At 48.3% G+C, this 114,449-nt stretch overlaps 2 protein-coding genes across 9 annotated transcripts; one reads left to right on the top strand and one right to left on the bottom strand.

Moving 5' to 3' along the window:
• Positions 1-12,298: 12,298 nt before the first annotated feature.
• Positions 12,299-51,090, bottom strand: TOP1MT (DNA topoisomerase I mitochondrial). 7 transcript variants are annotated; one of them, XR_008448553.1, is made up of 15 exons: positions 50,836-51,070; positions 48,785-48,900; positions 45,917-46,038; positions 43,611-43,733; positions 42,915-43,102; positions 42,281-42,425; positions 40,723-40,866; positions 40,123-40,308; positions 38,874-38,942; positions 37,175-37,289; positions 36,637-36,764; positions 35,582-35,676; positions 34,285-34,434; positions 16,740-17,284; positions 12,299-15,128 (listed from the first exon to the last, which is right to left on the bottom strand). XR_008448553.1 is itself a non-coding variant. In XM_054058980.1 (15 exons), exons 1-14 carry the CDS (start codon positions 50,931-50,933, stop codon positions 17,050-17,052), a joined length of 1,914 nt encoding a protein of 637 aa, XP_053914955.1. In that variant the 5' UTR covers positions 50,934-51,070; the 3' UTR covers positions 12,300-15,128; positions 17,024-17,049. The 7 variants fall into 7 exon arrangements, 5 of the variants coding, with proteins under 5 accessions (XP_053914954.1, XP_053914956.1, XP_053914958.1 ...); XM_054058980.1 differs by having other exon boundaries at positions 12,300-15,128; positions 17,024-17,284; XR_008448554.1 differs by lacking the exon at positions 12,299-15,128 and adding an exon at positions 18,144-18,263 and having other exon boundaries at positions 17,147-17,284.
• A 13,637-nt stretch (positions 51,091-64,727) lies between these two features.
• RHPN1 (rhophilin Rho GTPase binding protein 1) lies at positions 64,728-105,413 on the top strand. Of its 2 annotated transcripts, none has more exons than XM_054059747.1 (15): positions 64,728-65,964; positions 75,698-75,813; positions 82,103-82,231; positions 86,867-86,942; positions 87,355-87,432; positions 89,655-89,779; positions 90,095-90,261; positions 90,816-91,003; positions 91,165-91,321; positions 96,108-96,227; positions 99,898-100,092; positions 100,355-100,431; positions 101,651-101,797; positions 103,035-103,193; positions 103,377-105,413. In XM_054059747.1, the coding sequence occupies exons 1-15, from the start codon at positions 65,863-65,865 to the stop codon at positions 103,569-103,571; spliced, it is 2,031 nt and encodes a 676-aa protein (XP_053915722.1). In that variant the 5' UTR covers positions 64,728-65,862; the 3' UTR covers positions 103,572-105,413. The 2 variants fall into 2 exon arrangements, with proteins under 2 accessions (XP_053915722.1, XP_009564519.2); XM_009566224.2 differs by having other exon boundaries at positions 75,695-75,813.
• The last annotated feature ends 9,036 nt before the right edge of the window (positions 105,414-114,449 follow it).

Here is a 114,449-nt window from a genome sequence, read left to right as displayed (position 1 = left end):
GTCCCTTCTTACTCTGTTGGGCTGAACTACGAAACCTGGAGCAAAGCAGAAGCAGCTGTGCCAGTCTGGGTTTGTTCATCACTTGCAACATAGTAGGCATCACCTCGTGTCTTCCATCCTTTCTCTCTCCCATGATATGAGAGCTTCATACCTGTGGGAAGTGGAAGAGGACTCAAAAAGAAGATTTTCATGGGATTGTCCACAGTCATTCAGCATTAATAGACTCATAGAATGGTTTGGAAGGGAACTTTGAAGGTCATCTAGTCCAACACCTCTGCAATAAGCAGGGATATCTCCAACCAGATCAAGTTGCTCAGAACCTAGTCCAACCTGACCTTGAATGTTGCCAGGGACAGGGCATATCCCACCTCTCTGGGCAACGTAGTCCAGGGTTTTACTACCTTCATTGTAAAAAAATATCTTCCTTGCTATCTCACGTGTACTAAGGACAGTGATTTAAGCAGAAAAGTAGCTTGTATCATTCCTGCAGTGACACCATTTGTGCCTGGACATTGTCACTCAGAGGCTTCCATCTTCCAGACATAGATGGGATCCAATGTATTTGTTTTGCACTGCTTCACTGTCCTCCAGAATCATCCAGGGTTTCCAAGCAACGATGCTTGTTGTTGCCTGTAGACCAACTCTGGACTCTGTCAGGTTTTTCCAGTCCCTCATGACCTTTCCAGTCGTTCTGGGCTCCCTCCTTCTGCTCCCACAACCACTTCATCACCTCTTGCCAAATGACACAGAATGCAGCAGTGGCAGACAGCGTGTGGAAAGGGTGCAGGAGTTAAACTGCAAATGGGAGCAAAAATAACTGAGAAATAAAACAAGTCCTGGTCAAGAAGACATCTTGGCGGATCTGGACATTTCATCTTTACAGAGAGAAACGATCAAGAGGAGCTGAAAGTCAAGATTTGTAAGGTCACAAATGGTGTGGAAACAGAATAAAGAACACCCAGATGCTCTTTTTTTTTTTTTTTTTTTGGCCAAATTACTCTCCAAGGGGTCAGTTCATGGCTCTTTCTCTGACCACCTGTTTTCCAGATCCTGGGCAGATGGCCCCATGTCCAACCCATCTGATGAGTCTTTTGCTTCCAGTCATTCTTCCTTTGCCCAGTTCCTCCTTTTCTATAGCAGCTTCAGCTCCCAATGACTCCTGTTTCTCCTTGTGCCCAGAACAGGGTGGAAGGAATGAGTATCCCATTTTCAAAGTCTTCCACTGTTCTCTGGATTCGCCCTGACCTTGAGCATGAATCTTTAATTATCTGCTCTTTCAGAAAGGATGTGAAAGACCCACATGACAGCTAATGTAGCAACTATGCTTCAGAAATAATCTGTGAATAAGCCATACTCCTCCAGCAAGACTGTATCAATACATCCATGAACAATTTCTGGCAGGAAACGATCTGCTTGAGCATGAGAGCAGATAGTAAGTATTAGTCGACATGTTTGTTTTACGTGTGATAGCCAGGCTTCTTTCAGTCAGCTGGGGAAAAAGGAAGCAAAACTTCCTTCCCTTCCAACTGCGTCAGAAATCCAGAAGTGAAACTGAATTATAGCACTGAATTCAGCTTGTCTCAGAGCTAACCGAGCAGAAAAATGCAGCTCCTCAGGAGAAAGAAAGGAGAAATGCATGAACACAGCCCACAACAAGAAAGAATAAAGGCTTTGAAATGAAAACAAATAAATGAACAGTAAATAAATGATGCTGTTAAAGCAAAGTGCAGCTGAATAGAAAATCTACAAGTGAGAAATGAGCTGTAGGAAGTGGAAATGTGAGAAAGCATTTAAATAGATTAGAGAAAGGGAAGGTTAATAATACTAAACAAGATTAATATTTCACACAGAACTGGAAAGAGAAAAGGAGGGAGTTGAGAAATATTGCTACAAAGCAAAATAAATCAAAGCAAACACACAAAGCTTAGGGAAAAATAATTAAAGACAGGCAAAGTGAGGGTGAGAAATAAGATGGGATGGGAGGAAAATGTTGATGCTTCACCATTTCTCCTATGGTGGTGTCACTTAGCGCTGTGCAATATATGCATGTTGTTATGTGCAGACTACAAAGTATTAACCACAACCCTTCATGGTCTAAGTAGCATTTTATACAGTTCCATAAATACCATTTTAATCAGTCTCTGGAGTCAGACTACAGGGTTCTCTTGAAGGCTTGGATGGGAAAGGTACCTGGAGCTTCACCTGTCCCCTGTCCCTGAAGGAGAAGACTGTGAAAGCATTGGGTCCTAGACTAGGGTCTGGCCAGGTCCCAAAAACATGCTGTTCTTGTGTGCTGTTGATATTGCACTCACGTCCAGGGCCACTGCAAGGGCTTTGGGCTCCAACCAGCACCATGGAGGTGGGGCACGGGACGGGTCTCCTGTGAAGCAGAGAGCAGCCCACTTTTTCAAGCAAGAGGAGAAGAGGGCTGGAAGAAAAGCCAGGGCGAAGATAACTGGAGTAGTGGGAAGTCCAGATGGTGTCAGGAGACTTCAGAGAATATAGCATGGAGGTGTTAAAACTGCTTTCCCAGGGACTGAAAAAGGAGATAGGAGGGCAACAGGGTGAATCTTGCTGCAGAAATTGGGTTGGTGGGTGTTAACCGAACATGTGTCACCAAGTACATGAAACAGAATCACAGAATCACAGAATCACAGAATCACAAGGTTGGAAAGGACCCATTGGATCATCGAGTCCAACCGTTCCTAACACTCACTAAACCATGTCCCTAAGTACTTCATCCACCCGTTCCTTAAACACCTCCAGGGAAGGCGACTCGACCACCTCCCTGGGCAGCCTGTTCCAGTACCCAATGACTCTTACTGTGAAGAATTTTTTTCTGATATCCAACCTGAACCTCCCCTGACGGAGCTTCAGGCCATTCCCTCTAGTCCTGTCCCCTGTCACTTGGGAGAAGAGGCCAGCTCCCTCCTCTCCACAAGCTCCTTTCAGGTAGTTGTAGAGAGTAATAAGGTCTCCCCTCAGCCTCCTCTTCTCAAGAGTTAAACAGTTAACACAGCCTGGGAGTTTTAAGGAAGAAACCTTAACCTACTTCGAGCTTGGCAGCCTACAGCGTGTGTTTGTGCCAGACCTTAGGAGTGCATTTGTGCAAGGCCTGGCCCTTTTGTGTAAATGGAGCCAGACAAAGCGCGTTTGATGGAGCACTGAGGTGGAGTGAACTGCTAGGTCCAGGAATGCTTTAATGTCCACTCTCCTCACTTTCTCCCTTTTTCTTTTTGGAAGGTGGCTTCAATCACAGCTCTTCTCCATGATGCAGTGAGGAAACTCTCTATTTCAGCTGAAGGTTGTAAAGTGCAGCTTCAACATGGAAAGGAGTGGCCGTGGGACAAGGTGAGAAGGCGGCAGCCATGGGTAGTACTCCCAGTGTCCCTGAGTTACACAGATGGTGCACTCAGGGCAAGTGGTCCAGCCCAGCCCTGGACAGTGTCAGGCTGATCTGGTCATGTCGTCTCCTGCTTCCTTGGCAGGTGAGGAAAGGTTAGATTACTTCATCTGGACATGCAATAGCAACAGGGTTAGGTGAAGGACTGGAAGGAGAAGGTCACAGGATACAGAAATCCCAGGGTAAAAAAAGGAAGACCTGTTTGAGATATTATGCCTTTTCCGCCTAAATCTTCACTATTGCAGGCAGCCTGCTCTACAAAGCAAAGCCCTTTCCTGAAGTACATCTGGGCCTGTAGCTGACCTGGAAGGCTGCAAAAGGAGGACAGAGCTCTTCAGGTCAGCCTTGTGGCAAATGACAGGTGCTACCAAACCACCAACTAGGAAGGAACAGGTGTAGACCAGATCTGCCGCGTCTGGCTGAAATATAAGGTGATCCAAGTGGACTTCCACCTCTGCTTGACAGTTGTGACAGTCACCAGGAGCCTTGCTATTGGTCACAATGGGTGAGGAACCTGAGTCTTTTGGGGCCACAGGTACCAGCCAGCAGGGAATAAAAGCCATTTTGTCACATGCCCTAAGAGATAATTTGGTCCCATCAACTTGGAGGCCTATCAGAGATCAGCATCATGCATAGAGTCAATCGTACTGTGATTCACATCACTATCAATGCCCTGCCTGAAGGGTCAGATCCAGACTAGCTTACCAAACAGGGCAGAAGCCCAGCCCCAATGCCATCCATGCCATTGGACCATCAACGTGGCTTGGGCACACCCTATACAGCACTGTCACAGACAATGCCCTGTCATGGGGCTGCTCCTTGCAAGCAATTTGGATGTAAGCACCCTATTTGTAGAGGAAAGAAGTTAGAGATAGGAATATGAATCATCCTTCTTGGATCCAGGGCCAAGGGTTTTTATTCTGTGGTGGCCCTCTGCAGCCAGGGAGGAGAATATTGGAGATCTATAGGCTCTGAAACAAAAAGGGCTGAAAACGATGGTTGGGAGAAGGATGAAGAGGTGAGTGAGGAAAACCAGTACCTTCTTCAGATTTCCTCAAAAGAGTTAATGCCAGTCCTCCCCAAGGAGCACATTTGTACTTGTGCAGCCCAGTTGATAATTCTCACCTCTGTCAGTGAGAATTTCCCCTTGTCCAAGGTCTAGCCCTCCTGATCCCCTTTTGGGACATAAACAGTCAACATGCAGGCACTAAAATGGGATAATCTCCTGTGGTGAAGTTCTTGCTGGTTCTGACAAACAATGCTTTGGTCTTTCTTTGGAAATCATAGGCTGCAATAGGTGTCTGAACCATGCCAGAATCAATATTTATGAAGGGTTGATAAAAAGATTTGCCACAGAAGATTTTGGCCACCATCTACAGGAAGAAAAGTAAGTGACAGCTTTTATGTTTGTCTTCACAAGTGCCTTTCTGATCACTGAGGGGATTTTGGTTTGTGACATTTTCCTGAGGAGGGCTGGTGAAGGATCTGGAGCACGTTGTGTGAGGAGCGACTGAGGAAACTGGAGTTGTTTAGCTTGGAGAAGAGGAGACTCAGGGACAACCTTATTGTTCTCCACAGCTTCCAGAAAGGAGGTTGTAGCGAGGTAGGCGCTGGTCTCTTCAGCCAAGGACTAAGTGATAGGATGAGACAAAATGGCCTCAAGTTGTGACAGAGGAGGTTTAGATTAGATATTGGAAAAAAATTCTTTGCTGAAAGAGTAGTGAAGCACTGGAAGAGGCTGCCCAGGGAAGTAGTGGAGTCTCCTTTTGAAGTGTTCTTAAAATTCCGGACATGGTTTAAGTAGGCATGTTGGTGTTAGGTTCATGGATGGACTTGATGTTCTTAGAGGTCTTTTCCAACCTTAATGTTTGTATGAGTTTTTAAATTGAACTTTAAGATCCTAGGGTTACATGATAGTGTACAGAGCAGTCATTTGAACATGCCAGGCTAGTGATATGTGGGAGAAACTCATCTAGGACACAGCTGTGGCAGCAGCTGGCCTTGTGAGAGCCTCCACGGCCATCCACAGTGATACAAAAGAAAGCCTTAAACTAGTTGTCCATTTTACTACTGTAAGAAAGAGCAACCTGATCTAGTGGAAGGTGTCTAACTAGGTGGTTTTGTTAAGACTCTGAAATCATGTGGGACAATTTTGTTCCCCTGCTCTGGTAAGTACAGCAATTGCTCATAATACTGAAAAACAATTATGATTTTATTGTTTCTATTGAGGCAGAGGAGGACCATGAAAATGATCCAAGGGCTGGAGCACCTCCCCTTTGAGGATAGGCTGAGAGAATTGGGCCTGTTCAGTTTTGGGGAAAACAAGGCTGCGGAGAGAGCTTCTAGCAACCTTCCAGAATTTAAAGTGGGCTACAGCAAACCTGAGGAGGGGCTTTTTATCAGGGAGTACAGGGATAGGTTAAGGGGAAACAGTTTTAAACTGAAGGAAGGGAATTTGAGATGAGATCTCAGGAAGAAACTTTTTCCTGTGAGGGTGGTGAGGCCCTGGCACAGGTTACCCGGAGAAATCATGGCTGCCCCATCCCTGGGGGAGTTCAAGGCCAGGCTGGATGGGGCTTCAAGCAACCTGATCCAGTGGGAGGTGTCCCAGCCCATGTCAGGGGTGCTGGAACTGGTTTATCTCTGAGGTCTCTTCTGACCCAAACCATTCTATGGTTCTATAAAGTAAAATTTCCATGTCTACCATGAAGGGTAGAAACGCACAACTCATTCCGGAAGGCAAAGAAACAGTCACATTTTTCAGAAATGCTCTTATGTTTGTTTTTTTTTCTTTGCTTTAGGTTCTTGACTCACCTTTCACATGATGGGTATTTCAGGCCTGGAACAGATCCTCTATGCTGAAACCCAATAGCTGAGAATTCCAAGGTTAGGTGAAAGCTGAGAGTAAAATAAGAAAGGCATGTTTCTCTCTGTGATGATCTCCACAGACAACCTTTCTCCTTTTAATATGTTTTAAGGTCTGTTGATTTGATTTTTTTCCAAGCAGATCCCAACTGGGAGTGGAAAAAATCGTTGTGAATGGAAAAAACTCAGCACATACTTGGGAAGGTCAGGATGCTCTGGTTTCACTCCTGGCCCACTCTTACTAAGCCAGCCAGGTAGCATCAAAACCTCAGTTGCGTGGTGAGAACAAGAGCTTGGGCCATCCCTCATTACGTCTAGAAACTTGTCACACCTCAAGTAATGATCATGCTGAAACCTCTGCAACTGCAGCCAAGGAGGGCAAGGAGAACAGGGCTGCCCCTAGACGAGGAGAACCCACGGCAGGCAGAGGAGCTGTAGATCAAGGAAATATCCTGGCTAAAACAATCCCAGCCTGATGGGTGTGTTCAGCAGGGCAGAGAAATAAACAGGATGATATCTGAGAACACAATCATGTTCCTCACTAGGCAAGCAGAAGGGTATTTTCCCAGGAGAGCTGGCCAAAGATTCAAGACTCTGTTTGGTTTTGTTCAAATTGTTATCGTTTTGGAAAAGCAGGGCATGTTTTTTCGGGGATGCAATTGCTCTGGTCTTTGGACAGAAGAAGGGAAAGGAATGAGTCCACCTCAAGAGCACCCTTACTCTCTGCAGCTGGACTTTGGCACCTTTCACCCCATCCCCACCACTCAGAAGGTGTGGTGAGAGCAGCTCATGTGCTGTGATTGATCCCATCCACTGGCTGGGCAACCACTCATCACAAACAAGGGTTTGTAAACCTCACAGATGACAGCCTGGGAGGGGCATGGGAACTAAAAACCACCCACACTGATCTAGGGAGCAATAGCAGGGTGGAAGAACTACCCTGAGTTTGCAGACACCCTCTTGATTTCCAAAGAAAGAGCATGGCAGGAACAACTCGCTCCATTTCCGTTGCACACTGTGTACCAGGCTTTCACCCACTCCCAACTTAAATGTCAGGAAAAAGACAACCATGCCTTTAACGACCTTTACAATGTTTCATCAAAGGCTTCCAGAGCCTCAGAATTGAGTCTGAGTGAGGGGAGACATGCTCAAAGTCACAGGCATGGGAGAGCATTGGCTTTTGCTCCTTAGCCTGCAATAGCTGCAGTCACGGCTCCTGCCAGCTTTGCTTTGCAACCCAACCACTGCTGCTGGAACAGGGCAGAGTGGGGTGGAAACAAGATCTCCTATGGGAAAATAAGCCCATAATACAATCCTAATTTTGGTCACAGCCGCTGTCTCCTGCTTCCCCAAGTGGAGGAAAACCCACTTTTGTTCAATCTGAAAGGGAAATGGGATGAAGGAAATGCAAACAGAAACAAATCTGGGATGGGTTTAGCACCAAGGAGACCCATTCTGCAACCAGAAGCTCACCCTCTGTCCTCTGGGTGTGGCTTTCACAGCAGACATACTGGGAATCTCCTCTCCTTTCCAACATGTCAGAGCACCAAGCAACGCTTTTGACATTACTTCCACAGACAAAACACAGCCATGATATCTCCAGTGCCCTCACTGCCACCTGGTCCACATGGTGGGGTGAGTCCTGCCCACACTCTCTGATCCCATTTTATTTCTGTGGGGAAGGACAGCAAGGAAAAGAAGGATGCAACAGGATATCCTGAACAAATGATCCCTGTGCATGCTGGAGTCAGATATTGCTCCCTCTGGGTTCCTCATGCCAGTTGTACCAGCACGGTGGGCTCCTGACCAGCCCCACCAAGTGCTATGGTAACAAAAAAGAGTTGTAATCCTACTTCTGCACTAGTCAAGGACAGGGCACACTCTTGCACAATTTCCCACTATCAACATTCACTCATGCCAAGAAGCACCTCCCAGACCATGTTCAGGAGACAGCTCAAGGCCAATGAGACATTTGGATGTGGCCACCTTGTTTTGGACATGGAAAGGGTGTGACAAGCATGCCATACTGTGTGGCGCCAGGGCTAGAAGATAGAGACCATGCCCTGTGTTGTTTACCCATCTTGGAGCCTCTCCCTGTAGCATCCATCCTCAGGAGCTTGGTTTCAACCATCTGCTTCTTCATCCTCCTACCAGGTGCAGAATTTAGTATGGAGGGTCTGGTCTGGGAGGAGGGGTCTGAGGGAACCCTGCTGTGCCTCCAACACAGTTCACTCTTGCTCCAAATAAGAGGACATGCAGGCAGGACCATTTCAGTAATGCCTGGGAGATGATGAACACCACTCCTGCCTGTTTCCTTGGCAGCAGGACAGCATCTTGGGAAAGCACTAGATTTCTGCTGCCACGCCTTGGTGACAGCAGGTATTTTGGGAAATGAAATATGCTCAGACCTAGAAATTCATCAAACTCTGCTTCCTCTGAATCCTTCAGCCCCACAGCAGGTGGCAAACCTTGGGAAGAGCGTCTGTCTCCAGATACATCCACCCCAGCAGTGAAGTCCAGAAGCCCAGGGAGAGCTTTGTACCACTCTGAGCATGGGGAAAGGAAATACAGGGAAGGAGATTTTTCTGCTGTGGGAAGGTAGTAAAGCACCACCCTCCCTTCTTACCACGACTGACATCCAGCTAGGAGCTGGGTGATGCGCAAAAAACCAGTCTCACAGCTTTTGCAGGGTGAGGCACTTCCACAAGCCTCCTCCTCACTCTGCTGTATAATGGGTTGTTCTGGGTTCAACCCTCCTTCTCACCCACACCAGTGATGAAGAGGACGTCAGCTTGCTTGCTGAAGGGAGAGACAGGTCAGTGGCAGCATGTAGCCCTCTTGCTCCTTCTGAGGACATGGGACACTGCATTTCATCCTGGCACTGGGATCATACCAGGGACCAAGCCGTGGCCCTAGAGCTCCTCTGTTTGCACTTTCAGGAGACTCGGAGTTAAACAAGGCATCGTGGACCTCATCAAACCTATTGAGCAGCCTCAGACCGTTTTAAACCAAGCAATGCCCACACCTTTGCCAAGCTCCCATGTGATGGGGAAGTGGAGGAGAGAAGTCTTTCTGTGCTGTTTGCATGCCCAGTTCCTGACATAACTCCTAACAAAAGCTCCTTGGCACCACAGTGAATCAAAGAACAGCATTTCTGGAGGCGTGAGCAACGTGGGAGCAGCCTCAGCTTTGCCACGACATGTTTCTGCATCACATTATGGAGATGATGAGTGTTCACAACAGTTATAGAAGCACGGCAAGTGCACAGGCAATCAGCAGCAGTTGGGCTGCCTGACCCTTCCTGGTAAGGACATCCCTGGACCAGTTGGGTGAAGCATCACCAAGACACTGAGTGCCGAGATCCAAGGAGCATTCCAGGTCAGGTCAAGAAGCCCTGAATTGTTATATCTGTCTTACATGAATCAGAGACACCAAATGACTCTCCTGAGGACAGACATGGGGAAGCAGTGGTAGAGATTATTTTGAAGTCGCATCTAGACCACCTTCTCCCTAAAGACCTTTATGGACTTCTTCCATTCTCTAGTTGCATGCAGTTGCTGAAGGCATCATGTAGTGGGCTGAAGACAGGTTTAAAATCCACAGACAAGGAGGAAAAAGGTGGAATTTCCATTATTTGCGTGCATGATGGGTTGCAAGTGACAGTCCTGGTTTTTGTCTGTGATCATTTATGAAAGTAATAGACAGAATCAGCAAATTTTACAACTAGCGGGGCAGGAAGATGTTCAAGGAGCGATTGTAAAGTGGCAATATGTAGAAAAATCAAAAAGAGAGGATGGGATCACCCATAATGGGGCAGAAAGGTGCAGCCCTATCTGATCTTTATTTCCCAAGACCTTATAGATGACAAAAAAATAAGGTTCCCTGCATGCTGCCCGATCCCAATCCAACATCAGCTGAGCAATTCTGAGGGGTGTCAAGGGCATCCCAACTGTAGGAAAAGAAGGAACTGAGGGTCACACAGCACTTCCAAACCACGCAAGGCTTGGATGGCAACCTTGCAGGGCTTTGGGGTTTGGATGGAAATGCTTCGTCTTCCAGCACAGGCACCCGAGGAGCTGATAATGGACGCAGCAGAATTATCATGCACAACCAAACAAAGGCATGTTCCCAATTGCCACTGTTGGGGGAATGAGCAGACACTGGAGGCTGGCCGTGGCTTGCTGTCACCTAGCAGAGCTTGGCTTGGCTGGCATCAGCAGGTCGGTCTTACAGCTGTCCTTCCCTGGGCTGCTTCCTGCCAAGCCATCTCATCCCTCTCACAGCTGATGGTTTTCCCTCTGGAAATTTCTCCAGGAGCATAGGCTTTCTGTGAGCAGGCAGCATTTTGGTTGATAATGGCTGAATATGAGCCAGCAGTGGCCCAGGTGGTCAAGAAGGCCAGCAGCATTTTGGCCTGTATCAGAAACAGTGTGGCCAGCAGGACTGGGGAAGTGATAGTGCCCCTGGACGCAGCATTGTTGAGGCCATACCTCGAAACCTGTGTTCAGTTTTGGGCCCCTCATTACAAGAAAGACATTGAGGTATCATCATAGTATCATAGTATCATAGTATAGTTTGGGTTGGATGGGACCTTAAAGGTGATCTAGTTCCAACCCCCCTGCCATGGGCAAGGACATCCAAATAAAGCAGTTCCTGGAGCGTGTCCAGAGAAGGGGACTTAAACTGGTGAAGGGGCTAGAGATCAAGTCTTACCAGGAGCAGCTGAGGGACCTGGGGTTGTTTAGCCTGGAGGAGGCTGAGGGAAGACCTCATCACTATCTACAATTCTCTGAAAGGACGTTGTAGCAGGGTGGGTGTTGGTCTCATCTCCCAACTGACAGATGCTAGGACAGGGTAAAATGGCCTCAAGTTGTGTCAGGGGAGGTTCAGACTGGATATCAGGAAAATTTATTCGCTTAAAGGGTTCTCAGGCACTGGCAGAGGCTGCCTGGGGAGGTGGTGGTGTCCCTATCCCTGAAGGTGTTTACTAGATGGGGAGATGAAGTGCTTAAGGATCTGGTTTAGTAGTGGACAGGTGCAGTTGGACTCGACGATTTCAAAAGTCTTTTCCGACCTAGAGATTCTATAATTTTGTGGCCAGTCCAGTGCTGCACAGAGGCATCAGCTCCCTCTCGTGGGCTTAGTCTAGCTCTGTGTGCTGGAACCCATCCAGGATTTCCCAGGAAAGTGTTTTTAGTTATTGTTCCCACCCACCTCCCCATTTCAGAATATTCATTAGTGAACCAGACATGGAAGTTTGATGGAAATGTGCCAACTTCCACCAAGTTTCCTCTCGTAGGTGGGGTTTTTTTGATAGTTTTGCCATCTCCTCTTTATTTTTATTTTTCTCAGGGAGGCTCATATTCAAAGAAACTAATTTAGGCATGTAAACAAGTAGGTCTCTCTGACTCACTTGCCTTGGGCCTCTGGAAAGAGTTGAGGGTCTCCACTGAACCCCACAACCCCCATCTTCAATGCCTGTTCTAGTAGAGGGGGAGTCACCCTAGAAGTGTCTAGCTCTTTGCAGGTCGGGGTGCAGGCACAGTCTGAGGCATCCAGCATTTAGATACATCAATGAAGGCCATAGCATGAGTCCCTGAAGGTCATTTCAGTTAGCAATGCATGAATTCAAATGCTTTATGAAGTCAAAAGTCAAGAAAGACAATAAAAATAAAAAGAACTATTTTGATTTTTGGGACTTCACCTGGAGTATTATGTCCAGTTCTGGAATTCTTAACATAAGAAGAATATGGAACTATTGGAACGGGTCTAGAGGAGGGCTACAAAGATGATTTGAGGGCTGGAGAACCTTTCCTATGAGGACAGGCTGAGGTAGTTGGGGTTCTTCAGCCAGGAGAAGAGAAGGCTGCAGGGAGAACTTATAGCAGCCTTCCAGTACGTAAAGGGGTTCCAGGAAAGCTGGGAAGAGACTTTTTATGAGGGCATGGAGTCACAGGACAAGAGGGAATGGCTTTAAATTCGGGGCCGGGGCAGGGGGGGGGGTGAGGTGGGGGCGGGAGCAAGATTTAGACTAGACATTAGGAAGAAATTCTTCACAATGAGGATGGTGAGGCACTGGTACAGGTTGCCCAGGGAAGTTGTGCCTGCCCCATCCCTGAAGGTGTTCAAGACCATGTTGGACGGGGCCTTGAGGAGCCTAGTCTAGTGGGAGGTGTCCCTGCCCATGGCAGGGGGGTTGGAGCTGGATGATTTTTAAGCTCCCTTCCAACCCAAATGCTTCTATGATTCTCCGATTCTCTGATTCTATGATTTGAACCAGAAGTTATAATGTGGCTTGAACCCAAACATTGCCTAGGAAATGTTGTCATTTAAACTTCTGGCTTTGGTTTGGAAAACTCCTGGTTTCTCCAAAGAGCTGGATTTTCCCCTAGAGCTGTATTTACCAAAGCATTTCCACCCACGACCCCACCAGGGAGGTTCCACAAGTCCAGAGATGTCTTTGTCCATCCTGCAGCACACCCTGGTACTTGCTGGGCACAGCCACATTCCTTCCCCCATCACCCTCCTCCTTGGGTTACATCACTCAGCAGGTCCCACCAGCATCTCTATAATGCTGACCACCCCGCAAGCGAAGCACAGACCTCACACCCCATCCTCAGCCTTGTGGAGAATTAGGCAACACATCAGGGGCTGCATTTCAGAAAGATGGTTTGGTGTTTTCCTGTCTGATGCGATACTCATCTCAGTCGCTGTGAGACAGATGGGGTGGCTGCTGGCCACAGGGAGGCTTGGCTGCCTTCATCTGCCATCACCACTCATAGGGACCCCTGCCCAGGGCACTGCTGTTCACCCTTTTTCAAGATTCGATAGCTCCATCCTGCTTCCAGACCCCTTCCAGCACTTATCCAGGTTTGCCCCACACACAGCTTGGCACAGGGCTAAATTTATCATGAGCTTGGCAGTTGAGACTGCAAGCTGGTAGCTCTGATAGAGGAAGGGAAAGATGACAATCACACACAGCGAGTGCAACCATCCTAGAGCCTGGGCCCAAAGGATCTACGTCATAACTCCCCCTGACATCTCCATCAAGTCTCTTAGGTATTTAAACTGCTAGTTATTATCTGCAACCAGGCAGTTATTAGGCCTTTTGTAATTATTACTTCATTTAGTATGAAGGTGGGGAGGCACTGAACCAGTTTGCTCAAATAAACTGTGGCTGCCCCATCTCTGGAGGTGGTCAAGGCCAGGTTGGATGAAGATTTGAGCACCCTGATCCAGTGGAAGGTGTCCCTGTCCACGGCAGGGGTTTAGAACTGGATGAGCTTTAAGGTCCTTTCCAACCCAAACCATTCTATAATTCTATGATTCTGTGATTCATCCCAATGCTGTATTTCCCTGCCAGCTCCAGCCATTGAAAAGACTCTGTGCTTTGTGCTGATTCTTTTAAGTGCCATGCTTGGATGTTTCTTTCTCCACGGATCTTTCTCCATGCCTAGCACCAGGATCTGTTAGCCCCTTTTGTAAGACAACAGCCCTCTCTCACAATGTCCAATTGGTTGGGTAAACCCTCCCAAAATGCCTGCAATAGCACCATGCCGACTCTCTGTAGCATCTTTCTCTCAAACCCTGGACCATCTCCAGCTGAGTTGTCTCTTTTGCAATGTGCAGTGCCCTGAACCACTCAGGTGCTGCGCTTGAGCCCTACCTTGTGCTGCAGAGACCAAAAAGGGTTCCTTCACCTCTGTCCCACCTCTCCCATCACCATCACATCTTTGAATGGGGTTGGAGAAACTCAGTGTAGTCTGTAGTGATGATAACAACTAGTGATGGAATCTCCTTCCTTGGAGGTCTTCAAAAAACCATGTAGATGTGACACCTCAGGATATGGTTTAGTAGGCACAGTGGTGTTGGACTGGATGATCTTAAAGATCTTTTCAAACCTTAATGATTCTGTGATTCCTTTCCACCCAGTGCACAAATCCTTTTTGTTTAGGGTACTCCAAGTACCTTTCAAACCCAAGACTTGAGCTCTGCCTTGAACAATGACCCAGCAAGGAGCACAGGCTCAGGGTAATTTTCTGCATAGCCTTATCCTCGTGTTAATGACTGCCAGCTTTCAATGGTCCCCACTGGCCCTAACTGGTCAAAATTAGTGGTTAAGTATCACACCGTCCTCTTCTTCCTCCCCACATATGTCAGGTGACTGGAGAAGAGTCATTACCACCAGGGTACCTTTGCACCACGTGAGGAGGGCAGTTTTAAATGTCCTTGAGCTGCAGTGCCCTTTGGGCAAAGGAAATAACCCTTTGCTCTTCAATTATGCCCAGGATTATTTCCCCTTCTATTAATCATGTAATACGGTATAGTTGGTCTTGATAATCTCAAAGGTGTTTTCCAACCTAGTGATCCTTTTATTCTATGATTCTCTGAATACAAGACTGCTTTCTGCAGCAAAAACAGACCAAACCAACTGAAAAACAACCAGTTTTTACTTTAAAGTGGCAAAAAATACCCAACTGTGTTTTCCTGCAGGCTATGGGGGGCTCTGTCTCCGCTACTGCAGGATGCATAAATTGAACACAATGAAATATTAATTATTAGAGTCTATCCAACTGGGATTCCTCAGTGCTTTCAGAGAGCTGAATAATTCTGGCACGCAGGGAGAAAAACCACACAAGTCTTTTTTTTTTTAATGGGAAAATATTGTGTGAGGCATAAATTAGAGCTTGTGAGCATTTGGGCTGAGGGACAGGAGGGGGGTTGGATTGCTTTAGAGTGAGAAATGCAAATTTCTAAGTAGGGGATGAAAGAGATCATGGTCTAATGAAGAGGTAAAGGGAGGTGCATCACCCAACGTGGCTTCTTCGGAACGGAGTTCTGCCCTCGCAGTGTGGCATAACTGTGAGAAGAAGGGGGCAGAGAAAAAGTAGAAGTCGATTAATAAAAGGGAAAGCACATCTCTGAAGACTCCCGTTATTCAGCGCTTCAGAAGACGGCATTCATCCAGAGCAGCCATGGGCACCAGCCCAAGGCAGACGTGCTCAGCACAGCTCAAAGCCCCTTTTGTCTCCTTGTTTACCAGAGCTGGGTTGAAGCACAACACAGAGCGTCATCCCTTGGCTGAGACATGTTTGGCAGATTTGGGAGGCCAGGCTGACCCACATTTAAGCACTTCCATGCTTTTGAAAGGCAAAAGTCCTCCAAAAAGTGCTGCTTAGGAAGAGGGAGAGGCATTCAGCAACACCTATGGGAATGAACAAGTCTTAGGAGGAGCAGCTGAGGGAACACAAGCCTTAGGAGAAGTCATTTAGCTGAGGGGAGACCTTATCACTGTCTACAACTCCCTGAAAGGAGGTTGTAGTGAGGTGGGTGTTGGTCACTTCTTCCAAGTGATAGGATGAGAGGGAATGGCCTCAAGTTGCACCAGGGGAGGTTCAGATTGGACATTAAGAAAAATTTCTTCATGGAAGGGGTTCTCAGGCACTGGCAGAGGCTGCTCAGGGAGGTGGTTGAGGCACCATCTGTGAAGGTGTTTAACAGGCAGGTAGATGAAATGCTTAGGGATATGATTTAGTGGTGGTCAGGTACAGCTGAGTTTGAGGACCTCAAAGATATTTTCCAACCAAGTGATTCTATGATGCTATGAAAATTCTCTGAGCTCTTGTCATTGTTTATTTTTTGAGCTTCCTTTTACCCTCATTTCTTTGCACTCTCTGGAAACATCTATATTAAATATCTGGCCTCTCTGAAATCTGTATTCTTCTCTTATCAACCCATCCACAGTTCCTCAGAAGCTCAACCCAAATGCTGCCAATACTACTCATTACCCTGCGGTTGCTCGGGAGGATGTTGGAGGGATGGATAAATTAATGGCTTGCTGGAAGACAGATTGCAAAGTGGTGGGCCCAGGGCAGTGCAAACCCCGGGTGAGGTCGCTTGGCTCAAACAGCAACCACAAGCAATCAAGGTAATATGAAGGATGGTATGACATCAGAAGAAGTGTGGCCAGCAGGTCGAGGGAGCTGATTCTGCCCCTCTGCTCCGCTCTTGTGAGACCCTACCTGGAGCATTGTGTCCAGTTTTGGAATCCCCAACAGAAGAAGGACATGGAACTGTTCGAATGGGTCCAGAAGAGGCCACAAAGATGATCTGAGGGCTGGAGAACCTCTGTTCTGAGGACAGGCTGAGATAGTTGGGGTTCTTCAGCCTGGAGAAGAGAAGGCTGCAGGGAGAACTTATAACAGCCTTCCAGTACCTGAAGGGGCCCCAGGAAAGCTGGGAAGGGACTTTTTATGAGGGCATGGAGTCATAGGAAAAGGCGGGGGGGGACTTAAATTGGAGGTGACAAGGTTTGGTGGAGCAGGTGAGGGGTGCAAGGGAAAAAAGCTTTGGTTAGCACTCATTGCAGGCCTTTATACACAGAACTGCCTTTTTTCCCTTCCCCAGCATCTCTGCTTTGAGTTCAGTTTCTCTTCTGAATTGGTGCAGAGAGGTTGTTGTTTTCACTCACCTTTCCCTGAATCTGGAAGCTACAACTGTGTGGCTCCCAGAAGCACGCAAAATAAAGGAATGTTGCAGAAGAAATCCCTCCAGAGATATTCAAGACATGCAGAAGCAGCACCTCCCTCCCCAGACTGCAGAGAATATCACACAGCCACTTCTCCACGAAGCTGCCAGGTCTACAGAGCTGAGGCATGAGAAGCAAGTGAGAAGGTGCAGGCTGGGAGGCAACACAAGGCAGGAGGTGGTGACCATAACCCTTTATCTACTCTACAGCATGCTTGGTGTCCATACCATCCTGGGAAATCTGTCCGTGCTCTTCAGGCCTTCAGGAGCCCTTTTCTCCCACCACTGCTTTGTAGGTGAAGAAGGACACTGGCAAAGGAACCCAGCCATCTCATGGCCGAGCTAGCCTGGGTCCTGGGCATGCGCTTAGGTTGCATAAGAATGTTTGACAGCAATACGAGGTGTAGGTAGCCAGGCCCAGCTTGAAGTTGTGGAATGGGCAGGTCTCGGCGCACTTCTTGGTGATCCTCTTCCACAAAGACAAAATGCCTTGCCCAAAGAAGAGAGAAAAGCATTAGGAAGGAGTTTGCTGAGTGTTCCTTGATCTTGTACAGTAGGAAGATGGGCTAGCAAGCCACATTGTACCCCACAGCCCCAAGGATCAGCATGGCCAATGAGACCTACCCCAATCCCTCTACAGCCCAATGATTGCTGGTGACCAGCTACACAAGGTATTAAATATCCCTTCTGGGCATCTGACACCTCCTGATATGGATGATCATGTCAAGGCTTTCTTAGCTGTGTGATGGCATCCATGAGACAATGTTCATGCCTGGATTGAAAGCACTTTTCCAGATTTTTCTACTTGAAGGAAATAATTTTATTCCCTTCTATATTTCTCTGGACCTTCTCATCCTCTTTGGCTACCTGCTTCTCTTCATCTCCTTATCTAATGAAAGTTCAAATGTATTTATTCTTTCTGTGAAGGATCCTCTCTTTGTCCTTCCTCTTCCTCAGTGTCCCTTGCCTTTTCCTAGGCTGAAGGGGAAGTTCTCAATGTGTGATGGGAAGAAGGATTTCAAACATGGATGCCCCATACCTGGAAATGTTCAAGACAAAGGTTGGATGAGGCTTTGAGTAACCTGATCCAGTGGGAGGTGTCCCTGCCTATGGCAGGGGCGGGGTAGAACTGGATGGTATTTAAGGTCCCTTCCAACCCAAACCATTCTATGAAACTGTGCAAACTTCAGGTCTGCCAGGACAGGCCAGTGAGAGCTCCACCTCCCACGTGTGCTTCCCTGTGACTCCTCAGCCTATCCATCCACAAAGGGCAACCACAAAAAAATCCAGGCAAACCCCGACATCCCATTCCTGAGTCCTTGTCAGAGGATACACAGCCATCACATACCAATGCCTACAGAGGCAACATTGGTCACACAGTACTCATCCTTGTCTGAGCACTTCTCGGCCTTCAGACACTTCCAGTTGCTTTCTTCCCAGTCACAGGTGTAGCAATGCAGGGCATTCACTGCAAGGGAAGACAGAGGATATAGAAGATGGAGACAAAATGCCACCAAGTTCTGGCTTCCAAAATTACCACCTTCTTTCCATCGACTCTCAAATGCACGAGATGCAGGCCTGCTTGAGGTGATGGAATGGCAGGAAGATGTGCCACAGGAGGTCTAGGTTGGGTATTAGGAAAAGTTTCTTCACTAAGAGGGTGGTGGAGCACTGTAACAGCTCCCTAGGAAGCAGTCATGGCTCCAAGCCTAGCAATATTCAAGAAGAATTTAGACAATGTCTTCAGACACACAATGTAAATGTTGGGGTTGGCCTATGCAGTGATATAAGTTGGACTTGATGATCCTTGAGGGTCCCTTCCAGCTCAGGACATTATATGATTCCATGCTGTCCACCCACTTGCACATTTACACCCAACAGATGCACTCAGGCACACAAATCTGCACATACACACACTTATGGTGCAAGTCTAATCTTCATGCCTCACAATCAAACCAACAGCACGATGGGCCACCATTACTGGTTTTAATGTGATGCAGGGAGCAGGGAAGAGCTGAGTCTTTTGTAGAAGTCTAAAGTATGTCCCAAGACCTGTGGTCAACCCCTTCTAGTTGCTAGAGACTATTTGCCTATACTCTAATTGGGCAGCAAGCATTGGGAGTTTGTCCCCAATTCTGGAATCCTCAACATAAAAAAAAGATGGAACTGTTGGAATGGGTCCAGAGGAGGCCACAAAGGTGATCTGAGGGCTGGATAAACTCCTATATGAAGACAGGCTGAGAACGTTGGGGTTGTTCAGCCTGGAGAAGAGAAGACTCCAAGGAGACCTCATAGCAGCCTTCCAGTACCTGAAGGGGGCACAAAAGAAAGCTGGGGAAGGGCTTTTTCCAAGGGCATAGAGTGATAGGACAAGGGAGAATGGTTGTAAATTGGAGAGGGAAAGATTTAGATCAGACTTTAGGAAAAATTCTTCACAATGAGGCTGGTGAGGCACTGGCTCAGGCTGCCCAGGGAAGTTGTGGATGCCCTCTTCCTGGAGGTGTTAAAGGCCAGGTTGGATGGGACCTTGAGCAGCCTGGTGCAGAGAGGTGTCCCTACCCATGGCAGGGGGGTTGGAACTGGATGGGCTTTAAGGTCCCTTCTGATCCAAACCAATTCATGGTTCTGTGTTTCTATGATGTATCCATGACCTGGATTAAATAAAAAGGCGAGGAGAAGAGTTTTTAACTCTTTGCTGTGAGAATTCAGCCCTAAAACTCTTGCAGTCTAACATTTCAGTTTTACTGCCTAGGTTACCTAACGTGGATTAGGGTAGTCTTTATCTTGGCACTGAAGACAACTTCTTTGTCCCTGGGGCCTTGTTAACACTTGGAAATTTGTCAAAATCACTATTCTGGTGAGTGAATAAATCCAAATAGCAGAAAGGTATTCTTAGGCCACAATGAGACAGAAATAACTATTCCAAGAAATTGTTTTTCTGCACCAGACAACGTGGCAGATGTCCAAGCACCAGCAAACCCTGTTCCTCTTTACAAAATGAGGATAACATTTATTCTCTCTGTTTGTTTAACTGTCTTGTCTAAAGAGGCCAGAAGATCATATACATTAAGAGAGCTATTATTTCATTTGCAATCACGCTGTGAAATAAAATATATCATCTGTAATGCAAATAGCATGCAAATATACACCTCCACCCAATACCCCAGCATAAGGATGCTTAACTCATTTAGCCCATAAGCCAACCCCTCTTTAATTCTCTGATTTCGTCCCAAAATCTCTGAAATCAGCAAGGTTGTCCAGTCTCTGTCAGCAGAAACCAGGGGCATTCAGCAGGCAGCTGCACAAAGACAGGTGTTGTAGGTCTAGTCCTGTCCCACTGCTGCTAGAAGTCCCATCTCTGACAGCAGCAAGAACGAGGTGCACAGTCGCTGATATATTGTCCTATCGTATGCTGAAGTGCTTCTTCATCAAGATTTATAAATAACCACAGTCTTACATCATCGCAACACACAAAAATCACTTGGAAGTCTTTTAACAAAGGCAGAACAGTGGCAACTGCTTCCCTTTTTCTGCCTTGCTTTCATAAAAATCCAGCAGTACATGAGCCCATAGGGAAATTCCCTTACACAAAATAAACCTTTCGCACTTCCAGGCTGAGACTATACATAAGAAACCCAAAGAGGAGCACTGTGTCCTTCAGCTGCATGATTGTAAGAGCTAAGGCATCCTCTCCCATGATTTCTTTCCCTGGCTACGAGGCCTCCTTTACTTTGAAACAAGCAACTATAGAATCACAGAACGTTTTGGGTTGGAAGGCCTTTACAGGTCTCTAGTCTAACCCCCCTGCAGGAGCAGGGACATCTTTAACCAGATTGGCTTGCTAACTGTTCTTTGTCTAGTAGAGAACCGTGATACCTCACCTTGGTCTATGCATAGGATCAAAGTCAGCAGGGCAAGGAGGGAGGCCTTCATCTTCTCTCAGTCGTTTCCACAGCCCAAGAAAAGCACCCTCACCTGGGGACAGGATATATATCTTCCCTGCGTTTGGACCGAGTGATGATGAAGACAACAATTTTGAAAGAGTGGGCAGGGATCATGCATTATTCGAGAGGCTAGGAATGCATGTGGGTTGTGCTCTCACCTCAGCATTGCCTTCAGGCTGGTCTGATGGGTCCAGAGTGGAGTGAAAGCACTAAGACAATTCATCCCATTTATTGCCTTTAATACTTTAATTCACCTATGGTCAAGCTAGCAGTGCTACTGATGTCTGAATGGGGCTTTTGTACACTTCAGCTGCAATCTGATCATCACATCTGTGGCCAGAGAGTTCAGTGAAGACAGCTACTCAAAGCAGAATGGTAATGTGGCATAAGTTAATGGCATTATCTGCGTGGATTATTGCCAAGTGCATTCCCAGGGTCAGCCCTAGAGAACTTCCAATGTCTACAGTCAGGGTAGATCTAGCTTTGTGCTCATGGTTGGCAATATAAGCAGGAAATGTCTTATAAATTCCTCTTTGCCTATAAAAGCTGCTGGATATCTATAAAGTCCTAAATGAGCTGCCTCCTGGGTTTGAGAGCAGCTGTAGGAAGAGAGCAATGGCTTTGGGGTTCAAATGCAGGAGCAGGGACACTGGAAGTTGGTGTCCAGCTTTGCAGCATCTCAACAAAGGTAAAAAACACCTTTGTTCCCTTTCTATGTGGTGCATCCAATTCAAAGTCCTGCTAGATACCAGCCAGATATGATGTTCTCAGCCGTCACAATTTCTCTGCATGCTTACAATCTGTGTGGAGCTGGAATTCATAATTTTAGCTCTTCTGGGGCTTCCATATGACCACCTGCCCCACTTCTGCTTCTGAGGAAAGAGTAACCAGGAAGTTTGGTGCTGGATATCAGCCATCTGACATTTTCACGAGTCACCACTCACCAAGACACCAAAAAGCATAAAGGATAAAGCAGGAGCAGCCCCTTTGAATAAAGCTGCTTGGACAATCAGCTGTTTTGCTCGCCCCTTCCTTCTCTACCCTACAAGAGTTGGTCTGCAAGAAAGCAAATAGGGATCCAACAGTAGCTACACAGCCTGGGGTTTAGAAGATGCAGATGCAGAAGGAGAAGAGGCTCAGAAAATACGTGGAAGAAAAAGATGAGATGGGCAAAGAGAGGGCTAAAATGATCGGGGGGCAATGTTAGTTTGTAGGCAGGAGATCAATCAGATGAGCAAGCATCCCTGAAGCAGGGGTCATGCTCATCAGAGATATTTAGAGCATCTGATGGGATTAATCATTGCTTGTTGCAGTGAAGGCATGGCCAGAGGAAGTTCAAAAGGACACCAAAACCCATTATGTCTTCCTTTTCAAGAAAAAAAAAGGAGGGGGAATTATTGGGGAGAGATTTTTTTTGATGGTTTGCAGATACTTTTGAGGTTCTAACACTAGTGTCAAACCACTGGGTCTGCCAATACAGCTGACATAGAGCAGGATCAACAGGATGGTGAAATCAGCCCTGACAATCACATGAGCCCTAACCATTTCTCACAAATGGACATACAACTTCTGGGCGTGAAGAGGACAAGCCACATCAGTTGTGTAACAGATGAAGTTCTGCCAGACTCAGAGACTGCATGTCACTGTGGATGGCAGAGAAGGTGTGTCAATCCTCCCAGATGTCATGAGGCAGCAACCGAAAAGCTAGGTCTATGCCAGGGAATAGGGATTGCCCAGTGTGATTCACTGTGTGGTGTCCTCCTGCAACAATGACTCTTTAAGTCTGGAAATCAGCCTGAGAAACAAAGGCTCAGGGTCCTGCAGAAGCAGGAACACCCTGGCAAAGGTCTACTTTAATGAGATTTGACTGGGTTTTTTTTGAGGAAGAAGGGAAAAATAATTGTGTTACTCTTCAGTATGAAGAGGTGCATTCTTGAATTCTTTCTAAACAAAGTAATATGTCTGACTCAGTTTATTCCCTTCCACTTCCAAAGACTGATGGTGTGAACGTCTCCTTTCTGAAACAGAGATGGAGAGAAGTCACTCGGTCCAGGGATTCAAATCTGCTCCTCATTGACAGCAGGAAGATGATCTGTGAGGCCACAGGAAGTGGTCCACCACCGGTCTGTGTGGTTTGACGGACAAGTGTGATGATGGACAAAGGTGCATGATGGGCCACTTGGCTTTTGAAGATTGCTGGTGGCCCATTGAGCCAGATATTTGGGACGTTATGATCCTGGCCTCAGGTATGTGTGATGTATGTGAGTGAGGTGTGGGACTGCCACGGCTGGCATTTCCTCAGAGGCACATGGGAGACTGAGGATGGTGATGTCACCCTGGGTGGTCAACACATGGAAGCAGTATGACTGCAGCCTTTGACACCATTTCACACAGTATTCTCCTAGAGAAGCTGGTGGCTAGTGGCTTAGAGAGGCATACTCTTCACTGGGTGAAAAACTGGCTGGATGACCATGCCTAGAGAGTTGTGTTGAACAGAGTTAAAGCTAGTTGGTGGCCAATCCCAAGTGGCTTGTTCCTCAGGGGTCAGTGTTGGGGCAGGTTCTGTTTAGCCATGGATCTGCTCATCTTCTGGGAGCCTCATAGTGGGCTATTCTCACAGAAGGCCTCGGAATAAGTATCTACATATGGAACCCCAGCGACAAGTAGGTACAAAATCATAGAATCGTAGACTCATAGAATCATAGAATGGTTTGGACAACCTAATCCAGTGCCTCACCACCCTCATCGTGAAGAATTTCTTCCTAATATCTGGTCTAAGCCTTCTCCCCTCCAATCTAAAGCCATTGCCCCTCATCCTATCACTCCATGATCTTGTTTAAGGTCCCTCCCCAGCTTTCTTGTATGCATCCTTCCGGCACTGCAAGGCTGCTCTAATGGATGGGGTACACAGGAGCATTGGGTGGCAGGGTTAGGAGGTCACAACCCAGGCAGTTCATGGCAGTGGAACTCACCAGGACCTATATTCTCAGCTTCTTGGCCCAGGTGGCCAAGAAGGCCAATAGCATCTTGGCTTGTATCAGAAAAAGCGTGGCCAGCAGGACCAGGGAAGGGATTGTGCCCCTGTACTCAGCAGTGGTGAGGCCATGCCTTGAGTCCTGGGTTCAGTTTTGGTCCCCTCACTACAAGAATGTTGTTGATGTTGCAGATGACACTAAGCTGGGAGGAAGTGTCGATCTGCTGGAGGGTAGGGAGGCTCTGCAAAGGGATCTGAACAGGCTGGACTGCTGGGCTGAGACCAATGGGATGAGATTTAACAAGGCCAAATGCCGGGTCCTGCACTTGGGGCACAACAACTCTATGCAGTGCTACAGACTGGGGGAAGAATGGCTGGAGAGCTGCACGGAAGAGAAGGACCTGGGGGTGCTTGTTGACAGCCGACTGAACATGAGCCAGCAGTCTGCCCAGGTGGCCAAGAAGGCCAACGGCATCTTGGCTTGTATCAGAAATGGGGTCACCAGCAGGTCCAGGGAGGTTATTCTCCCTCTGTACTCAGCACTGGTGAGACCGCACCTTGAATACTGTGTTCAGTTCTGGATCCCTCACCACAAGAAGGATGTTGAGGCTCTGGAGCGTGTCCAGAGAAGAGCAACAAAGCTGGTGAGGGGGCTGCAGAACAAGTCTTACAAGGAGCGGCTGAGAGAGCTGGGGTTGTTTAGCCTGGAGAAGAGGAGGCTGAGGGGAGACCTTATTACTCTCTACAACTACCTGAAAGGAGCTTGTGGAGAGGAGGGAGCTGGCCTCTTCTCCCAAGTGACAGGGGACAGGACAAGAGGGAATGGCCTGAAGCTCCGTCAGGGGAGGTTCAGGTTGGATATCAGAAAAAAATTCTTCACAGTAAGAGTCATTGGGTACTGGTACAGGCTGCCCAGGGAGGTGGTCGAGTCGCCTTCCCTGGAGGTGTTTAAGGAACGGGTGGATGAAGTGCTGAGGGACATGGTTTAGGGAGTGTTAGGAATGGTTGGACTCGATGATCCAATGGGTCCTTTCCAACCTTGTGATTCTGTGATTCTGTGAAGAAAGACATTGAGGTCCTGGAATGTGTCCGGAGATGAGCAACAAAGCTGTCAAAGGCTGGAGAACAAGGGTCATGAGGAGCGTCTAAGGGATCTGGGGCTGTTTATCCTGCAGAAGAGGAGGCTGAGGGAAGACCTTATCACAGCCTACAACTCCCTGGAAGGAGGTTGTAGAGAGGTGGATGTTGGACTTGATGATCTCAACGTTTTTTTCCAGTCTGGGTTTGGTGTCACCCCTATGAAAGACATGGAGATGAATCAGAAAGCTGGAGGAGACATAAGGCTGTAGTCATCCGGTGTAGGGTCCCAAGGGAGAAGGAAGAGAAGCCTGACACAAAACTAAAACTGAAATAGGATTGTGCTGCATGCCTGGGCTAAGAAGAGAGGCCAGACCTTCTCAGTCACCTCCCCTCACCACCACTGGAAAGGCAGACAGCAGAATTTACCGTGCAGACATTCAAGGTCACCCTGAAACCCCTTTTTATGAGGGATCCTTGTGCATGCAGAAATGGGAACAGTATTTGGCTCAGTGATGCACAGAAGAGGGGGTGATGAAGATTTAACCTCCTCAGGTCCTGACTGAAAAAGTGGGGTTTGCAGCACCAGGAATGAACTATGGGAAGTCAAGAACCATTTCTGCCTGGGGTACTACCAAGAGAGTAACATGAGCACTAATTAAAGCTTGTTGATATAATTACCACTCCATTCTCTTCCACTTATGCCAAACTAAGCCTTCAGAAGTCAAAGAGTCCAGCCATGGCTTGAGAGACAGATGGAAGAGATTACACAGAACACCTTTAAAAGGACAACCAAAAAGCTCATTCGTGTGTAGGTGACCTGTGGGAAGAAATTAGAGACTTTGTTGTCTGACCACCCTCAGCAGATAAATAATCTACCCTGTCTACAAGAGGTGGAGCAGTCTGGATGCAATCCACCAAGCTAGAAACATGGCACTATTTTGAAAGACGTGAGATATTTGTCTCACCATCCCTCCAGCAACACAGGGAACCCCAGGGAACCACTGTAAGCTACCTCAGTTTGCAGAGACTTTGCATCACACTCTTCTCAGGATCGTGGCAACAGAAGGTATTTATGAGCCCTCCTGCAGCTCTAGAAGCAGTTATTCAAAGGCTTACTTCTGATTCAAGCCAATCATTCATAATTGCAGCCTAATTAATATTCTTACTCCAAGTCAGGATTAAGTAATTTGTTGAAATTCCTCATGCTCCATCTTGCAGTGGCTCAGGATTAAGAGCTGGAGAAGCAAATCCCAGAGCTTGGAAAAGCTTGTCTGGGCTGAGCCAAGCTCTCCCTGAGTCCATATTCTCTTTTACATAACAAATGTGCTCAGCTGGCAAAAAATATCACTACTATGGCTTAAAAAAAGACATAGGAAGAATCAGCCTATGTATCATCTACTCACTCCCTGGAGGACATCCACGATGGGCAGCCAGCCCCTTCCACAGCCGCACAGAAGAATCATAGAATGGTTGGTGTTGGAAGGGACCTCAAAGCCCATCCAGTTCCACACCCCCCTGCCACGGGCAGGGGTACCTCCCACTGGATCAGGTTGCTCCAAGCCCCATCCAACCTGGCCTTGAACACCTCCAGAGATGGGGCAGCCACAACTTCCCTGGGCAACCTGGGCCAGTGTCTCACCACCCTCACAGGAAAAGATTTCTTCCTAATAGCTCATCTAAATCTCCCCTCTTTAAGCTTAAAACCATCCCCCATCATCCTATCCCTGCACTCCCTGATAAAGAGCCCCTCCCCAGCTTTCCTAGAGCCCCTTTCAGTACTGGAAGGCTACTAGAACCCCTTCCTGGAGCCTTTTCTTTTCCAGGCTGAACAACTTCAACCTTCTCAGCCTTTCCTCATAGGGGAGGTACTCCAGCTCTTGGATCATCTTTGTGGCTTCCTCTAGAATCAAACAGATCCATATCCTTCCTTGCTGAGGACTCCAGAATGCAGGGCTCTAGGTGAGGTCTCACCAGAGCAGAGTAGAAGGGGAGAATCCCCTCCCTCACCCTGCTGGTCACACTTTTGATGCAGCCCAGGACGTGATTGGCTTTCTGGGCTGCAGTTCTCCTTCATTGGGCATAAATCCTAAATAGTGGAGTTTTATCCTTGCCTTGAAAGACTTTTCTCTGCACCCTCATAAGATCATGCTTCATTTTATTCCAGGGATCCTATTTCCCATAGGTTCATTGTTTCTTTTCTTTGTAGCCCCTCTCCTTGCCATCAGCAGTGCTGCATTTACAAACTTGGCAAAGCCCAATGTCTGCAACTTGAGCTTATTTTACGCCATTTCCAACTTGGCTGGCTCTTGACAGACACAGTACAACTGTCTAAATCCAGGGAGTTCCTTAAGCAAATGTTTTATTTATGCCAAACCACAGACATGATCATCTCTTCCGCTAAATCATGTTGCAAAAGAAAATGCTTCCATTCATTATGTTCCAAGACAGAGGATCTGAAGCACAGAAGTGATAGTCTCAACTAAATGTCATTCTATGTCTTTCATCTCATATGGACAAAACCATGCCCCTTTAAAGTTTCTGTTCTATTTTTCCCATATTTTCTTTTCAATTTCTGCAGCGTCAAACATTGAGGGAGGAAGGGAGAGGAGGAAAAACCCTTAGGAACCCTTCACATTTCTCATTGTCGCATCACCACAGGGGTTTCTCATTTCTCACATGCCTGCCAGACTACAGCTGTTTTGTTTTCTCCTTAATCTGATCACTCTCCAGGGAGCAGATGCAGAGTGTAAGCAGCAGCTCAACAGCCAACACTCTTTGCTGATGACTTTTTAACACACCCGCTTCCCTCTCTGCACCAATTAAAATGAATCAGCCAAAAGCCCATCTCTCCCAACCACCTACCCGTGAGCAAAGGCCCTGTCATTAAGTAGATGAAAGCAGCTAAGCAGCTTTGATGACTACTCTTCTTCAGATCACCTGCCAGGACACCTTCTCCACCCCACGCAGCCCTGATGGGCAGGGGAGCAGGACTGCCAACCCCCCGGTCAGCCCCTGCCGCTACAGAAAATGGCTCAAAATGAGAGGCTGATGCAGTTTTTTCATCAATGAGGATCAATAATCTGTTGGCCGCACACCAAGAGCTTGACTCATCCTTCAGAGAAAGCACAACATGGAAAGGTTTCTGAGGAGCACAGCTTTGTAAAAGGGCTTTAGTGTCTGCTAAAGGTGCCAACATGCAGGCTTTATGTTCCCATCTCTCCAGGATGCTGATGTAGAAGCAACAGGCAGGGATGGAGCGTCATTGGAGCCTCCAGCTGCTCAAAGAACTTCTGACGCAGGGAGTCCTTCACCTCCAAGCTACAGATTGAGATGGTCATTCAGCCATAAGCTGAACATCCCTCCAAGACTCAGCAGGCTGGTGTTTGGTGGAAGGTGAAGCTCACCAAAGGTCATAAAGTACAGCAAAGCCTCTGATATAGGGCTGAATGACTCCATGACATAGGGCAGGCTGGAGGAGAGTAGACTAAAGGGGGATGGTGTTGCTGCCTTCAGCTATTTAATGCTGGGGGAGATATAGAGAGGCCAGAGCCTCACTCTCCTTGGAGATGAACAGAGAAAGGACAAGCAGCTGGTTACTAGATGCATCAAGGGAAATTCCAACCAGATAAAAGGAAGAAAAGTTTGCCAGGGAAGTGATTAGTTGCCAAAACAGGGACCCTGAGATATAGTGGAAAAATCTCCCTCCATGAGATATTGAAACTTGGCTAGAAAAGGTCCTGAGAAATCCAACCAAAGCTGGCCCTCCTCTCAGCAGGAGGTTGGACTCGAGCCCTCCATAGACCCTCCCAACCTCTGCATTGCTGGGAAGAGACTGGGCATGGGCAGCAGATATCAAAGCAAGACAAAGGAACTTCTCGTTCCCTCGTACCACCCAGAGGTTTTTGATAAGAGACACAGTATCAGAGCTTGCTCTGTGCTACCTTACAAAATCATAGACCGGTTTGGTTGAAAAAGACCTTCGAGATCATGGAGTCCAACTGTACCTGTCCACTACTAAACCAGATCCCTGAGCACCTCATCTACCTGTCTTTTAAATACCTCCAGGGATGGTGACTCAATCACTTCCCTGGGCAGGATAAGACATCCCCAGCCCACAGGCAGGGAGACAAACTCTCAGCCCAGAGAAGTTTTTAAGCATCATTAGAGCAGCCCTAAGCCTGTCCCAGTGTAAGCAATCAGCTTTCTTGCCAGTAAATTTGTCTTGAGGTCTCTTCCCAAGCAATACAAACAGGCTTTTAAGAAAACAACATTAGTAACTTGAGAAGTTACAGGGCAAGGTACCACTTCTGGGTTTGCCTGGAACCCGATCTTCCCTTTTTGCAGTTTTATTTCTTTAAAATAAAATTAAAAAAAAAAAAAAAGGAAATAATTGAAAAGGAAAAATGCTGAACTTCTGTCTTTGCATTTGTCTAGTCAAGCATGAGCCGACAGTGAGCCCTGGCAGCCAAGAGGGCAACCATGTCCTGAGGTGCATCAAACACGGCATTGACAGCCGGTCAAGGGAGATGATTGTCCTGCTCTGCTCCACATTGGTATGGCCACACTTTGAGTGCAGGCTTAGGTGCCACAGTATAAAAAGGATCTAAAGCTACAGGAAAGCACCCAGGGGAGGCCACAAAGTTGGTGAAGTTTTGAGGGGAAGTCATATGAGGAGTGGCTAAGGTCACTTGGTCTGTTCAGCCAGAAGAAGAGGAGACTGAGGGGAGACCTCATCGCAGTTCACCACTTCCTCACAAGGGGAGGAGAGGAGCAGGTGCTGATCTCTTTTCTCTGATGACCAATGATAGGACCTGAGGGAGTGGCAGGAAGATGTGCCAGGGAGGTTTAGGCTGGATACTAGGAAAACGTTCTTCACCCAGAGGGTAGTGGAGCCCTGGAACGCCCCCAGGCAGGCAGTCATGTTGCCAAGCCTGACAATATTAAAGAAGCATTTGGACAACACCCTCAGACACATAGTGTGAATGCTGGAGGTGTCCTATGCAGGGACAGGAGTTGGACTCTATGATCCTTGTGGATCCCTTCCAACTCAGGACTTGCTATGATTCTATAAAATACAGGCAGAAGAGCTAGTATCTTGACTTTGAACTACTAAGTGTCATATGGCAAAGCTCAGACTTCTATGCACCAGCAGAAAAGGCACTTCCTTGGAGAAGTGAGTTGAAGACATCCCTGGAAGGGCCAAAGCAGTTAGGAATCATCTCAGTGTGCCAGTATTGCTTGGAGTCACCACATAACCCAAAAACTGTTGGGCTACAAGAGGGATTCTCATCTCCCATATGTCTGTGATGGGCCATGACCCTGCTCCATGGAGTCCCGAGTAGTGGAAAATATGTCAGATTGGGCATTAGGCCAGAATGCACTCTCATGCCACTGTGATGTCAGGGGTGAGTAGCTCAATTTCTCCAACCTCTATGGCCTTCAACTTCATTAGCAGAGCTCTCTCTGGAGTTGAGCCACCTCAGTTTTTCTCCAAGCCTGGACTTCTGGAGAGAAACAGGATGCTTTGACAGAGACAGGGGAGCTGTTGAGGAAAGAACAGTCCTGTAAATGTGAAATATTGCCAGAACTCACTTTGTAGATTCAGCACCCCAGCAAAACCAGGCTGAGGATAGCCAGGGCTATATGAAACAGCAACTACCCTATAAACACAGCAGAGGATAACAGCACTGATGAGAAGCTGCTGAAGGAGAGGCCAAGGACCAAGCTACTAATTTCCCTCCAAAGCTACAGTAGGATTTGCTTTCTGGAGTGATTTTTCCCCTATTACCACCAGAAATATTTCCCCCAACTGCTGAGGCTGCTCTTACTAACACAGCTCCTTTCTCTCACACACTGCTTGAAGACTTTTTCCTCAAGGAACTACATAAAGAAATCTGTTGGTTCAATGGAAACACCCATAGTGCTCATCCCATTGTATCTCATTCTTTTTATTCTGCTACTGGAAAACAGGAGCACTGTTTCACTAGGGGGTTGGCTAGAAGTACTACATCACTTGAATGCATCAACCTCTCCCAATTCTCACAGCCAGAGGGATTAAAATGCTAATCAAGTCACCTAGAGATGACAAGTAACACTATCAAACTAATCATAGAATGGTTTGGTCAGAAGCGACCTTGAAGATCATCCAGTACTAACGCCCTGAGGGAGTTTGGGTTGTTCAGCCTGGAGAAGAGACGGCTCTGGGGAAACAGTACGGCAGCCCTCCAGTACCTAAAGGGGGCTACAGGAAAGCTCTTGATCAAGGAGTGGAGGGACAGCGTGAGGGGAAATCATTTTAAGCTGAGAGAGAGAAGATTTAGATCAGATATTAGGAAGTAAGTTTTGACTGTAAGGGTGGTGAGGCACTGGCACAGGTTGCCCAAGGGAGCTGAGGATGCTCCATCCCTGGAGATGTTCAAGGCCAGGATGGATGAGGCTGTGAGCAACCTGATGCAGTAGGAGGTGTCCCTGCCTATGGCAGGGGAGCTGGAACTGGATGATGATGACCTTTAAGGTCACTTCCACCTCAAATCATCTTATGACTCTACAATTTCTATCAAGCCAAACCCCCTGCAGACAACTAAGCATACACAGACCCCATTATATAGGCTGAGCCCTGGCCCAAACCTCTGCACATCAGCTTGTAGTAGAACCACATCCTGGTGGATGCTGGTCTCTTCTCCCACGTGACAGGTGATAGGATGAGAGGTAATGGCCTCAAGTTACACCAGGGCAGGTTCAGACTGGACATTAGGAAAAATTTCTTCACTGAAAGGGTTCCCAAGCACTGGAAGAAGCTGCCCAGGGAGGTGTCCCTGGAGGTATTTAAAAGACAGGTAGATGAAGTGCTTAGGGATATGATTTAGTAGTGGGCAGGTACGGTTGGGCTTGATGATCTCAAAGGTCTTTTCCAACCTAGTGGTTCTACGATTCTAGGAATCATACAAAAAGCCTCCAGTCACCAATACTCAAACATCTTCCAGATTTAATGAAATGCATTTCAAGTATCTGACTTCCAACCAAAACAGCAATAGTTTAAATACAAGAACAAGTGTCTGTATATGAACACATGGGAAGCACCAAGAGCTTTGGACTCTAGAGAGAGACCTGAACATCAGCCCTGAGATGCCAGAAGGCTTTTCTGGCAGTGTAACAGCTGGCTTACACCTGAAATTCACTGGTATATAGGCTAACTATTGCCAGGTACATCATGATATCACTTATCTTTTCCTTCTGAAAAGCAGCCAATTAGTCAGGAAGCAGCAGCAGTTTTGCTATTGGTCCCTGCCTGCTCCATTCCCAGCAGGAGATGACATGGGAGGAAGCAGTCTGATAACGAAGCTGTCATCCAACACAGGCACAGCTCCAGTAAGATCAGTATTGCTTCCCCAGCATGCTCACATCCAATTGTAGCTTAGTCCAGCCCCACAGCCAGCATTCCCCTTTCCCATTGCTCAAGCTAGGGCTGGTGAGTTTAATTTGTTATGGATACAGTGAGCTGAGCCAGAGCCAAGTGGAGCAAGCCAGGGAAAGAAAATACGGACCCAAATGAGACCTCCTCACTCAGACCAAGGTTTAACCACATAGGCGTTATGAAAGAACACTTTACTCATGCCAAGGTGATTTGCAGCCCTCCAGTGTGCTTTTTACCCATTACCCTCCCCCTCCCTCCTTCCCCTACCATTTTCTCCCTCCCATAATGGTTTTCCGTTTTTATTAAGTTTGTGAAATTGCACAAATTTCTCCTCTCCTGAAGGTGAAAGTTCTCAAAACACCCTGATATTTTGCCCTTCCTCCCAGGGTATCCCTGACCCAAGCTCAGGTCTTACACTGCAGCTGCCTGTGTCAGTGCTGTCATTGCCTTGTGTTTCCCCATCAAGACAATTCAGGGAGTCTGATAAGGGCAGCACAGCTCCACTACAACAGTAAGACAGGATTAGATCTGATCTTGTTTATCAGCACAATTAAGGCTCTCCTTCAATCTTCTCAGGCTCTGGAGGAAGAAAGAGAAGATACAGAGCATTTGGCAACTCTGAAAAGGAATTAAAAGTTCAAAGTCACTGCAGTCAGGATGAGTGTCACAAGTCAGCAATATCTGTTCCAACTAGACATCATGTGTTCCTTTGTACCCAAAAAGGGAACAAAAAACTCATATCAAAGCCTTTCATCAGACAACCAAGAAGGGGTGCCCCACAACTGCAACAGCAGCAGTGTGTAAAAAAAGCTTCCCAACACCAGCAAATGAGCACAACATAACATGAAAGCCACCATCTCAGAATTCGAAGTCCTCATCAGCCATGTCAATCGCCCAGGCAAACTTCTCCCTCTGTGTCTTGTTGTAGATCTTCTCGATGGGCACACCAAACTTCTTACACCTGTACAGACCACAAGACAGTAGTGGGGATATGATAACCTATCCTGCTCTGATCCCACCACAGCGGTGCTCTCCACTCAGGGCACATCATCTTTCACCCATAAACTCCTTCGCCCCAAGCTCTTTGAGAAGTTAACTTTGTTCCACTGCTGATAAAGACACTCAAAGTGACCTCTTGCCCTAAACCCAGAAGGAACATCCTGCAAACATGGGAAGCCTTATCTTCGGCTTTTGCTTGCCTCCTCCAATGCTTTTGGTGTTTCTCTGGGCAGAAGAAAAGTTTATTCCTTTCCCCCAAAGGCTCAGACATGTGTTTATCCTCCCCAGACAGTGCAAGATGACCTGCATGTCTCCAAAGGAACATTTGCCCCATAGTGCAGAGCCCTGCACTAGGAACACAACAACCCTGTGCTGCACTCCAGGCTTGGGGAAGAGTGGCTGGAAAGCTGTCTGGCAGAGAAGGACCTGGGGGTGTTGGTTGACAGTGGCTGAACATGAGCCAACAGTGGCCCAAGTGGCCAAAAAGGCCAGAAACATCTTGGCTTGTATCAGAAACAGCGTGGCCAGTAGGACCAGGGAGGTGATTCTGCCTCTATAGTCTGCACCTTGAAACCTGTCTTCAGTTTTGGGCCCCTCATTACAAGCTAGACATTGAGGTCCTGGAGCGCATGCAGGGAAGAGCAATAAAACTGGTGAAGGGGCTGGAGAACAAGTCTTGTGAGGAGCAGCTGAGGGAACTGGGGTTGTTTAGCCTGGAGAAGAGGAGGCTGAGGGAAGACATCATCACTATCTACAGCTCCCTGAAAGAAGGTTGTAGAGAGGTGGGTGTTGGTCTCTTCTCCCAAGTGATAGTATGAGAGGAAATGGCCTCAAGTTGTGCCAGGGGAGGTTCAGATTGGATATTAGGAAAATTTCTTTACTGAAAGGGTTCTCAGGCACTGGCAGAGGCTGCCCAGGGAGGTGGTGGTGCCCCCATCCCTGAAAGTGTTTAAAAGACAGGCAGATGAAGTGTTTGGGGATCTGATTTGGTAGTGGACAGGTATGGTTAGACTTGATGATCTCAAAGGTCTTTTCTAGCCAAGGGATTTTATGATTCTATAGCATGCTCAAGACTTACCAAGCTATGCTAATCCTGGGGTCCAGGTAATTCAGCTTGGATGTGCCCAGAGCTATCTGCTTGTTCTCCTCCTTGTCCGTGGCCTGGACATTCAACCTAGCCAGCTGCTCTTCCAGCCTCTTCAACAGCTTCTTTTTCTTCTCCACGTTGCTGAAGGCAGAGGAAGAGCAACAAGGACAGCATGAAAAAGGAGAAAAGAAGCAGCAGAGGTAAAATACAGTTCTCCTGGTCTGCTGTTGCCTGGGAGCATGAAGTCAATGAGCTTCAGTTCAAAGTAGTCTCTACACCCACCTTAAGTACTGAGCCTAGAAACATCCCCGAAATGGCAGAGTGAAAGATAACATTCAGCACTAACTTATTTCTCAAGTACGTGGACCCGATGATGGCTTTAAATTAATGACTTTTAATTGGAAGGGGGAAGATTTAGATTGGATGTTAGGAAGAAAATCTTCACAATGAGGGTGGTGAGGCACTGGCACAGGTTGCTCTGGGAAGCTGTGGATGCTCCCTCCCTAGAAGTGTTCAAGACCAGATTGGATGAGGCCTTGAGCAGCCTGGTCTAATGGGAGGTGTCCCTGCCCATGGCAGGGTGTTGGAACTGGATGATCTTTAAAAGGTCCCTTCCAACCCAAACCATTCTAGAATTCTGGATAAGACACTTGTATAAAATGTTGGGAAAACACAAAAATCAACATCCAAAGATCATCTCCCTCAAATCCAGACTTCATTAGGAACAACTGTTTCTGTAAACCTGCTCTGCATCTCACCAACACAGATAACAAGAAACCTCAGAGGACAACATAAAATACAAGCCTCCTCCTGTCTCTAGGCATCAAGTCACATTTGGGGTCTGGAAGAGGGGAGTAAATTTGGACAGAACCCATGCAATGACTACTGCAGAGATCAGATAGACTACAGTCTACAATGCAAGTGTCTCACAAGAGAAGCATGCGTAAAGGTCAGGCTTTATCCCCAGCTCCAACCCTCAAGCTAAGCATCCTTCACACCATGACATTTATAGGATAATCCCAAGCCAGCAGCTTGGGTTGAAGTCTCAGCATTCAGTGAGGTTCACCCTGTCACAAAGAAATCCCCCAAAGGAGCTCTTTACAATCCTGCCGTTGCAAGGAATGATCCACAAGACCTTCATCCTTCTACCAGGCTGACATGGGATAAGAAGCACATGCTACCCAACAATGGCACATCGGTTCTGATGAGCTGCACATAGGGTTTGGGACTGCACCATCTCAATACATAGGTCCTCTGCAAAAGAGGATTGTAAGGAAGAGCCACTCACGCTTCTGCTTTGGCATCTTTTGAGTCTTCAAATTCATCTTCAGCTTTTTTCAGCTCTTGCTGGGCTTCCTCCACCTGTTGCTTCTTGGCATCTATCTGTAAGGGTAAGTACAAAGTAAGCCCAATCTCTTGTCCTCCTTGGAGTTTTCAGATGCCTCCCTCTCTCCCTTTCCTTTACCACGCTGCTCCCCAATTTCTCATTTACTTCAGTCCCAACAACTTGCCCTGCTGCACCTGCTGAAGCTCAAGTACTTCTCAGCACCTCATGAAAGTTCCTCACAGTACTGATGCCAGAAACATCTGCAGAAAGTATCTGTTCATCTTGTGCAACTGCCCAAGACTGACTGGCCCACAATAGTGCTGGAACCCACTGCAAAGTCCCAAGCTCACCAGTAGAGTGTAAAAAGCTAAGGACAATTAAAAGTGGTAGCTTGAGGTACTTTCATAGCAGACCCATGAAATTACAATTAGTTCTCCTGCAAACAGCCACATGGGAAAACCAGTTTCCCTGGTCTCAAAACAATTGTTTCAAAGCCGTGCCGTTGCAGAAGGCATCTAGTTTGGTTTGAAGACACAAAGCAATGACAAACAACCTCTGTACCAAGTGTACTTCATCCAACATTTGAGCTTATCCCACCTCTCTTCATCCCTGGGTTGCTGATGTCTCTGCACCGATTAAAACAACCACTATTCCTGGTTCATTCCCTGAGATGCCTCATCAATATGGTCTCTTTAGGCATCAGGTTATCAGAAACGTAGAATGGTTTGGGTTGGAAAGGACCTTAAAGGTCATCCAGTTCCAACTCCTCAGCCATGGGCAGGGACACCACCCACTGGATCTCCCTGATAGAAAGCCCCTCTCCAGTTTTACTGGAGATCCCTTTAAGTACTGGAAGGAGGCTCTAAGGTCTCCTTGAAGTCTTCTCTAAGCTGAACAGCCCCAACTCTCTCAGCTTATCCTTATAAGGGAGGTCCTTTGATCCTTCTACCCACCCTTCCCCAGAACAGATCAGAGGTGAGATCAAGTCTGGGGGCTCTCAGTTCAGTCTTTCTCACCTTGGTCTGGAGGTTTTGCATCGACTTCTCAAAGGTTTTTGGTGTAGACCTCTGATGGTTGCACAGGATGGCCACAGCTCGGTTAGCTCGATTGTAGGAGAGGAGCTTCCCCGCAACATTGTCTTCAGCTGGAAATAAAAGGAAACATCACTATGTCTCTTTTCTGAGAGCTGGGAAAGGCAGGGAACAGACCAGAACAAGAGCAAGAGAGCAAGTTGTTTGCCTTTCTGGTCTTTTCTCAGGGGACATCATCACTGGTTGTGGAAACTGGTGAAGGACACTTCAGCATCACTGAACCTATCACTGTGCCTTATCACTCATCTATCCAAGGCTATCAGTCTGTCGCTGAATGGGTAACTGTTTCTCACTTTGCATGGTTCCCAACCCACTCCATGCCTCCATAAGTTACATACCACTGTACAACATGGTCCATGACCTGCAAGTGGCTGAAGGGACGCCAAGGCAATGGATGGACATTTCTGAAGCCACTGCCTCCACAATGCAGTCAGTGATACCATAAACTCTGTTTGGAACTCACAGTTAGTGAGCGCCTTGAGCTGCTCCTGCAGGGTGATGGAGGCATTGTAGGTCCTGAACACTTTGGCAGTCAAACCATCCATCAGGCTCTGAAGGTGTTTGTTCACGACGGATGTCTGAAAGAAGGAAGACCAGACAGAATAAGATGGAAGGACGGAAGGAAGGACGGAAGGGAACAAGCAGAGTTCCAACAGAATACTTGCTTTTCAATCATCTTCTACATAAGCAATCAAATTCAGCATTAAGTCTCTTGTAACTTCCAGATCTACTTGTTGGGTCAGGCTCTCCTCTACCAAAACCAGAACAAAATCTCACCTAAAGCCACAAAATTTCTCTGGAAGTCAATAACTTCTGTCCATCTGTGTCCAAGAGGATACATCTCACATCCAGTATCACACTCCACATATATCGCATCTGATATCTGTTCTACAGAGCACATGGGGCTACAGCTGGATTGGAAACAGAAGATCCCAAGAACAGTCTTTGAGGTTCAGAGGAAGCCTTACTGGCACCAAGAATGTATTCAGTGCTGGTGAGGCTGAACCTTGAATATTGTGCTCACTTTTAGGCCCTTCACTGCAAGTAAGTTATACAGGGGCTGGAGCATGTCCAGAGGAGGGCAATGAAGCTGGTGAAGGGGCTGGTCAACAAGGGTTATGAGGAGCAGCTAAGGGAACTGGGATTGTTCAGCCTGGAGAAGAGAAGGCTGAGGGGCGACATTATCACTCCCTACAACACCTTGAAAGAAGGTTGTAGTAAGGTCAACGTTGGCCTCTTCTCCCAAGTAAAAGGAGAAAAGGAAATAGCCTCGAGTTGCAGCAGGGGAGGTTCAAATTGGATAGCAGGAAAAATTCCTTTACTGAAACAGCGTTGAAGCACTGGAAGTGCTTGCCCAAGGCAGTGGTGGAGTCACAGTACCTGGAGATGTTCAAAAAACATGTAGATGTGGCACTTTGAAACATAGTTTAGTAGGCATGGTAGCACTGTATTGATGGTTAGATTTTATGATCTTGGAGCCCTTTTCAAACCTGAACAATTCTGTGATTCTAAGAAATCCTATCACAGATAAATCCTATATAACAAGAGAGGAGCAGCCTCTTCAGAGGAAGGATGAGCAAGTGGGAACACAGGTAGAGGGGCAGCATGGATACAGCACCTCGTATGCCATACTGAGGAAGTGTTTTGCAGGGAAGTCGCTCAGGAGGGAAGGCTTGCAGCACATCTCTGCATCACCCCTGTACTCTGACAGCCTCTCACACTTCTGCTGAGCCCCGGTAAGGTGCAAAAAACTCAAACAGCTGAGGCTTAACACCTCCAGCGATGCCCTGAGCAACATGAGCATGGGCAGGTCTAAAAAAAGCCCAAGTAGATGAAGGAGGGAAGGGACAGAAAGCAACCTCCTTAGCAGGGCCACAGGTTACTCCGGGGTGCAGGCAGGAAGATGCCTGCCTTCAGAGAAGTGGAGGTGCTACCAGTGCAAAAAAAAAAGGATGAATAAAAATATCACAGCATCCCAACAAGGCATTCAAACAGTTACAGTGGTGTCTCTGGAGAGAAGTTAGTTAAAACCAGGATAAGGGATGACACTAATGCAGCAGCACAGCCTGGGAGCCTTCAGGCAAGGCAGGGGTGTTATGGGTCTGCTTCTATTCCCTTTGGGCCATCAGTGCTGTTTGAAAAGCTTAGAGGTGACAACTCACATTGAGCCTGTCAAAGAGATCATCTGTTGGGTCCTTGTTCTTCATGAACACCTGCAGGTTCTTGAACACCTGAAGAGGAGAAAAGAATGGTCCTTAGCCAGGGACAAGGAGCAAATTCCTCTAAGACATCTCCCTCATCTCCATCTGCCTCCTCATCCAGATAGACTTAATCAGACTCATACAGTGCATAACCTACCACACTATCAGCCTTCTCAACTTCAAAGGCTGCCACTGGGACCTCAAAGTGACTGGTAGCACAGGTTGCATTCCATGTTTCTATCCCTAGCCTTCCAGTTTCCCCATAAACACCATTAAAATCATCTGTCCCATGGACAAAGAGAAAAATAACATACCAGTGAGCACAGTTAGAATCATAGAATGATTTTGGACAGAATGGATCTTAAAGATCATTCAGTTCCAATCCCCCCGCCATTGGCAGGGACATCTTTGACTACACCAGGCTGCTCAAGGCCCCATCCAACCTGGCCTGGAACACTTCAAGGGAGGGGGCATCCACAACTTCCACAATGTGGGCCAGCGTCTCACCACCCTCAGCGTGAAGAATTTCTTCCTAATGTCTGGCCTAAGTCTTCCCCCCTCCAACTTAAAGCCATTGCCCCTCATCCTATCATCTCATGCCCTTGGAAAAAGTCTGTCCCCAGTTTTCTTGCCCCCCACCTTTTGGGTACTGGAAGGCAGCTATAAGGTCTCCCTGCAGAATTTCTGTTTTCCAGGCTGAAACTCTCTCAGCCTGCCCTCATAGCATAGGTTCTCCAGCCCTCTGATCATCTTCATGGCCTCCTCTGGACCCATTCCAACCACTCCATCTCCTTCTTCTGTTGGGGATTCCAGAACTGGACACAGGACTCCAGGTGGGGTCTCATCAGAGCAGATTAGAGGGGCAGAATGACCTCCCTCATTCTTCTCTCCTAATGCCCACCAGTGAACTGAGGATGCTTCAGCAGGAGATGGGACTTTCTTGGTTCGTGGCTGGAACAACCTTGTAAGCCCTACCCCAAAGTTTCTCCCCCTTCTCCAAAACAGGATCAGTATGTCTGTGAACTCATCACCCAGCAGTGTTGCATCTCACACACATGCTGCCACTGTGGTGCTAAAGCACAGAAGGTAGCTCTGCAATAGGTTTCAGATGCAGATTTGGGACCGATGACCACTGAGTGAGCCAAGCCACCCACCTAAACCTGCACCAAATTCCCCTATTTGCCACTGCCTCCATTTCTGCCCCACTCACCATCTTTTCCACTGACACTTTGTTGTAGTAACGGATCGAATCTTTCCCAAGGAAGTCGAACTCCACCACGTGCTTCTGCCCATCCAGCTCAGGGTGCAGTTTGATGTGCTCCACTCGCAGGGAACAACAGCCAACCGTGTCTGCAGTCTCCCCTTCTTCCTTCTCATTGCCAGCTCGCAGGGCCAGCTGGAAGGAGACAGTGATTCATCCACCCTAGCCTACCTCAATTCCCTTCTCCAAGGTTATTAAAATGGATGTGGACACCAGGATTAGGCAGGGGGAAGCTTTCTTAGGACAGTGCCTCACTGAGTGGCTGCTCGGCCCCTGGTGGAAACTGCACAGTGACTGCCTCCAGCAGGAGATAAATTTCACTTCTAAGAAATCCTAAAATACCCCCCTTTCCCCAAATGAAGTTATCTAGCTCTCAGCTGGGGTCTTTGCCATCCTTTATGACCACTGCCAGATGCATCATGAGAAGCAACCCTGGCCAGTATGACCAACGGACACCAAATAAAATTAGAGGGTGGGGTGGATCAGGTAAGCTAAGCCCAAACCTCAATAGGAATGGGGGCCTGGTGGCCATAGTGAGGTTAGAGATACCTTATCAATGAAATAGAGGGCCACTGCTCTTTGCCGTTTCTTCATCTCCTTGGACTTCCAGTCGACTCGGTACTGTGCACGGATTTTGTGGACTACATCCTTTAAGCGCCGGGCTACTTCATATTTCTGCCAGTCCTTCTCCCCCTAGAAAAAAAAGAGACCAAGAAGTCTTCACCCACTGCCCCATCTTCCTTCCACCGCTACCAGCCAAACCCTGCTCTGGGAACACACACAGTATCTAAAAACTGTTCAAATCCCATTGTTTTCTTAAGAAAAATCCATGAATTTGAAAAATCCAAGTAGAAACAGATTTAGGGTTTCTGTGCCCTCTGATGGCTGCGCTGGACCTGGAATCTTGGACAAGTCTGAGCTGCTCAAAATAGCCTAGAGGTGTCCTCCAGCAGCCAGCACGTGGCAAACAAGGAGCCAAGTGAGAAGCACTGCACTGCCATGACCACTGCTGCTTAGATGTCACCAACATGTAGCAACACAATGCACTCGCTCAGTTGTGCCCAACTCCCATGCAGTGTCATTTACTTTTAGGACCAGAAGTAACTTTAAATCACTTCTGTCTCCACACAGCATTCACTGCCTCCATCCCATGGCACTACAAATGGTGATCCCACCTCCTCCTACCCTCAGTTTACCATGACAAACAAATTCAACCCCAAAGACTCTGGTCCCTATGGACCCTCTCAGCCCATCTCGCTTTCAACAGCCTTCCCTGGACACACACGAGCAGCACAGCACTGGGATGGCTCTGCCAGTATCAATCTGCTTGTATCAGAAACAGTGTGGAGAACAGGACCAGAGTGGCGATTCTGCTCCTGTACTAGGCCATGCCTCAAATCCCATGTTCAGTTTTGGGCCCCTCACTCCAAGAACAACATTGAGGGGTGGAGCACATCCAGAGAAGAACAACAAAGCTGATGAAGGGGCTGGAGAAGCGTTATGAGGAGTGGCTGAGGGAGCTGGGGTTGTTTAGCCTGGAGAAGAGGCTGCTGAGGGGAAACCTCATCAGTGTCTACAACTATCTGAAAGGAGGTTGTAGCGAGGTGGATATTGGTCTCTTCTTCTAGGTGACAGAACTAGAGGAAATGGCCTCAAGTTGCACCAGGGGAGGTTCAGATTGGGAAAAATTTCTTCACGGAAAAGGTTCTCGGGCACTGTCAGAGGCTCCCAGGGAGACGGTGGAGTGCCCATCTCTGGAGGTATTTAAAGACAGGGACATGAAATACTTAGTGATATCATTTAATAGTGGACAGGTATGGTTGGGCTTGAGGATATCAAAGTTTTTTTCTAACGTAATGATTCTATGATTATGCAACCCTCCCCCTGGAAAGGGCTTGATGCTTCATAGCCATCTATGTTCTTTTCCTCTCATCACCCAATGGCACATCAATTAATTTAGTTTAATCCCTTTTCTTTTGGTAGGGAGAAAAAGATGTATATTTTTGTTGATGTGCCACATCTCTGCTTTACCCTAGACTTTCCACCTGGCAAAAGATCAGTGACCCAAAAAGCAACAGCTCTGCCTGAGCAGCAGCATCACTCCAACCTTCAGCTTGGAGCTGGGGTTCAGCATGATGTACTTCAAAGAGTTCTGGATGTTTTCCGTCCACGAAGCCAGCCAGGTAACTGTGTTGTCAAAGCGTACCTCCTTCCACTTGTGCCCTTCTGGTGGCTCAGGGATCTTGGAGTCCCTGTGGGCAGAGCAGAGTTACAGCACTCAGGCCATGAAGAAACAGGTCATCAGCTCAACTGCTCCATCATAGTGAGCCAAGGATGGTCACCACATTGCAGCATGACTTATAGAAAACATACAACCCACCCAAAACTGCTTTACAACATGACCAGGGCTTTATCCTTTGGATGCTGGAGACAACAGAAGAACATACTAGGCTGGTGGCAAATGTTTTCAACCAAGGCCACAAGGTCTTCATACAGGTGGTTTAAGACCGACACAACAAAGGGCAAACACTCTTAACTGTATCACCACTTTTCTTCCCTCCAGTGAGGATCCTGATACTTCCAGCCAACATGTAGGAACACAGAAGGAGTTGCCCCTTTTTCAGAGAGGCAATAGGAGCACTGCAGTGTTTGCAGTTGATGTTGGGTGAACACCAGTTGCTGCCTCCAGTCCCCAAAACTGCTCAGTTTTCGGGAACTCAGTTCTTCCCACAGTGACTCACTTGCTACAGTTGATGATAATATCTTCTGGCATGACCCTCTTCTTCAGCATGCCCATTTTGGGATGGTCACCACGTCCACGGAACAGCCCTGGTGGCTCAGTTTTGAAGTTGCCTATCTTCTCCCGGTGCCCATCCAGGATGCAGTACCCATACTCCTCCTGGATCTTATCAGCCGCCTCCTTCAGTTTCTGAAACGAGCACCATCCCACCATCACCCTACAGGATGAAACCAAAACCCCATGACTCATGTCTGCCTCTCACTACCCTGCTTTCCATGGAGAAAGCAAACTGGAAAGACAGAGCTGAAAGGGTGGAGGAAGAGGTGAGCATGGGTTCAAGCACAATCCCAACAAATGGTCATCTCCATCCACTTTGTAAACTCTCACAGTGATGCTACCCCAGCATAGTGTGCTGATGGAACGAGCCTCTGTGTCACTAGCCCCTGAGCAAGGTCCACCATCCTCTGGACAGGGTAGGACTGTCTGGTCTCCTGCAAACCTATGAAACATGCAGCATCTGCTGATAAGCTTAATGAAGAGGAGAGAAACCGTCATGGAGACGGAGCTGGTCCAAAGGCCAAAGAGGTCCCAGTTCAGGGCATAACACCAGAAAAGGTGTCAACTGGGAGACAGAACACCCCAAGGTGATCAAAAAACAAAACAGCCAGCCCCAAACGTCATACGAATCAGACCTCACCTGCTTCTCCTCTTTGGAGAGTGCTTTCCGTGCCTCATTTTTGTCCACAAAGTACTTGTGGATCTCCCTGAAGTCACACTTATCCAGGTCCTTGATTATCTTCTGCTCCTTTGAGGTCATCTCCTGAGCAAGAGATGAAAAGGGTAGTGTAAGATCAGGAAGTAAAACCAACTCTGCACAGAGCTGCTGTCTATGCCTTTCCCTCACAGAAGGGGAAATAAGAGACCCACGTGCCAGCTCTTCAGGAAGATCAAAAGGGAGCAGCCACTCCAGCTGTCCTAGCCACATCCACCCAAGGGCAGACAAAGCTGCCATGGTAGGAAGCCAGGCTGCCACTGGACACCTGAGCTTACACCCATCAAGAAGTGAAACACAGCAGGCTCTGGGGTGGAGCAATATCTGTCCTCTCCTGTGGAAACAAGTGGTCCCCAAGCATGGCTGCAAGCAGCTTGGAGAGACTGCAGAAGTGGCACAGAAGGTTTTGAAGGCACAGAAGCTTGCCCTAAGTGAGGTCTTGCTTTTGTTTGGGGACTGAAACACATGGACCTGTGGGACCAGGAGGTTAATCCTTCAGAGAGACACATGCCCCAAACAATCTGCAACCTGCTTTCTTAGGTAGCATCAGTGAAACACAGATGGAATGCAAGTGCCAACGTGAAGCCCCAGCCCTAACCCACAAGAACCAAGGAAATACATAATTTAGAATCTGATAATTCATAGAATAGTTTGGGTTGAAAGAGACCTTAAAGATCATCTACTTCCAACACCCTGCCTCCGCCATGAGCAGGAACACCTCCCACTGGATCAGGCTGCCCAAGGCCCTATCCAACCTGGCCTTGAACACCTCCAGAGATGGAGCATCTACAACTTCCCTGGGAAACCTGTTCCAGCGCCTCATCACTCTCATAATGAAGAAATTCTTCCTTTTGTCTAGTCTAAATCTGCACCTCTCCAGTTTATAGCTATTGTCCATAGTCCTATCAATACAAGCCTTTGTAAGCACTCCCTCTCCAGTTTTCTTGTAGGCCCCCTTCAGGTACTGGAAGGTCGCTACAAGGTCCTCCTAGAGCCTTCTCTTCTCCAGGCTGAATAACCCCAACTCTCTCAGCCTGTCCTCATAGGAGAAGTGGCTCCAGTGCTCCGATCATCTTTATAGCCCTCCTCTGAACCTGCTCCAACAGGTCCATACGTGCCTTATTTTGACGATTCCAGAACTGGACACAATACTCCAGATGAGGTCTTACAAGAGAAGAACACAGGGGAAGGATCACCTCCCAGTTACATGATTATAAAATCATAGAATCACTAGGTTGGAAAAGACCTTTGAAATCATCAAGTCCAATCGTACCTGTCCACTACTAAATCATATCCCTAAGCAGTTCATCTACCCATCTTTTAAATACCTCCAGGAATGGTGACTCAACCACCCTCCTGGACAGCCTCTGCCAGTGTCTGAAAACCTTTCAGTGAAGAAGTTTTTCCTAATGCCCAATCCAATCCTCCCCTTATGCATCTTGTGAACACTTCCTCTTGTCCTATCACTTGTTACTTGGAAGAAGAGACAAATACCTGCCCCTCTACAATCTCCTTTCAGGCAGTTGTAGACAGTGATAAGGTCTCCCCCTCAGCCTCCTCTTCTCCAGGCTAAACAACCCAGCTCCCTCAGCTGTTCCTCGTAAGATTTGCTTTCCAGCCCCTTCATCAGCTTTGCTGTCCTTCTCTGGACACACTCCAGGACCTCCAAGTCTCTCTTGTAGTGATGGGCCCAAAACTAAACACAGCATTTGAGGCATGGCCTCACCAATGCTGAGTATAGGGGCACAATCTCCTACTGGCCACACTGTTTCTGATCAAAGCCACAATGCTATTGGCCCTCTGGGTCACCCGGGCCACTGCTGGCTCATGTTCAGCCACTGTCAACCAACACTTCCAGGTCCTTCTCTGCCAGCCAGTTTTCAAGCCACTCTTCCCCAAGCCTGGAGCACTGCACGTGATTATTGTCTCAAGTGCAGAACTCTGCACTTGGCCTTGTTAAACCTCACCCTGTTGGTCTCAGCCCATGGATCCAAGCTGTTCAGATCCCTTTGTAGAGCCTCCCTACACTCAAGCAGATCAACACTTCCTCCCACCTTAGTGTCATCTGCAAACTTACTAAGAGTACTAAGCACTAATGATATGAAGTATTAAGACATAAAACCAATTCATCCCCTGCATCCCACACTTAGGTTTGCTTGGCGATGACAAGTTTAACACCAAGTGTTTAATGCGGAGGATAGACAACAAGAAAGTCCTCCCAGGGAACGTACCTTTCTCCAGTCGTTGAAGAAGTTGTTCTGGAAGATCTCCTTGGTCGTGTATTCATGATCAAGCATTTTGGCATAGAAGGTGGCAATTTCCTCTGTGGCCAGGCTCAGCTTCAGTGGTTTGCCTAGGAATGGAAAGAACCTTTAGCCTTGGTGATATGGATGATCCAACCCCACAGTACCAGGCAGTTGTTCAGTGAGACCCCATGTTCACAGAACAGGGACAAGAGGTGAGATCAAACCCTAGCAAGATTTCGGCACCACCTGACAGAGTCTTGTCTGAGGATCAATACCCAGAGAACTCGGCACAGCAGGACACTGCTACAGCCCACTTTCAATCATAAACTTCGTTTACTTTTCCAGGATGGTGGATCCTGAATCACAGAGCTTGCAGCAGCCACCATGCCATGATGATCCCCAAACTAATGACTCAACAGAACAACACAGAAATGTTTGCTTTCTGACCGTGATCACTTCCAGGACCACACTGAATAGTTATGATCTCACTCAGAATTACAGAATGGTTTGGGTTGGAAGGGACCTTAAAGCCCATCCAGTTCTAACCCCATGCCACGGGCAGGGACACCTCCCGCTAAACCAGGCTGCTCAAGGCCCCATCCAACGCAGGCTTGAACACTTCCATGGATGGGGGCCCACCTACAGCTTCCCTGGGCAACCTGGGCCTGGACCTCACTACCCTCATCATGAAGAATTTCTTTCTAACCTCTCATCTAAATCTTCCTCCTTCCAATTTAAATGCACGCCCACTCATCCTATCATCACATGCCCTCGGAAAAAGTCCCTCCCCAGTTTTCTTGTCTGCCCCCTACAGGTATTGGAAGGCTGCTCTAAGGTCTCCCCAGAGCCTTCTCTTCTTCAGGCTGAAGAACACCAACTCTCTCATCCTGTCCTCATAGCAAAGGTGCTCCAGCCCTCTGATCATCTTAGTAGCCCTCCTCTGGACCCATTCCAACAGTTCCATATCCTTTTTATGTTAAGGATTCCAGAACTGGACACAATACTTCAGGTGGGGTCTCACAAGAGTAGAGTAGATGGGCAGAATCCCCTCCCTCACCCAGCTGGCCACTCTTTTTTGAAGCAGCCCTGGACCCAGTTGGCCTTCTGGGGTGCGAGCATACATGGCTGGCTCATGTCAAGGTTCTCATCAATCACCACCCCCAAGTCCTTCTCCACAGGGCAAGGAGAGGTTTCATGTCAAATACATTTCCATGCAGATGGAGTGATCATGGGAAGCTCAAAGCCGAGATCTGTGGAACAGATACAGATTGAAGAGCCTCTCATGACTGACTAGTGGATCATTTCTTAGATGTGGCAAAGCCATCTCCTCTCCTAATCTCCTTGGCTAGAGCAATGAAGTCTAGTAAAATCCAAAGAATATCTTGGCTCTTCCCAGGAAACCAATACTTAGAAATACGTTCTAGTCAAGCTACAGGAAGAGCACCCTGCAGAGCTCCAAAGGACAGTTCAATTCTACCTGCACCAGACACACTGATTTTTGGATTTCCTGACCTTCACATGAACTGCAGGGTGGGCCACAACCTTATTGCAGCCCATGACAACCTACATAAACCAGCTCAGCCACAGTCCCTTCCTACTTGGGGTTGTTTGTCCATAAACACTTTTTTAATCCAGGAACAACGATACCTTTTAGCAAATGAGACAATGCCACCCAAGATCCCAGACCAAAGCCACCAGCCTAGATGCACACAGATAGGTCTCCAATTTCTCACAGGAGAAGGTCCAAATCCTATGCAGGCCTACATACAGCACCAGGGCTTCACCTCACAGAGCCAAGAAATCCTACAGCTCCATCCGTGTCCCAGCAGTGCCCTCTGGTGACACCATGGCCAGACAACTCACTTCTCCAAATTGGCTTTCTTTTCTATTGTAAAGAAACTCAAAAGTTATAGGAAGCCCCCAGTGAGGGGCCTGAGGGGGACCAAGACCCCATGGGACTGTGATCTTCCATCTCCAGCATCTCTATATCAAGCCCTAACATCCTTGTTGCCTCTTGCCCTTGATCTGTCAGAAGAGAGGTTCAGTGATGAAGCTGACAGAGGAAAGAAGACAACCCATCAGGCAACCAAGGAGGACAGCTGAGACCTGGATCTGTCCTATCAATCTCAGCCTCTTGATGATGCACTGAGTTGCTGTAAGGTGATGCGTGGTGGCCCTGGTGACCATCAGAAGCCATGACCAGTAGCTTAGAGCAGCACAGTCAAACCCTGCAATATCTTGGAGAGCAAGTGAGGTATCAGTCACTGAGGTCAGGGCACAGGCAAACTGCAGCTCTCAAAAGCAAAATCTCATTTCCACAGGGAAACCACGCATGAGCTGACTTAAAGCTCAAACCCAAAACACACCTTAATGAGAAATAAAATGTTCTTTTATTTTCTCCATCTCCACAAGAGGTACACAATGACTTCAGGCAACAGCATCAAGATGCATTGCTTCACCCCAAGAAACCTAGAGTCCATCCCCACCACTGCGCGCCCTGCCACTGGGAGAGGCTGTGAGCAGAGGTGCAAAATCCAAATCTACACATGGTTGCACTGTAGCACCTTAAAATCAGCTGCATGGGAGACCTCGCTCTGCTCAGGGTTCTTCTCATAGGAGGGGATGCATGAAACACCCTGAAGCCATCAAGGACGCATTAGCTCCTCAATAACCCCAACTGCAAAACCCTACTGCTTTAACCCAGGGTTCAGACTTTATCCAGTGGCATACTTAGGTCCTTTGACAATTTGTGATCTGCAACACTTCCCCTCCCATACAAAAGAAGGTGCCAGCTCTTTGACCAGGCAGAGGACAACTACATATGCCCCAGGTCCCATCACAAGGTACACGTACCATCATAATAGAACTGCACATCATCGGGCAGTGGCTCATAGAGGGGGGCAAAGTAGGGTCCTCTGTGTTCCAGTTGTGTCCACTTTACTCCGTCTTCTTTCTTCTCCTCTTCCCACCTGGGACAGATGCACAGGGACCCATGAGAACATCCTCACTCTGGGGTCAGGGACCTTGTCCCTGTCACATCAGGAAGATGCTCTATGAGCAGCAAGGGTTGCCACAAAACTTGAGTGAAACCCATTATTTCTGCTACTGCCTCAGTTTCCCCATTCTTTCAAACAAGGAAGACTGCATTGCAACCCAGGGAAAGGTGTCTTGAGGAAGAGGACACTCAGTACAGTGACATGAAGGAATGCAGGGGGAGAACAAAGGGATGAATCAGTCAACCAAACTCATGGGCACCAGGAGACCCTCAAGACACAAAAGCTGCTCGATTTGCACAGAACGGGCTACAAGCACAAGAATATATCCTTCCTTCCCCCCACAGCCCTCATTATCTCCTTTTAGAATTATAGGATCACTAGGTTGGAAAAGACTTTTGAGATCATCAAGTCCAACCATACCCGTCCACTACTAAATCATATCCCTAAGCACTTCATCTCCCTGTCTTTTAAACACCTCCAGGGATAAGGACTCAAGCACCTCACTGGGAAGCCTGTTCCAGTACCTGAGAACCCTTTTGGTGAAGAAATTTTTCCCCAATATCCAATCTGAACCTGCCCTCGTGCAGCTCGAGGCCATTTCCTCTCATACTATCACCTATCACTTGGGAGAAGAGACCAGCACTCACCTCACTACAACTTCATTTCAGGGAGTAAGCAGACAGCAATAAGGTCTCCCCTCAGCCTCCTCTTCTCCAAGCTGAACAACCCCAGGTCCCTCAGCTGCTCCTCGTAAGACATGTTCTCCAGCCTCCTCGCTGGCTTTATTGCTCTTCCCTGCACACGCTCCAGGACCTCAATGTCTCTCTTGTAGTGAGGGGCCCAAAATCGAACACAGGATTCGAGGTGCAGCCTCACCAGTGCTGAGTACAGGGGCAGAACCACCTACCTGGGCCTGCTGGCCATGTTGTTTCTGATACAAGCCAAGGTGCTATTGTCCTTCTTGGCCACCTGGGCACACTGCTGGCTCATGTTCAATTGGCCGAAGAGTCAGCAGCGTGCCAACATGTCATTTCTTAAAAAGCATCCCCAAAAGCAGAGTTCAGAGGTTCATGTGCACCCAAAAACCAACTGCAGGGAACCGTATAGGAACCCTTACCCTGCTCAGGGTTCTTCTCATGAGAAGGGATGCATGAAGAACACTGCAGCCATCAGGGACTCATTAGCTCCCAAATAACACCGTAACTCCTACCACGTGCAAAACCCTCCAGTGCTGCCCAGAGACAGGCAACACAAAACATTCGTGACTGCTTTTACTGATTATCTTAATGCAAATACGATCCTAATGCTCCTCTCCCCTAGCTCCAGAACAAACGAGATTTTAAAGTCACTGCAAGGCTTGGGTGTGAAATAAAGATTCCTTAAAAATATAAAATAAAAAATTAAAAAAAGAGTAAAAATGCACACTCTGAAGCTCAAGAGAAGAGCATTAACAGATAACCCAGGATACAGGCAGAAGAAGTCTGCTGGAAGAGTGTTTTGGACAGGCAGCAGGGCTGCACCCCGCAGCTTAGCACTGTCAAGAGCTCTTAATCCCATTATTTCTGGGGGGAAAAAAAAATCAAAATCAAGGACTGCTGGGAAAACAGGGCAAAATTTCACCCTGGGTAAACAAAACTCCAGTGTTTCTCACTCAGCAGTGCCCCGGAAGTATTTCTGACTTTTCTCCTCCCCACAGGAAGCTGGGAGGAATAAATCAATCACATCAAAAGGTGAAAACACAGAAAGAAAAAAAAAAAAAAGGTATTAAAGGAACATCACCAAGCTACAGAAAACTGCACTGAAAGCATCTTGGAGACAACAGCCACAGGGGGATTTGTGAGTGCTGCAAGGGTTCTGCCTCCTCCCAAACCCAATTTTCATCCTCAGCAGAGCATTACCCATACTCACCTGCTGCAGCTGCCCCAACGTGGCTGGAAGCAAAGGGTGCTGAGCCAGGGGTGATGGACCCTGCAGCCAAGAAACGAGGAGGCAAGACACCGGTACATCCCACCGACCAGAGACAGTGAGACTCGGTGGATGCCCAGGTGACCTGAAGCATCCTGTCCCAGCACCGTGCTACCCACCAAGGAATGGTGATGGTGGTGCCCAAGCCACCGCCATGACAAGCCACCACTGTGTCCAAGCAGTCCAAGTTGTGGAACTCCCCACGTGCCAGGGCAGTGCAGCCTTATGGGAAATGTAGTCCCGCATGTGTTTCAGGGCAAAACTGATGCAAATTGAGCTGATGCAATGTCCTGGCGTCTCGCCTACATGCCATGCTCAATAGCCCCATCTTCTACCCCATCTCTCCCCTTCAGTCCTAATCCCACTGCCTTTCTCCTCTATAAGCTCAAGAGCCCTCCAAAAAAGGCATAACTCAGCAAAAAAAAGCTGCATATTCCCACTTTTTATGCCACTCTGTGCCCCACAAGAGCTGTCATAAAGGTCCACATACCCATGAGAATCCCTGTCTGGGACAACACCCTAGGAGCTCGCTGCAGCCTGGGTTTACAACAGGCTCCAAAGCATCCAGCCCCCTAAATGCTCCTTCTCTATTCCAGATATTAGAGTGCTCTGGGTAAGAGCAACATGAAATTGCCAAAGCCACTGCTCCCTGTTTTTTCCATGGGGAAAAAAAAGCCACATTAGTCCCCCTCATACATCATTTCCCAATGCTCTCCTACCAAAACCTGCTGCAAAGGGAGAAAAATAAACATGGCTGGAAAGCTGTCTGGCAGAAAAAGACCTGTGGGTGCTGGTCAACAGACAGCTGAACATAAGCCAGCAGTGGACCAGGTGGCCAAGAAGGTCAACAACATCTGATTTGGATCAGAAATGGTGTGGATGGCAAGACCAGGGAAGTGATTGCTCCCCTGGACTTGGTGCTGGTGAGGCTGCACCTCAAATCCTGGGCTCAGTTTTGGCCCTTTCAGGACAAGACAGACATTGAGGGGCTGGAGCGCATCCAGAGGATGGCAACAAAGCTGGTGAAGGGGGATGGAGAACAAGAGTTATGAGAGGTGACCGAGGGAATTGGGATTGTTTAGCCTGGAGAAGAGGAGACCGAGGGGACCTTATCACTGTCTAGATCTCCTTCAAAGAAGGCTGTAACGAGGTGGGTGTTTGTCTCTTCTCCCAAGCAACAGGACAAGAGGAAATGGTCTCAAGTTGTGCCAGAGGAGATTTAGATCATATATTAGGACACATTTCTTCACTGGAAGAGTGGCAAGGCAGTAGAAGTGGCTGTCAAGGGAGGTGGTGGAGTCAACATCCCTGAAGAGTTTCATAAAATGTGCAGATGTGGCGCTTCAGGACATGGTTTAATAGGCACAGTTGGACTGGACTTTCTTGGAGGTCTTTCCCAGCCTTAACAATTCTATGATTCTATGCTAAAACTCCCTAACAGAGGTCCCACTGTCTTGGAACCTGTTTTATTACAGGAGGTTGTAGGGAGCAACTCCTTCCACCAGCCACAAGCATCTCCCTCCCCTGGCTGGGCACCAAAGACGTTTCAGGAAGAATATATTTTATATATCTATATAAATATATTATATATATATTACATATTTATATTTTTATATAGATATATATATAAAAACATTATACAAATAATAACCTATATTCAGGTGCTCCCATTCACCCGCCTTTCTCCTTCCAACATTGCCAATTCCAGGCCTTCAAAAATACAGCAGAGCTGTTGATAAACACAGAAATAAAGAATTTTCCACCGGTTTACACTAAGAAATAAAACTAAAACCCTAATTGTGTTACTGTTAAACCTACCCAAAGGCCAAAGACACACAGGACACTTACCACTTCCACTTGTTTCCTGCCTCTTCCTTCTTTCCTCCCCCCTCCTTTCTAGCATTCTTTTCTTCTTCTTCCTTTGATTTTCTTTTCTGGGTTTTTCCTTGGATCTCCTCTTCACTCTTCCTCTTGCTTTTCTTCCCCTTCTCTTTTGTTTCCCCCTTTGGCTTTTTCTCCTTGATTTTCTGCTTTTTCTCTTTCCCTGGCACACCTTTAATCACTGCCACATCCTCCTCCTTCACCTCCTGCCCAATCTCTGCATGCTGCATCTCTCCCAATCCTTCATCCCCTTCCTCATCCACCTCCTCTACTACTTTTCCAGCTTTGCTTTTCTTTCCCACCCCACCACCCCCCTCCAGTCCTATTCCCACTCCTTTCTCTCCTTCCTCATCTGTCTCCTCCAGCTCTTGTTCCTCTTCCAACACTTTTTCCTGCTTTATTTTCTTTCTCCTCATCTCCTCTTCCTCCATTTCCACCTTCTTGCGCTTTTCTGCTTTTCCCTTCTTCTGCTTTCCCCTCCCATCACCCCATCCCTGGGTGCTGCTGCTCCTCTGTTTCTTGGCTTTGCTCTGTCCCACTGCCTGATTCATGCCCCCATCATTACCCTCCTCCTCCTCAATGCCCTCCATCACATCCTCTGGATTTCCCTCAAATTCATCCTTCTTGCTCCTTCCTCTTCTCACTAATCCCTTTTCCTGCTGCTTCCGTTGCTCTTGCTTCTTCTTTCTTTTCCTTTTCGGGTCTTGAGCACCCCCTTGCTGCTGTGCAACAAGAAGGTCCAGCTCCTTCTCCTCATCCTCCTTCATAGTGGTGACCTCCACAGCCATCTCTGAAGCCCCAGGATCTCCACAGACATATGCAGTCCCACCAGCAATACCATTGCTTGGCTTTAGGACCTGTAGGAAGCACCCAGAAGGGAAGAAAGGTTGATTTTGGAAAAGGAGAGATTATCCCAAAGCCCATGTGAATGGAAGAGGTACTGAGGGATGTGCTCCATACAGGATTGGGTCCAGGGGGTGACAGTCCTCCCAGGTTTCCTACCCCAACTCCAGTCTGTGTTGCCAAGAGCTGCTGTCCTGCTGCAGGTCCTGATCTCTGGGGTTTGAACTGTGACCTACAGCAAAAGCAAAGCCACTTCTTACCATGTTAGTGAGTAGCACCTCCATCTCTTACATGCAAAATTAGGGGATTGCTCCCAAACAAGCTCTTCTTTCCCCTTCAAGCATGGCAGCACCACCTGTTCTTCAGTAGGTGAAGATATCCCAAAGCAGCAGTGACTCGACTCCATCGGAACCAGCCCCAAGTTGCATCTTATGGGATGAGGAAGCTCATATGAGCAGAACCACAAGGTCTCCAGACCAAGGGGGAGAGTCTCCAAACAAGTGTCCCCAGAGATACTTCTCCCCAGAGAAGGGGAGGTTTGCTGTGCTTGGCAGCACTAACAGAGAGCAGGACAGCAATGACATGAGGCTGAGCATCATGGGCACACTGGAGGAGGAGACTTTGTGATGAGACACATCTCCTGGGACTGCAGGGAGAAGTTCCCCCACTCCCTTGCTGAGGTGGCAGCCTGAGCATTGGTACAACAGGGAAGGACACATTCTCATCATTACAATGAGCTGCAGCACATGGAGTGTCCAGATCCATGAGCTTCACCACCAGCAATATTGGTGGAAAGCACCAATGGTCAGAGAGGTCAAGTATATTTCAAGGATTTCTGTGAGACCTCCAAACATTAGAAAGCATCAACCTGCCCCTATACTTTCTACTAAGCCTTCTCCAAGCCAGGTGGGGAGCTGGGAACCTCATGTTTGAGTTGCTCATGTTCCAGAAAAGCAAAGCAAGAGATTAATGAGGGAACAGAAAGCACAGCCTGAACCAAGCCAAGTTGAGCCTATATCTCCCAGGGTTGAGATTGGGGCTGTTCCTACTGGGTCATGGCTACCTCTGAACCAAGGAAAGCCCCACCAGGCTGCAGAAGATCACATCCCCAGCTTATGATCAGCATGACCACAAAAATAATCCCCTTATTTATCTAGGCCAACAGGTGAAAAGCAGCCACAGCCACATTCCTCCAGCTCAGGCCTTCGCACCAGCCCATGGGTCAGACCCGCTTCCCTCTACTCCTGTCACCCCTCAGCAGGACTAGTTTGAGAGCATGGTCAGTTGTCTTGATGCTACCCAGGAAGGAACTGGGAAGCCAGGTTTCTCCTCCCAAGGAGGATGTTGATGGGTCCCCTGCATATCCAGGTGAACATAAGGAGAACAGAGCCGCAGTTCCTGCTTTTACCCAAAATATGGGCAGAGAATGGATTGAGAGCAGCCCTGAAGAGAAGGGCTTGGGGACGCTGGTGGATGAGAAGCTCAACATGAGCCAGCAATGACTACTTGCAGCCCAGAAAGCCAACTGTATCCTAGGCTGCATCCAAAGAAGTGTGACCAGCAGGGCAAAAGAGGAGGATACTCCCTTATTTGCTCTGCTCTCATGAGACCCCACCTGGAGCCCTGCATTCAGTTCTGGAGTCCTCAGGCACAGGAAGGACATAGAGCTGTCGGGGTGAGTCCAGAAGAGGCAACAAAGATGATCCAAGGGCTGGAGCACCTCCTAGATGAGGAGATGCTGAGAGAGATAGGGTTGTTCAGCCTGGAGAAGAGAAGGCTCCAGGGAGGCCTTAGAGCAGCCTTCTGGTACTTAAAGGTGGCTACAGGAAAGCTAGTGAGGGGCTTTTCCTCAGGGAGGAGGAAAAGTTTTAAGCTGAAAGACAGGAGATTTAGATTAGATATTAGGAAGAAATTCTTTCTTGTGAGGGTGGTGAAGTCCTGGCCCAGGTTGCCCAGAGAAGTCGTGGCTGCCCCATCCCTGGAGATGTTCAAGACCAGGTTGGATGAGGCTTTGAGCAACCTGATTCACAGGAAAGTGTCCCTGTGCGTGGCAGGGAGGTTGGAACTGGATGAGCTTTAAGGTCCCTTCAGACCCAAACCATTCTACGATCCTGTAGACAACATTTCTGTAATGAAAGGGAGATTTTGGACCCTTTTCTGAAAGGTCCTTTAGGCTGATGCTAAATTACCAGGTTGTGAGACACTAGAGCAATGCAGCGCTCAGGAAAGCTTGATATAGAGGCAGCAAGCTTCCCAAAAAACAGGAGCCAGATGATTTTTCTGCACAGCTGGAGCACTTATTACACAACCTCCACTAAACTCATTAGGGTGAATGGCTCAGCAAAACACGCTCAGCCCCTCCAATCTCATTAGGAGTCGAGCACCACCAGATTCATGACTCAGAAGGTGAAGTCCTACCACCTTCTGGGATCAACTCCTTCCCCAGAAGGTCTTATTAGAAGCCTCTCACTGGACATGAAAGGCCCTGCCTGTAAGAGGTAGAGAGGATTAGCCTGCTAAGGGCCAGCCTTATGAATTCAGCTTCCTATCTCCACTCAGATCTAGCAGTCGACAAGGGAAAGAAACACCCTTTTCCCAGGCTTTGTGAGGTCGATTGTCCCCACAAGCATTTCCCCACAGCCTACCCTCTATATTTATGTAGGTATGTGCTTCTGAGCGATTGCGCCCTGCTGACTCGAGCATCCTTAGAGAGGTTGGACAAGACCAGGAGCCTCCCTCACCACCCTGAAACCCCATAATGGGGCCTCAAATTCCACTTGTGATGGTTTCGACAAGCTTCAAGGTCACTGAAGAGACCAGGATGTAGCCAAACTGCCCAGTGAAGGCACCAGGATGTAGCCAAGCCACCCAGTGAAATCAACAGCAGTAGGGTGGTCTCAGTGATACAGGAGAAAAATCCAAGACTGTACAACCCCATGGCAAGATGGGAAAGGACGTATTTCCAGTTCTGTGGGCAAAAAGCATTCAGGAAGTAACTCAACTTACTTCGAGGAGTCTTTCAGCCCCATTGATGGCTCTTGGTAGAGGGTTGATTCAGTCTCCTCCTGAAAGATATTAACAGTGTTGATCTAGGAGAGCTTAGCAGCATGGGTACCCCAACAACAGCATCACTCCCAAGCAATCACCCAGTCCCTGCGATAGCAGCCAGGCAGGCCACAGTACCACATCCTATTGACATCATCTTGCCCTTCCCTCAGCCACCTTGACTAGAAACCAGATGCCTAAACCTGTAGATTTTTCCAGCCATTAAGAGAGATTTCAGGTTTTATAAGGTCCTTGTCTTACTTCTGACAACACTGAAGAGGTATTTTATAGAGCAAACAAGAAAACCATCATCTATCCTCAATCACTAAGCTCGTTAGATGCATTGTTGCTATCAGTGACACCAGTCTAGGACAGCAGAAGGGAGGTGAGGGCTCCAAAACAAAGATGTATCAAATGACAGCTTATATGCATCCCCACCAGCTTGGTCCTTCAAAGATTAAGCAGCCATTATAGCAGATGGCAAGGAGGAAAGAGAGGGGGGGACAAAGTCAGAGGGTGGGAAATACAACAAGGGTGACCAGAGGGCAAGGAGAAAGAAAAAGCAAAGCATAGGGAAAATAGGGACTGGACCCAGAGGAAGATGAGCTCAGAGGGGACTCAGAGCTCCAAGACCTGACCCACAGTAGCCACTAGAAATATTATTACACTATTTCAAGCTTGTTTCAAAGCTGAAGCCAGGTTCTTCTGCTCCTGGTCATATAAGGCTACGTCTGCCACTCTGCACCCTGAAACCCATCCCAGCTTCACCCAATGCTTGCCAAGGTATCGAGGTTCTCGATATAAATTCTTACTTCCCCAAGTTTCTCTTTCGAAGGCTTTCAAGGGAGGCCAAAACCACACAGGGATTTTTTTTGAAAGCTGCTGCTGAGAAACTGCTGGGTTAACTCATTAAGGGAGAAAAACCCAACTTAATTATAGGTTGGTTATGGCAATCCACACTTTTGTTCCTTGGGAATACGCCTGCTCTCGACTTCACAACCATCAGAAATCAGGATGGTAAATTCAAGAGCACAGAGGCATCACCTTCCAAAAAGGCCTGCCTGCAAAAGCCTGATGCTCACAAAGGGAATGGCAACAACACCAGGACCACAAGCACCCCGGGGGGTTTCAAGGTTGCAGCTCCAATTATATCCATCCAGGAAAGTTTGCTTACATGTCAGACACTGTTTGAAAGAGGGTTGGAGGCATCATAGGGATACAAAAAATATCTCTGCTGGCTTTACATCTCAAGAGGACAAGTGCAGTATGTTCACATGAGCAAAGAAAAATACCAGGGGAACCAGGATCTGTGCCGTCCAACATCATCCCAAGAGCAGCAGTGAAGCCCAGATCCCTTAGAAAAGGATGTTTCAGCATGAGACCAACCCCAGCCTCATGCTTGGGAGGTGACAGAGTTGCCAGTGTCCTGGTGCTCCCCGTTAGTGCCAGCTCATGTTCTTGATGCAACACCAAAATATGACTGATTGAACCCCAATGCCACATGCATCTGAGCTTCAGGAGATTCACTCTTTAAGACATTCAAAGGATCCCTTTTAGGGGCTTGCATGCAACCACAAGCTGTAGGACACCATCCTCACAGCTCCCTTGAAATCAAACCACACGAGTGCTCCTCAATCCACCAGTGCAGAGACCACCACGTACCAATACAGATGCGACTCCCTCCTTTGCTTGGATGCCATCCTGCAGGCTCGAGCCAAGAACTTTCCCTTCTGCAGCCTCTTGCTTTAGAGAGCTTCTTGGCCAAAAAGGAGACAGAGAAGGAACACCATTTTTTTTCCAATTTAAAAAGCCTTTTTAATAATCAAAGAAGCCCAAGGAGAGCAGAGCTGGATGCAGCACTCCTATACACAAATCTGGGGTGAACCCAGATGTGGAACCTCAGCATGGGAGGGACAAAGCCTCAGCCCCTACTACCTCCCTGGCTGTCACCATCAGCCCCTCCATTCAGCCAAGGAGTTACCTGCTAATAATATTTTCCTGTAGTGGCTTCTCCTTGACTTTGGGCAACTTCTTCTTCCTCCCTTCTGCCACAGGAGGCTGCTCACGAGAGCAAAGAGGGAATTTCATACAGTGGGTTTGATGTGGATAAAACACTGGGGACAGTCACAAGGGTCACCTCTATGCCCAGGCATGGATAGGGCTCGCTGGTACCTGCACTGTGCATGGTATTTCCTCCAGCTCCTTCTTCACAGCCTTTACCCTGGGTGCCTTTTGTACCTCTTGCCCTTTCTCTGAGTCATTCTTTCGCTTCCTGAGGACAACAGCAAATCTATTGTATTGAGGCCAAGCAGGCAACACCTGCAACAAATCCCTTGGTGGTGGAAATAAACCACCACCTGATGCCACACTGCTTAACCCTTGTGTCCAGCAGCACCAGAAAGGGGCTCCCAAAAAGAAATTCAGAGACATTTGCATGCTGACCATTTCAGATCTGAGCTGTGCAACAGGGCCAGCTGCAGAAAGCTTGATAACACAACACTGGAGGCCCCCCAAAACCTCCTGCCACGCCCCACGGTATGAACCTGCTGCTCTTCTTCACCCTACTGGCCCTTGAGACCTCCATGGCTCCACCATCCATCAGCTCTTCACAATGCAATCTGGGGTTAAGGCTGTGTCCTTGAAGACGGTCACTGCAACAATACAGAGACAGTACATGGCTGGTAGCACCCCAACCTTTGCTTCCAGAGAAAAGCCGAACACATGGTTGCTCCATAGCTCAATCCTGAAGTTTGTGGCCAACTTTGCAGGTCAAACTCAACTTTAGTAAGGCCCCAAGGAGAACATCAAAAGGAAAACACTTGATCTCAGTCCCTGAGCTGCTGTCAGCGGTGGCAAAAATAAAATCACTGCTCAAATAAAAGGAACGCCCCCCTTCCCCCATAGCATAGGGACTCACAACTCCAGATAGGTAGAAGGGGTTTGGATTTGCAACCTCAGAAGATTCCAGGCTATGCAGCAAGAATTACTCAGGTCCTAATTACACCGAGAAAGCCAGGATAACGGAAAATAACAATAATTAAAAGAAATACACAACAAAGAAACAAGAGGAAAATTGGAATGTTGGCTTTCCCCACAAAAGCAGGGAGCTGGGCTGCAATCATCAAGCTATCAGCTCTCCTCTCCTTCTCAAGTCTGGTGGAGCCACACCTTACCCTCTCCCCTCCTAATCACTGTTCCCCCCTTGAAGCTCAAGGCCTCAGTAAATGCATGAAATAGAGACCACATTCAGACAATAACAACATGGTCCCCACTCATGAAGGACGTTTACCATTGGGGGAAAAAAAAAAAAAAGGACTTCTTAAAGAGAAAAAGACAAGGTACAGAGCATCATAAGACATCCCAAAAACTTCTCAAAGAGTAGAAAACGCATTGAAAAACCTCTATATTTTAGCAGTCTCTCCAGGCCGTGAACACTGCCAGGTGCTGGTGGGACCACGCTCACTCAGCCCAGAATTACACGTCTCCTCGGAGCCACCTAGCCCGGAGAAGACCCCACCCCCTACCCAACTTCCTCCTTAAGGGCAATGCTCCCCTGTAGGCAGGGTATTTGAAGACTCCCTCAGCCCTAATAGGAAGCTCCCAGCCCAAGATGCACCCTGGGAAATGAAGTTTTAGCCCAAAAGCTAAGGTTTGAGGAGAACCCTTTGTTAGCATCTCCTAGGCAAGTTCACCTCGTGCGGGGAAATACTTTGCATCGCTCAGGTAGAGGATTGAGCCAAACACATTCTCTTAAATTCATAGAAATCCACCTTCCAGGAGATATCTTCTCTTCAATTTTGTGACTAAATGCGTCCCAAAATCCAGCCTTTCTCAGCTGCTTCTTGTCCATCAGAGTCCCACAGTTGGATTTGGAGACATCATTGAGCCTAGGCTCTGGGCGTAGAGACTGGAACCCACAGGATGCTCTATACCACTACCCATAACCCCCATCCTGAACGACTCGCCCATCCCACCCCTCTCCAGCCCTATTCATGCAGTGAGTCTATTGCTTTCACCTGCCTATGTTGCCATCAAGCACCTCATTGCAGCTGAGCCTCAAAACAGTCTCAACCATCAAGGGTGGAAATGGCAGTTGTGTGAATTGGAGGAGAGAAGATTTAGATTATAAGTTAGGAAGAAATTCTTCCCTGTGAGGGTGATGAGACACTAGAGCAGGTTGCCCAGGGAAGCTGTGAATGCCCCATCCCTGGTAGTGTTCAGGACCAGGTTGGATGGGGTCTTGAGCAACCCAATCCAGTGGAAAGTGTCTCTGCCCACATCAGGGAGGTTGAAACTGGATGATCTTTGATGTCCCTTCCAACCTAAACCATTCTATGATTCTATGATGGTAAACTTGGGAAGGTGTTGGTTCAAAGGGTCCGCAGAGGCTTTACAAACTATGAAGAAACTTGGGCTTTCCCCAGAAATACTGGAGTTTGGGGCAAAATAAGGCATTGCCCCATGCTGAGATCCCCAGCCATGGTGAGTAGCGGGGCCAAGCTTTCCCCTGGGAAGGTGCTGCCCAGTTCACGGCTGGGAGCGGAAACCCCCGGAGGTAGGGCTGGCTCCAGGAAAGCCTCTTTGATCCTCTCCTCACCTGGAGAAAAAGCATCCAAGCCACTTTTCTTGCTGGATGAGTAAAAGTTGTCAAGGGATGGGAGCCGGCCCCGAGGCAGGGAGCAGGAGAGGATGATGTCATGCCAGGGCTTGTTCCCTCTTGGCTGCCTTCTCCCAAGTCAGGGACCAATGTATGTTTGGATTTCTTCCATTTTCACCTTCCATTTATTCAGCCTTGATGCTTGGTGAAGGTTTTTCCCAAGCTCTTCACTCCAGGTGAGATGTCCACATTGGGTAATTATGGAGTTTGCAAGGTGAGTGAGTTGGGATGAACCCCTCCTTGCCTAGACCTTCTCCTGTTTGCCTATACTTCCTACCTAAACAAAACCTGGCTTAAAGCTCTTAATAAGAAGAGGACACTCTTTGCAGTGAGGTAGATGGGAGTCAGATGGTTCCATCCAGGACTTTGCAGTAGGGAAATATGGACCTCAAAAGAGCTCTGGCTTGTCCTTGGAGAAATACAAATGGCAGATGGGTTTCCTAGATGGTTTGGTGACCCCATGGTGGACTGTCAAGGGCCGTATCAATCAAAATATCCCACAAGCTGTCCATCACAATCAGGTGGAAGAATAAAGACAGAAGAATAACATCAACAGAAGAATAAAGACATTTTCCTAGGTGCTCCCTGATGCGCAGACGATTGCGGCCACATGGTTAAAGCCCTTTTCTTTGCAAACCACTATGATATTCACCCAGAAAAGCATTGCTATTTTGCTTTTGTAGTCCAACAGCTCTTTTCAGATTAGGACATCCAGGAGGAACAGAAAAGTCTTTCTTAACGTAGTACTTTGACTGCAATCACGCACAATCCTGGAAGACCCAATAAGGAAATATTGTCTGGGAAAGGTGGAAATGGTTTAATATATTCAGGCAGTTGTAAAATAAATTCATGCAATATAAAATGTTTAATGTATGCCAGGCTAATTTTTGTTCCCCTCATTTAACAGCTGAATCTGCATGGGGTTCCCTGTGCCCTATTGCCGTGAGCAGGACTCATGATGCACAGCCGCGGGCTCATTGACTTTATTACAGAAACAAAGCCAAGTGCTGGTAAAAACTAAGGAACCTTTCCGTGGTTAGAGATGTCAATGACAAGCCAGCTCAGCATCTCCATGTCTGGTGTTTCTCACGTTAGAGTCTCCTGTGCACACTTTGGGAATTGGATTTTTCCAACCCCTGGACGTTTTTCCATAAAAAATTGCCAGCTTTAACACTGTTGCCCAGTCCTGCTCTTATTTTATGGGTGTAGAATCACAGAATGGTTTAGGTCGGAAGGGACCTCAAAGCCCATCCAGTTCCATCCCCCTGCCAAGGACAGGGACATTTCCCACTGGATAAGGTTGCTCAAAGCCTCAACCAACCTGGTCTGGAACAATTTCACACCGTTTCATGGGCTGCATCAAAAGAAGTGGGACCAGCGGGTTGAGGAAGGGAATTGTGCCCCTCTACTCCGCTCTTGTGAGACCCCACCTGGAATCCTGTGTTCAGTTCTGGTGTCCTCAGCACAGGAATGACATGGATCTGTTGGAGTAAGTCAAGTGGAGGCTATGAGGATGATACGAGGGCTGGAGTACCTCCCATATGAGGAGAGGCTGAGAGAGTTGGGGTTGTTCAGCTTGGAGAAGAGAAGGCTTTGGGGAGACCTTAGAGCAGCTTCCAGTACTGAAAGGGGCTCCAGGAAAGCTGGGAAGGAGCTCTTGATCAGGGAGTGCAGGGATAGGACAAGGGGGAATGGTTTTATGCTAAAAGAGGGAAGATTGAGATGACATATTAGGAAGAAATTCTTCCCTGTGAGGGTGGTGAGACACTGGTCCAGGTTGCCCAGAGAAGTTGTGCATGCCCCATCACTGGAGGATGAGGCTTTGAGCAACCTGATCCGGTAGGAGGTATTGGAGGGGATTGGAATTGGATGGGCTTTGAGGTCCTTTCCAGCCCAAACCATTCCATGATTCTATCATTCTAACTTACATTTAACCAGAACCCCCAGATCCCATGCATGGATGTGTTCAAGGCCAGGTTGGATGAGGCTTTGAGCAACCTGATCCACAAGAAGGTGTCATTGCCCATTGCAAGGGAGTTGGAATTAGATGGGCTGTAAGGTCCTTTCCAACTCAAACCCTTCCATGATTCTATGATCCTGTAGACAGTGTTTCTGCAATAGAAAGGGAGATATGGGGCCTTTTTCTTAGAGTTCCTTTGGGTTGATTCGAAATTACCAGGTTAGGAGACACCAAAGTAATGCAACCCCCACTGCCACATCAGCCCAGATGTTGCACATGGGGATGGGATGCAGGGGAGGAGGATGCAGGATTTGTAAGGAATGAAGGGGGGACACATATGTGGTTTGGATGGGGATGGTTGGTTGGATGGGAACAGTTGGTTGGATGTGGACCTTTCAAGTGCACGGTCCTACACCTGAGTCAGGGCAACCTCTGATTTCAGTACACGATGAGGGATGACGAGAATCAGAGCTGCCCTGCAGAGAAGGACTTGGGATGCTGGTCAATGAGAAGCTCGACATGAGCCAGCAATGTGCGCTTGCAGCTCAGAAGGCCAACTGTATCCTGGGCTGCATCAAAAGAAGCGTGGCCAGCAGGGCAAGGAAGGTGATTCCGCCCCTCTATTTCTCTCTTGCAAGACCTCATCTGGAGTATTGAGTCCAGTTCTGGAATGCTCAATGTAAGAAGGATATGGAACTGTTGGTATGTGTCCAGAGGAGGGCTACGAAGATGATCAGAGGGCTGGAGCACCTTCCATACGAGGACAGGCTGAGAGAGTTGGGGTTGTTCAGCCTCGAGAAGAGAAGTCTCAGAGGAGATTTCTATTGACCTTCCAGTACCTGAAAGGGGCTATTAGAAATATGGGGAGGGACTATTCAAAAAGGCTTGTGGTGATAGGTCGAGGGGTAACGGATATAAGATGGAGAGGGGCAGATTTAGACTGGACACTAGGAAGAATTTCTTCACCATGAGAGTGGTGAGACACTGGAATTGGTTGCCTACAGAATATGTGGCTGCCCCATCCCTGAAGGTGTTCAAGGCTGGGTTGGATGGGGCCTTGGGCAGCCTGATTTAGTGGGATGTCCCTGCCCATGGCAGGGGGGCTGGAACTAGATGATCTTTAAGGCTCCTTCAAACCCAAACTATTATATGACTCTGATTCTCTACTGGCTGTGGATTCGATAGAGGAGGCCCCGCCCCTTCGTGACGTCACCGGCGTTCTAATTCCCCCCGTTGCTACGGGCAACAGCACCTCCCCGAGCCGCTCCGTTCCTCCCCAGCCCCTCCCAGCCCCGCCCTTCCATTGGTCGGCGCCGCCGCCGCTCAGCGCCGTCCTGCTTTTCCATTGGCTGAAGCGTCTCCTAGCCCCGCCCACCCGCCCTCCTTATGCCCCGCGCGGCTCCGGGCGGGCAGCGGTGAGCGGGGGCAGCGAGGGGTGAGAGGGGGCACTCGGTATTCGGAGGGGGAGCGGTTTGTAGAGGTGTGTGATTTGCCCCGAGCTGGGGCAACTTTGCAGGGGAGCTCGGGAGGGGAAGATTTACGCCTGTCTGGGGTTTTGCAAGGGGGGTTTAACCCTGTCTGGGAGGCTGCTCCTCCATTTGGGGGGGTTCAGAGGGGTCTAACCTCCCCCACCCCGTTTGGGGTAGTTCTTGCAAGGGGTGTGCCCCGTGTTTTTGGGGTCTAGGGGTGTTTACACGCCACTCCCTATTTAGGGTAGAACTTGGAAAGCGGTCTGGGAAGGTTTGACCTCCCCTTCCTCATTTGGGGTAGTTCTTGCAAGGGGTCTGCCCCACATTCGTGGAGTCTAGGGGTGTTTACATCCCCTTCCTCATCTGGGGTAGCTCTCCTTTTTTGGGGAGGCTTAAGGGGGTTTGACTTCCCCTCTCCCCATCTGGAGTAGGCCTTGGAAGGGGGTCTGGGAAGGTCTGACCTCCTTGTGTTTGGGGTACCTCTTGCAAAGGGGTCTGAGGGGGTCTGATCTCCTTTTTGGGGGATTGGGAGGGGCTGACACCACTCTTAAGTCTGGGGTAGCTTTTGTAAAGGGGTCTGTGGAGGTTTGCCCCCTGTTTATAGGGTTTAGGGGGGGTTACACCCCTGTCCCATTTGGGGTAGCTCTTGCAGGGAGGTCTGAGGGGGTCTGACCCCCCCCATTTGGGGGGGGTTTACACCCCCGACATTTGGAGCAGCTCTTGCGAAGAAGCCTGTGGGGGCTTACACCCCCAAATTTGAGGTAGCTCTGTAAGAGGATCTGCCCTAGTTTAGCCTGCAAAGGGGGTTTAGGGCTTCCCCCCCAGCTGGGGTAGTTCTGCAAAGGGAGAAGCCAGCTGTGGATTACCTAGCCAGATGTTAGGGGCAGGGGAGATTGCAATATGAGAAAGCAGGGGTTAGTAGGTGTTTAAGCCCCTATCCAGGACAGGACTGGGCTCCAAAGCCCCTTGGGGCTAGCAAGTTGTGGGACCAGGCAAGTAGAACTAGAGCAGCCCAAGGAGGGGACACCAAACCCCAGAGCCACCTTGTGGGGTCAAGCAGGAGCCACCAGCTGCGGGCCCAGCCCTCTCAGCCTGTGAATGCTGCGCCCCTGGAAATGATGCCCCCCGAGGAGGAGAGCCTGGCTGACAGTGGGGAGGGGGACGGGGATGCTAGCCTCGTCCTCCTGCAAGCCCTGAAGAGCAGCAGCACCCGGAAGGTGAGGCACAATGGTGGGGTGCCGTGGGTGGGGGCAGGATGGCAAAGCACCCAATGGATGCTCCATGAGGCAGGGTGTCCCTGTCTGCACCATGAGGGTGATGGTTCCTGTGGGTGGGGGTACAGGTCAATCTTGGCCATCAAACAATGATGGGAGTGTCAGGACATGTCAGGGAGCTGGTTGGGGAAGAGCATATTGTGTGATGGAAACCTCTCCAGTAGCTCATCCATAAGCAGCCCTACTCAACTGTCTGGTAGCTTATCTCTTCAGCTCCACACTTCTCATCTTCCTCTACTGGTTCTACCTACAAGCTTCCTAGTGACTCCTTTTTAAACAAGTTCTGCTATATTTTGACAATTTCTCCATCCAATGCATAGGAAGATATTTCAGCCAAGCCCTACCTGTCCCCCTACTCACTGTTGAAGGAAGGTACCGGGCAGGGTGTTGCTTTGTGGGCAGCTCCCAGAAGAGAAGCATGCCAGCAAGATGATGCCCCATCTCTTGAGGTGTTCGAGACCAGGTGGGATGACGCTCTGAGCAACCTGATCCAGTGGGAGATGTCCCTGCCCATGGCAGGGAGTTTGAAATTGGATGGGCTTTGAGGTTCCTTCCAACCCAGACCGTTTGATTCTGTGATCCTGTAGGCAATGTTTCTGCAATGGAAAGATTTTTGGCCCTTTTCTATTAGTTCCTTTAGGCTGATGCTAAATTACCAGATCGTGAGACCACCAGAGCAACGCAGGGCTCAGGAAAGCCTTTCTTTCCTGTGAAGGTGGTGAGGTACTGGAAGATGTTGCCCAAAAAAGTCATGAGTGCTCCTTGGTGGTGGTCAAGGCCAGGTTGGATGAGGCTTGAAGCAACCTGATCCAGTGGAAGGTGTCCCTGCCCATAGCACAGGAGTGGAACTGGATGGGTTTTAAGGTCCCTTCTAACCCTAATGGTTCTATAAACAAGTTGATACAACGGCTGCCCAGCCATGTGTGTGAGAGGGGGCCGATAGTTCTGCTAGCGTCACTTGTTTAATTAATAACAGTGGGGTGAAACCAATGGGCATTGTCCTTGGGTTGCCACCAGCCCTGCTGCTCGACGTTCCTTGCTATCTGTTGGGTGTGAACACACGCTCCTGGGATTGAGGAGGCTTTAAAGAGCTCATTGCAAGAAAAGATGAGTAAACATTAGTTTTTTTGAGGCTGTTTAAGTGCATTTCTTGTTAGGACCATCCCCTGGGAGCTGGCTTTATGAACCTGCAGTGAATTCACCCTGTAACCTGATCTCGCAAGTCTATAACTTTCAAAACTTGTTTTTCAACAGAGGCGCTGCCTTTCTGCAGCCCTTCGGCAAAAACCAAACCAACCCACTCCCAAAAAACCCAACAAGTGAAAAAGCAGAGCTTGAGCAGGCTGTAGTGATGTTTTTTTTCCTCCTGAGTGAGGGCTGAGATCGCAACCTTGGCTGAACAAGATCAATCTGATCTCAAGTCACTTGAGCCTGGCCTCTGTAGCCAAAGTGGTTGCAACCTTAAACCAGGTTGGAGTTTACCTTGTTGAAATGGCAGGTGCTGCTTCGGAAAGATGATTAACAGGAGGGGTTTTCCAATTTAATCTGCATATGGATGCACTGTTTCCCTTCTATGATCTGTTTGGATCTACTGGATGGTAGAACAACAGAGGAAAATACTGCAAAGAAAGCTTTGACGGAAGGAACTGGCAGGGGATATGCAACATCTGTCATAACATGATTACTTTTGTTAATTAAAACAAAACACCTGATTAGATTGCCTATTAATAATAGCAGGGTTTTTTTAAGAAGCAGCTATCAATCTAGCCTCTTCCAGTTGTGTTTATATTTCCGCTTGATAGTATCAGGGGCTGTGGATGTGGCCACTGTGCTTTTACTTTCTTGCAGGGGATTCCAAACACCACTGCGATGTTGATGTTTTCCTTTTTTCTTCCATTTATTTTGCCAGGATTCACGTACCAGGGCTAAAGATTTAATACATCTGTTTCCTGCTGGCTCCCTGCCCTGGCTCTCATGATGCACAGACACCCCTGTGCCTCCCCCACCTCCCTGGAGCACTTTCACACTCCTAAAATCCAAGCTCTAACTGCAGATTTTGCTGTTTAGAAACCCCCAGTCCCCCATGTTTTTACTTTTCCCCGGGTTTTATTGTTCCTTCCTCTTGCTGAATACATTAGCCAACAGCAAGGGCACTTTGCTGGGAAATTTAAAACCTTAATCCTCCCCTCATTTGTTAAAAGGCTGTGTGATGTAACCATATTCTCAATAAAAGGTTTTAGAGGTTTTAGCTGGTAATGTCTCCCACAGAAAACCAGCTTGCAACCGGAGTGCTTCATGAGATTAGTTTCGTGATAGGGACTTCTATGTATAAATAGATGTCCAGGGAGCAGAAGCCTTTGTTGTGACCTCTTGTAGTAACAGCCCATATTTCTTTCTGAAATGCCCTTGGCTGGGAGAAGGAAATTATCAATAATATTTTTTTACAAGGAGAGTTTTCAAGCCTGCTTTTGTGTGTGGAATGATTTTCTGGCTTTTGTTTTGCTCTCAATCCCACAGGCTAATGCTGCTAAACCAGGGTCACTTGGCCACTTGTCCTGTGCTGGCCTGACTCAAAAACTTGTGTTGTGATGAGGAATAATAATTCCAGTTGACAGCTCTGACTCTATCAAAATAGCTTTCAGACCAGTGTGGTTTTTGAAATAAAAAAGGTGCCAAGAGCTTAATGCCCTGGTTACCCTATTTCTACAGCAACTGTCGATCATCTGTGTGCTTGAAGACGTTCATTTTTGATGGGACAAAAATTTCTGTTTTAGGAAATACTATTGTGAGTGGATGAAAAGAAGTACCTGCCTGGGATTATTTTGAACGGGAGACGTTATTGGAAGCATTTACTGGGTAAAACCTGTAGGGTTGAGGTTTTACCTGGAGATCGTGTGCTTAACACGCAGGGCTGGGGTCGTGGAGCAAGGGTACTTCTGTTACTGTACAATAGCCAACTGTGTCCTGGGCTGCATCATAAGTGTGACCAGCAGGGTGAGGGAGGGGATTCTGCCCCTCTACTTGTCTCTTGTGAGACCTCACCTGGAGCCCTGCATTCAGTTCTGGAGTCCGCTGCACAGGAAGAATGTGGATCTATCAGAGTGAGTCCAGAGGAGGCCATGAGGATAGCCTGAAGCACCTCCCATACAAGGATAGGCTGAGAGAGTTGGGCCTTGAGAAGAGGAGGCTCCAGGGAGACCTAAGAGCACCTTCCAGTGCTGAAAGGGCCTCCAGGAAAGCTGTAGGGGCCCTTTATCAGGGGATACAGGGACAGTACAATGGGGAATGGTTTTAAACTGAAAGAGGGGAGATTGAGATGAGATTTTGGGAAGAAACTGTTTACTGTGAGACACTGGAACATGTTGCCCAGAGAATTCATAGATGACTCATACCTGGAAGTGTTCAAGACCAGGTTGGGTGACACTTTGAGCAACCTGATGCAGCAAAAGGTGTCCTGCCCATGGCAGGAGGGTTGAAACTGGATGGTCTTTAAGGTCCCTTCCAACCCAAACCATTATAAGAGTCTATTAATGGCTGTGGTGGCTTTCATGTCAGTACTTCCCGGAGCTGTGGAAATTGCTGATTTTGGCTGTTACTTGTCTCTGAACAGATATTTTGCTCTAGATTTTTCTACAGAGCAAATGTTGATATTCTGGAGCATGTCTTGGTTCCAGTCGGGTGAATTAGTGGAGAGCAAAAACAGCTTGAACTTGACCTGCTCTAACGGAGCTGACCACCTCTGCCTGAATTACGCATGGTGCTTGACCCTCCCAAGCACTGATCTTCAGCTCTTCGTTCACCATCCTTGCTGGGGTTGAAGGCTTCCTGGGCACAAGTAATCTGGTTTCCTGATGCTTTAGCACCTTGTGCTTCATGTGCTGTTTTCCTTAACTGCTTTGTAGGCACAGACTGGTAGTGCTGGAAATGTTGGCTTGGTGGTGAATGGTGTAGGAGCGCCAACCTGGAGCTTGCTAAGCAGACAACTCTGAAGGCTGGGGACCTTTAGGGTTAGCACCAAACCCAGTCCAGCACTGGCAGAGCTTTGGCATTGGCCGCGAATTCTGGTCCTACCTAAAGAAATTCCCAATCATGAGAGGATGGTTTTCTGATGGGATGACTCATGATGTCCAAAGGTTGCTGTGGGTCTGTCTGGAGCCCTTGGTTATCAGGTGTCAAATGGAGATTCCTTAGGCCTGTTTTGTAGCATAGCTTGGCTTTACTTCTGGCTCCAAAGGCTTTTTAGTTTATTTTACTTGGATTACCAATCCTCTCTGTGTATAGAAGTTCATCCTGAGGTGGGAACTTCTAGGGCTAGAGGAGATGAGGTGGAGGTGAATCACAGGGAGGCAGACTCCAGGAAAGCCCCTCCTGTTTTGTCTCAAGTGTGCATTTATGCCCTGAGGAACCAAACTCAGCAACTGGTTGGTGTAAGGAGGGAACAAGGCAGACCTGGAGATGTCAAATGAATGAAATCCCAACAGTTTGTACAACAGAAGAGTTCAACCGTGTCCTCTTCCTTTCCTGGGGAAGGTTTGGATAGTAACACTCATCATGCGTTTTGACTCCCTCCCTTAAAAAAAAGCAATAAGCTGTCTGTTCCCTGGGGGAGATTGTTTATAAACAAATTAAAACAAAATGATCATAGAATGGTTTGAGTTGGAAGGGACTTCAAAGCCTGTCCAGATCTTGCCCACCCCCCCCCACCATGGGCAGGGATACGTCCCACTAGACCAGGCTGCTCAAGACTCCATCCAACATAGTCTTGAACACATCCAGGGAGGGGTCATCCGCAACTTGCTTGGGCAGCCTGGGCCAGTGTCTCACCACTTTCATCATGAAGAATTTCTTCCTAACATCTAATCTAATTCTTCTCCCTTCCAACTTAAAGCTATTCCACTTTGTTGTATCACTCCAGACCCTTGGAAAAAGTCCTTCCCCAGCTTTCCTGGAGCCCCTTCACGTACTGGAAGGCTCATACTTTATTGCACTGCCTTGCACCTGTCCTTGTGGAAGTGAAAGGTGTCTTCTTGGTGGTGGGGCTGGCTAGGATGATCACTCATTTGACCACTGCTGTCTTGTGGATGTCTACATCAAATTCACAAACTTCTTTAGTGTCTTCTGCTGTTCTGTGGCCCCTCTCCAGCCACTCTAATTGGCAGAAGCCCTAGTGGTAACTGTTCTGTGGCTACTGCTGGTCTTGGGGTTGGCACAGCCTGATCCATGCTTCAGCAGGTGGGCTGTGGAGCACCTACTGTAAGTGTCTAGGAGCTTTAGCTCCAATACCCATTGAAGCTGTAACTTAACAATCACCTACAGACCCTGTCTTCATTTATCTAAGGAGATCCATGCCTAGCTTTTGCCGGAATGCTCCTCTTCTGTACCTGTTCATCCAGATGGGGATGCAGCAGCCCCTTAAGCAACTCGATCTGCATTGCTATTGCTCTCCTGCTTATAACTTTGACAGCATGTGTTTTCCGTTCTTACAGGTGTTGCCGTAACAGCTTGTAGTTATCATTTGATGGCGTCATACACTTCAGTTTTACTTTTGCTCAGTTGCTTCCAGCAACAGAGCTCCTGTTCTTCTAGCAGAAATGAAAGAGCAGAGGTTAGTCCCTTTGTGGGTGGCTTTGCCTTTTGGACTTCCTGGCGTCCATCTCTTCCTACAGATGAGTAGGTCTGTCATTAGTGCTTGGAAAGCTAGGAGGTGGTGGTCTTGTTTTGGCACCAAGGCTTCAAATAACATTCTTAAGTGTGACCTGTCACCCAAGACATATCCAGGCTTCCTCTCCTTATGGATATGTGAAGTGTAAAGTAGGCTTGGTGATTATCTCTAAACAAACATTCCCTAAGGACTTGCTTATAGAAGGAAACTTTACCACATGATTGCCCTATTTATCACCCCAGATGGGTGCTCTGGAACTGGAAGAGGTGTTGGAGTTAACGACACTGTTACATCATTGTATATGGTGAGGCTGCACCTTGAATCCTGTGTTCAGTTTTGGCCCCTCAGTAAAAGAAAGATATTGAGCGGCTGGAGTGCGTCCAGAGGAGGGCAACAAGGCTGGTAAAGGGGCTGGAGAACAAGTGTTATGAGGAGCATACCTGGGGTTGTTTAGCCTGGAAAAAAGGAGGTTGGGGGGAGACCTTACTGCTTTCTACAGCTAGCTGAAAGGATGTTGTGGTGAGGTGGGTGCTGGTCTCTTCTCCTGAGTAACAGATGATGGGAAGAGAGGAAATGGCCTCAAGTTGTGCTTAGGGAGGTTTAGATTGAATATTAGGAAAAAATCCTCTACCAAAACAGTGGTGAAGCATTGGAAGAGGCTGCCTGGGGAAGTGGTGGAGTCTCCTTCCCTGCAGAGGTTCAAAAAGCATGTAAAGGTGGCACTTCAGGAGATAGTTTAGTAAGCATGGTGGTGTTGGGCTGATAGTTGGACAGGATAAGCTTAGACATCTTTTCCAGCCTTAAAGATTCTGCGTTCCCTGCAAAGATAGGGTTTCAGTTGAGTTCCCTGCACTCCCTGATAACATGCCCCTCCATAGCTGTCCTGTAGCCCCCTTTATATACTGGAAGGCTGCTCTAAGGTCTCCCTGGAGCCTTCTCTTCTCCCGGCTGACCAACCCCAATTTGTGTTGTTCCTTGGCTGCTACACAATTTATGGGCTCAAACTGGAAGAGTTTCATTCTTGTTTCTCCTTTGGAAAAGTTTTGAACTCGAAAGGCTGAGAAATCTCACTTTTTTGGCCACTTCTTAAGCACCTAAGTTTTCTGTTGATGTCCCTAGGTGCAACCCTAAGCCCAAGAGGGTGGTTGAAATAACACACCTTTTTTCTGACCTCAAAGAGTTGACCTCAATAGCTCGTACAAAGAAGAATTAAGCAAGGAAAATCCCTTTTATAACCAAACAGTGGGGTTTGGTTGGTTGGTTTTTTTTTTTTTTTCCCCCCTTATGTAAGGCATGATTAAATCTGTCGCCACTTTCTTTAGAAACTCTGTGCTGTAGTATTTCACTTTTGGTAGCAACTTGGAGTGTATGGCCACAGGAAAAGCGTGGGTTTCCTTTGAGCGCAAAGGAGGATGAGCCTGCTCTCCTCTTGACCCACTATCTCTCCTGTCCCTTTTTATGTAAAAATGGTCTTTTTTGCTTGTGATAGGGTTTCCTTTCATGTATGACGTAACCTGGGATAAGCATCTTATTCTGGAGTTGAATGTCCTTCTTGCTCCAATACTTGTGAAATAACATCACTTCTGAGTGCTCCAGGAGCAGCTGCAGACTACTCTTGGTTGTTTCCCATGGTGGCCTTGGCGTAATGTTTATAGTGGTCCATGCCAGCCAGGGAAGATGCTTTGGGACCAACGCCAGATCCTGTTGAGGCTAGATATCCTACAATCCCATGGGTTCGTAGAATCATAGAATCACTAGGTTGGAAAGGACCCACTGGATCATAGAGTCCAACCATTCCTAACAATCCCTAAACCATGCCCCTCAGCACCTCATCCACCCATCCTTTAAACACCTCCAGGGAAGGTGACTCAACCACCTCCCTGGGCAGCCTGTAGCAGTGCCCAATGACCTTTTCCGTGGAAAAATTTTTTCCTGATGTCCTGTCTGAACCTCCCCAGGTGCAGCTTGAGGCCATTCCCCTTTGTCCTGTCCTCTGTCACTTGGGAGAAGAGGCCAGCTCCCTCCTCTCCACAACCTCCTTTCAAGGTAGTTGTATCATAGAATCACCAGGTTGGAAAGGACCCACTGGATCATAGAGTCCAACCATTCCTAACACTCCCTTAAATCTTGTCTCTAAGCACTTCATCCACCCATTCCTTAGACACCTCCAGGGAAGGCGACTCGACCATCTCCCTGGGCAGCCTGTACCAGTGCCCAATGACTCTGTGAAGAACTTTTTTCTGATATCCAGCCAGAACCTCCCCTGGTGGAGCATTCCCCCTTGTCCTGCCCTCTGTCACTTGGGAGAAGAGGCCCTCCTTTCCCATTTTCTTCCAGTTCCTGGGGTTTTTCTCTTGCGGAGCCAACAGTGAGTGCAAGCTGTGTGGATTCCCACACAGTGGGATTTCTGGATCAGCCTTTCCAGTGTTTGCTCCTTAGTGTCCCAGACCCAGCTGCTGAGGTGTTTTCCTTTATGTCCCACTTTATTGCTTTTCTAGAATAATCAGGATCTTTTGCTTCGTGCATGTTTCTTCAGTAACTTCAACAAAATCATGGATTACTGTAAAGCACTAAGCTTACAGATATATGGACCAGGTGGAGTAACTTGAATTCCTCCATCTCCAATGTACCAATTAGGAGCTCATATCTTTCACTTAAATGAAAAGGCTTAACCTTGGACCCTTTCCAAAGGGGACAGCAGTTGGTGGACCTCCAATACAAGAAATCAATTCTCAGAAAGCTGGATTTCATGAAAATGTGACGTTTTCTGTTCCCTAATTCCTAATCAAAGCTGCTCTCGTAATTTTTTGACCAAGGATTTCTGTTTTGCCTTTCCTCCTGCCCCAGAAAAATCAAATTTTTTGTTAGGACTAAGTTTTCCCAGAGTAACACTGGGACCTAGAGTGTCTTCTGGAGAGGTCACTAGTCATTGCCCTGGCTTCTTGAATTTGAGACTGCTGTAACCCATCATGGATGATGAGGTGAGACCCAGGGAAGCCCACAGATATCTCCAATGAAGAAATTAGCTGAGGAAATGTTTTGAACAGGATGGGAGAGGATACTGTTGGAGCTGTGCATGGTCTCTTGGGTGGCAAAGCCCCTTCCTGATGTGGAGGCAAGAGGTTCACCAATGGTGGTGGAGGGAGTGCAGTGGGGAGCAGGGTAAGAGTGATGTGTGTAAAGCTTTTCGAACGGAAGCAAGAGAGTGAAATAGTGGCTTTGAGGAATCTTTTAGGATTTGCAGTGGGTCCTAATGCATTCTTGGCGGTATCTGCCCATACTTTGCCCTGGTGCATGAAAAAGCAGGTCTGAAGGTCTCTGTTCTCTTAAACTGCCAAGCGCTGTGCCCTTCCAAACAGGGCTTTTCTTATGCAGGGATCTTTTAGAAACTCATCTTTCTGAACTTCTCCTCACACAATGGATATCTCTGCTTGGGTAGAGCTTTTGTGGCCTTGGATTTGAATACCATCTTTGTGGCAACCTCCTTGCCTGGGGCATCTTGTAATAACCTCTTGCCTCTGTGAGACGGAGGGATATTGCTGTCTGTTATTTCCTGAAGTAGGAGATTAAATGCGTTTCCCTGTCTGCAGAAAGTCCAATCTGAAGCCATGGAAGGAAGCAAGGATAGAATTAATTTACTGCTTTGTGCAATTCATTTTTCCACCCCCATGAACTCTTGACTTGCTGCACTCAATCCCCTGTAGCCAGCAGGAGATAGGAGCGCTTATAGACATGGGGTCACATCTGTTTGTGAGCTCAAGGGTTATATTGAGCTTATCCGGAGCCCTCAGGTCTTGTCTTGTGTCTGAATGGCAAGACCTTGGACAGGAGATGCTTAGTTCATGATCGCATTTGGGAAGCCTTTCCTGAATAGCTTAGGAAATAAATTGCCCTATCAGGTAGTGTTAGGTAATAAAACTTTTTTGAAGTGCAACACCAGGCTCTGAAAATGCCTTTTTTTCATCCCCAAATGGTGTGGGTTTTTTGTGAGACCCTGTCCCTCTCTCTCAGCAGGGCTGTGACCCCTTTGCCCAGACACAGCGCAGCAAACTACAGCATCGCCGGGCACGGATCAACCAGCAGATCAACAAAGAGATGAGGATGCGAGCTGGAGCGGAAAACCTCTTCAGGTGAGTCTTGACCCCCGGAACATTCCTGTGGCCCAGGGATTTGGTTGGGGTGGAAATATGATCTTGCTGTCTGGGAGACAGCTGATGCACATCAGGGCTCTGGTGAGGGTTTGCTCAGTCGTTCCTTGACTTTGGAGTATTCATCCTAAAAATGTCTGCTCTCTATTTGGTTCAGTGGTGATGCAATGCATTTTGACGGAAAGTTTTATAATTTTAACATCCTGTAAGATGGATACAAAGCAGAGTGAACAGATTGAATAGTGGGAATGAAAATTCAGCTCAGATCAGAAGGATGTGGATCTGTTGGAGCAAATCCAGAAGAGGACACGAAGATGATCTGAGGGCTGGAGCACCTTGTATAAAGGACAGCCTGAGAGAGTTGGAATTGTTCAGCCTGGAGAATAGAAGGCTCTGGGGAGACCACCTAGCAGCCTTCCAGTACTGAAAGATGGCTACAGGAAAGCTGGGGAGGGGCTCTTTATCGGTGAGTGCAGGAATAGGATGAAGGGGAACACTTTTAACTTGAAAAAGGGGAGATTTAGATGACACCTTAGGAAGAATTCTTTTCTGTGAGGGTGGAGGGGCACTGGCACAAGTTGCCTAGGGAAGTCGTGGATGCCCTGTCCCTGGAGGTGTACAGGACCAGGTTGGATGAGGTATTGAATGACCTGATCCATGGGAGTTGTCCCTGCCCATGGCAGTGGACTTAGAACTGGATGAGCTTTAAGGTTCCTTCCAACCCAAACCATTCTATGAGCTTGGACTGCAGAGCTCCTGTTTGGTACCTCCAGCAAGTGAGTCAAATCCAGCTTTAGCTTCAAAAACTCCCATCACAGCACTTCCACCAGAGTGGAATCTGAAAACTATGTCTTTGCAGAAGAGCACAATTTAGCACCTGTCCACCCTGTTGGGAAGATGCATTTATGGGATGGTGCAAAAGTTGGCACCTTTGCACGGCTTTCAGATTGTTGGTCGTCATAGACTCATAGAATAGTTTGGTTTGGACGGGACCTTAAAGATCATCCAAACCTCCTGACAGACAGACACCTTCCACTAAAGCAGGGTGCTCAGAATCCCATCAAGCCTTGAACACCTCCAGGGCTGAGGGCATGCATGACTTCTCTGGGCAACATGTGCCAGTTCCTCACCACCCTCACAAGAAAGAACTTTTTGCCAGTATCTAATGTCCAGCACATGAATTCCTTCCCCTGTAAAGCATAAATTGCATGTTGTTTTGCAGCTATTTTATCTCTTTTTAATCCAAGGATGACCTTTGTTGTAGCTCTTGTGTGTATCTCATGTTCCTGTAGGGTGTTGGAGGGCATCAGTGACCTGGATGAAAGCATTGAGTGCACCCTTAGCAAGTTTGCAGATGACACTAAGCTGTGTGGAAGCGTAGGTCTGATGGGGGGTAGGGAGGCTCTGCAAAGGGATCTGAACAGGCTGGACCGATGGGGTCCAAAGGTAGCATGAGGTTTAACAAGGCCAAATGCAGGGTCCTGCGCTGGGGGCACAAAAACCCTATGCAGTGCTAAAGACTAGGAAAAGTCTGGCTAGAAAGCTGCCTGGAGGAGAAGGACCTGGGAGTGTTGGTTGACAGCCGACTGAACATGAGCCAGCAGTCTGCCCAGGTGGCCAAGAAGGCCAATCGCATCTTGGCTTAGATCAGAAATGGCGTGACTAGCAGGTCCAGGGAGGTTATTCTCCCTCTGTACTCGGCACTGGTGAGACCACACCTTGAATACTGTGTTCAGTTCTGGGCCCCTCACCACAAGAAGGATGTTGAGACTCTGCAGTATGTCCAGAGAAGAGCAACGAAGCTGGTGAGGGGGCTGGAGAACAAGTCTTATGAGGAGCGGCTGAGAGAGCTGGGGTTGTTTAGCATGGAGAAGAGGAGGCTGAGGGGTGACCTTATTGCTCTCTACAACTACCTGAAAGGAGGTTGTGGAGAGGAGGGAGCTGGCCTCTTCTCCCACGTGACGGGGGACAGGACAAGGGGGAATGGCCTCAAGCTCCACCAGGGGAGGTTCAGGTTGGACATCAGGAAAACATTTTTCATGGAAAGGGTCATTGGGTACTGCTACAGGCTGCTGAGGGAGGTGGTTGAGTCACCTTCCCTGGAGGTGTTTAAAGGATGGGTGGATGAGGTGCTGAGGGGCATGGTTTAGGGATTGTTAGGAATGGTTGGACTCGATGATCCAGTGGGTCCTTTCCAACCTAGTGATTCTATGATTTTGTGTAGAGTCTCTTAATATAAGAAAGTATTGTAATGCTACCCTGAAATAGATTTTTTTTTTTGGCTTATTTTGCCCATTTGATTATTTTCTTTCCCCAATAAAATAAAATTGACTTTTCACATCTGAAGGTGAATGATTTAATGTTAGCGATGTGTGCACCTGGGACAAGGGATTAATATTTGCTCTGCTGAACTGTAACAAGAAATGGTATTTTACTGATGGATAAAGACAGCAGGGCTTTTCTGGGGAGGGGAGTGAGGTTACAGCCCCCCTACCTTGCTGCTCTGCCTTATCTAATTAAAGAAAAAGCCATGAAATCCCAACGTTCGCCCTTCCACGTGACTCCTTTTTTAATATTAAAAAAAGAGAAAATGTGCTGCCCCAGCAGAAAAAGGGCCTGGCTGTGGTTTCTGTGCAAACAGTGGGAATCAGAGCCATGTTCAGGGGAGTGAGCAAAAATGTGATGCAAAACACATCTTAATTGCTCAGCCAAGGAAATGCAGTGGTGGGGCTCTTTTATTTTTGCTGGATCAGCACTTTGAATGTCCTTTGGTAGCAGCCACTTTCCTTCCCTCCCACAAGTCCACTTTGCTGAGTAATAATGTGGTTTTCTGGGCATTGAAGTGCTCAGAGTTTATGGAACATGGGAAGTCTGGGCGGGAAATAAATCAAGACTGTGCCTGAAATTTGAGTAGAGGGGAGATTGAGGTTTGGGATTGTTCAGCCTGGAGAAGAGAAGGCTCTGGGGAGACTTTGGAGCAGCTTCCAGTACTGAAAGGAGCTCTGGGAAAGCTGAGGAGGGGCTTTAGCAGGGAGTGCAGGGACAGGACAAGGGGAAATGGTTTTTAGCTGAAAGAGGGGAGATTTAGATGAGGTATTAGGAAGAAATGTTCTCCTGTGACAGTGGTGAGGCACTAGTCCAGGTTACCCAGAGAAGTCGTGGATGCCCAGCCCCTGGAGGTGTTCAAGGCCAGGTGAGGCTTTAAAAAACCTGATCCAGTGGAAGGTGTCCCTGCCCATGGCAGGGTGGGTGGAACTGGGTGGGCATTAAAGTCCCTTCCCACCCAAACCATTCCACCATTCTATGATGTTGTAAGTCTAAAGGTTATTAAAGATTATAGACTTGAGTTGCACAGAGAAGCTTCCTTTGCATCTCTCTAGGCTGTTAAATGCAAATAGAAAAAGCTGTGGGTTGTCCAGCCTGGAGCAGAGTTTTCAGCTGAACTTGCTGGTTTCTTTGCCTCTGCAAAAAAATATCCCTCTCAATGCTTTAAGAAAAATAATCTCAACTCTTCTGTTCAGTGCATGGGTCTCTTTTCCTGGAGAAGTTGCCGTAAATGGTGTATTAGAAAAAACGCATGTAGTGTTTGCTCAGCAGTGTTAAGAGGGTTTGTTTGCTGGGTAAATAAATGGGGAGAGGCAGCGGAAACCTTTTCGTTTCTTGTTCAAATACTGGGGCTGAGAGAAGCAATCAGGAAGACAAAAGTGTCGCAAATAAACCAGCTTCTTAAAATGAAGTAAAAAAAGGATCAGGAGTCTTTTGTTTGATATTAGCTGAGTAAACAGCTGATAATTTCAGTGAGGAGGCTGATGGAGACACATAGGGTCTGCGTGCTCTTATGGAGATCAACACTTACCTTAGATGGGAAATATGGAATGCATCAACACAGGTTTGCTCACAAAAATGATTGAGAGCTCCCGTCTAACTCTCAGAGGTACTGAAAGATGTAGACCTGTTGGAACAGGTCCAGAGGAGGCCACAAAGAAGATCCAAAGGCTGGAGCACCTCTGCTGTGAGTACAGGCTGAAAGAGTTGGGGTTCTTCAGCCCAGAGAAGGGAAGGGGCTAGGGAGACTGTAGAGCAGCTTCTGGTACTGAAAGGGGCTCCAGGAAAGCTGGGGAGTGGCTCTTTCTCAGAGAGTACAAGGATAGGATGAGGGGGAACGGTTTTAAGCTGAAAGAGGGGAGATTGAGATGAGTTATTAGGAAGAAATACTTCCCTGTGAAGGTGGGGAGACACTGGCCTTGGTTGCCCAGAGAGGTTGTGGATGCCCCATCCCTGGAGGTGTTCCAGGCCAAGTTGGGTGGGGCTTTGAGCAACTTGGTCCAATGGGAGGTCTCCCTGCCCATGGCACGATGTTGGAACTGGGTGGGCTTTGAGGTCCCTTCTAATCAAAACCATTCTATGATTTTATGAAATTAGCAATCAGTAACATAAGAAAATTATTAAAAAATTGAAGTATTGTTGCTAGCTGCTAGCAAGAATGGAACAAACCTCTTTAATTCATATAGGAATAAAATCATAGCAACAGCAGTGGTGCACTTCTGTATCCTGGAGGTATAGGATGTGTGGAGGTACAGGTGTGTGGAGGAGACTAAAACAGCAACTAAGTACTGGTTTATATGGCAAGAGGGTGCTGATACTTTATGGGAAATTGCAGAAGTCATAGAATAGTTTTGGTTGGAAGAGACGTTAAAGATCATCCAGTTCCAACCCCCTGCCGTGGGCAGGGAAACTTCCCAGTTGATCAGGCTGTTCGATGCTGAAGGGTGTCTAATGGATGCAGCCACAGAGATCTTTGGATGTGCTGTGGTTCTGCTTTATTTGCTTAAAATGAAAAATGTATTGGTCTTGGGAATTCCCAGCAAAGGGAGTCAGACACTAAAGGACAAGCATCTTCAAAGAAAAACAGCATAACTCCTTCTACTGCTGTGAGCCAGGTCAGGGCAGGGCCTTCGAAGGACGCTATCTATAAAAAAAACATGTTAAAGGCAACATGCTCAGCAAAAGTTGGGAGGAAGCAGTGCCCTGACCAAGCAGAGCTCTTCTATGTGTTGTTTTTCCTGAGCCTGGCATGACTTAGTGCAAGCAGCCAGAGCCCCTTTCAGCCGACTACTGCACACTGTCAGCTCTGGGTTATCTCTCCCTGCTTTCCTTTGGAAGAGATAAGAAGGGTATTATCAGCCTGGGAGCTTGTCTTGCTGGGAGCAAGCAGCTGAAATCAATCCTTGGTGTTTACATCTGATGTGCATAAGTGGGGAGGGGAGGGCAGAGTCCAGCTATACTGATGTGTAAGAACAGCAAACCTTTTCTCTTATAGAAAGGTTATTTGCACCTAAAAAAAGAAGTTTTTCTTCCTCAAACCCAACTATAAAGCACTCTTATTTGGTCTGAGTGAGCACCTTGAGTCCTCATAGCCAAATCTGAAGCTGCACTGGAGGTGGGAGCATGGATGGGCAAAGGGAATGTTGCTTTGTAGGGGACATTTCTCCTCCACCCTTGGGTGCAGGTTCATCTGTACTTGACATTGGTGAGGTTAAACCTTGTGTACTGTGTTCACTTCTGGGCCATTCACTCAAAGAAGGACATTGAGGGGCTAATTGAAGCTGGTAAAGAGGCTAGGGAACAAGCATTATGAGTAGTAGCTGAGGGAACTGGGATTGTTTAGCCTGGAGAAAAGAAGGCTGAGGGGGGACCTTATCACTGTCTACAACTGTCTGAAAGGAGGTTGTAGTGAGGTGGGTACTGGTCTTGTCTCCCAAGTGACAGATGATAAGAGAAGAGGAAAATGGCCTCAAGTTGCACTAGGGCAGGTTCAGATTAGACATCGGGAAAAATTTCACCAGAAGGGTTCTTGGGCACTGGAACAGCTGCTCAGGGAGAGGAGGTGGTGGAGTCTCTATGCCTGGTGGTTTTTAAAAGACGGGTATATGAGTCATTCAGGGTTTTGGTTTAGTAGCGTACAGATACTGTTGGACTCTATCTCAATGGTCTTTTCCAACCAAACTATTCTATGATTTTAGCCAGTTGCAACCCTGTGAATAAGTTTTGCCTGGGCTCAGCCTCCCCAGTAGAGCAGTCTGGATGCTCTGGCATCCCTGGTCCCTGTTGTGCGCAGAGCAAGAGGAACATCTCTGTGGGAAGGTTTGGATGGGTGCACATGATCTTACACCACTGGATAACTTAATTGCTTTTTATCAGAGCAGTCAAGAGTTGATAAATAAGGGCATTGAAGTGGGGGAGGTTTGATCAGCACAGTGTTGTCTTGCAGGGCCACCAGCAACCACAAGGTCAAAGAGACAGTTGCCCTGGAGCTGAGCTACGTGAACTCCAACCTGCAGTTGCTGAAGGAGGAGCTGGAAGAGTTGAACAGCAGCGTGGATGTGTACCAGAATGACAGGTACATGATTGCTCTGCCTCACTGCTCTGCACAGGGCAAGGACCCCCTGGCAAGGACCACGAGGTGGAGGTTGGAGAGTAGGCGTGAGTTTGGGCGTGAGCCAGATATGCTGGAAAGAGCTTTTTATCCTGGAAGTATCCCCATTTCATCTGTATAGCTGCAAGGAGACTAGACTCAACAGCTTTTCCTAGCAGATACTTAGGAGGCATTTGGGTGGTGTATCTTTGGGAGATCGATGTCCTGAAGCAGAATGAATAAGTCATAGCATCATAGAATGGTTTGAATTGTAAAGGACCTTAAAGATCATCCAGTTCCAACCCCCTGCCATGAGCAGGGACATCTCCCACTGGATCAGGTTGCTTAAAGCCCCATCCAACCTTGCCTTGAACACCTCCAGGGATGGGACATACCTCACCACCCTCACAGGAAAACCTTTCTTCCTAAAATTTTATCTCAGTCTTTCAGCTTAAAACCATTTCAGCTTAAAACCATTGTCCTATCCCTGCACTCCCCGATAAAGAGCCCCTTCCCAGCTTTCCTGTGGCCACCTTTCAGTACTGAAAGGCTGCAAGAAGGTCTCCCTGAAGCCTTCTTTTCTGCAGGCTGAACAACTCCAACTCTCTCAGCCTGCCCTTGTATGGGAGGTGCTCCAGCCCTTGGATCATCTCTGTGGCCTCTTCTGGACTTGCTCTAACAGATCAGTGTCCTTCCTATGCGGAAGTGACTCCAGCTGAGGTCTCACAAGAGCAGAGCAGAGTAGAGGGGCAGGATAACTTGTCCGAAGCAACCATCTTTACTTGCATCATCCTTCTTTCTGAGCATCTCATCAGAGCAAGCGTTTTTACCCAGCAGGTGAAGTAGCAGAAGAAATTAAAAGTGTGGCTGCTCGGGTGCCCAGCCTCCTGTTCTGGCTGTTCCTAGACTGATTACTCACTGGTTTCTTCTCACATCGAGGGTATTGGGTTATTTTTCTCTTTCTCAGGTTAGACCTTTTGTTAATTGAAATGCTTTGAAATGCTTACCCAGCCACCTTGGGCTTGACTCATCGGAGTGGTAATCCTAGCATGCTTGGCAGAAAACCAACGTGCTAGGGCAGCTCAGCAGCACCGTTTTGCTTGTTGAGAAAAGCAGAAATCCCTGAGGCAGAAAGGACTGAGGGTGCTGCTCTTTTCCTTCACAAGATGGGTGGATGGCATTTGACACCAAGCTGAGTGGTGTGGTTGACAGACCTGAGGGATGAGATTCAGAGGAACCTGGATGAGGTTGAGAAGTGGGCCCATGGGAGGTTCAACAAGGCCAAGTGCAAGGTCCTGCATTTGGGTCAGAGCAACTTCCAGTATCAATACAAGCTGGGGTAAGAAGGGATTGAGAGCAGCCCTGAGCTGAGGAGAAGGACTTGAGGGTTCTGGTGGATGAAAAACTGGACGTGAACTGCTGATGTGTGCACTCAGCCCAGAAAGCTAATGGTATCCTGGACTGCATCCAAAGCAGTATGGCCATCAGGATAAGGGAGGCGATTCTCCCCTTCTGTTCTGTTCTGGTGAGATCACACCTGGAGCCATGTTGACAGGAAAGACGTGGACCCCTTAGAGCTGGGCCATGAGGCCACAAAAATGATTGGGGGATGCAGCACCTCTGCTATGAAGAGAGGCTGAGAGTTGGGGCTGTTCAGCCTGGAGAAGAGAAGGCTCTGGGGAGACCTTCAAGCAGCCTTCCAGTACTTAAAGGGGGCTGATAAGAAAGGTGGAGATAGGCTTTTTAGCAACGTTACTAAAGACAGATTGAGGGGTAATGGTTTTAAATGAAAAGAAAGGAGATTCAGACTGCATATAAGAAAGAAATGAGGGTGTTGAAACAGGAGGTCAGGTTGCCTAGAGAGGCTGTAGATGCCCCACCACTGGAAACATCCAAGGTTGAGTTGGACAGGGCTCTGAGTAACCTGATCTGGTTGAAGATGTCCCTGCTCATTGCAGGGGAGTTGGACTGGGTAGACTTTAAATTTCCCTTCTAACCCAAACTATTCAATGACTCTACAGTTCTATGTCCATCCATGTTCTTTTCCCAATACATGGTCCTCTTTGGGGATGGATTGCTGTGCTGCTGGGGACAGAGATGCAGAGTAGGAGAGCATCAGTGACTCAATTCTGTGGGTTGCTGCAATATTAAATGTAGGAGCAGGATGATTTTAGTGCAGGATTGTGTTAGGGTCACAGGTTTCCTACAGAGAGAAAGCCTGGAGAGCGTCTAGAGGAGGCAACAAAGTTGGTGAAGGATTTAGAGGGGAAGCCGTATGAGAAGCAGCTGAAGTCACTTGGTCTGTTTAGTTGAGAGAAGACTGATGGGAGACCTCATCACAGTCTACAGCTTCCTGACAAGGGGAGAAGGAGGAGCAGGAGCTGATCTCTTCTCTCTGGCGACCAATGATGGGACCCAATGGAATGGCAGGAAGATGCACCTGGGGAGGATTAGGTTGGACATTAGAAAAAGGTTCTTCACCCAGAGGGTGTGGAGCACTGGAACAGCTCCGCAGGAAAGCAATGATGGTGCCAAGCCTGACAATATTACAGAAGCATTTGGCCAACGTCCTCAGACACATGGTGTGAGTGTTGGGATTGTCCTATACAGGGATAGGAGTTGGGCTTGATCCTTGTGGGTTCCTTCTAACTCAGGACATTCTGTGAAAGCTAAGGGAGCCCCTGTCTCCAACACCCTTTGGTGTTTGCTGCATTCAGAGGGTCTTTTTCAGTTTGAACATAATCCTGGATGTTGGTCTTCCTGTGCTGGAATTAGGAATGCATGCAACATCTCCCATGTTTCATGCGTCCTCCCCAAGTTCTTCCCTATCAGAAATGTTGGTTTTCTAACCTGCTGCTTGTTTGCCCTGGTTTGAAAAGAAAACAGCAGCAGCCACAGCTTCAAAACCCTGCCGAGGCAAAACAAAAGCCCCTTTGTTTGCTCTAGGCATTGGATTCAGGCGGAAATCTTGTTAGAGAACAAGCAATAATGGCTTTTCTGCACTAATTATAGCTCTTGAAGCTGTTTATTCAGTATGAATCGATGAAAATGTGGGTGCAACCTCCCTGCCCTGCTGCCCGCGTTTTTGCAACTTTCTTTGCCTCACTAATGAGGGATGTGTTAACAAGTTATCAGCAGTTTCTGGAGATTATAAGAGGGGGCTTTTGGGCAAACCTGGCTTGATGCAGGGCTTAATCCTGCCTGACTTACCTCCCATCTCTCTCTGCCAAACTTTCTTGTCTCTTTAAACCAGTCCCCTGGACGCGCAAATGTCTGGGGATGCAGTAACATGGCTTTTGGTGTTGGGGATGGGGGTATTCCTGAGAGATAACATTGAAGTCCTGGAGCATGCCAAAGAAGAACAATGAAGCTGGTGAAGGGGCTGGAGAACAAGTCTTACAAGGAGTGGCTGAGGGAACTGGAGTTGTTCACCCTAGAGAAGAGGAGTCTAAGGGGAGACCTCCTCATTTTCTACAACTTCCTGAAAGGAGATTGTGGCAAGGTGGGTTTTGGTCCCTTCTCCCAAGTGATAGGATGAGAGGAAATGGCCTCAAGTTGAACCAAGGGAGGTTCAAATTGGGCATTAGGAAACATTTCTTCACTGGAAGTGTTACCAAGCACTGGCAGAGGCTGCCCAGGGAAGTGCTTTTGTCCCCATCCCTGGAGATTTTTAAAAGATGGGGAGATGAAGTGCTTAGGGATATGATTTAGTGTTGGACAGGTACAGTCAGACTTGTTGATCTCAAAGGTCTTTTCCAACCTAGTGATTCTATGATTTCTAAGATAGATGGGTATTGGGCATAAAAGCATTTGTGGAGCCAGTGTGAGCTGCATGTACCACGGTTCACATTCCCCTTCTCTGTGTACTGGAGTTGGATGATGGATCCAGCTTTGGGGCTGTAATGTTCTGCATGCTCCAGGCTCTGCTGCTTATACAGATCACTTCTTTACTTCTTGGCAGAAGAAAATCAAAATAGCTGCTAAATCTCCCAAAAGGTGGTTCTTCCTGGCTTTCATTCTGCAGTGCCTCTTGTTCAATGCTGCACAACTGCCCTATTTTAATGTTGAAACAGAAACCACTCCCAGCTGGGTATTCCCAGAGTCATCATCATCTTCATCATTATACAATATTAAATGAGCTCTGTGATAAGAGCTATTATTAGGCAACTGCTTTTAATAGAGGGAGCAAATTTCAATATGAAGCGCAGCACTGCAGCCTGAGTGAATCCTTGTCAGCACCAAAGTCCCTAGGAAGGGTGAATCCATGACCTTGTGCTCCCATCACACCTGATGCCCAAGGGCTAGGAATGAAAGCAGCTTAATCACTGGAGCCGATTTTGTTGCTGTTACGTTTGTAGTGGAGAGAAAACCAGAAGCTGGAGGATTAAGGGTGGTGGTTTCCGTTTGTTTTCCATGCATCTCTCCTCTTGGGCTGTTTTTCCAACACCATATTGGGAACAGCATCCTTCTGCTGTGTTGAGTCAGGTCCTCTTCTAGTTTTATCTTTTAGCAGAAGCAGCAGAAGCCCAGTACGAAGAGCTGCTTCATTTTAGTCCCTGACACACAGGGTCTCTCTGAGGCTTTTAAACCACCACTAAATAGGTTACTGTCTTCTTCCAGTGAGTCCATCAGTGTTCCCATGATCCCTTTGGGCTTGAAGGAGACAAAGGAGCTGGATTTTCTGGTACCACTGAAGGTGAGCGTTAGGGTTTTGCGTGCTCTATGCATTGTAAGATGATGGAGGGGGCAACCATGCATTTTGGGTGATTTTTCTGCTCATAGGTACAGTTGGGTGCTGTAGAGGAGAAGCTGCAGAAGCTGCAAAATGTTTTCTATTTTGGAACAGCTGCCAAAAAAATATGGATGATATAAATATGATTTATGGGGAGGAGCTGGACTTAAAACATGGGAAAGTGGGAGATGAGGGTCTGGAGATAGTGGAGAACAAGAACCTGGCAGGGGAGGAGATGGTTTTCCTAGCAAAGGTTTTCTTGCAGAGAGAGCTTGCAAATTGCCTGTAGAGAATCACTCGAATTTACCCTTTAACTCTTGAGCATCTGTTTCCAAGGGGGACTCAAAGTTGTCTATTCTCTTGTTTCCCCATCCAGGATTTCATCAGCGAACACTATGGAGAGGAGGGTGTCTTGTTTGAAAAGGAAATCAAAGAGTTCATGGAGCTGCGACAGGTCAGTGGCCCTTGCTTTGACTTGTCAAGAAATGCTCATTGGAGGAGCTACATTTTGCTCTGGGGGTTCTTTCATCTTCAGTCCAATCTGTGCCCTTATCTTTGTGTCTTGGCATGTGGGATTCCTACACTAGAAGAGCTTGGCTGCAGTTCATAGGTTACAGAAAACTGCAGACCATTCTGGAGCACATCAAGAAGGGCAACAAAGCTGTTGAAGGGGCTGGAGAACAAGGGTTATGAGAGGTGGCCTCGGGTTGTTTAACCTGGAGAGGAGGAGTCTGAAGGGAGATCTTACAACTACCTGAATATACCAAGGTGGATGCTGGTCTCTTCTCCCAAGTGACAGGTGATAGGATGAGAGAAAATGGCCTGAAATTGCACCAGGGCACATTCAGATTAGACATCAGGAAAAATTTCTTCATTGAAAGGGTTCTTGGGCACTGGATGGGAATGTCCAGGGCAGTGGTTGAGTCTTCATCCCTGGAGGTATTTAAAAGATGGGTAGATGAAGTGCTCAGAGATGTGGTCCAGTAGTGGACAGATATGGTTGAACTTGGTCTCAAAAGTCTTCTCTAATTCAGTAGTTGTTTTCTTTCCTCATTGTTTAACTCGCTGCTAACTTAGAACTGAACAGCGATAAAAGCTATAATGCAGTGTATTACTGTTTTATGAATATTAGTTCACCCCCGGCAAGGCTGAACCACTGCTTTCTTCAGTGTTTGGAGAAGAGGAAGCATAAAGCAATCTGGTAAAGATGAATTTTTCGCCTCTCCTGTGAAACAGCTACCGTAGGTAACTTCAAGTTTTGCCTTGCCATGAAGCTTTGATCTGGGAGAGCAGAAAGAGAGAGACTTGCTCAAGCACTTGTGAAGGGCATGAACCTGCTCTTCAGGCTGTGGGAGGGGAGCTCTGCAAAGCCAGAAGCTGGGAAAAGCCCTGTACTTAGAACTAGGCATTAGGAGAGCTCTGACCTTCCTGCCTGTGTCAGGTCAAAAGCTCAAGGGCTTTTTTATTAAGAGCAAACAATCCTACATCATCCCTAGTACTTATTTCCTCAGACTTTGCATGAGTTTAACTTAAAAAGGTAATAATCCCACTTTGATTTAGATAACCGTTGCCTCCAGCACAGCTTCCAGGCTGCAGGCTCTGGATTTGGGTGCCCCAGCACCAAACTGGTGCCTCCCTGACCTTTCCTGCAGCTGAACCTATGCCAGGGGCTTCCTCCCACTCTTCCACAGACTCTTGTCTGCTTTTCATAGAATCATAGAATGGTTTGAGTTGGAAGAGACCTTAAAGATCATCTGATTCCACCCCCCTTGCCATGGATCATCTCCCACTGGACCGGACTGCTCAAGGCCCCAGCCACCTGGCCTCAAACACTTCCAGGGATGAGGCATCCACAACTTCCCTTGGCAGCCTGGACTAGTGCCTCACAACCGTCATTGTAAAGAATTTTCTCCTAGTGTCCCATGTAAATCTTCCCCTCTCCAATGTAAAGCCATTGCCTCTCATCCCACCACTCCATGCCTTTTTACAAAGTCACTCCCTGGCTTCCCTGAAGCCCCTTCAGGTACTGGAAGTTGCTGTAAGATCTCCTTAGAGCTTTCTCTTCTCCAGGCTGAACAACCCCAACTCTTTCAGTCTGTCCTTGTATGGGAGGTGCTCCAGCCCTCTGATCATCTTCCTAATCCTCTTCTGAACCTGTTCTAGCAGTTCCATATCCTTATGTTGAGGTTCCAGACTTGGAATAGAGGGACATCCCCTCCCTCACCCTGCTGGCCATGCTGCTTTTGATGAAGCCCAGGACACTGTTGGCTTTCTGCACTGTGAACACATGTTGAGCTTCTCAATCAGCACCCCAAGTCCTTCTCCTCAGGGCTGGTCTCAATCACGTCATCCCCCATCCTCTATTGAAACTGCGGATTGCCCTGACCCAGGTGTAGGACCTTGCACTTGACCGTGTAGAACCTCATGAGATTCACACACGTCCACTTCTCCAGTTTGTCAGATTCCTATGGATTACATACCATCCTTCCGGTGTGGCAACTGCACCACTCAGCTTGGTGTCTTCCTTTGATCTAATCCTGTTGATCAAATTGATCCAATCCTATCAATCAGGTGGATTTTCTCCCCCCATGGGCTGGCCAGCTCTATAAAACCGAAGTTTCCTTCCCATTTCTCTTCTCTATTCCCACCAACATGTCTCCTCTCCTGTCTCCACAGGCAATGCGCACCCCAAGCCGCAACGAAGCTGGCCTTGAGCTCTTGATGGAGTATTACAACCAGCTCTACTTCTTTGACAGCCGTTTCTTCCCTCCCAACAAAAGCCTGGGTGTCTTCTTCCACTGGTTGGTGCAGCTTTTTCCATCCCACCTGGGTTGGCATGAGTAGGAGGCGTGCTAGAACCAAACTTCCACATCGGGGTCACCAGATTTGGCAACAAAGCCAAGGCTGGTGGATGTAGGGCGCTGTTTTTAACCCTTCCTCTGGGTTTGCTTTCATCTCGGGTGGGTTGGTTAGGGGAGGCAGGAGAAAGTGTGCACCCCATGGGAATGAGCTTTGATGGGAACAGTGGCTGCAGGCCTATGCAGAGCACTGGAAACCCTCCAGGCTCCTCCTGCGCCTGTGGATGAGGGCAGCCCATTGACTCTTCCCTTTCTCAGGTACGACTCCTTGACTGGGGTCCCATCCCACCAGCGCGCGCTAGCCTTCGAGAAGGGCAGTGTGCTCTTCAACATTGGAGCCCTGCACACCCAGATTGGAGCGCGGCAGGACCGTGCATGCCTGCCAGGGCTCAACCAGGCCATCGATGCCTTTCAGAAGGCGGCTGGTACGTGGGTTTATCTTCTTCCGGCTCCTCAGGGGCACATGGGCAGCATTTCCGTGCTGTGGGAATAACCTTCAGGAGCGCAACAAGGCAAGGGAACAGTTGTGCAAAGAGAGATGACGTTGAGGCATCTCCAGAGGACTATGAGCCAACCATAAGTTGGCACCATGCTACTTTTGTGGGTATGAAGAGGAGCTGGGATGACCAACCACCTACCCAAAGGGCTTTATCTTGCCTCACAGCAGTAGGGATGTCCCAGCTGGGAAGAGGAGAGATGCTGATCCGTCTGCAAGCGGCTGAGGAGAAGAGGGACCCTCAGACTGCAATCACTCAGGGCTTTGGGGAAGAAAGCTGTGGGCACTAGGTTTAGGCAGCAAGGGAGGGAGCAAGCCCTGGGCCTTTTGTCCTAGTATATCATTGCTGATTATGGTGAGATATTTGAGATACGAGCAAGTTCAAAGGCTCTTCTGTGCTGCTGCTTGAAACCTTTATGCTCTGAAAGCCTAACCCTCCTGCTTGCAAGCCTAGTTTCTACCAGCAGCTTCTCCCCCATGCAGGTGCCTTCAACTACTTGAAGGAAAACTTCTCCAATGCTCCTAGCCTGGATATGAGTGCTGCCTCCTTGAACATGCTGGTGCGACTGATGGTTGCCCAGGTCCAGGAGTGCGTCTTTGAGAAGACGACCTTGCTGAGTGCCCAGCATGACTTCCTTGCCTGTCTGCAGCTTGCCCAGGAGGCAGCAAGGGTGAGTGCTTTGGGGAGGAGAGGACTTGGTGGGGCTGTTACTGTTGGAGAGGCTCCTTCTGTGATCAGCAGAACCCACCAGGAGAGGACAGCCTACTGTCACTCTCTCATGATGGATATCCTACATCTCAACCCATGGCTTAGCAGCTTGTCTCCCCACAGGTAGAAGATGTCTACTCGCTGGTGCACCAGACAATGACCCAGGCCCACGTGAAGGATTACGTTCCCTTCTCTTGGACCACCATGGTCCACGTCAAGTCGGAGCATTTCAAAGCCCTCTCTCACTACTTCGCTGCCATTGCTCTCTGTAATTGCCCTGGTGAGTGTTATGGCTTGGAGGCAGCTGCCTGCTCAGCCAAGTGCTGGCTCCACGTGGTAGCCTAGTGTTTGGGAAGGGTTGCAAAATGAAATGAAGGGAGATAAGCGCAGGGCAGATGGACACAAACCCCAAAGCTTCTTGGTTGCTTTGAGCTGTTGATCTCCCTTATTGACTCAATAATGCATGCACAGGAGAGATACCCCCCATGTTTCTGTTTAGCTCAGTGCTTGCAAATTCCTTTAAAGAAGGAATTACCCCCTCACTGGAAGTGTTCAAGGCCAGGTTGGATGGGGCTTTGAGCAGTCTGGTTCAGTGGGAGCTGTCCCTGCCCATGGCAGGGGTGTTGGAACCGGGTGGGCTTTAAGTTCACTTCCAACCCAAACCATTCTGTGATTGGAAGATGAGCAAAAAGGTGCTGTAGGGATGTCACCTGCTGTCCGCTTTGGTGCTGAGTGGGTAAATAGGAGGTCAGCTGCTTGCTGACCGCCCGTGTGCTTGTGTGCTTGGCTGGGCATTGTCCAGAGGCATGCAGTCTATGTGGTGGGCCAGCTGAGAGCTTCTGAAACTAAAGATAGAACCCTCAAATTTAATTTCCAGCCTTATGACTGGCAACCTAGGGTGGTAGGGTGCTGACAGCAGGGTGCTGGAGTTGGGCTGACATGGCTCCATGGAGCCAGCTGGAACAGCAGACGTGAGATGTGACCCATGACCTCCATCTGTGCCATCTCCTACACCCATGCAAGCAATTTTGGGTCAGGCAGAGGGTCTGGAGGTGGGCAGGGTATGTTGTGACCTGCAGCACCAATCCATCACTTGGTGGAATGGCTGAAGGGCTTCTCAAGCAAAAGCAGTTTTCTGTGCCAGTGATGACGATAGCTGCCAGACTGTCCTAGCATCCTCCCCCGCTCCTGAGCTTGCCTAAAATCTTGCTGCAGGGCTTGTGCTGCGTGGGCGTTGCAGAAACAGGATTGAGCAAGGAGAGCTGCTTGGGCAGAGGTGGAAGAGAATGGAGTACCAAAGAATTGTAGAATAGTTTGAGTTAGAATCACAGAATCACAGAATCACAAGGTTGGAAAGGACCCATTGGATCATCGAGTCCAACCATTCCTAACACTCCCTAAACCATGTCCCTAAGCACTTCATCCACCCGTTCCTTAAACACCTCCAGGGAAGGCGACTCGACCACCTCCCTGGGCAGCCTGTTCCAGTACCCAATGACTCTTACTGTGAAGAATTTTTTTCTGATATCCAAAGGGACCTTAAAGATCATCTGGTTCCAACCCCACTGCGATGGGTAGGGATACCTGCAATTAGATCAGACTGTTCAAGGCCTCATCCAACCTCGCCTTGAAGACTTCCAGGGATGGGGCATCCGCTACTTCTCTGGGAAACCTGTTCCAGTGCCTCTCCACCCTCATTGTGAAGGATTAAGTTCCACCATGAGTCTGGAACTTCTTAAAGACAGAAATGGCAGAGGATGGCGGTGAAGCTAGGTTTGCATGGAGTTACAAGGGAAACTTTTTTCCTAACATTTGAGGCTGTTTGCATGTCCTTGTAAACACACATTCACAGGAGATGCTTGTTTGGGGATTTGTTTTGCTCCAACCAGAGGGATGCTATTGAGATCTTATGTGCCTATTTGCTGCCTCTGCAAACTTATCTCGACCTCCTCCTTGTTCAGAATAACAAATCTTTTGCTCCCATAACCTGCCAGCAATAAAATCCTTACACTGCAGTTTAATCCTCTGAGAATGCTGTCGAGGAGAGAGTTGGCATGGGAAGAGCCAGGTCTGAAGCTGCCAGTTCCCAGCCCACTGCCTGCTGGTGCTGGGGTGCTCACCAGGCTTTGGAATCTCCTAACATTTGGATGAGCAAGTCCACAAGGCTCTGTGGAACCTTCTGCATTGCTTCTTGTCACACCCTGTTCCCAGGAGAGAAGGCTGCCATGCAACACTGAGCTCCCTGTGAGCCAACGGCGATAGGGAACAGCTTTGGTTGGAAATCAGGGTGTAAAAAAAAAAATAATCACACATACAGAGCCTAGCGTGGTGCTTGGAGCATCTGTGTGAGCTATATCCATCTCAGTTTCTCCATCAAAGGACTCCCTTGGTTGTACTGCAAGTCCTCTGTCCGTGCAGAGGTCCCAGGCACAGCAAGGAGGGCTCAGCTCCCAAATTACGCTTTTAATATCCTCCACTTCTGTGCTTTATAGAAGAATTGTTTTGGTGGCAAAAGACCTTGAAGACCAAGTTCAACCCTTTAGTTATCTGACTTGTCTCCCTGTCTCTAATCTGTAGGTGGGGAAAAGCCAGGGTTCTTCATTTACAAGTCTGCTTCCAGATTGGAGCAAGGGAGAGAAAGAGGCAAAAGGGACAGATAGTGGAAGAGTTATAGAGCAGAGCATCTTGAGTGCCATCATGTGGCGCATACAGGATAACCAGGTGATCAGACACAGTCAGCATGGGTTTAGGAGGAGCCAGTCCCGCTTGACTAACCTGGTCTTCTGTGACAGGGTGACCTTGACTTAGCAGATAAGAGAAAGCCTGTGGATGTTGTCTACCTAGATTTCAGCCAAGTCTCCAACACTGTTTCCAACTGCATTCTCCTGGAGAAACTGGCTGCTCATGGCTTGGATAAATATCACCTTTTCTGATGGATGGCTGGGCCCGAAGAGTTGTGGGGAATGGAGTTAAATCCATTTTGTGGCCCGTCCAAAGTGGTGTCCCCAGGGCTCAGTGGGGGTGGATCTGTTTAATGTCTTTATCCATGATCTGGACGAGGGGACCAAGCATACCTTCAGTAAGTTTACAGATGATGCCAATTTGTGCTGGAGGGTCAATCTGCTTGAGGGCAGAGGTATCTGGACAGGCTGGATTGATGGGCCAAGGCCAACAGAATGGAGTTCAAAAAGGCGAAGCACTGGGTCATGCAGTTGGGTCACAACATCATCCTCCATAACATCCTTCTCTCTAAAATGGACTTGAGCCAGATGGAGAAGTGGGCGTGTGAGAATCTCATGAGGTTCAACAAGGCCAAGTGCAAGGTCTTACACTGGGATTGGGGCAATCCCCGATTTCAGTACATGATGGGGGATGATGGGAATTGAGAGCTGCCCTGCAGAGAAGGACTTGGGGTGCTGGTCAATGAGAAGCTCGACATGAGCCAGCAATGTGCGCTCGCAGCCCGAAAGGCCAACTGTATCCTGGGCTGCATCAAAAGAAGCGTGGCCAGCAGGTGAAGGGAGGGGATTCTGCCCCTCTGTTCCTCTCTTGTGAGACCCAACCTGGAGTCCTGCGTCCAGTTCTGGAATGCTCAACATAAGAAGGATATGTAGCTGTTGGAACGGGTCCAGAGGAGGGCTACAAAGATGATAGGAGGGCTGGTGGACATCTGCTATGGGAACAGGCTGAGAGAGTTGGGCTCGTTCAGCCTGGAGAGGGGAAGGCTCCAAGGAGGTCTTACAGCAACCTTCTAGTACTTGAAACGAGCTACAAGAAAGCTGGGGAGGGACTGTTCACAACGGCTTGTAGTGATAGGCCTAGGGACAATGAGTATAAACTGGAGAGGGGCATATTTAGACTAGACATAAGGAAGAATTTCTTCACCATGAGAGTGGTGAGGCACTGGAACAGGTTGCTCAGGGAATATGTGGATGCCCCATCCTTGGAGATGTTCAAGGCCATGTTGGATAGGGCCTTGGGCAGCCTGATCTAGTGAGATGTCCCTCCCCGTGGCAGGGGGATTAGAACTGGATGATCTTTAAGGTCCCTTCCAACCCAAACTATTCTATAATTCTAACTACCCCATGCAGCACTCTAGGCCTAGGGAGGAATGACTGGAAAACTGCCTGGAGGGAAAAAAGGACCTGGGGGTGTTGGTTGACAGCAGCTGAACACGAGCCAGTAGTGGCCCAGGAGGCCAAGAAAGCCTACAACATCCTGGCTTGGATCAGAAATGGCGTGGCCAGCAGGAGCAGGGAAAGGATCATCCCCCTGTACTTGGCATTGGTGAGGCCACACCTCGAATCCCAGGTTCAGTTTTGGGCGCCTCACTCTAGAAGTCATTGAGGGGCTGGAGCACAGGGAAGGACAACAAAGCTGATGAAGAGTCTGGACCACAGCGATCATGGAAAGCAGCTGAGTGACCTGGAGTGTAGTGTGAAGTATAGGAGGCTGAGGGGAGAACTCACTGCTTTTCACAATTGCCTGAAAGGAGTTTGTAGTGAGGTGGGTGTTGGTCTCTTCTCCAAAGTAACAAGTGAAGGAACAAGAGGAAATGGCCTCAAGTTGCACCAGGGGAGGTTTAGATTGCGTATTGTGAAATTTTTTTTCCATGGAAGGGCTCTCAAACATTGGAAGAGGCTGCCCAGGGAAGTGGGTGATTCCCCATCCCTGGAGGTATTTAAAAGATGGGTAGCTGTTGTGCTTACGTGCATGGTTTAGTGGTGGACTTGGCAGTGTTAGGTATATGACTGGGCTTGGTGATCTTAAAGTTCTTTTCCAACCTAAAATTTTGTGATTCTGTGATCATGCTGTGCACAGGAGAAATCCTACACTTAGCTTCAAAGCTTGGTGCGACCTTGAATGGAATAGTTCATCCCTCTCCCTTTCATTGATGTCTTGATTGCTGCAGGCTGTGGTTGGGTCAAAGGAAGTGGCTGCTGAAGTTATCAGGGCCATCTCAATGTGGATGTGGCTTCTTGATCCCTACCATGGGAGTCTGGTGAGTGGCTCAGCAGCACCCTGACTTCTCTCTAAGCCCATCCCCACCCATTTGTTTCACACAGTGGCATCTGATGCTGAACTACCGGAGCAAGAGAAGGCTTTTATCCAGTTTCACGTCACTGTGCCAGAGGGACTGTCACTCCGCCTCCTGCTGCAGGACCCTGAGGAGAGGAGGAAGCTGGGTAAGCACATACGTAGGGGCAAAGCCTTCAGTTCTAGTGATGAAACACAATGCACAGGCAGTGAGCCCCCTTGGAACACTACCTGTGCAGGTATGGTCTCCACCAAGATGTGTGATGAGCTGTTGGGAGGGACTCTCTGTGCAAAGACACCTTGTGGAAGGGTTTCTTTGAAAACAGCCTCTCTTGGAAAGGCAGGAAGGTATCACCATTCCCTATTAAGGTCTCGAGGACCGTCTCATGGCACTTACACCAACCTGTACAGCAGATTTTGACACTAAAACCTTAGGCACCAAGATGTTCTGAGCCAGGTAATGTCACCTAACGCAGCAATAAGAAATCTCTAGGTACACAGAGATCCTGGAAGCTCCTTGGCACACTGCTGACTTGCCCTGATGACAAGAAGATACAGCAGATGCCATGGGGTGGCTTTTTTAGCTGCATCAAAAGGCTTGGAAGACAAGAGCTTCCTCCCATGCGGATTTTCAGCTTCAGGGGCGAAACAGAACATTGCTTATTCAGCCGTAGTTGTGTTTTGGCAGCACCTCCCCAATGAGACTGCAATGAAAGCAAGATCTGCATGCTGATTTTGGGGTGTCATCTCCTGTTCATCTCCCTCTCAAGCTACCTCCTGGTGCTCTCTCCCCTCATTGTACATGTGTGAAAGGAGACAGGTCCCACCAGGAAAGAGGTTGTTGCATTGCTGGTCCCCGCAGTGTCCTATCATCTGGATTTCACTGCTGGGGATGGGAGGTGGGGGACATGCATGAGGAGACTTCTTAAATGAACCCCCAAATCAGAGTGTCATTGTAACAGCACCCTGATATCTTCAGCTGCTGTTACCTGGTTTTGCAATTTTCATCAACCCAGATTCCAGTGCCTGCTCTTCTTGGGGGGAGCAGGCTCTGTTCAAGATTTCCTGGTGAATAATGAATTTGCAGATGACAGCCTCAGCTCTGGATTTGGTTTACAGGAAGAGAAGAAACTTGGCAGCATTGAAACCATGTCCCTGAAAGGATAATTTTTCCCCTTCCCTTATCTCCTATTCTTATAACATTGTTTTGTCAGACAGAATATATTCCACCGTCTTCAGCAGAGCAGAGCCAAAAGCTCCCAGAGTTTTCCAGATCTCTGGAAAATAGCAGGAGTTGATGATATTCATAGAATGGTTTGGGTTGGAAGGGATTTTAAAGCCCATCCCAATTCCCTGCCATCGGCAGGGACACCTCCCAGTGGATCAGGTTGTTCAACGCCTCATCAAACCTGGCCTTGAAAAATTCCACACTGTATTATGGACTGTATTCAAAGCAGTGGGACCAGCAGGTTGAGGGAGGGGATTCTGCCACTGTACTCTTGTGAGACCTCACCTGGAGCCCTGTGTTCAGTTCTGGAGTTTCTGGGGCGAAAACTGTATTTGCCTCACTTGCTCGAGGTATCAGGCAGGAGCTCTGCAGTCCAAGCTCAATCGTGGAATCATAATGGCTTCTGTTGGAAGGAACCTCAAAGCGCATCCAGTCCCCACCCCTGCCATGGGCTGGGACACCTTCCACTGGATCAGGTTGCTCCAAGCCTCATCCATCCTGGCCTTGAACACCTCTAGGGATGACTTCTCTGGGCAACCTGTGCCAGTGCCTCCTCACCTCCACAGGAAATCACTACTTCCTGATATCTAATCTAAATGATGATACCAAGCTGAGTGGTGTGGTCGCCACACCAGAAGGGTGGGATGTCGTCCAGAGGGACCTGGGCAGGCTGGAGAAGTGGGCCTCTGAGAACCTCATGAGGTTCAACAAGGCCAAGTGCAAGGTCCTGCACCTGGGTCAGAGCAATCCCCATTTTCAGGACACGATGGGGGATGACGTGCTTGAGAGCAGCCCTGCAGAGAAGGACTTGGGTGTGCTGGTCGATGAGAAGCTCAACATAAGCCGGCAATGCGCCCTTGCAGCCCATAAGGCCAATTGTACTCTGGGCTGCATCAAAAGAAGTTTGGCCAGCAGGTTGAGGGAAGCGATTCTGCCCCTCTGTTCCTCTCTTGTGAGACCCCACCTGGAGTCCTGCGTCCAGTTCTGGAATGCTCAACATAAGAAGGATATGTAGCTGTTGGAACGGGTCCAGAGGAGGGTACAAAGATGATAGGAGGGCTGGTGGACATCTGCTATGGGAACAGGCTGAGAGAGTTGGGCTCGTTCAGCCTGGAGAAGAGAAGGCTCAGAGGAGATCTTATAGTGACCTTCCAGTACCTGAAGAGGGCCTACAGGAAAGCTGGAGAGGGGCTATTTGTAAAGGCTTGTGGGGATAGGAGCAGGGGGAATGGATGTAAACTGGAGAGGGGCAGATTTAGACTGGACACTAGGAAGAATTTCTTCACCATGAGAGTGGTGAGACACTGGAACAGGTTGCTCAGGGAGGTTGTGCATGCCCCATCCCTGGAGGTATTCAAGGCCAGGTTGGATGGGGCCTTGGGCAGCCTGATTTAGTGGGATGTCCCTGCCCATGGCAGGGAGGTTGGAACAAGATGATCATTAAGATCCCTTCCAACCCTAACTGTACTATGATACTAAAGCTCCACTCTTTCAGCTTAAAACTGTTCCCCCCCATCCTGTCCTTGTGCTCCCTGATAAAGAGTCCCTCCCCAGTTTTCCCTGTAGGCTCCCTTTTGATAAAACATCGTTGCTTTCTTGCCCATGTATTGAGCTGCCTGTGGATTTTTTGGTAAATATGATTGATTGCATTTGGTAGGATTAATTTGAAGAGTCTCTTCCTCTTTGGTTTCCATCCAGCCTCAATGTAGTTCCTTAATTGCCACTGCTCGCAGGGGGAAAGTAGGGGCCCTCTGTTGTAGACCTCCAAGTTTGAAGCTAATTCCAGTCATCTCCTTAGCTTATGTTGCCACCGTGTGTCCTAAAGTTGGAAATGCTACAGGCACACGTGTTTTTATCAGACATGTTTATAAATATACATAGAGAGAGCTTTTTTGGTGGTTTAGCGTTGGATACGGGTATCTTGGTTGCAGTCTCTTGCAAAAAAAGATGTCTGCATCCACATCCAAGGGTCGTGATTTCTCCTCTTCTGGACGTTTTTTGGCTGCTCTGTTTTCACAAGGATGGAAACAAGTTGAGAGGAGCAAAGCAAGAGCAGATGCTGAAGAGGATGGAAAGCAGGACCTGTAGGACAGGGAGAAGGCTTTGCTTAGCCTAGAAAAAAGGGAGATGTCTTGCATCAAAGCTAAAAAGTGTCTCCAGGAGGAGGGGGCTTGATTGTCCTCTCCGGAGGGATGCAAGGTGATGGAGAGAAGTTAATTTGCAGAGGAGATTGAGGTTAAGCATTAGGAGGGACTTTTGGGGCGGCACAATGTGGTGACAGCTCCTTCGCCGGTGGTTTTCGGGAACATCTGCCAGCTCCGACGCTGGGGGAGTGAAGTAGGTCACCCTTCAAGGTCCTTTCCCAGCCCTACATCGAGGTTTTGAGCTGACGGCTGGGACCTACTCCATTTAGTGCACGTTGAATGCCTGGCAGGCTGCAAACGTGACTGGGCTGTCCCTGAGTCACGTCGAGTGACACAGTCGCGGAGGCTGCTGTCATCTGTGGGCAGCCAAGCGAGCGGAGAGGGAAGAGCAGCGGCAACAGGGCTGCTCCGCTCTCCTCAGGCTGCGAGCTCTCTGTTCCCTTGCAGGCAAAGCTCATCTGAAGAAAGCAATCATGAAGCACGAGGAAGCTATGAGGATCCATGGCTTGTGCAAGATCCTACGCAAGATGGATATCCTTCAGGAAGTCCTCTCCTTTGCCCACAAACGCTCACTGAGCAAATACTCAGAAATTGACCACGAGGAGGACTTCTTTGAAACTGGAGATGCCCCAGACATTCACCGTAAGTGATTTTTGGGGACTTCTGCTGGGGAGGGAATTCATGGCAGATTGCATGGGGTGGACAAACTCCATGGTGAGTTTGTGGCGTGTCACTGTGGGCCAGAGCTTTCTGCGTGGCAGTTTAGCATCTCTGGTGGGAGTTTGGGCTCAGGGTTGCATGTCTGGCAGGATTGCATGTCTTATGGGTTACGCCATGACGTAGAGGCAGCAGCTGCCACAACTACCTAACCCCAGCGTGTGTGCTTTTCTTTTCCTACTACCAGCCAAAACACACCAGAAACCAGAGATAAAATCCCCCAGCTTCTCCCAAGTGAAGGTGACTGACATATTCCACAGGCTGGTATGTATGGCTATGGGATGGAGGTTGCCCCAAGGCAGCAGACATCTCCTCCTCCCCTGTGTTCTCTGCTTGCCTAGTTTTCTTCCTCCCCGCTGCCTTGTCTCCCTCTCCTAGTACAGCTGCTGCACTCGCAGGCGGCTTTCCAAGGAAGGTGAGCCACCTCCTTGCAGACAGGGACCTGTGCAGGAGGAGGAGTGGGAGGGTGCAGATCTGTCTCTGTGAGACCTAAATGAGTTTGGAAGCTCCTCTGGTGTATGGAGGAGCAGGCACAGGTGTTTTGGGTGGGCTTTACCCGAGAAAAAGACCAAAGGGACTCTTTGGTGGGAGCTTTTTGGGGGGACAGAGCACAATGATGCCAGCTGGAAGGCACCAGGAGAATCCCACCAGACCTTTATCCCTACCATAGGCTTACAGTGTCCTGGGGAGCAGGGCTGAGCTGCTGTGGGATGTGGCTGTGCTGTCCCTGTCCCCCAGGTACCCCCCCAGCACCCCACAGAGAGGTTGGACATTTCTGCTCTTGAACAGCCCCAGAGCAGGCAGGTATATCCTGCTCCAATGGGAAAAAGAAAGTAGGAAAAAGAGAGGAAAATAAGGGAGATTTGGGAGGGGTCTGATCCTGAAGAGGTGACCTGTCCCACCAGCTTGCGCTGTGCTGCTGGATCACCCCAGCTTTGCATCTGCAGAGCTGGGTGAGGTGAAAAACCTCAATCCCCATCGTCCTTCCTTGGGCAATGGGTTTTATTTCCTGACAGTGGGATTTAAGGAGCCAGCTTCGTCAACTGGGGCCTTCAATTTCATTTGCTCCAGGATTGTAGTGTCTAAACTGATGCCAGCTTGCTGACTATGACAAGACGACCTCTTCCTCCTGCCTTATAGGAGCCAGGCAGTGCTGAGAGGATATCCAGAGCTAAGCTCTGGGCAGAGGGTTGGAACGGAGACCATTTGAGGGCCCATCCCATCCTGCACAGTACTGTGCTTCTGCTCACAAACTCAACATCTGACATAGGCTTTTAAACATCTCTAGCTTTATAGTGTGTAAATTTACATTTTGGGGTATGCAAGCAAGGTAAAATGCTGGGCAGGATCAATCACATCTTTAAAGATGGGGAGAAGACAGGCTTTCTTGCTCTGCCTCTTCCCCATCAGTGGGTGTTTTGCAAGGTTGCAGGGAGTTGCTCTTGCACCGAAAGGTGCTTTCTACATTTCTGCCTTATCCCAGGGGCCCCTCTCGGTTTTCTCGGCCAAAAACAAGTGGTATCCAGCACGGAGAGTCCACCTGATGAGAGGAGAGAATGGCTTTGGGTTCACGCTGCGAGGAGACTCCCCCGTTCTCATTGCCGGTGTCATTCCTGGGGGCTGCGCTGCCGTGAGTACCCTAGGCCCTTGCTGACCCCATGAGGATGGTGGAAGTGTCGGAGGTGGCTTCAAGGGGTGTTGGGTGGTTTTAGGTCTTAATCCTTAATTCCATGACGTGGTAACTACATTGGTGTGCTCAGGTGGAGACCACCCCTGCTAAATCTTAGCCTGGGGCTTGCAGATGGATGTCACAGAAGAACTGGGATTCTTTTTAGGAGACAGCAAAGGGAAAAATATGGAGGTTAACTCATTTTTTAACTGCTGGCAGCCTCTTTTTAGCTGCTGGAACAGCCCAGTTCCTTTCTCCCCCATTTTGGGATGTGGCAGTGAATGGAACAAGATGGCAAGTCTGAAACTTGAGTTATCGCAGTGAAAACTCGCTCTGTTGACTTTCTGATACATCAGGGGCAACTTTTCCAGAGAAGCTTGCTGGAGCATCATGGTGGGATGCCCCAAAGGTGTCCCCTCACCCTCAGCACTGCTCAGTATTAATCCTGCCATTCAAAGCCCAGCATCTCTGTTAACGCGCACTGCTTAGCGGTAGGATCACATCCCTTTTTGGGAGACTAAAAATATGGACCACATATCGTCCATACCTGGACCATAGTTGTGTCCCCTTGGCTCCTGATGTTCATTGCACTCAGCTGGGGTGGGATTGGTCTCCAGATCAATGTTGAAATGTGGATGTCCACGTGTGGACAAGTTTCTAAACCTTCATTGCAGCTGGGTGGCTCCTAGATCTGATGTTGTCCCCACAGCCCCAAGCTATCGCGTGTTTTGCTTCAAGCACGTTAAAGCCTTGTTGATATTTTGATGAATGAAGGGTACGTGTAGGACCTTGCTGAGCCTGCTCGATTTTCTGAGGTCTAGGCTTGCAGGTGATAACTTATTTTTCTTCTGGAGACCTGGAGCATTTAACCTTTTATCGAACAGTTGGAGCTGGATGCACTTTTTGCAAGGCTGCAAAAAGTCACAGGACTGGGAGTTTATAGCAGTCTGGATGTCAAGCGTGACCATCTCCAGCAGCTGCAGAAGACATCTGTAGTCTGTACAGCACCCCACTTTTCTGTGCATGTTGCAAAGCAGATATAAAATCTTTAGGATGATGAAGGGATCAACTGTCTTGTGCTGTAGGTGTAGAGTGGACCCCAACCCTCCCTGTGGCCCGTATCTCTGCAGGGTGGGGTGGGTACTGAACAGACCTTGTGCAGCAGCATCCATGACCTCAAACATCTCTTTCCCTGCAGGAAGCTGGGCTGAAGGAGGGAGACTACATCATCTCAGTGAATGGCAAGGACTGCAAGTGGTCCAAGCATGCCGAAGTGGTGCAGCTGCTGAAAAGCACTGGGGAGGAGGGAGTGGAGGTCGGCGTGATAACCCTGCAGGGCTCAGAGGGACTGAAAGCTGTAAGTCACATCCCAAGCCTTAGTGGGGAAAACTAGAGAAGAGGTTTCCTAGTGTTTTGCTCCCCAGCTGGAGGTGCAGGGCTGAAGCCAGGCATCACGTCTGGTGCTGACGTGACCAGAAGGCATCTGAAGCCTGGGTGCTGCCCTGGCTTCAAACCTCTCTCTGCTGACCTTCCCAAACAGGTGGACAAGAAAGCAGCAGCAATGTCCTCAGGTACTGGGCTGCTGAAGAGCAACAAGGAGAACAGCCGAAAGAGCCTGATGAACAGCAAGAGTGCCAGCACACTGCTGGTCTGGAGCAAGAAGAGCAAGCGGAGCAAGAAGAGCACCTATGGTGTCCCCTTCACTGCGGTGGGAGACAACGAAGCCATGTACTGAAGAGGTAGCTGGTCTAGGTTGTGTCCTGCGAGCTCCAGAGCTGGCTGCCCATGAACCCTCGCAAGCACCGGTTGCTTGCTTGAGCTGTGCTGGTGTCAGTGCTGCAAGGACCTCCCCACCCTGGGGATGTGCCGCTGGTCGGATCCTCTCCAACGAGGCAAGAGATGCACAGCACCATACTCCTCCATCTCCCAGCTCCTGCGTTAAACGATCCTCATCTAAATATTATGGGGAAACACTGATTTATTCTTAATTTTAATTTTTGAGGGTTTTTTTTTTTTTTGCTCTTAAAGGGTCAGGGGGAGCTGTGCTTTGGTATAAAGCAGGGACTGGTTTGTGTCTTGTGTTCAGTGCGAGGAGGAGCCAAACTAAGCCCCAGCCATTAAAGCAAAAGCTATAACCTTCTTTAGCGTCTCCTAGACTTTCTCTACAAGGTAGAAGATGATACCTCTGCTATAGCTCACCAAGAACTGCCGGTGGAGCTGAATCATTCAGCAGCTCCAGCCAGAGGTTGCCTTCAACTCCCCCTTTTTGGGAGAGGGGAAAGCATGAGCATCGATGGCTCATGGTGATCCCATCGTGGGGTCTAGGCAACACCAGACTGTGCATCTCTGCCACAGTACACGTTAGGGCTGTCCCAGTGAAATGGGTTGAATTTAGGATGGATTTGACCATTTTTTAGTGCTTTTTCATTATTTTCTTTTAAATAAACACTTAGGTTGACCCAGCAAATCCAGCCCAGCTGCACAACCTGCTTCTTTGGAAGAAAAGGGAAAGACTTAACATGCATTTGTTGTCTCGCTTTTTTTTAATCAGTAGAGGTGGATTGCCCTAAATATGTGAGTAGATTAATAGCTAAGAGCCTTGTTATTTTCTTGTATGAGATTAAAATTCCAGGAAGATAGCTCCTCCAGATTATTAAACTACTAAATTTGTGCTAGTATTGGATCTTGCACATGTTGCTAATACCTTAACACTGTCCTGTCAGCATTTGTACCCGAGCTGGGCTGATGGATTCATGCATCTTGATAATTGTACTGGAAATGCTGGGAGATTCTGAATAACATGCTTAGATAGATTGGCAAAATTTTCTCAATCCCATTTCTGCCTCGTGCATTATTTTTCTGAAGCCTAAAGAGCTGTCTGGTCTTCAGTGCTTGGATGATCTTGGTAGGTATAAAATACCCTTCAGAAATGCAATTGTATTTTTGTACTTTTTAAGTCATGACACGTTTGTAGTGGTTGTTTAATGAAGTGAACGCGCTCTGGTAGCGGGATATCATCGAGAAAGCATCTCCCGGCGGTTGTACCGTGAAGTTTGGGTGGCTCAGTGCCTACGTGCCAAGCTTTCAGCCCCAATTTTATAGAAGGGAACTAAAAGAGGGCTTCTAAATTTGTGTTGTTGACCAAGAGGCCTCACTGTAGACTGAGACATTATCAGACCGGATTATGGATCCGGCTGCCACCACGAAGCCATCTGGTGCAGTCAGCTTTTCTATGTAATCTTACCAGCTGCTTGGTGCGGGAGTAGTAAGGAAGTGGGTAGGTTCACAGAAAAGGCCACATTGCCGTTAAAGCATCTGAGCAACATCTTGCCCCGATCCTAAATGTGTTGCCGACTTGGACGTCTCCAAGCTGGAGATGTATTTATTTAGAAGAAGCCTGCGCAAGTGTCGAGCCTGCGCATCGCGTTGCCACCTGCATCACCCAACTCCTTCGTTGTTGGTGGAGGGGTTGAGTTTGGTGTTAGATAATTTCCCTAACACTGGTGGGTTTTTGTTTTTTTAATTTGTACATTGACACTCACCTTTTATGGATTAAAAAGCACTGATTTGAAAACCCTTTGTGGCATGCATGTCTGTTGCAAATGACACGTGGTACTGGGAGATCAAGGCCTGTCTGGGCTTCCAAATTGGGTCATTTTTACATAAATCTGGAGCTGTTAAAGTTGGGAGAGGTCATTTGGCTCTGTTGGAACCTGATCCAAGGCAAACCAAGCTCCCAAGCATCCAGATTGGTCTAACAGCCCTTGGTGAGCCACTGTCTCCATCTCCAGCATGGTCTAGCAGGAGCTGGTGTCTTTATCACATGGGTTACTTCATAGCAGTAATTTAATTGGTATGGAACAGGGCTAAGGTTGGATCCCTTGGGGGCTTTTCTCCTGAAAAACAAGGAAACCATTCAAGAAATTAGTCTTTCCTTCTCACCACGTTTTGACCTGCTGTTTTGAGGTTTCCAAAGAGACTTCCAGCAGGCATTTCCAACCCCTTTGATTTTGGAAGACAACATCAGTGGGATTGAAGGCATCAGTTGTGGTGGATGATCTCATTGGTAGCCTGTAAACAGCAAAATCTTGACAATAGGACTTCCTCCTCTGTTTTTCCATGGGGGTTCCTTTGGACCCAACATCACCATCGTCTTGGGAGGGTGACCAAGCCAGTGGCTTGGTCCTGGCAGCCTGGCAAGTCCCTTGATCAGGGAGTGTGCACCGCTCAGGAGGTTAAAGGACAGAGTAACTCCGCTTCAGAAGTGGGTTTAAACCCCCTTAGATGGCAATGAACCAGAGTCAGTATTTTCAACGTTGTGTTAATACATGAAAGGGTGGTTAGGAACCCTTTTTTTTCTGCTGCCTTCCAATTCAGGGTTAAAGCGGCATCTGACTGTTCTGAACATATTTCTGTAATTTAAGTGTTTCCCATTTCATCAGACCTCCTGTACCCAGCACCAACGTCAAAGTCCTACTGATTCTTTTAAGCCACCCACAGCAAGTCATTCTGCTGCAGTAGATCCTTCCTCCACCTACGTTCAATGGATGTGGGAAACTGGTGACTCTGCAGCCAGAATTGCCTCCCCCTCTGATGACGTGTTTTCAGATGAGATGTGTGCTCCACCAGCAAGAGCCTGGGGCTCCCTCCTTCCTTGCTCAAATGCTGTGAAGCTGGATATTTCCATGCTTATCTTCTCCATCTGGACCAGGAGAGGGAGGGATCCTCTAGGATCCTGTTGGTGGAACAAAAGATAGGTAGAAAGCACAAGAACCATTGCAAAGAACTTCAGGTCTCTCCAACCTTTGTCCTTGTGGAGAGGGGTTCCAGGTGGGCTCAGTAGGGGCATCCTGGGCATGAACTGGTTAATGCAGCTCTTGGGGACATCTTATGACCAGAGAGGAGGAGGTGCAAAGAGGGTTTAGTTTTATCCTTTGGTTTTTTCCTGTCTTAAGGGCCCTAGAAATCAGTGTTGCCCACTATCCTGGAAAATCCTCTCAAAGAGAACCCAACAACACCATAGGGCTTCAGCATAGTTTCTTCCCTTTGAAGTTGAATTTTCCTTCTCTTGGAGCTTCATGCTCAATCATAAAAATCACCCAGCCCATACATCAGCACTTCCAGTGTGGTGGGAAGGTGCTTTGATTTTCCCCTCCATTAAGTACACAACAACTCTCTTAATAGAAAAGAAGGCACCTGCAGTGTCTTGGAGCCGTGGCTATGTGCCTGCCTCCTTGCTTCATGGCTCGTTGAATCTGTAACCCGTAATTGCTCCTCTGGAGTTGTTGCTGACTACAAACTAATGCTCCAGCTGGTCTCTGGGGACAACAGAAAGCCAAGAGTTATGGGGCTGAGGGACCTCAGCTGCAGCATGGTTTGGATCTGGGACCCTGCACCTAGGCAAGGTGCTCTCACTGCTCACTTCACTCGATGTACAATTAATTAGCGGGATCAGGCCCTTCGGCAGCACCTGGTTTCAAATAGTCCTGGTCCAGGAGTACATCAGTGGGGTCATTCTGGAAGAATGGGGCAAAGCAGGCTTTCTCCTGCTCCCAGGAAGGAGGCTGAGGCTCTGCCCACCTGGTCTCTTGTCCAGAGCGCACTCCGTCCCGTGGAAGGTGTTATCCTCAGCTCCATGTCCTGCCTTGGCCCTCCTGAGCACCCGTGTCCTGGGTGTGGAGCAGGTTGCCCACAAACGTCCTCCTTTGCAGACTGAGCCCACTGGAGGGCAGCAGCACCCTGTGCAATGCACACAACTCCTCACAGCATCAACACTCTTCATCTGCCCCAGACCCGCACTACTACCCAATGTGTGTAGACATGTCCCTGGGACGCTTTGGAGACCAGAGCATTGCAAATTATGGCATACTTCTCCTAAGTAACAAGTGATAGGATGGAGGAAATGGCCTCAAGTTGCACCAGGAGGGGTTTAGTTTGGACGTTAAGAAAAAGACCTCTACTGATAGAGTGGTGAAGCACTGGAAGAGGCTGCCCAGTGCAGTGGTGGCGTCGCCATTCCCAGAAGAGTTAAAAAAATGTGTAGATGTGGCACTTCAGGACATGCTTTAGTCAGTACGGGAGTCTTGGTCTGATGGTTGGACTCAATGATCTTAGAGGTCTTTTCCAACCTTAATAGTTCTATAAAAAGTAGTTTTAAATCGTATATTCTGCAAGGTCCTTATCAGGAAATTGTGCAAAAAAATAAGGCCAAGCTTTGCAGTGCAACATCCTCCAGGGTAGAGCACCCTGAGCTCTCAGCAAGTTCCATCCACTCCATAAAAGGAGTGAAATATTGCTGGGAGCACTGGAAACACCCATCCTGCTGCACCTGTCAGTTGGCACTCAGGCCCCACTGGCAGGGGTAGGTGCTCCCTGAGGGAGGGGATTCTTCCCCTCTGCTTTGTCCTCGTGAGACCTCACCTAGAGTCTTGTGTTCAGTTCTGGACTTCTCAGCACAGGAAAGTCATGGATCTGTTGGAGTGAGTCCAGAGGAGGCCACAAAGCTGATCTGAGGGCTGAAGCACCTCCCATATGAGGAGAGGCTGAGACAGTTTGATTTTTGAGCCTGGAGAAGAGGAGGCTCTGGGGAGATCTTCGAGCAGCTTCCAGCACTGAAAGATGCTCCAGAAAAGCTAGGGAGGGGCTCTTGATCGGGGAGTGCAGGCATAGGCCGAGGGGAAATAGTTTTAAGCTGAAAGAAGGGTGATTGAGATGAGATATTACAAAGAAATTCTTCCCTGTGAGGGTGGTGAGGCACTGGCCCAGGCTGCCCAGAGAAGTTGTGGCTGCCCCAACACTGGAGGTTTTCAAGACCAGTTTGTATGAGGCTTTGAGCAACCTGATCCAGAGGAAGGTGTCCTTGCCCAGGGCAGGGGTGTTGGAACTAGGTGATCTTTAAAGTCTCTTCCAACCCAAACCATCCCATGGTTCTATGATTTGCAAGGTCACTTCTTGTCCATGGCTCCCCAGAAGCTTGAGGTGTTAAAGCCCTCCTGCGTGACCTTACATGTCAGCAAACAGCACTGGAACATTCATTATACATAAGACCCCACCAGATGAGCTGTGCTGGAGGTGTGTGCAGCCACCAAGGCAGCTAAGCTGGGTAGATCAAGGCTGGGCTTCAGGTCAAGGCACTGAGTGCTGCGGAGGAGAGTCCCAGCAGGTTCAGGAGCTGGTGCAGATGTAAGATGTCGGTGTTACACTAGAGGGCAGAGTTGGTATACGTTGAATCCTGCTTCCCACAGCCCGGCCAGACCTTTGTCACAGCAAAACATCCCGGAATAGAATGGGGTGGTTCTCGAGCCTTTAATTGTCAGGTACCCCAACGCATGTAGCTCCATGCACATCACTCTGTGCAAACCGATGTACATAGAATGGTTTGCGTTGGAAGGAATCTCAAAGCCCATCCAGTTCCACCCTCCCCGCCATGGACAGGGACACCTCCCATTGGAACAGGCTGCTCACAGCCCCGTCCAACCTGGCCTTGAACACCTCCAGGATCGAGGCACCCACAACTCCCCTGGGCAACCTCAGCTAGTGCCTCACCACCCTCAGCATGAAGAATATCTTCGTAATGTCTAATCTAAATCTTCTCCCCTTCAATTTAAGCTGTCCCCCCTCAACATATCCCTCCATGCCCTTGTGAAAAAGTCCATCCACAGCTTTTCTGTAGACCTTTCAGGAACTGGAAAGTCTCTATAAATTCTCTCTGGAGCCTTCTCTTCTCCAGGCTGAACAATTACAACTGTCTCAGCCTGTCATCATAGCAAAGGTGCTCCAGCCCTCAAATCATCTCTGTGGTGTCCTCTGTACCCATTCCAAAAGTTCCATCTCCTTCTTCTGTTAGAGATTCCAGAACTGGACACAGGACTCCAAGAGGGGTCTCAGGAGAGTGGAACAGAGGAGGAAAATCCCTTCCCTCGCCCTGCTGGCCACGCTGATTTTGATACAGCCCAGGACACAGTTTGCATTCTGGGCGCCTAGTGCACACTGCTGGCTCATGTCAAGCTTCTCATCCACCAGCACCTCAAGTCTTTCTCCGCAAGGCTGCTTGCACCCAAGTCAGCTCTTGCTCTAGCAATTGCCTTGATGCTACTGGACAGCAAGTCTTCTTGCATCTGCCCAATGAACAAAGTGCTGCTAGGAGAAGAGGATAGATGAGCTACCATGAGCAGGGATCTGGAGACACCTCTCTGTGCCCAAAGACCATCATCCACAGCTGCTTCATACCAGGAGCAAAAGGAGTGTGCAGGGACATCCCCGTCCCTGTGTGATCCTTGAAGGTTGCTCAGCCACCTTCCAGTGCACAAGGGGCAGCAGGTTAGACCTGGCCCAAGGCAGACCTAGTCTGGCAGCAGGACAGGGTTGAAAAGCAGTCCTCTTTCAATGCCTTGTGTCCTTGTTTCTGTGGGACACGAGTGTTTCTAAAGGGTTTGCACTCCATAGTAAAAGGAGAAGTGGGGGATGTTGGTCCTCTACTGGATTCACCCACAAAACTTCTCCTGAGGGATTATGGATCACATTTTCTAAGTTAGTAGCTTTCACACAGCTCCTCCTTCCTTATTGTAATCTGAAAAATGTTTGCCCTAGATTGAGTACAAAGCTTCCCCACTTCAGGATTTGAATCCCTGTATGAGAAGCTGCCTCTGATCATCTCTTTACAACAGCAACGACAAGGGATGAGCAAATTTCTCCTGTGGCACAAACTCCACTGGCATAAGGGGCTGAGGCCAGACGCAGGACTTCTGCAGGATGCACTGGGAGACAAGTTTGGGTCTACACCAAGCAATGAGGTCAAGATGGACATGCTATGGGGCAAGGAGATCATGCTGTGATGAAGGAAGGTCATGTTATAGAGCAAGGTGAATGGGCTATACAGCAAGGAGGTCATGCTGTGATGAAGGAGGGTCATGCTCCTTGTGCAGAGTCATGCAGGGAGCAAGAGGATCATGCTAAGTGTCAAGAATGTCATGATGTGGAGCAAAGGGTGTTATGCTATCAGTCAGGGACAACCATGATATAGCACAACGAGGTTGTTCTATTGAACAAGAGAGTCATGCTGTGGGTCAAGGGTGTTGTGCTATGGAGCAAGAGGGTCATGCTGTAGGGTAAGGTAGATATGCTACAGGAGGAAGATCAAGCTATGGGGTGATGTGGGTCATGCTATGGAGCAAGGGTCATGCTGTTGAGGAAGGGGGGTTTCAAAGTCCTCATACTCAGTGTGGATCCATGATGGCTTGGGGAATGTCCAGCTGGTATGACCTTGCTCAGCATGACTGGATGCAGCTCCTGGGCCAGACAGGGATGTTCCATTCCATTGAGTCAAGCAAGCAGCCTGGATGGCCTTCTGGGAGATGTAGGTCCTGCCTAACTCCTCAGGGACAAATAAACCATGCAGCAAGAGGCAATAAATGCAAAGCAATGCTTTAGGGTGCATCTTCCCTCTTTCTCTCCTGCCATGGAGTGACTCCTGCCATGCCCCTAGACTCTCCTAACAAAGTCAGCCTGTTTTTTTCCCATCTCCGGAGCAATCCTCCTCTTTTTCCCTGCACTCACGAAGGGCCTCCTTCGCCAGGGCCCAGTCTTTAATGGGAAGGACAGAACTGAGCCGTTCGTAAATGGCTCCTGAATCTTTAATAAAGCAAACATTGCCTAGGCCATAAACATATGATGACAGCAACAGAGGCTCTCAAGCTTATTGCCTGGCCGCTAGTTCTTTACTTAACTCTGCCATAATGGCTTTAATAGCCCGGGAGGGAGCTGAGGTGAAAGTCCTATTAAAAAATGTATTTCCGAATTTAATTGAGGCTCCATCTGTAGGGAAAGACAGAGGAGAGGTCGCTCCACAAGAGAGCTATGAAAAAAAAACAGAGCTGTCTCTGCCTTCCTCCACTCCTGCCCTGCCTGGTTAGTGACCAGCAGCAAATCTCATCTCAGCCAGTGGCCCTGGAGATGTGGGGCCTTCACAGTGCTCCCTCCCTAGGGGAGACCACCTGCACCCTAAGACCATCTATTGCAGAGGGAAGGGGCACCCCCGTTTGTGATGCATCCTCTCTGGCTTTGAAAGGCTGTCCCCTTTAAAATCATAGAATGGTGTGGGTTGGAAGGTACCTTAAAGATCGTCCATTTCCACGCCTCCTGCCTTGTGCAGGTACATCTCCCACTGGACCAGGATGCTCAGTCAGCTAGGACAAGTGGCTGTGGTTAACAGAGCCCACCAGCATGAGCAACCAGCACCACCATCCATGATGGGCAGCATCACCCTCCACAGTGGTCTCCTCAGACGTATGGCCTGGGTGATTGCTCTGTCTCCCCACTCATCCAACTTGCACATGGTCCTCTAGTCAGTCACTCATCAATCTGTCCACCTTTTCCTGTAGGTTCCCAGACACCTGGTCCCATATTCATAGACATGAACATAAATATGCTCATACACATACAAATACATACAGACACATCAGCATCATCAATCTATTTGCCTCAGTCCCTTCAATATCCATCCATCTATTCATTCACCTCCATCAGTCTGTCTACCTATTTATCTATCTATCTATCTATCTATCTATCTATCTATCTATCCACCTACCTATCCATCAGTCTATCTCTGTCCACCTACCCATTCATCTACCTACTGGTCCATCTATCCACTTATCTACCCATCCATCTATCCACCTATCTACCTATCTATCCATCTATCTATAGATCTATCCACATCTCTATCATTCCATTGATCTATCTGCACATCCATAAATCTCTACGTTTTACCTGCCACCCAGCACTGAGATTTTCTCCACCCGAGGAAGCTTTGTGCATTAAGATCTTTGTAGCTCTTTATAGAAGTCATTTGGGATGCACTCAACACTCCAGACTGGGAGACAAGTGTATGTCCTGGATTTGGAGCAAGATGCCTTGTGATAAGGTAATTTGTTCCTGGAGAATTGTCTGTTGGAGTATGGATGAATAAGGGGCCAAATAGACATAAAGGCAGATGGACAACAGACAGACAAAGGAGGGGCAAAAGAAGAGACAGTTGGGATCAGGCTGGGATACGTCCCTATCTGCTTGAACGATGCCAGTGTGTGGACTCACAAACAGCTGCTCTAATTAGTGATGAAGAAGAGGGATCCGGAGAGGAAGAATTCATTCCTTCCTCCACCCTTTTCCTGTGTCCTCTCCTGGCAAGCATCACCCTGAGTCAGCAGATCTGCTGAGGTCACGCCACCCGCTCTATTAATTGGATTAATAAAGATGTACGTCATTGAAGTAATTACCCGCTAATTGGGGATGACAAGGTTGTCAGGGTTTGTCCCTCGAAGGGACAATTTCCCATCCCAGACCCTCCCCTTTCCCAACACACACCAAGTCAATCGTATTAATTAAAAATCAGAGAGTCCATAACCTTGCGCTGCCAAGCCCCAGGGAAATTGTTGGTTCCAGAGCCATGTGGCAGGGCAGGGTGGTGGCACCTGCCACCTCCAGCCAGCAGCTCAGCTGGGAAGCATGGTCCATGCTGACAGCATCCAGGCAGCAATGTGGAGAGTCCTCAAAGGTCTCTTCTCTCTCCTCTGCACCTCTCATTAACACTTTGACAATGCTGCATGGTGCCAAAAGGGCACCAAGAGGATGCTGAGACCAAGGTCTTTAAATATATTGACATGCAGCACCTAACATGTCATAATATCCATGGACATAATTATTGTGTCCAGTTCTGGAATCTGCAACACAAGAAGGATATAGAACTGTTGGAACAGGTCCAGAGGAGGGCTACAAAGATAATCACAGGGCTGGAGCACGTTTCCTATGACAAGTTGAGAGAGTTGGGCTTGTGAAGCCTGGAGAAGAGAAGACTTCAGTGACACCCCACAGCAGCCTTCCAGCACCTGAAGGGGCTCCAGGAAAGATGGAGAGACACTTTTTTTCCAAGGGCCTGTAGCGATAGGACAAGGGGGAGTGGGTTTAAATTACAAGGGAAAGATTTAGACCAGACATTAGGAAGAAATTCTTCCTTGTGAGAGTGGTGAGGCCACGGCATAGGTTGTGCAGGGAAGTTGTGGCTCCTCCATCCCTGGAGGTGTTCAAGGCCAGGTTGGACGGCACCTTGAGTACTGTGGTCCAGTGGGAGGTGCCCCTGCCCACGGCAGAGGGTTGGATGCTGGATGATCTTCAAGGTCCCTTCCAACCTAAACCATTCTATGCCTCTATAAGGTCCTCAACTTCTTGAAAGAAAACCAAACTGCATCCACCCCACTCCATAACAGCCAGGTAACTCTTCCAGAGAAGGAAATGCTCATTGGAAAAGTTTCATTGAAAAACTATCTCAGCCTGATGAAATATTTCATTTCTGCCAAAACTTTCCCTGCCCTTTCCCTGAAGTGAATCCCTGTTGTCAGCCACCAGCTGTGAATCATCTCTGCCTCTCCCTGGATTCTTGCCTTGGTGAGGTTGTCCAATGTTACATCCAAGCCTGTTTCCTTGCATGGCCAGGATGCCCCAGCGGAACCCAGTGCTGGATGCTGAATCCTGCAATCTGCATGCTGTGCCCTGATGCTCTGCACATCTGGATACTGAGCCATGTTAGGCTTGTGATGTGTTCTACACAGGGATGAGGAGCCTT

Source organism: Cuculus canorus, chromosome 2 (genome assembly GCF_017976375.1).
Source record: "Cuculus canorus isolate bCucCan1 chromosome 2, bCucCan1.pri, whole genome shotgun sequence".
Taxonomy (NCBI): Eukaryota; Metazoa; Chordata; class Aves; order Cuculiformes; family Cuculidae; genus Cuculus; species Cuculus canorus.
This window is presented reverse-complemented; position numbering and strand designations above follow the sequence as displayed.

What these genes read in the sequence shown, in the direction of transcription:
- RHPN1 (XM_009566224.2), top strand. Translation starts at nt 65,863, where the DNA reads ATGATGCCCCCCGAGGAGGAGAGCCTGGCTGACAGTGGGGAGGGGGAC. An exon ending in GATGTGTACCAGAATGACAG is followed by an intron (nt 82,232 to 86,866) that starts GTACATGATTGC and finishes GTCTTCTTCCAG; the next exon opens with TGAGTCCATCAGTGTTCCCA. An exon ending in TGCCTTTCAGAAGGCGGCTG is followed by an intron (nt 90,262 to 90,815) that starts GTACGTGGGTTT and finishes TCCCCCATGCAG; the next exon opens with GTGCCTTCAACTACTTGAAG.
- TOP1MT (XM_054058979.1), bottom strand. Translation starts at nt 50,933, where the DNA reads ATGTACCGGTGTCTTGCCTCCTCGTTTCTTGGCTGCAGGGTCCATCAC. An exon ending in ACCCCAGCTCCAAGCTGAAG is followed by an intron (nt 40,867 to 42,280) that starts GTTGGAGTGATG and finishes TTTTTTTTCTAG; the next exon opens with GGGGAGAAGGACTGGCAGAA. An exon ending in AAAGATGCCAAAGCAGAAGC is followed by an intron (nt 34,435 to 35,581) that starts GTGAGTGGCTCT and finishes CTCTGCCTTCAG; the next exon opens with CAACGTGGAGAAGAAAAAGA.